The following is a 144,179-nucleotide window of genomic DNA, read 5'->3' as shown; positions in this document are numbered from 1 at the left end:
TATGTAGTTTTTGCCACCTCAGTTTAGCCTTAATATCATCTGAATCAGGCCCTGGCATACTCTCCCTGCCCACCCGCTTTGGGTCACCATAACATAATCTCAAAAACCTTTTACCCAGGGGATGTTATATATATATCATTCTGCCTAGAGAGACTAAGGGACAAGGGCCCAAAGATAAAAAAGGAAAATAATAAAACATGAGTGAAGGTTGAGACCACTGCCAATTTCTGGCTTTTCTGAGGTTTTAGTGCGTGATTCCATATTCTTTCACTTCCTGGCAGCAGCCTCGGTGACTTCAGTATCCTGGTTGGCAGTCCTGCCAATACTCTGCCTTCCTTGGTTTATAACCTCAACTTCAATGACCTTTACTTTCAACTTTGCAGTAGAGTCCCATATATTGATATTACATCTTCTCCTTGACCCTTGATAGCAGGAATAAAGAATGTCGTGGTCATCTCTTTTGCCTCCAACCATGACTAGTATAGTGTTTTAAATATATATTGGGAGCACAATATTTATTGATGAAATGAATTGATAAATATTTGGAAAGTGTAGCTATAAAACAAAACTGATACATGAAGCTGGAGGGAGGTAAGTCTCCTAGGAATAATAATTGGAAGTTATGATCAGGAAGATATTTTATTAAATCATCATGAAAGCTCAACTAGTATTCCCCCTTTTGATGTATTCTAAATATGAAAAACATAAGAGGTTTAAGAATAATTATTTTTCTCTTTAAATAATCTGATGGTGTACATATCTTTCACTGATATTATTTTTAGTAATCACAATATGATTTAACAATTGAGCAATACCTCATCCCTGGAAAAGTGCTAAGTTTCACAAAATAATTCAGATGATATGGAAACTTTAATTTTGATTATTGGGAAATGGTGTATTTTCATTTGTAATCTAAACTACAGTTATTAAATAATTATCCAAAGCCTTTCCAATAAAACTGATACATTATGAATGCATTATAAATTAGACACAGGAGTTTTCTTTGAGTTTTGTGAATATTTGACAGTGTCTTTATTTCTTTTTGAAGGATGCTAACAACATGAATTTATACCCTGTTCTTTGTTTGAGAGTCAGAAATACACACATTGTCAGAGACCTTACTGGAGATTTTGTACAAAAGTGTAACTCTGATATGGCTCAAAGCAAAACTTTTATGAGACTTCAATTTGTTTACAAAGGTCAAGTTCAGTCCTGGCGGAATGTTTTAATTTTTATTCAGTAATCCCTGTTTCCTCTAAGTGCCTTGCACATCCCATCACCCAGCAAATAAAACTCCAAGCAATAAAGTTGGTTAGCTAGGCATGCTCTGTAAAACGTGATGATTTATCTTTTCAGTGACCTTAATGATAGTTTTAGTGTAGTAAATTTTTTATTATGGTAAATTATTTATTATAGGAGAAGCATGTGAGTCAACAAGTAATGTGGAAATAATAATGTAGAAATTTATGTTGTTTTTCTGAAGAGGAATTTTTTTCTTAGTGCTTCTAACAAAAACCTTCCATTACATAAAGTAAATGTTCAAAATAACATGAAATTTTGTGCTTTTATTTTGAGAATTATGTTCTGAATATTAGGTTAAAACATTTACATTTAGGAAATGGCCACTTTACAGCAAAAGTAGCATTTTATTAAAGTTGAAATGTCTCAAACAATGTTTCCTTGAAATGTGCTTTGAGAAAATTGAGTTCCCAGTTATAATAAATAATGAGAGACTGATAAAACTATTTTCCCTGTATTATAAACTGTGCAGAATATTGGAAAACGTACAAAACCCAGAGCAGGAGAGCTGGGCCTGTAGCCGAGTCATGTACTTTCTAGGAACTCAAGTTCTTCTGAAATACCAAGCAGCTTAATTCAACTCTCTTAACTGCATTCTAGGTCTATAATTTATGATTCTATATACTCAGATTAAGGCATATAAGCACTTTCAGACTGTCTCTTAGATTTCTAAAGACAGAACAAAGGAGGAACAGTGTTTAGGTAATTAAAGAAAAGGAGAAGATTTGATGCTAGACCAATGATAAATAAAATCTAGTAGGCCCAACATGTAGAGGCAAATGCTAAGCCCCTTGTCAGCAAAACCAAAAATGGAAGTTAGTTTCTTTTTCTTGAAAATGCCCAGCTCTCCTAGAAAACCAATTTTCAATACAGTAAGTCAGTTCTCACCAGCTAACTTATCCATTTCTAGTCCAGATAATTTCCTCCTTCCTAGGCAACAACTTGCTCCACACTTTGTAAAACCCACAGCTCCACTAAGTAAAATGGAAATGATGTCAGCCAATGAGAACATTTCCTCACTTCTTCTGTGGTCCCCCAATATGAGCTTCCCCTTTCCGCTCCCTCGCTGTCATTCCTGTCTACTTGCTGAACGGGATGCATTTGGATTCATGAATTGCTCAATAGGGCTAAAAGAATCTAAATTGAATGACAAGTTTTTCTTTTATCTCTGGTATAAAATTATTTTAAACAAATATCATTATAATAATTAATAGTATTGTTTTTATCATCTATTTCTTAAAATTCATCAGTACCTCTTTTTTTTTTTTTAATCAGAGAAGTTGTGAGTTTACCAAACCATCATGCATAAATACACAATTCCTGGTCACCACCCCATCACCAGCACCTTGTATTGGAACATATGCCACTATTAATGATAGACTTCTTAAAATAAATTTTTACTCTATTGGCCAATATATCAATTCTAGTACCAGTACCATGCGGTTTTGACCACTGTTTTGCTTTCCTAATGTTGCCAGAATGCAATATACAGAGATTGGTTGGCTTTTATAAAGGGAATTTATTAAGTTACAAGTTTACAGTTCTAAGACCATAAATATGTCCAAACCAAGGTATCCAGAGAAAGATATCTTGACTCAAGAAAGGGCCGATGACATTCGAGGTTTTTCTGTCAGCTGGGAAGGCACATGGTGATGTCTGCTAGCTTTCTCTCCCAGCTTCTCATTTCAAAAGGCTTCCCTAGGGGTGTTTTCCTTCTGGATTTCCAAAGGTCTCTTGTCTGTGTCAGCTCTGAAGTATTTTTCAAAATGATTTCCTCTTAAAGGACTCCAGTAAGCAACCCACCTTGAATGGGTAGAGACACCTATCTCCATGGAAACCACCTAATCAACAAGTCTCACCCATAAATGGTCATATCTCCATGAAAGCAACTTAATCAAAGAGCTCCCACACAACAATACTGAGTCAGCATTAAAGGATATGGTGTTTCAGGGTACACAGTACTTTCATAACCACTGTGGCTTTGCAGTATACTTTAAGATCAGGGATGTGTGCAGCCTCCAACTTCATTCTTCTTTTTCAGGATGTTTTTGGCTATTTAGGGCCCTTTATCCTTCCAAATAAACTTGACAATTGGTTTTCTGTTTCTGCAGAATAAGCTGTTGGAATTTTTATTGTGATTGCATTGAATCTATAAATCAATTTAGGTAGAATTGACACCTTAACAATATTTTGTCTCCCAATCCATGAACACAGACTGCCCTTCCATTTAGTTAGGCCTTCTTAAATTTCTTTTAGCAATGTTTTGTAGTTTTTTGTATAACAGAGAACTTGAATAATATGATAAATGAACTAGGCCTAACAAACATACACAGAACATTGCACCCCAAAACAGCAGGGATACACATTCTTCTCAAGTGTGCAGGGATCATTCTCAGGGTAGACTACATGTTGAGTAACAAAACAAGTCTAAATAAATTTTAAAAGATTGAAATCATCTGTACTTTTAATGAATCCTGCCCCATAAATTATGATAGTGTCATTCCAAGTTCAAGTTTGCCTAATTATGTGCAAGTTGCTCATTTCTCTTAGTCATCAATCTCTGCAGCACTCAAATGTTGGTTTATTTTTAATCTGCAGTTGTAAGTTCTTTTTCCCATTAAATTAACTTTAAGAAGGACATATACATTTAGCTGAAATTTCCTTGGGTAAGTAGATCTCAAATTAAGTACTAGAAAGTAATATAGTTTTAAAAAACCCTGAAAATATAGAATTATAAGAGACTTTGGGGAAAATTATTGGAAAAATCATACTGATTTATAAACATAATTACAGTGACAGATGTATGATTTCATTTCTTATAATATGGCCAGTTTTCTTATGAAATAGCAATTCATGCAAGTATCATAAATCTCAAAGAGTCAATCAACCATACAAAGTTTCCAGAGATACAAGGAAGGGTAAAAATAATAATAACAACAACAACAGGAAATAGAAAGCTAATTCACGAATTCTATTTCTGTGTAGGAGAACTAGGTTGTATAAAAAGTGTGTATAGACAAATGGAGGACAAAGGGAAGAGAGTGAATCTAGCATGGTTTGTAAGGATTTTGCCATCTTGGATAGAGAAAACAATCAATGAATCCCCCCAGACATGTACAAATTCCCCCAGAATTTTCTTAGGGAACAGTGCTCTGTGGGGACAGCTTAGCCTTGGCCCAAGATATGGTACAGTCACTAAACTTGATGTCCATATCCATGAAACTGACTTTTATATTTGACAATCCAGGCAAGAGTCATTCTGCTTTGGTGGGTGAGGTTTACAGGCAGCTGCACCTGTGACTTAAGATGAAACTGTAGTAACCTCAGAGTTGTGAGTTGCACGGAGACACCAGCAACAAATCAAGTTGGGAGTGACTGGGCCATCCCCTCAGTCACAAGAAAATACTAAGGACAGTAGAAATCTGGCAGATAGTTCAGAGAGCCTCTAGTTCCACAACCCTAACCTGGCCTTTCAAATACTGAAGCTGAAGGGAGCTTCTAGGGTAGTTTAAATGTTGTGGGTATTGCTTTAAATTTAGTTTTAGAACCCCTAATAGAAATATCACATCCCTGTGGCATTCTTTTTTGTAGATGTGGCTCATAAACAGAATACCTGAAAACTGTTATATTAATTTCATACACAATTTTTAATGGTTGCAGGTCCATCAATTTTTAAGGGAACTTCCTGGCAGTAGAATCCCCTTCCTAACATTGCTGCCTGGATTGAAGATGTCCAGTGATGGGAAAATCATTATCTTCTGAGGGAGGAAAGATCTCAGTTCTAGAATATTCTTTTTCATATTAAACCAAATCTAAATTTCTGAAACTTCTTCTTTACAGTTCCTGATTGGCCCTTAAAAATCATAATCATTTTCAAATGGCTGCAATGACTTCAGACAGCAACTACAATGCAATTCAATGACCTGGACTTAAGTCAGATTCTGTAGATTAAGAGTCCATATTTAACAAGATTTCTCTCACTTCAGACACCAGTTGCAAGTTCTGGGAGGGCGTTGGAGGTGGCAGGAGATCCCTGGTCATCCTGACTTCTAACTATCTACCTACAAATTTGGAAGTTCCCAATTCCATTAAGTTCAATAATTCACTGGAACAACTCACAAAACTCATTGACAGCACTAGAATTGTAATTATAGTTTTATTATAATAAAAGAATACAAATCAGAAGAATCTGAAAGAAGAGAGGCATAGGGTGGGGTCTGGGAAAGTTCTCAAATGCAAGCTTCCATGTCCTTTCCAGGTAGGGTCAGACTGTTTTCACCCTTCCAAAACACTGATGTTTAATTTTCTATGGAGCTTCAGTGCTCAAGAGTTTTTACTGGGGTTTCAATACGTAAGCATGTTGGTAGAAATCAGTTCCCCATGATCCCACTCAATCTTCAACCTTCCCCTCCACCCTGGGGGTTGGAGTTCAAAGCCCCCACCCTCAGTTATCTTGTTAGCATAAACTATTCAGGTGTGCTCTGGGACTCACCACAAATAACAAAAGATACTCTTATCACAGAAAATTCCAGAAATCTAGAGGATATTTCCCAGGAACCAGGGACAACGATCTGTTAATTTCTTTTATAATACTATATTATTGTACTAGCCTTCCATATTTCTCCATTTTGTTTAAGAAGATACAATGAAAGGTCTCCCCAGATACTTTGCCTAGGTCCAAATACAGGTACTATACTGCATGTGTTTGACCATGTATAATAACAGGAAATAAATAAATCCTTTCCTAGCTGTAAAGAATATGAACTGTTGAAAAGAAGTTAATTTGCCACTATGTATCAAGAACATTAACAATGCTTTCTTTCAACAAAGTAAACCATTCCTGTGAAACTTTCTTTAAAAAATAGATGTAGTCAAAGACCATGATGCTCTCTCATTCCTGAGCAAAACTACTGAGTCTTATGTCAAGTGATAAGACTCACTAGCCTCTACGTTTCCTCAGTACTGATATTACATTGAACTCTCTGGCTTTTATCGGGAGGATGTAGCACCTAAATCACACTTCTCTCCATCCCAACTGCTGCCTTCAATTTTAGTCACTTCACTGTCCGTATAACTTATACATTCAATATTTTCTATTCCTTTCTCATGAGTGAGGTTTCCAACAACCATTAGAGCAACTGACTCAACTGGTAAATGGTACCAGTATAACTCAGCCCATGATATAATTCAGAGATCCTTTTCCATTTCTTCAGCTCTCTTTCTCATTCCCCATGGTGCCATTATCACTCTACTGACACCCTTTACCTCATCCACATACCTCCCACTCTTATCAGTTTACTTCATCTTAAAAGAAGCCATCAACTTCTTGCATTACCTTCTGCTTTTTAAAAAAAAAAAATTCGTATAATAGTTCTGTAAACCTACAATTCCTCTAATTTAAAAAATGGCATAATAGGAAGAGGTGTCACCTATCTATCCAAGTCTTTCCTTAATTCCCTGCTGTTCCCATGATTATCTATTGCTTGTAACAACAACAACGACAACAACAAAAACTTGAAAATGAACAGCTTAAAACAGCTTTAAAAAAGTTTATTATTTTTCTTCTGGTTCTGTCAGATGTCTGGGCTCAGCTGAAAGGTTCTTTCATGCAGTTACAGTCAGATGGTGGGTGGTGCTGAAGTCATCTGAAGCTTGACAGGGCTGAATATCAAAGATGGCTTCTTCTGGCACATGTCTGGTGCCTCAGCTGGAACGGCTGGGTTGAGTATTTCTCATTCTCCAGGTAGCCTCTATATATGGCCAGCTTTCTGACAGCATTCTAAGAAACCCAGCAGGGACAGGCAAAGCTTCTTGCGACCTCACTTCAGAAGTCATGCAGTATCAGCTCTGCTGAGTTCTTCTGTCAGATTCAAAAGGAGGGGCATATACAAGAGCATATATGGAGGAGTGGTGGTTTGGATAACTATCTTTGAAGACTAGCTATAACATTTGCCTTTGTAGATTCTAGGAACTTTGAAAGCTAATACAATTTGTGTTACCCCTTCTTATGGCTGTCATCTGCCCACCTCATTGTCACACTCCCAAATTTACTTTCAGTTCTGAATTAGGGTATTCCTTTCTACCTTAGTCAATATATTTCCCAAAGCAGCTTCAATGTCTTTGTGGATGACTCAATCCAAGACAATTCTTTGACTTCACTTCTAATAATCCTTGCCTCTACTTTAATTCAATATTTGGCATATTTAGCTACATCTTGAAATATGTCATAAACTAGCACTCTACTACATCTTGAAATATTAGATTTCAATTCATCATTCTCAAACTTCAATATCTTACCCTTACAACTCTGCAACACTAATATACTTACTCTTTGACCTTTGGAAGATTTCAGGCCCTGGATTACTCTATTTCCTTCTGATTTATTTGTTTATATCTAATTTACTTCCTTCTCTTTCTAACATAGATTCTAAAATCTGTCATTTCAATCTCTCTGTCACTATTACTCTGTCTCTCTTGCCCCTTAACCTTTCATCAAACCCCCCATGCAAAACCATAACCTTGAATTGATTGAACACTTGCTTTTTTCCTCCTTCAATGCTGAGGACTTTTGAAAAAAAATTAAGCAACATAAAGACTCTCCCATCTTTAGAATACCTGATCTTGGAAAAGATGATATGCCCCATATTTTAGACTTCAACTCCTGTGTGAGACCAAAGGGAGAGATGTTCAGTTGGTGCAAAACTTATGTTTTGGGTAGTACATTATTTAATTTAACTTGTATGATCAGTTTAGTCGAATACCATAAGCACATAGAATGTTGAATAGGGTGTGAGATCTTTTGGTTTGTACAGGTTAGTGTGATGTCCTAATATATCCCAAAGTAATTTGGACAGTGAATAAAGTATTTGCAAAGTCCCATTGTGATACTGGAAAGAAAGGAGGAAATATTCAACTTCCCTATTTGGAGAATTCCTGATATTCTGACAAGCAGTGGAGACAACAAAATCAATAGGCTAAGCTCTCAATCTTGGGGCTTGCCCCTATGAAACTTATTCCTGCAAAGGAGTAGCTAAACCTACTTAAAATTATGCCTAAGAGTCACCCTCTAGAGAACCTCTCTTGTTGGTCAGATTTGGCTTCTCTCTCTCTAAGCCAGCTTGGTAGTGTGGTAGTTTCAGTTGTCAACTTGGCCAGGTGAAGGTACTTAGTTCTGTTGCTGTGGATATGAATCAATGGTACGTGAACCTCATCTGTTGCTCATTACATCTGCAGTCAGCTAGGAGGTGTGCCTGCTGCAATGAATGGTGTTTGATTTTATTGGCTGATGTGTAAATGAGAGAGCTCAATGTAGCACAGCCAAAGAAACTCAGCATACCTCATCTCAGCACACGCAGCTCAGCCCAGGCCTTGGGAGATGCAGAAAGGAATCACCCCAGGGAAAGATGTTGGAACCCAGAGGCCTGGAGAGAAGGCCAGCAGAGATCGCCCTGTGCCTTCCCTTGTAAGAAAGAAACTCAGTTGAAAGTTAACTGCCTTTCCTCTGAAGAACTATACATCAACTAAATAAATCCCTTTTATTGAAAGCCAATCCGTCTCTGGTATATTGCATTCCGGCAGCTAGCAAACTAGAAAGTAGGTAAACTCACTGCCCTACATGGGACATGACTCCCAGGGGTGTAAATCTCCCTAGCAATGTGGGACAGAACTTGAAGGATGAGCCAGGACCCAGCATCATGGGATTGAGAAAGCCTTCTTGACCAAAAGGGAAAAGAGAGAAATGAGACAAAATAAAGTTTCAGTGGCTGAGAGATTTCAAGATGTTATCCTGGAGATTATTCTAATGCGTTATACAGATACCCTTTTTGTTTATGGTGTATTAGAGCATCTGGAGGGAAGTACCTGAAACTGTTGTGTTCCAGTAGCCTTGATTCTTGAAGATGATGATATAACAATATAACTTTGACGATGTGACCATGTGGTTGTGGAAACCTTGTGTGTAATGCTCCTTTTGTCTAGGATATGGACAGATGAGTAAAAAATAAATGATGGAGGGATAAAGGTAAAAAATTGGGTAGTTTGAAATACTAGTAATCAATGAGAGGGAGGGGTAAAGGATACGGGATGTATGCGTGTGTTTCTTTTTTCTTTTTATTTCTTTTTCTGGAATGATACAAATGTCCTAAAAATAATTAAGGTGATGAATACACCACTATGTGATGATATTATAAGCTGTTGATTGTATATCATGTATGGACTGTATGCGTGTGAAGATTTCACATAAAAATATTTAAATATATATATATTGGTAGAGTCCCTTGAATGATTGCAGAAAAAATAGGGAAACATTAAATTTTCCCATTTTGGAGGCCCCTGATACTCTCTCAAACATTAGGGACTTCCAAGTCAATAGGCCAAGCCCTTGATTGTGAGGCTTGCCCTAAGTAAACTTATTTCTTTAGTAGAGAAGTGAAGGCCACCCATATTTATGCCTAAGGATTGCTTCTAGGAAACCTCTTTGGTTACGCAGATATAGCCTCTGTCTTTCTAAGCCCAACTCTGAAAGGAAAATTATTAGCCTCCCCGCTACATGGGACATGACATTCTGGCGTGAAAGTCTTCCTGATAGTGGGGGATGTAATTTCCAGGGTTGAGCCTGGCCCTGGCACCATGGGATCGACAATGCCTTCTGAACTAACAGGAGGGAAAGAAATGCAACAAAATAAGGTATCCTGTGGCTGTGAGAGTTCAAATGGAGTTGAGAGGCTATTCTGGAGGCTACTGTTACCCAAGCTTCAGCTAAATATTGCTAATTTCCATGGTCTGCCGTACCTCAACTAGCATCATTCCTGTTAACCCTAAAAAAACACCTACAGCTTTAACTGAGACACTATGAAAGTTTCATGTACTAGGTCCTGAAACCTATCACTTCCAGAGGGTTCCTAGGCTAGATAAGTCCTGCAGCACGAAGGGACCAGCCTCTCCAAGAATTTCAGCTAATTCCATCCCCCCATCCTATATTGCTGCACCCCTTTTCAACATGAAAAAGTTAGAATGGGCATAGCCCAAAGAGCCCTGTAGATTGGGAGTAGGATGAAAGGAGAAGGAGGAGTTATAGTGAGTATGGCTACTGTATCACTATAATGATATTTCTTTTAGCTTCTAGTGTTTTGGAGCAGCTAGAAGGAAAAACCTGAAAATGTGGAATGGTAATCCACATCAGAATTTGAAATCTGTTCTGTAACTACTTATTCAAATGTACTTTGAAAATTACCACTTTTTGTATATATGTTATATTTCACAATAAAAAATATTTTTTAAAAAACACCCTGTCTTAACATTGCATTTCAGTTTTATCCTATTTCTTGACTTCTTGTGACATCAAGCTCCTCTATTAAGGAATAAACATTTACTGCTGCCACTTCGTTACAAATTCACTCCTTGCTTTTGCAAAGATTAATAATTACTTACAAATGGATCATTTTTGCCTATATTCTGTTTGACATTGCTCAGCATTCTCTTCTTTAAGCAAGAAAAACCTCCTTGGCTTCCATGACTTTACTTGCCCCTGTATTCAATCCATCTCTCTAGTCTTTTTTTCTTTTTCTTAGTTTCTTTCATGGGCTCATGTTTTTCTGTCTATTCCTTACATTTTCATATTTTCCAAGTCTGATCCATAAACTCTGTTCTTTTTACTATTTATTCTTCTGAGGTTACCTCAACCATAGTTATGGTTTCAATGACCACTGCTATGTTATAATTTTAGTCCTAAATTCTGTTCTGAACTCAAAACCCATAAATCCATCTATTTCCTGGAAATCTCTAATCGTAAATGAATTTTGACATCTATATGTTCCAAAAATGACTTAACAATATTCACCCTAAACCTTTTTCTCAACTAACTCATCTCTCTAAATTGATGACATAATGGTTCTTTCATCATGGGAGCAAGAAATACAGCAGTCAGCCTTGAACTCTTCCTCATTCTCCATATCCAGTCATTCCCAAACTCCTGCTGATATAGACTTCTTTACCTCTGTCACATGTATTTTTACTGATATTAATTAACTGGGATGTTGTTCATTGATAATGGTTATGACATCATTCCTTACTTTCAGAATTTGTAGATAAACAGGTATTTGTAAAGACCATGTGGGGACCAGTACCCTCAAAACTGAAGCAGAAAGCTCTGCTCCTCAACCTTTCCCTCCCCTCTTTACACTCTTGCTATAATACCAGCATATTTGAAACCATCCTCCCCCATCTTGCAACATCTAATGAAATGTTATCATAATACTTCAGAAAAGAGATAGGCATGCATATTAATTTTTATTTTCTTGGACAGTGTTTACATCTCTGATATGATAGAATAGAAAGAGTATAGAGAGTCTAAATGAGACCTTGGGAAATTCACTAAGCATCAGTTTTTCTCATCTATAGTAGTATATGATTAATTCATAGAATATGTGAACATTAGGAAAGATAATGATAATGGCGATCCATAAGTGCTAAATATTAATTTTTTCTCATTCTATTTATTTTTGTTTTTAATACATGCCTGAGTATTTTCTCCATGTTGTTTTGAACCTGTTTAAAGAAGAGAGAGTGTCTAAAATTAAGTACATGCCTAGAGGAATCATGCTAATGCCATATACATTCTCATTTGTGAGGTGTTACTCACACACGCATTGAGAAATCTTAGAGATTTGGTATAATCAACTTCATAAAAAAGTAAAGTGACTTGAAAGAAGAAATAAAAGCAACCTCAAACAATAAATTGAAACCAGTATACGTTTCACCAAATGGCAGAAGCCTGAGTTAACTATGCGTGAAACTGTACCTAGGAACATTGATAAGGAGATTGACAGTGATGGCTACACAAGGAAAGAATGACATTGATACAGAAGTAATTGAAGGAATTAGTTGCTTGTCATCCATAAAAAGAAATTATTTCCAATGTTGTTAAACATACAATCAATCAACACAAGCCAGGATCTTGTCCTGGAATTGCAGTAGAGACTATTATGAGATTGTGTTAATTGACCTAGAGAAAAGCGAACTATTATTTGAGCTTAGAAACACAATTCACAGAAGCTTTGGATATCACCATTCATGATTAGATGTGCATTTCCAAAAGACCACATTTATAGGTGACCAATAAAGTAGGCCTTGGTGAAAGTTGTGGAGTCTCTTAGTATCCTCTTGTTTGTCTTACCATAAAAGCTTGAGAATTAAAGAAAATAAAAAGATTCCCTGACTTCTGCTACAAGAATGGAACCATTATTGAATCTTTAAAAGAGCATTAGAATAGGAATTATGTTTATGCTCGGAGACATTTCACTTACTCTTTAAGCAGCAGCTATGCGATTGATGTGCATGGACATGTCTTCATAGATTAAAATTGATAAAATTTTTCCCACGGAGACAGCATTTCTCCAAAGCATTAGGCGACTTTTCAGGAAGATATAAAAGATCACCTGGCTTTAAATAAAGCATAGTTCAATATCAAAATTATAAAATTCTGTTTCATACTTATAAATTTGACAATTTTACAGAATTGTGAAATAATTTGAGCAATATTCTTGTAAATTTGATAATTTATAAGTGGTAAATTTATTTCTGAAGGAAAGTAAATGCTCTAGAGAGAAAAAAGAAAAAAATAGTTATTTAATATTGCAAGAGAGAAAATAAATCAGACTTTGCTGGAAAAACTGTAGTTTTAGAAAACATTTGCTTAGATAATTGCAATTAGTATTAAAATTCCAGAAATTCAAAAACTTCAGGTAATGCTTGAATTATAGGAGTAGAGGTGTTCCTTTTGATTAAGTAACAAAAGTAGTAAGTTTATGGTAGCTTTATAACTCTACTCTTTTATGTTTTTATTGTTTTATTTTGTGTGTGTGTGTGAGAAATAACAAATACAAAAAAGCAATACATTTCAGAGCACACCACAACAATTAGGTATAGAACAGATTTCAGAGTTTGGTATGGGTTACAGTTCCACAAATTTAGGTTTTTCTTTCTGGCTGCTCCAAGACACTGGAGACTAACAGAAATAACAACATATAATGATTCAGGAGTCACACCCATATGTTAAATTCTATCTTCTCCTTTATAACTCCACCTTCTCCTTTGATCTTTTTTGTTTAATTATTTATTTTTTCAATCGATGTATATTATATAGTCATCTGCCATGTAACCATCCAAAGTGTACAATCAATGGTTCACAATATCATCAGATAACTATAACACCCTACTTTAAACTTTCAATTATTAATAACTGGTCAGAGAAGAATGAGTTTTCTCTGGTTCCAAGGGGGTTACATGGGACCTTCAGTGTCTACCCTAATTAATTCATGGTTTTCCAGACTTTACCACTCTCCAAGCCTCTTATAAGCACAGCCAATTTATGGACCATGGTAAGAATCTGATAGAACCATGGAACATTTGCTTCAGATATTAAACTCTTTTGTGCTTGTATATCTTCTGCATTCAAACCTTTGGGCTGTGTGGCATTTTTTTATATTGTGATAGTGTCTGGATGTAACTGCTTGTTTGTGGAGTGATTTTCTTTATTCTCTTAGTCTCAATATTTTACACTTCAAAATGACTATATAGCTAATTCTAAATATATATTTTCATATTTAGTTAACAAGTAGCTTAAGGTGTCTAATAATAGACAATAATGTTGTTTTATAGCTAAGAATTAAAAAAGCAAATATGCTCATGTGCTAATATGCTATTTTGAAATCACTTCTAACTTGTTATTTGACTTGGCTATATTGTGGAGAATGGGAGAGACCTCTTTAGAATTCCTCTTCCTCGTCTACAAATCCCAGACCAATAATCTCATACTTATTAGAAAGTCATGGTCTGTTGGAAAAGCCTCTAACTAATTGCATGTGTATATCTTCCCAAAAATAGTCCTTAGAGTTTCTTTTGGTAAACTATCTTTATTAAATGTGAAACCAGGTTCATATTTACAAAGTGGGAAGCTCAAATATTAAAATAATTGAAATTGGAAAATGCCATTTAAGAGATGATAAATGGTTTCTAAACTTCAAAGCAGAAGAGGAAATTTATTTTAGGGATTAAACCTCTTTTGTTACAGGAGGCAGTAATTTTGTGAGCCATGTTCAACAAGCAGAATAGAGGCACATGTCACTTTATTGTGCTTAACTTTATTGCACATCACAGATAATGCATTTTTTTTTTTTTTTTAACAAATTGAAGGTTTGTGGTAACCTTACATCAAGCAACTCTATTGGTGCCATTTTTTGTGCTCTCATGTTTTTGTGTCATATTTTGGTAATTCTTACAATATTTCAACTTTTCATTATTATTATATTTGTTATGATGATTTATGATCAGCAATCTTTGATGTTACTATTGTCATTGTTTTGGGGTACCACAGACCATGCCCATACGAGATGCACAACTTAATCAGTAAAGGGATGTGTTCTGATTTCTCCACAAGTTGGTCATTACCCAGTCACTCTTCCTCTCCTTGTGCCTCCTATTTACTGAGACACAACAAGGTTGAAATTAGGCCAGTTCATACCCCCTATAATGGTTGAAATAGAAAGAGGATTTAAGAATTAGAAGTGGCGCTTGAAGATGTGACTGTATTGCTGCAATCTCATGATAAAACTTGAATGGATTAGAAGCTGCTTATTATGGATGAGCAAAGAAAGTGGTTTCTTAAGATGGAATCTACACCTGGTAAAGATGCTATGCATGTTGTTGAAATGACACTAAAAGATTTTTAGACTGTTACATAAACTTAGTTGATGAAACAGTGGCAGAGTTTGGGAGGATTGACTCCAATTTTGAAAGAAATTCTACACTGAGTAAAGTGCTATCAAACAGCACTGTGTGCTACAGAGAAATCTTTTGTGAAAGGTAAAGTCAATCAACATAGCAAACTCCAGTTTTGTCTTGTTTTAAGAAATTGCCACAGCCACCTCAGTCTACAGCAACCACCACCCTGATCAGTCATCAGCCATCAATATCAAGGCAAGACCTTTCACCAGCATAAAGATTGTGATTTGTTGAAGTCTCAGAAGATGGTTAGCATCTTTTAGCAATAAAAAATTTTTAAATAAGGTATGTACAATGTTTTTTTGGACATGACACCGTATCACACTTAGACCACAGGAGAGTGTAAATATAACTTTTACATGCACTGTGAAACCAAAAAATTCATGTGACTTGCTTTATTGTGATATTCACTTTATTGCATTGGTTTGGACTGAACCTACAATATCTCTAAGTTATGACAGTATAAAGCAAATGTCTCATTCACAGTGCTTAGGAAACCTAGTATCAGAAAAGATATCATACACAGATGTCTCAGGCTGAAGCGATGTGCAAACAATATGGTTATTAAAAGCACACTCTAAAAATCCGATATTTTCCCCTAAATACTGTTTTTGACTAGACTCTTCCTCAAAATTACTGTCCGCGTTTAGCAGGTGGGTCAGTTTCTGTTTTTTCTCTCTTTTTTGCTTTCTCCTCCACATGTTTGGTCACTGATGAACAGAAGACCAGAATGATATCCAAACATAATCTTACTCATACAATATAGAACCGACTGTGAAGAGAAACTGATGTGTCTTTCATGTGATGCTATTCAAACAAAAAATCCAAACTTTGGGAAATATGCCCTTGATTATTATTGTCTTAGCTTGCTTGTGCTGCTGCAACAAATACCACAGATTGGATGCCAAAAAAACAACAGGAATGTATTGTCTCACAAGTCTGGAAGCTAGGAGTCTGAAATTAAGATGTCTGCAGGGCCATGTTTCCTCTTAAACCTGTAAGGGAAAAACCTTCTTTGTCTCTTTGAGCTCCTGGTGGTGTCTTTCCAGAAATCCATGGTGTTCTTACTTCAAAAATCACATGCCATTCTCTTTTCTTTCTGTATATCTGTGTCCAAATTTCCTCCTCTTATAGGGATACCAGTCATATTAGGTTAATGGACTCCATGACCACATTTTAACTTGCCTAATTTCATCTATAATGATCCTATTTTCAAATCAAGTCACATTTTGAAGTACTGAGGATTAGAACTTCAACATATCTTTTGGGGGGATGTAATTCAATCCATAAAAAACTGGGTAGCTTTTTCTGGATGTAGTCATCTTTGATTATCATTTGGTAGGATAGCAGCAGGGTTTAGACTGAGGTGTTGGGTTGGGGGGTAGCTCTTTCCTTTTTTTTTTACATGGACAGGCACCAGGAATCGAACCCAGGTCCTCAGGCATGGCAGGCAAGCATTCTTACCTGCTGAGCCACCGTGGCCTGCCTGCTCTTTCCTTTTTATAGTCAGAAACATATTGTGCCAGTTTAAATCTGTTGTGTATTCCAGAAAATCCAATTTTTTTTAATCCTCATTCAATATGGCTATTTGGAGGTCTCTTTTATTATTTCCAAGGAGATGTGTCTCCACCCACTCAAGGTGGGATTGCTAACTGGAGCCCTTTAAAAGGGAACCATTTTGGAAAGAGCTCAGTGCCGACAAAGCCTACACAGCCAGAGACCTTTGGAGATGTGGAAGGAAGGCACCCCCAAGGAAGCCTTACGAAATGAGGAGAAAAAGCTAACAGACCTTGCTATGTACCTTCCCAGATGATAGAGGTGTCCAAAACCAAAGACCCCAGCAGACATCAGCCACATGACTTCCCAGCTGACAGAGCCATTTTGAATAGTATCAGCCTTCCTTGAGTAAAGGTATCCTCTTGTTAATGTCTTAATTTGGACATTTTCATGACCTTAGGAACTGTAAACTTGCAACTTAATAAATCCCTTTTTAAAAAGCCATTCCATTTCTGGTATATTGCATTCTGGCAGCTTTTACAAACGAAAATACGTATGTACCTAAATTCTCAATTGGGAGGATGTGAGCTAAAAGAACTTCAGGTGGTAAGAGGCCACCCAACTTCCAAAACATTTTGGTGGGTAAGAGGCTAAGAAGAACTACATGAGGGATAAAGAAAATAAGCAAACACTTGTGGAGGAACTAATAGATGGTTGTGTTTTCCTGCATTACACTTAGCTTCCATTTTTTTTGTGTGTCTTCAGTTTGCTGTCAACTGTTCTTTGGGGATCTAAGAGCAAGCTCATGTGCACACCAGAGAAGAAGCAACGTAGAGAGTGTAATGGTGACTCGGTCATGCATTCTTCAGTGATTCCTTAGGGGTGGGGGTGTATTGTGAAGTAAAGAATGGCTAGAGAAGATAGAATCATCTTGATTACATTAAGATGTGAAAAATATTTAACCATCATAATTTTTACCATTATCATCAATAATGATAATGCCTGAACATTATAGCACCATCTATTTTTTAACATATTTCTTATATCATATTATTTGCTTTGTGTTTGATACTTTATCTATACAGTATAGTTAGGAAATATCTTTTTTATCAAAAGCACTTTAATAATGAAATAAGACCAGGTAATTTTTATCACTTATGGAAATTTCAGTAGCCAGAAATCGTATATGATAATAATAGTGAACATTTACTGCATTCAGGTACTATGCTAGCTCTTTACATCTAATCCTTGCAACAACCCTTATTTGATAGGTACTATAATAACTTTCACTGTACTGATACAGAACCAGAGAATAAGTAAATAAAATAACTTACTTTAAATGATAAAGGGGTATTTGAATCTATACTGTTGAATTGCAGGGACTCCTTATTTTACCCCTATCCATAGACATTGTTTTTCTCTTGTTCTCAAGGTAGCTGCAGAAATAGTTCCTACATAGTAAGTATTGGCTGAAAAATATTGAGGTAATATCTGAATTAAGTTATATGGCCAGGAGAAACACTGCTTGCTTATTTTATATTTATGTTATTTATAGTCACTAAGTATTTATAATACTTGTAAGTGGTGATACATTTAAATGCAATGCCATATACTGTGAAAGTGGAATATATTTTTGTTACTTAGTTGAAATTCATCACACAAGTCATTTCCCCCCACAAAATAACCGCATTCATTACCTTAAAAGGTTATATTGGTAGCCAATAGAATGCATCTTTCAAATACAATGTTCAGCTGCACTTAATGACATTTGTAAGAAATACCTTTTTTTCATGGTCTATATGAAAAGCTGAACCTGCTTATCATTCTCTTTCTAAAAAGTGAACTATTCCTTCTTGCAAACCATCGGTCACCTGACATAGGAGAGAGAGAGGAAAAAAGCTATTTTATAAGTGGAGGTTCCTATTATTCAAAGACCATGTGTGGTGGGGTGAATTATGTTACCTAATTTAGACATGCTCTTGGTCTTGATCTGCCTTCCTATGGCTGTGAACCCATTGTAAGTAAGAGCTTTTGTATGGCTGTGAACCCATTGTAAGTAAGAGCCTTTGAAACATTATTTTAGAAGCAGAAGAAATTCAGACCTTGAGAGAAAGAGCTACAGGGTAGAGCTGCGGACACCAAAAGTCAAAAGAAACTGTGATGCAAGGCAGAGAAGCACGCCAAGGAACCCCACGGATTGAAAACATGCTAGTACCAGAATGTGACAGACTTTGGGGAGAAAGCATCATCACCTTCTTTTCTCCTTGATTTGGGACTTCTCCTAGCTTTGAAACTGTGTGAGCCAATAAGTTCCCTTTGTTTAAGCCAACCCACTCTGTGGTATTTATCATAGCAGCCTGGAAAGGTATACTGTCCTATAAATGAAAATTAATTTACATTTGTGGGGAAAAGACCTTTTGTTGTAAGTGAGCTATTTGAAGAGAAGGATAAATATCACAATTTTTTTGAACTACTCTATGCTTTGATTACACAATGGAAGCTCAAGTAACGACTGAAAGCTTCCTAAATATTAAGGGGCATTGTCATGGTTAGGGACAGGTGTCAACTTGGCCAAGTTGTGGTGCCTGTTCATCTGATTGGGCAAGTGCTGGCCTGTCTGTTGCAATGAGGACATTTCATAGGATTAGGTCATGATCACGTCAGCTACATCCACAGCTGATTCCATTTGTAATCAGCCAAAGGGGAGTGTCTTCTGCAATTAGTGATGCTAAATCCAATCATGGGAAGCCTTTTAAGGAGGACTCAGAGGAGACAGGTTGCATTCCTGCTTTGGCTGGTGAGCCTCTCCTGTGGAGTTCATCCAGGCCATCCATTGGAGTCATCGGCTTCGCAGCCTGCCCTGTGGATTTTGGACTCTGCATTCCTACGGTCACGTGAGACACTTCCATAAATTATTTATTTGCAAGTGTTCCCTGTTGATTCTGTTTCTCTAGAGAACCCTAACTAATACAGGCATCATTTTATTTTTCAATTGTCAACTGTGAACAGTATTATAAGCTTTGTTAAAGCTGTAGGATATTAGCCAGACTGCCTTGGAAAGAATCTGTAAATGCACACAAAGTTTATGCAGGTTGGGTAATTAAAGAAAGAAACAGGAAAAACTACAGGAAAGGCAATGTGGGGCAGGAGAAAGAAGCTGAGCTGATGCATTAAATAAATAGACATTAATATTAGATGAAATGGAGATTTGCTGATTTAAATTTACTCATCAAATCATAAATGTTAGTTATATGACATAACTGACCATGAAAATACAGATATTGAAAGCTTCTTATCCAGTAAGAATGCAATAAATGTTATCTATGGCTCAGGTGCGTGGGTACAGAAGCAGGTAAGGAAGAAATGGGTAAAGGTGAGTCAATCCTACTTAAAGTGCTGCCTGCTACTGTTTGGAAGGAGAACCTATGGGTTGAAGGAGATTTTTTCATTGTACAGTATAACATATATACAAAGCGAAGAAATAAAAGAAAGCAATAGTTTTCAAAGTACTCCTCAACAAGCAGTTACAGGACAGATATTTTTTTAAGAAGGAGATATTTTTAAAGTAGTGAATATAAGTTCCCTAAGGAAGAGCATTTCAATCTCTTGTAAATTAATACTCAGCAGCATACACACTAGTCATCAAAGAGAAAAACCACCAAATATTTTTAACAAGCAGTCACCAGAAAGCCTGGAAAGCATATTTGGAAGCAATCTGTTTTCAGAGATAGATCCTGAAAAAAGTTCAGAAAGACTTTGTTTGCATAAATACACAAGAGATTGCAATGTCCCCCAAATTATTGTTTCACTTTCTGGGGTGAGTATTATGTTAATGCTTCTCTGTGATACAATGCCTTCAACTAATTTATCTGCTGCATGTAGAATTTGTTAGAGGAGAAGGACAAGGAGCTTGAAGTATGATATTCCAGATTCAGGCGTCTATAAAGGTCAAAGTCATCTTCCTCAATGTGTGGTTGGAAGAGCAACTCTGCATTAAAATCAACTACAATGTTAGTTAAAAATGACAATTCCCTGTTCCTTAGACTTACTGAAATAGAATTTCTCAGAGATTAGCCCAGGAACCTACATGAATTAAAAAAAAAAAAACTTTCCAAGTGATTCTTACACACATTAAATGAGAACCATTTTATTAAAGAGATCTTGGGTGAAAGGAATCTTTACAAAATAGAACTCTGATGTTGGCACAAAATCTAGTGCAAGAGATGAACAAGTGGAAGCTTCAGACAGGAAAGAGGATAAGAAACTCATTATCCTTGGACTTTTAAACTAGATAAAGGATGCTTTTATCCATGGTAACTTAGAACATCTTGAAAAGAAGTCACTGCTACCCAACCTAAGTAGGATACAGTCAAGAAGAACCAGGAACTGCAGGTTCCTGGCAGCCCTCTACTAAGGTGTGGGAATTGGTTCCTACTTCATACCAAGAGGTCACAAAGAGGTTGCGTGACATTGTATGTATTGTTATCACAGTGTCTGCATTCCTGGATGTGTATTTTCTTAAATGTAAATGGGGTTTTGGTAAATCTAAAATTTCCTAAGGACTATCCATTTCTGTTGAAGCAAGTGGCAGTGCATTACACATCAAGATAAAATCTCTGCTACAGCTCTAAACATTTAACTCTTTCAAAGGAAATTCAAGGATTCAATATGCATGGGGAAGCAAGAGTTTCCAGTGATGTTTTCAATGCTTCTGATTGGTGATAGTGAAAGTGAAAGAGGATAAAACAATGAGAAGTTGACAGCAGGGTATGTGGATGTATTGAAGAAATAATGGTTTCCTGGTGAGAATTCAGCATACACTTGATGAAAACCATGGAAACTACGTTTGAAAGAAGAATTATAGGTCCTATCTCTTCGTATTAAACTGAAATATTTAAATATATATTTTTAACTTTTTTTATTATATAGTATAACATATATACAAAGCAAAGAAATAAAAAAAGCAATAGTTTTCAAAGTACTGTTCAAAAAGTGGTTACAAGATAGACCCCAGAGTTTGTCATGGGCTACCAAATGATCCTCTCACATTTTTCCTTCTGGCTGCTCCAGAATATAAGAGGCTAGAGGGCTTAAAAACTTTTTTTATCACCACAATCAATTTTTTTTCCTTCTTTTCTTTTGTGAACAATAATATATATACAAAAAAGCTATTAATTTCAAAGCACAGCACCAATTAATTGTTAAACATATTTCAGATTTTGACATGGGTTACAATTTCACAATTTTAAGTTTTTACTTCTAGCTGCTCTAAAATACTGGAGACTAAAAGAGATATCAATTTAATGACTCAGCATTCATATTCATTTGTTAAGTCTTATCTTCTCTGTATTATTCCACCATCACCTCTGATCTTTCCATACCTTTCTTTGGGGTTGTTTGGGCTATGGCAATTTTAAGTTTTTGATATTGGAAGGATCTGTCACTAATATGGGATAGGGAGATGGAACTATCTGATGTTCTGGAGAGGCTGGGCTAGGTTTCAGGACTTATCTGGACCAGGGACCCATCTGGAGGTTGTAGGGTTTCTGGAAAGTTACTCTAGTACCTGGAAACCTTGTGGAATCTTATATATTGCCTTAGATATTCTTTAGGATTGGCTGGAATGGTCCTGGTTGGGGGTTGGCAGGTTATGATAGCAAGGTCTACCTGAAGCTTGCATAAGAGCAACCTCCAGAGTAGCCTCTCGACTCTATTTGAACTCTCTCTGCCGCTGATACTTTATTAATTACACTTCTTTTCCCCTTTTTGTTCAGGATGGAATTGTTAATCCCATAGTGCCAGGTCTGGATTCATTCCTGGGAGTCCTCACCCATGTTGCCAGGTAGATTTTCACCCCTGGATGTCAAGTCCCATGTAGCAGGGAGGGCAATGATTTCACTTGCAGAGTTGGGCTTGGAAAGACTGAAGCCACAGCTGAGTAACAACAGAGGTCCTCTATTAGTAACTCTTAGGTATGCCTATAGATAGTGTAAGCTTCTCCACTACCTACATAAGCTTCACAAGAGTAAGCCTCATGATCAAGGGCATGGCCTATTGATTTGGGTATTCCTAATATTTGACACGGTATCAGGGGATTCCCTGATGGTAATGTTTAATAGTTCCATAGTCTTTCTCCTTTCCCTCAGGTGACTTTGCCAATACTTTTTGATTATCTGCTCATTATACAGTAGGATGTTTCCAGGCATAATAATAATCTGTACAGGATTAAAGGACCTCTTTCCTATTCTCTGCTTCCCATTTTTCAGTTGTTCAAATGAGCTATACAGATAGGTTAAATTAGATTATGCAGTACAGAAAATTTCAGTTCCAGACCAAACAAGCCTTTCTTCCATTGGTCTCAAAGAGTATGTGTGGTTCTAAAATATAGACACAGTCTTCCTTACCCCTATGTTCTGAATTACTTTAACCCCAACCTGTTCGGTTTTGTTCTTATCTCTAAATATCAGGTTATATATATAAAACAGCCTCTCAAAATCCAGAAATAATACTCACCACTCTGGACTTAATGTGTGTGCTCTAAAAGATTGCAATCTAGGCCCCTGTTTTCTTATAAGCATTTTCTAAATGTGATCATACCATTGTTGTTTTTTTGTTTCTGGCTTATTTTGTCTCACCAAATGTCCCACATGTTCATTCACATCATTGCATGCCTCAGGACATTGTTCCTTTTTGTAGTAGCACAACTTTCATTCATAAGTAAACACCGTCGTTCACCAATCTACTTCTCCATCGGTGCATACTTCAGGCACCTTTATGCTGGTCATAAAGGTGGAATCATACAGTATCTGTCCTTTTGTGTCTGGCTAATGCCACTCAGCATTATGTCCTCAAGGCTCATTCACCTTGTCATGTGCTTCAGGATGTCATTTTGTCTTACTGCTGCATAATATTCTATTATATGTATATACCACATTTTGTTGATCCACCCGTGTGTTGATGGGCATTTGGTTTGTTTCCATCTTTTGGCAATTGTGAATAATGCTGCTATGAACATAGGTGTGCAAATGTCTGTGTCATTGCCTTAGCTTTTCTGGGTATATACCAACTAGTGCTATTGCTGGGTCATAGGGCAACTCAATATTTAGTTTCCTAAGGAACTTCCAAACAGTCTTTCATAGTGGCTGCGCCATCATACTTTCCCACCAGCAGTGCATAAGTGTCCCAGTTTCTCCACATCCTCTCCAACATTTATAGTTTCCGGTTTGTTTAATAGCTTCCATTCTTATAGGTGTGAGGTGGTATCTCACTGTAGTCTTGATGTGAATTTCCTTTCCAACCAGTGAAAATGAGCATCTTTTCATGTGCTTTTAAGCCATCTGTATTTGCTCTTCAGAAAAATGCCTATTCATAACTTTAGCCCATTTTATAATTGGATTGCTTGTTCTTTTGTGGTGAGTTGTTATGATTTCTTTGTATATATGGGAAATCAAACATTTATCTGATATGTAATTTCCAAATATTTTCTCCCATTGAATTGGCTGCCTGTTCACCTTTTTTATAAAGTCTTTTGAGGTGCAGAAGCATTTGACTTTGAGGAATTCCCATTTATCTATTTTTTCTTTTGTTGCTTGTGCTTTGGGTGTAAAATTTAGGAAGCTATCTCCTATTACTAGGTCTTAAAGATGTTTCCTACATTTTCTTCTAGAAGCTTTATGATGCTAGTTCTTATATTTAGGTGTTTGATCCACTTTGAGTTCATTTTTATGTAGGGTATTTCATTCTCTTGGCTATTGATATCCAATTCTTCCATGCCCAATTATTGAAAAGACTATTTTGTCCCAGTTCACAAGATTTGGGGGCCTTGTCAAAATCAGTTGACCATAGATTTCATAGTCTATTTCTGCACTTTCAATTCAATTCCATTGGTCAGTGCTTCTGTCTTTGCCAGTACTATGCTGTTTTGACCACTGTGGCTTTATAATAGGTTTTAAAGTCAGGGAGTGTTAATCTCCCACTTTGTTCTTCTTTATTGGATGCTTTTAGCTAATTGGGGTCTCTTTCCCTTCCAGATGAATTTGGTAGTGAGCTTTTCCAAGTCTTCAAAGTAGGTTGTTGAAATTTTGATTGGTACTGTGTTGAATCTGTAGATCAACTTGGGGAGAATTGACATCTTAACTATATTTAGCCTTCCTATGCATGAGCAGGGAATATCTTTCTACCTATTTAGATCTACTTTGATTTCTTTTAGCAATGTTATGTAGTTTGTTGGGTACAAGTCCTTTATGTCCCGAGTTAAGTTCATTCCTAAGTATTTAATTTTTGATTGCTATTTTGAACAGATTTTTTTTCCTTAACTGACTCTTCAGCTAGCTCACTGCTTGTGTATACAAATGTTACTGATTTTTGCACATTAATTCTACATCCCGCTTTGCTGAATTTGTTTATTAGCTCAAATAATTTCGCTGTAGATGTCTCGGGATCTTCCAAGTATAATATCATATCATCTGCAAATAATGAGAGTTTTACTACTTCCTTTCCAATTTGGATGCCTTTTATTTCTTTGTCCTGCCTGATGGCTTTAGCTAGAACTTCTAGCACAACGTTGAATAATAGTGGTGACAGTGGGCAGCCTTGTCTAGTATCTGAACTTAAGGGGAAGGCTTTCAGTCTCCCTCCATTGAGTACGATGCTGGCTATCAGTTTTTCATATATTCCCTTTATCATATTGAGGTATTTACCTTTGATTCCTACCTTTTGGAATGTTTTTATCAGAAAAAGACACTGAATTTTGTCAAATGCTTTTTCAGCATCAATTGAGATGTTCATGTGATTTTTCTGTTTTGATTTGTTAATGTGCTGTATTACATTAATTGATTTTCTTGTGTTGAACCATCCTTGCATTCCTGGTATGAACCCCACTTGGTCATGGTGTATAATTCTTTTAATGTGCTGTTGGATTTGATTTGCTAATATTTTATTGAGAATTTTTGCATCTATGTTCATTAGGGAGATTGACCTGTAGTTTTCCTTTCTTATGGCATCTTTACCCAAGTTTGGTACTAAAATGATATTAGCTTCATAACATGAGTTAGGTAGAGCTCCTTATTCCTCAATTTTTTGGAAAAGTTTGGACAGGATTGTTGTTAGTTCTTTCTGTAATGTTTGATAAAATTCCCCTGTGAACTCATCTGGCCCTGGGCTTTTCTTTGTAGGAAGATTTTTGATAACTGATTAAATCTTTTACTTGTGATTGGTTTGTGGAGCTCTTCTATTTATTCCTGAGTCAGTGTAGCTTGTTTGTGTGTCTCTAGGAATTTGCCCATTTCATCTAAGTTGTCTAGTTTGTTGACGTGTAGTTGTTCATAGTATCCTCTTATGATTTCTTTTATTTCTTCAGGGTCTGTGGTAACACACTCATTCCTGTTTCTGATTTTGTTTATTTGCATCCTCTCTCTTTTTTTCCTTTGTCAGCTCTTGTTAGTGGCCCATAATTTTATGGATTTTCTCAAAGAACCAATGTTTGGTTTTATTAATTCTTTCTATTGTTCTTTTATTCTCCCATTCATTTATCTTTGCTTTAATCTTTGTTATTTCTCTTCTCCTATTTGCTTTGGGGCTAGTTTTCTGTTTTTTTCTCCAGTTCCTCCATGTTTGCTGTTAAGTCCTCAATTTTTGCTCTTTCTAGTTTTTTAAATAGGCATTAAAGGCAATAACTTTCCCTCTCAGCACACCCTTTGTCACATCCTATACATTCTGATAAGTTGTATTCTCATTTTCATTCATCCCCAGATAGCTACTGATTTCTCTAGCAATTTCTTCTTTGATCTACTGGTTGTTTTAGAGTGTGTTATTTAATCTCCATATATTTGTGAATGTTCTCGTGCTTTGGTGGTTATTGAGATCCAGCTTCATCCTATGGTGATCAGAAAAAGTGCTTTGAATGACTTGAATATTTTTAAATTTATAAAGACCAGTTTTGTGCCTTAGCATATGATCTATTATGGAGAATGTTCCATGAGCACTAGAGAAGAATGTATAACCTTGTGCTTTGGGGTACAATGACCTATATATGTGTGTTAGGTCTAATTTATTTATCAAGTTATTTAGCCTCTCTATTTCCTTTTTGATCTTCTGTCTGGTTGTTCTATCTATAGAGCAGAGTGGTGTATTGAATTCTCCCACTATTATCGTTGAAACATCATTCATTCCCTTCAATTTTGCCAATGTCAGTCTCATGTGCTTTGGAGATCTTTGATTGGAAGCATAAACATTCATGATTGTTATATCTTCTTCATGAATTGACCCTTCAAAGAAGTATATAGTGTCCTTCTTTGTCTCTTATGATGTCTTTATATTTAAAGTGTATTTTGTCTGATATTAGTATAGCTACTCCTGCTTTCTTTTGGTTACAACTTGCATGGAAAATCTTTTTTCATCCTTTCACTTTCAATCTATTTGCATTCTGTTTCTGACATGAGTCTTTTGTAAGCGGGATATAGCTGGATTATGTGTCTTAATCCATTCTGCCAAACTGTATCTTTTAATTGGTAAGTTTAGTCCATTAACATTCAAAATTATTATTGAAAGGGCATTTCTTGATTTCACCATCTTATCTTTTTTATTTTATTTGTCAGATCTATATATTCTTTTCTTTCTTTATCTTTACCTTAGTGGTACTCTTCAATTCTGTGCCCTCTTCCAGACCTCCCTCTCCTAGCTTTTTTTTCAGCCAGCAGAACTCCTGTTAGTATTTCTTGTAGGGCCTGTCTCTTGCTGACAGATTCTTTCAGGACTTCTTTTTCTGTGAAAACTTAAACTCTCCCTCAATTTTGAAGGACAATTTGGCTGGGTACAGAGTTCTTGGCTGGAAGTCTTTCTCTTTCGGTATCTTGAATATGTCATACCACTGTCTTCTCACTTCCTGGGTGCTAGTTGAGTCATCTAAAGCCAATATTATTTGAGTTCCCTTGTATGTAGTAGATTGTTTTTCTCTTGCTGCTTTCAGGATTTTCTGCTTCTCTTCAACATTTGACAGACTGATTAGTGTGTGCCTTGGTGAAGGCCTATTTAGATTTATTGTCTTTTGAGTTCTTTGACTTGTATATTTATATTCCTTATGAGTTTTGCTGGTTTGAAAGGATGCATGTACCATAGAAAAGCCATGTATTAATTCTAATCCCACATGTAAATTCAGCTGTTTCTTCTAATCCCTATTCAGTATTGAATGTTTGAAACTGTAATTAGATCATCCCCCTGGGGATGTGATTTAATCAGAGCAGTTGTTAAGCTGGATTAGGTGGAGGCATTTCTCCAGCCATTTGGGTGGGTCTTGATTAGTTTATTGGAATCCTATAAAAGAGGAAGCATTTTGGAGAAAGAGAGATTCAGAGAGAGCAGAACAGAATGACATAGCCACAAGAAGCAGAATCCACCAGCCAGCGACCTTTGGAGATGAAAAAAGAAAGTGCCTTTCAGGGAGCTTCAAGAAACCAGCAACCAGGAGAAGAAGCTAGCAGATGATGCCATGTTCACCATGTGCCCTTCCATATGAAAGGAGAACCCTGACCATGTTCACTGTGTGCCTTTCCAGTTGAGAGAGAAACTCTGACTGTGTTTACCATGTGCCCTTCCATTTGAGAGAGAAATCCTGAACTTCATCAGCCTTCTTGAACCAAGGTATCTTTCCCTGGATACCTTAGATTGGACATTTCTATAGGCTTGTTTTAATTGGGACATTTTCTTGGCCTTAGAACTATAAATTGGCAATTTATTAAATTCCCCTTTTTTAAAAGCCATTCTGTTTCTTGTCTATTGCATTCTGGCAGCTAGCAAACTAGAACATGAGGGTTGGAAAGTTTTCCCCCATTATATCATCAACTACTCTTCTTAGCCCTTTAGTCCTCTCTTCTCCTACTGGGACACCAATGATTCTTATATTTGTGTGCTTTGTTTTGTCTATCATTTCTCTGAGTTCCCATTCAATTTTTTCCATCTTTTTTCCCACTTGCTGTTTTGAGTCTTCGAAGTCAATTATCCTGTCCTATATATCACTTACTCCTTCTTCTGTCTCTTCAAATCTGGTGTTGTGTGCCTCTAGTATGCTTTTTATTTGGTCAACAGTGTCTTTAATCTCTGTGGTTTCCACTATTTTTCTATATATTCTTTCAAATTCCTCTTAGTGCTCTTCTACTGTCTTCTTGATCTCCTTTATGTCATTTGCTATCCCATTTATTTTATTAAGTAGAGTTGTATGAACATCTTTGATTAGTTTTTCCAGTGTCTGTGTCTCCTACAGTGTTTTGGTTTGCTCATTAGGCAGGGCTGTATCTGTCTGCATTGTGATATGCTTAGTGATCTTCTGCTGTCTTTGTTGCATGTAGATTGATTGATATACTTTGGGAGTTGATTTCTTTCAGCAGTCTAAGGTCTTGTGTTTGCAGGATAGATGTGCAGTAGGGAGAAGGTCATGATGTGGAGCACTCAGTACAGTGATTTTTTTCAGGGCAGGTATGGGCACAGGTTGGGGATGTTATGCTGATGCTTGTGAACATGGGTGCCCAGTGGACAGGGAGGATGTAGTTGTGCAGGTGCACCAGTCTGAGGGGTGTAATCCTGGTATGTGCTGGTCTAAGGCATGGGGCCCTTTATGCACATGCATAGAGCTTCAGCAGCAGGTCAGCATTGTGCCTTCACGGATTGGGGGCAGATGTGATCCATCTGCACAGGCTGGCACCTTCTTGGAGCTTGGTAGTGAGGTTGAGGGCTGTGTGTATGTACTATTCTAGGACTGCTATAAAGTGCAGTCCCCAGAGCTGAATGACATGATTGGAGGCCCGTGCGCATGTGTGGGCCTGGGAGTGCTGTAAATGGATGCACTGAGGTCAGGTAGGGCATGGTGAGGCTGTGTGACACTGTGGGTAGGGGTCAGGGGTAGCCTAGTTATGGAGGTTTGTGCCCACAACCTTTATGCACTGGCAACAACCTGCAGGGAACAGGTTGGGAAGTTAGTGCTTGGGAGGGGTTCAGGAGAGGTACGTTGGGCTGCACTTGGGGTGGGGGTGGGGGACAGGTATGTGCACAGGGGGCTGATGGCGTTGGGGTACCTGGAGCACAGGGAATGTGAACAGGTAATGGGGTTCAGGTGTGTGGGGTATGTGGTGAGTCACCGGTCATGGGCCTGCACTGGTGAAGGTAGTGTACCCAAGGAACATGGCCTGCATTACTTCCTAGTCCCATGTTCCTGTCTGTGCATTCCCACAGGTTCTGTAGCCCCATGCCTCCATGCCAGACTCCCAGTTTCTGCCTCTCAGTTCCTTGACCTCTTCAACCAGGGCTGCCGCATGTGTTGCAGAAGGCTGTTCCAGGTTAGCCGCACACCTGAATTGCCACCTCAGTCACCCTCCTGTCCCGTCTCTAACTTTTCCATGGAGTAGGGCTAATCTTGAGCCACTCTAATTGGCCTTCTTCCCAGAAGTCAGTTTTAAACTGAATTTTGGTGGCTGGGAAGGAAAACTTCTAATAAAATGGCAACGGATGATTGTAAGTAGAGGACAAAAAATGAGACCCAGATAAAGAAGGACATGGAGGGAAGAAATTTCCATAATTTTTAAATGGAAATAGGAGGAAATGGTACTTCTGATTCCAGGTATCTGCATAGTTAAAGAAAACTAAAAATTTTAGTACCCGAATGCAGAACATTGTTTGGCATACCTGAGACTTCAGTGGGACACAACTAATAAATAAACAATAGAGGGGAATAATTTGTTCAAGATCCTAAATCTAATCAGAACAAGGGGAAAATAGCTTTGTAGGAGTTGCATAAATGACTCCTGATATTAATCACCTGATTGTCATGGAGTCAAGTTATAAATAAGGAACTCAATTAACTTTAAAAGTCCTGTACGCATCATTCATTCAAAATTGTGCACTTAGAACTGTCTTTAAAATAAAATTACTACTTTTCTTTGATATGTTCATTGTTGATATCTTCTTGTATTTTATTACAGTACACATTTTACACTTGTGATTAAACAGAGGTTATCAACTTTAAATTGTATGTTTCATTAATATCATATAGCAAACATTTTTCTTTAACAGAATTTGTAACAAATGATATTTTGATTAGTTTATTATATATTTTCATGATATAATTATCTTGGTTGTGCTTTCGTGCTGAGTTTTTTCTTTTTATAAGGGCGTGGTAAAGAGGTCTCATTAAGATAAAATTCTGAAAGAGTAAGTACTGGATCAAAGGATATAAATACATTTTAATTTCTGGATACAACTTGCCCAATTATTATCCAGAAATGTCCCAGTTGACAGTCATACCAATAGTAAATGAAAGTATCCATCTCAGTGTACTTTTTCATGTACTAAGTACTTTAATCATCATCATCATCATCATGATTATTTTTTCACTAATTTGAAGAGCAAATTGGAATCTGACCATAGTCTTAAAGTACACCATATGATTTGTTTTGAGGCCAAACTTTATAGGTTTATTAACTATTATATTTCTTTGTGTCTATGTCTGTTTTGTGCATGTGAAATTCAGTTCTTCTACCTATGTAACCATAAAAGATTTTTTCTTATGTATCTATATATACTCATTATGTTACTTAAAGATTAAATTTTGCCTGTTAAATTTGTCCATCAGCCTTGCATTCTCAGTCTTTGGTTTGTCATCCAGTTTGGTTTTTAGTGTTCTTTGGGAACCTCTTTGGATTTTGGCATGAATATAGCAACAAAATGGGTTGTCAGTGCTGTTGTAGATTTCCTGCATTTTATCTATTATGTTGGTGAGTTTTTAAGAATTTTAGGGAAAGCAGTGAGGTGCTATGTACTTGTGCATGCACAATTGCCTCATCCAGTAGTGGGCCTTTAATGTATTCAGAAGTTTTTCTGTCTGGACCTCCTTTTCATTTAGAGATGAGTTTTCTACATTAGAGAAATTTGTAGCCTGAAAAATGATGGACTTTTACCTGGGTCTAGGCTTTTCAGGGGCTACGTGTGTACTTACTTGGCACCCTCAAACACCTCTGCTCTGGAACTTTTTGTATCATCTGTGTGCACCCTGAAAACAAAGTCTGCACCTTTACTATGGGCAACTTTAAACAAAGCATTTTGGTAGACATTATTAGAAAAACACTGGATTTTTCTTTGGGTGTTTTTCCCAGTAGCCAATATTTTTTTCAAATTTATGCTCTGATTTGATAAACATATCTCCTTATTCACTCTGCCCGAATTAACTAGCTGTTATTAAGAAGTGAATCTTATTAGCCTAGATTTGGTACATTTATGTTTGATTTTTTTTTTAACAAAACAGTTTTTTGGTGATATGAAAAATCCTGTATACATGCTATGAATGCCCTTTTAAAAAAGTGCCAAAATGCATGGGAGATGACTCCCAGGGGTTAGTCTGGCCCTGATACCATTGGATCAACAATTCCATCCTGACCAAAAAGGGGAAAAGAAGTGTAACTAATGCAGTATCAGTGGCTGAGAGAATTCAAATAGCGTCAAGAGGCTACTCTGGAGGTCACTGTTATGCAAGCTTCAATTAGACACTGCTACCTATGATAACTTGTCAAACCCCAACCAAGACCATTCCAGCCAATCCTAAAGAATACCTAAGGTAATATATAACATTCTACAAAGGTTCCATGAACTAAGGTAACTTTACTGACACCTACAACCCCCAGATGGGTCCCTGGACCAGATAAGTCCTGAAACCTAGAGGTCTCAGCCTCTCCAGAACATCAGCTAGTTCTATCTCCCTACCCCATATTATTGACAGCCCTTGCCAACACGAAAAGTTAGAGTGGTCATAGCCCAAATACCCCTAAAGAGTGGAATAGAAAGCCCAAAGGTCTTGGTGGAGTTATACAGAGAAAATAGGCTTTAACAAATGAATATGATTGCTGAATTATTAAATTGATACTTATTTTAGTCTCTAATATCTTGGAGCAGCTAGAAGTAAAAACCTAAAATTATGGAACTGTAATCTATACCAAAGTCTGAAATCTGTTCTAAACTAATTGTTGTGCTATGATTTAAAATTTATTGCTTTTTTGTATATATGTTATTTTTCACAAAAAAGAAAAAAAAAAGACTGATTGTGGTGATATAAAAATATTTATTCCTTATAGCCTCCTATATTCTAGAGTAGCTAGAAGGAAAAATCTGAGATAATGGTACGGTAGCCATGACAAACTCTGGGATGTGTCCTGTAACTACTTGCTGAGGAGTGCTTTGCAAGCTATTGCTTTTTTTCTTTGCTTTATATATATATATATATATATATATATATATATATATATATATAATATTATACAATAAAAACAAGTTAAAAAAAATGCCAAAATGAATAATCCTAAATCTCTTTTATCCTAAAACTCAGTCTTTCTATTATTTACTATGATGACTAATAGTTTGGGTTTTTTTTTCCTTTTTAAATAATTAAGACCAAATCATTTTCTTTGAGAACAGCTTTTACTGTCTTACTACTTAGTATCAAATAGTTACTTGTAATTTTTTCTAGGTAGATTTTAATTTCTTTTTGATATTTTTTGATTTAAGTATATCTCAATTGCCAATTAATTTTCTTGCCACCTTTTTACCATTTATTTTCATATGTATTGGATTATAATCACAAAATGTGATCTCTGTTTTTTAAATTTGTTTTCTTTATGAAAAGTACATATTTATTTTCATAATTATCCCTTGCATGTGTAAAAGTTTTGTATTTGTTCTAGAGCTATGAGTACATATGTCTAATAAATTATTTTTCTTGATTGTATTATTTTGTATTCTTAACACTTCCATGGTCTTTCACTTAAGCTTCCTAGAGTTGTTTAATTCTGAATGAAGCATATGACTTCATCTGCAATCATGTTTTTATCTGGTCTTCTTCAAATTTCTTGAATATTTGTGCTTTATAGTTAGCTGCTATGTATTGGGTTCCATACAGATTTATGACAATTATAGAGTATTGTCTTTTAAATATAGCCTTTATCAGTACAATCTTTTCTAAATATGTTATTTTGATTCAAACACTTATATCACATATTTCCAGAAGGCCTGTCATCATCAGTTTAGATTGGCTATATAAATTGTAAAGTTCATTGCTTACCACTGTTCTGCTTCTATTTATTTCTCCTTATTGAGAGATAGTGTTCTCCTTCCTTTGCATTGACTTACAAAGTACTTAGCCAATATTTCTCTAAGATCTGTTATGTGGATCACAGTCTCTCAGAATTCTTGCAGATTCTCAAATATCGTTCTATACTCTGACAGATGAATGGCCTCTCAGTTGGGTATAGGATTGCTGAGTTGTGTTCTTTCTTCTTAGTGATTCTGCCATTTTCTAGCCTAAGCGAAATTCAATGTCAATCTGGCACACTTCTTTGAAGTTAACTTCTGTCTAAATACTTCGAGGTTTTTTTCTTCATTCTTTAACTTCATAGACTTTTGCCCATCTATGCAGACTGGTTTTTCTAATCAATCAGGACTGAGACCTGCGGTCTTGGTCTGTCTTCCAAAGGGAAATGTTTTTCTTCTATTACTTTATTGAGTATTTTCTATTTCTTATTTCTTTCTTCCTGGAACTACAGTAGCCACATTTTAGGATTTTTAGATCTATCCTTGAAGCCTTTTAAATTTTCCATCATTTTACATTTTGAGATATTTCTTTCACTTTTTTTTTGGTTATACATCTGAGATCAATGGTGGCTACACTTAATCTACTAAATTGTGTAGCTAAGAAATCATCTTTCTTTTCTTAAACAACAGAAACTACTTTTATTATTATTATTATTTAGTTCAAGTTACTCTTCTTCCTTGGGGTAAGCAGAGGTCTAATATGATGCCCAAGATCCATATCATTTGGTGTACATTCTTTGTGCAATTTCTGCATCCTGAATGTGGATGCGACCTGTGAATATTAGGATAAGTCGCCCCTTCATTAGGACATGAGTTATGAGAAAGGCAATAGGAGAGTCACTCCTATAATTATGCTGCATTTATATATGACTCCCTGTTAACAGATTAGAGTAAGAGTCATTGACCTTAAAGAAGTATGCTGCCATGTTATGAGAGAGCCACATGCTTGGGCCTGAGGGTGACATCTAGGTGCTGAGAGGGACTCCCAGTTGATAACCAGCAAGGAATTGGGGTTCTGACTTCTGCAACCACCAAGAACTGAATTCTGCCTACAAACCAAATGAGCTTGGAAGAGATGCCTAAGCCTCAGATGAGACTAACTCTGGCTGACACCTTAATTCCATTCTACTGATGCCCTAAGCAGAGAACCTGGAGAAGCTGTGCCTGGATTTCTGAATCCTGAACCTCCAGAAACTGTGAGGTTATAAATTAGTATTGTTTTAAGCTGTAATTTTTCTTTGGTAATTTGTTGTGCAACAATAGAAAAGAAATACAATTATTGAGCAGTTAAGTGGGCTATCTGATTTTGCTTATTATTTTTTTTTGCTGTTAGGACCCCTTAGTTGGGACCCCTTCCTTTGTCACTGGAGCTTTCATCTGGTTAGAGTAGTCAGATAAGAGGTGGATAGCTGGGTGCAGAAACAGACAAAGTTCTTATCTCCACCAGGATTCTCTCATTGTTTCCCAGACTTTGGATGGAGAGGACCCAGCTTACCAGTAGTGTGGCTTTTGGCTTTATGAAATCCAGGAAGACTAGCCAGACTCCCGTAGAGTTGGTATTGATCAAGAAAGTTTACAAATATCTGAAGGTCAAGATCTTCCCAATACTGGAAGCATCCTGATCATCATCCTAGAACTTTCTGGATCTGGTGCCAGGCTTTTACCAGCTCCTGAAGAGAAAGCTCCACACCACTTCTCTCTAACAGAGACCAAGATCTCATGTACATCCAGTTTTCTTTGCCACAACAACTTTTGGTTTAGAAAAATAGATTAAGTTTTTAAGTAAAGGCGCAGAAAGCTTTGTTCAGAATTCCTAGAATTCTCTGCTGAGTCTCTTCTTTGGGGGCTAAATTGGTGATCTTAAGTTTTTGTTTTTTTTTAAATTTTTTTATTAATCAAAAAAAGAAAAGAAATTAACACAACATTTAGAAATCATTCCATTCTACAAATGCACTCAGTAATTCTTAGTATCATCACATAGATGTATGATCATCATTTCTTAGTACATTTGCATCGATTTAGGAAAAGAACTAGCAAAACAGCAGAAAAAGATACAGAATGTTAATATAGAGAAGAGAATTAAAATAATAATACTAATAATATATATATATATATATATAAAGGAAAAAGAAAAAAACAAAAACAAAAGATACAAACACACAAACAAACAAACAAAAAACCATATTTCAGGTGCAGCTTCATTCAGTGTTCCAACCTAGTTACATTACACTTAGGTATTATTGTGCTGTCCATTTTTGAGTTTTTGTATCTAGTCCTGTTGCACAGTCTGTATCCCTTCAGCTCCAATTACCCATTATCTTACCCTGTTTCTAACTCCTGCTGGTCTCTGTTACCAATGATATATTCCAAGCTGATTCTCGAATGTCGGTTCACATCAGTGGGACCTTACAGTATTTGTCCTTTAGTTTTGGGCTAGACTCACTCAGCATAATGTTCTCTAGGTCCATCCATGTTATTACATGCTTCATAAGTTTAGTCTGTCTTAAAGCTGCATAATATTCCATCGTAGGTATACGCCACAGTTTGTTTAGCCACTCGTCTGTTGATGAACACTTTGGCTGTTTCCATCTCTTTGCAATTGTAGATAATGCTGCTATAAACACTGGTGTGCAAATGTCCATCTGTGTCTTTGCCCTTAAGTCCTTTGAGTAGATACCTAGCAGTGGTATTGCTGGGTCGTAATCCATTCTGCCATTCTATGTCTTTTGATTGGGAAATTCAGTCCATTAACTTTTAGTATTATTACTGTTTGGATATATTTTCCTCTACCATTTTGGCTTTTGTATTATATATATCATATCTGATTTTCCTTCTTTCTACACTTTACTCCATACCTCTCTCTTCTGTCTTTTCATATCTGACTCTAGTGCTCCCTTTAGTATTTCTTGCAGAGCTGGTCTCTTGGTCACAAATTCTCTCCGTGACTTTTTGTCTATAAATGTTTTAATTTCTCCTTCATTTTTGAAGGACAATTTTGCTGGATATAGGAGTCTTGATTGGCAGTTTTTCTCTTTTAGTAATTTAAATATATCATCCCACTGTCTTCTAGCTTCCATGGTTTCTGCTGAGAAATCTACACATAGTCTTATTGGGTTTCCCTTGTATGTGACAGATTGTTTTTCTCTTGCTGCTTTCAAGATCCTCTCTTTCTCTTTGACCTCTGACATTCTAACTAGTAAGTGTCTTGGAGAACGCCTATTTGGGTCTGTTCTCTTTGGGGTGCGCTGCACTTCTTGTATCTGTAAATTTAGGTCTTTCATAAGAGTTGGGAAATTTTCAGTGATAATTTCTTCCATTAGTTTTTCTCCTCCTTTTCCCTTCTCTTCTCCTTCTGGGACACCCACAACACGTATATTTGTGCGTTTCATATTGTCATTCAGTTCCCTGATCCCCTGCTCAAGTTTTTCCATTCTTTTCCCTATAGTTTCTGTTTCTTTTTGGAATTCAGATGTTCCATCCTCCAGTTCACTAATTGTAGCTTCTGTCTCTTTAGATCTACCATTGTAGGTATCCATTGTTTTTTCCATTTTTTCTTCTTTGTCCTTCACTCCCATAAGTTCTGTGATTTGTTTTTTCAGAGTTTCTATTTCTTCTTTTTGTTCAGCCCATGTCTTCTTCATGTCCTCCCTCAATTTATTGATTTGGTTTTTGAAGAGTTTTTCCATTTCTGTTCGTATATTCAGCATTAGTTGTTTCAGCTCCTGTATCTCATTTGAACTATTGGTTTGTTCCTTTGACTGGGCCATATCTTCAATTTTCCGAGCATCGTCCATTATTTTCTGCTGGTGTCTGGGCATTTGATCAGATTTCCCTGGGTGTGGGACCCAGCTGGTTGAAAGTTTTTTCTGTGAAATCTCTGGGCTCTGTTTTTCTTTTCCTGCCCAGTAGGTGGCGCTCGTGGCGCTCGTCTGTCTGCACGGCAGTCGGCCCAGGAAACCGCGCGTGGAGGCAGGGGTCGCTGGCCGCCGCGGCTTGGGAGAGTGCCGGTCCTAATTGCCCAGCTGGCCCGAAACGCCAAGCGTGACGGGAGGGCCCCACTATCCAACGTTCCCAGTCAGACCGGGGAGCCACATGCGTGGGGGGGACCCCAGTTGCCAGCCGCCCCGGCCGGGAAAACGCGCGCCCCTCGGGTATCTCACTGCAGCAGATTCTCCCTGCCCGTCAGCTGTTCCAGAATGGGGTACGCTGTCTTTTTGGTCTCTGTCTTGACTCCGGGAGCTGTTTCGTATTGTTTCTGTTTCTTTAGTTGCTTTTCTGGAGGAGGAACTAAGACCCGCGCGTCTTACTAAGCCGCCATCTTCTCCGGAAGTCTCTCTTAAGTTTTTTGATAAAACACTTCTATTAGTAAATTAATATTGAGCCAGTACCATAATATATGTATGTTTACATATTTATACATTAGTTACATATACTATTGTGGTAATATAAACAAAACATTAGGAAAATGGGTATGTAAGCACAACTTTGTGATGATACTGTGAGCCAGTGATTGTATACTTTGGATGGTTTGTGTGGTGTGTAAATATATCTCAATAAAATTGAATAGAAAAAAAAAAACATTAGGGAAGCAGATACAGAGTGCTTAAGAACATAGACTCCAGGTTCAAACTGCCCAAATTCCACCACCTACTGGGTATATGACCTTGGTACATCACCTCACCTTTTATGCCCTTGGTTTATGCATTCAGATAACGGATATAAAAATACGATCTACCTTATCGGTTGTAGTGAGGATTAAATGAGTTAACATCTGTAAAGTACTTAGAACAAGAAGTTCTATGTTTGAGCTCAAAAAACATTCTTAAGAATACATTAAGAAAAATTACAAATGTATGAATTAGACATTCCATCATTAATTATTTATAGTTTATTTGTTAACACAAAAATATTTTTGTGCTCAAGGACAGAGTATCATGTTTTAGGTAGAGTAACATATTGACTATGTTAGATATGATTATCACTGTTGTTTTTTTTCTTTTATAATGTGGCTGATCAAGAGCTAGTATTTCTAATAGAAGTGTTAATTTTTCCATTTTCTAGATATTTACTTGTGCTTGCATTATTAATGTTAACTTTAATCCTCCATGTGTATTTTAGTTTTCTCATTGCTAAAGAAAATATCATGTGATGAGTTGGCTTAAACAATGGGAATTTATTGGCTCATGGTTTTGAGGCTAGGAGAAGTCCAAAATCAAGGCATTATTGAGGCAATGCTTTCTCCCAGAAGACTTTGTCATTCTGGGACTGGTAAGCTATGTGCAATCCCTGGTCCTTGGCTTCTCTGTCACAATGTACATGGCAGCCTCTCCTGGCTTGTCCTTTCTCTACCAGATTCCACTGACTTCAGTTTCTGGCTGCTGCATCTGACTCCTGTCCCTGTGAACTTCCCCATAAGATCTTCATTAATATGGTTAAAACCCTTCTGATTCAGCTGGGCCACACTTTAACTCAAGTACCCTCATCCAAAGGTCTTATTTACAATGGGTTCATGTCCACAGGAATGGATTAAGTTTAAGAACATGTTTTTCTAGGGTGCACAGCTCCAAACTATGACAAAATGTGTTTCAGGAATCTTTATAGCCACTTGTCCGTTTTGTGAGGGCTAGTTTAGTTAAAGCTAAATAATGTAATCTATAAATATACTTAAGTGACATAAGCAAACTTCAATGTCTTGCATACCTCTTAAAGAAAACTTACCCTTGAGGATGCTACTGTCAAACCCTCCAGTCTATAGTTAGTTCTTTTCCCTCATGTACCCAAGAGGGCAGCAGGACAATATGTGTGTGTTAAGTATTAGTACACTTATGTGTTGTGGATTATTGACAATATTATATATAAATACAGGCCCCAAAATTCCCTTTTTAATGTCCCTGGGGTGTACACATCCTACTTTTGAGACACTGATCTGAATGTACTAAAAAATGAACTCACTCCCTGATAAGTGATATCTTGCAACATAGAAGAAGAATCTTAAAACTTTTTGAAGAGTTATTTGTGTTAATTTGCAGTGAAAAACTACTTAAAATACTTTTCCTTCATTTAGTATTTTAATGGTACATTTACTTGGTGGTTTTGGATTATTACAGGTAATTCTACATTACTGAGCACTTATTGTATGCAAAGCATATAATATTAGGTATTTTAAATATCTGCATTTAATTCTATTGTTTGTTTTAGCAGTTGTTTCTAATAAGTGTTTTTTTTTAGCTTTGTTTTTGTTTATTTTTAACTAATTTAAAGTTAAGGAAACTGACGCTAAGAGATATAAGGAATTTGCTGATGTTCACAAATCCAGTAGTAAGTAGCAGAGCTGAGATTCAAATACAGATTATTCCTCTTAAGCACTCTGTTATGTCAGATGGTTTCTATGGTTTTATTAATAAGTGAAAATGACTGGGAGTCTGTGTTATAATTGTCCTTATAACCATACAACCTGGTGCAGTGCTTGTCACTTAATACTTATAAGACTAAAGAAGAAGGTAATGAAAAAGGAAGACAAATGATTAAACACTGAGATAGTGTTGAGTGAAAAGCTACCAGGGAACTTGAAAGGGCATAAAAATTACTTATTTAGATATTCAGACGATAAAAAGATTGGTAACCATCGGCATCCAACTGAAAAGTCAAAGGTTGCTAACCATATCACTTCAGCCAAGTTTTCCTTCATTATCTGGCTTCTCAGTTCTTTCCCAAACCTTCTTGAATCATTTATGTGAATATTGTTATTACAATATCTCCCTCATTTGTGAAAGGTGTTTTATATCTCAGTAAATGTTCACCTATATTTATATTTTGAAATTGATTATTTTATCATCAGAATCCCAAAAAGTAGCTGAGGAAAACGATAAGCACAGAAATTAACATTCCCATTTCTAAAATGAGGGGGAAAAGCAGAGGTCTAGAAATTATTTATTCAAGAAAAACATCTATAAGAAAGCTGTTAGATGTCTTACACTATAAGACAGTGTAAGGCAGAAAGGTAACAGCAGACCTCCCCCTACATGGGACGTGACACCCAGGGCTGAAAGTCTTCCTGATGATGTGGGAGAGGACTCCCAAGGATGAATTCAGCCTGGTACCATGGGGTCAACAATTCCTTCCAGATGAAATGGGGGAAAAGAAGTATAATTAATAAAGTATCAGTGGCAGGGAGAGTTCAAATAGAGTCGAGAGGCTACTCTGGAGGTTGCTCTTACGCAGGCTTCAGGATCATAACCTACCTATCATAACCTGCCACCCCCCAACCAGGATCATTCCAGCCAATCTTAAAGAACACCTAGGGCAATATATAAGATTTCACAAAGGTTCCAGGCACTAGAGTAACTTTCCAGAAATCTACAACCTCCAGATGGGTCCCTGGTCCAGATAAGTCCTGAAACCTAGCTCAGCCTCTCAAATATCAGATAGTTCCATCTCCCTACCCCATATTAGTGACAGACCCTTCCAGTATGAAAAATTTAGAATGTCCATAGCCCAAACACCCCCAACGAGAGGTGTGGAAAGATCAAAGGTGATGGTGTAATTATACATAGAAGATAGGACTTACAAATGAATACAAATGTTGAATCATTAAATTGATATCTCTTTTAATCTCTAGTATTTTAGAGCAGTATTTTAGAGAGCTATTTTAGAGCAGTGTTTTAGAAGTAAAAACCTAAAATTGTGGCATTGTAACCCATGTGAAACTCAGATATATTCTACAATTAATTGTGGTGCTATGCTTTGAAATTCATAGCTTTTTTGTATATATGTTATTTTTCATACATGCACAAAAAAGGAAAAAATGTTGATTGTGACGATAAAAAAATATTTAAGCCTTCTAGCCTCCTATATTTTGGAGCAGCTTTGAAGGAACAATATGAGAGGATCATATGGTAGCCCATGACAAACTCTGGGATATGTCCTGTAACTACTTGTCAAAGAGTATTTTGAAAACTATTGCCTTTTTATTTCTTTGCTTTGTATATATGTTATACTATACACTTCAATGAAAAAATTTTAAAAATAATAATAATAATTGCAAGGAAAAAGACAGGGAGATAAAAATGAAACAAATACATTAAAAGAGACTTAATCAGTGATCACAATGGGTGATCTTTATTTAGATCCCAATTCAAACAACAATATTGAAAAAGTTTTATGACATTTGAGACAACTGGAAATTTGAACACTAACTAGACATTTTATGATAGTAAAGAAATTATTTTGTCTTAAAAAAAATAAAAAAGAAAGAAAGGTAACAGCCGAAGTCCTGCTCTTGTGGGGCACACAATCTCTAGGGAACAAATAACTGCAAGTGTTATGGAAGTATACACATGCCAAGAGGCTTTTAAAAAACTGCCATGAAGAAGGAGTAGAAGAGCATTCCCATTGAAAGGTTCACACATGTGTAAAGAAAAGGAAGAACATGGAGTGATCCTGAAACTTAAGAAAAGCTAAATATAAAAGCAAGTGGGAGAGTGGCAAGATAATGTTACTGGAGAAATAGACAGGAGGTAAGATCATATAGTGCTTTATAGGACCTGTTAAGGAATTTGAACTTTATTCCAAGGGAAATGGGAAAGCATTGAAGAGTAGGTTTGAAGTTGGTGAGTGACATGATCAGATTCACATCTATTGGGCTGAAAATGGAGAATGGATTGCAGAGGATAAAAATGGAAGTGGGGAGATCAATTACAAAACTCTTGACATACCAGGCAAGAAATGAGGTTGGTTTGAATTCATACAAGGAAGGTATAGATTAATGAATAGCTACAGGAGATAACTCAAGTGGGAGAGATGATTGTTTGGATATAAGGAAGAAAAAGAGGGAGGGGTCAAGAATGACCTCAGTTTCTGGTTTGCAAATGCTGGTAGAGAGACAAATTTAAGAGAGAAAAATAATGAGGTCAGTTTAGGACAGGTTGACGTGAGATGCCCCTGAAAATTTCAAGTTGAGAGAATGATGTAAACTGTTGGAAATACAGATGTGGTGCTCAATTTGGAATTTACCAATACACAAATAAAAGTGAAGACATGGGGATAAAACAAGAGACACAATAGATTGAGAAGACAATCGACAGTGGTAACTCTAAACAGAAAAAGATAAGCCAGCAAAGAAAAGTAGCACTAAGAATGGATATTAAGAAAAAGCAAATGGTCAGTTGTATCATATGCTTCCAAATAGTTGAAAAAAAATACCATAATTGAAAAGTGCCTACTGAATTTAATAGCATGGAAATCATTGGTAATCATAGTAGAAGAGTTGTGGAGGGCTGAAGGCAGACTAGAGTGGGCTTATACCTGAGTGAACACAAAGAAATGGAAAGAATGAAAGTAGAACTTTATGAGGAGGAGGGTATATTTGTGAGTATGGACTTATCCAAAAGTGGGGAAAAAATGAGCATATTGTGCTAGTATTTTGTGAGGAGGGAAGTACTATCTGTGGTCCCTTGACTAGTCCTAGTAACAATACAGATGGTGGATTTTTTTAATAAGTTTATCTAAAATATCACTTTTAATAAATCAGTGTTTTTAGAAAAATGCTCACAAAAATGGCTGCATTCTCTACTCTTACCTCTATTTATGCTCTTTGCCATGTGACTTCGTATCTGCTCCCCTCATGGTGGGAGAGTCTCTTTTCCCACCTTTAAATCAAGGCTGTTATTAGCCAATAGAATGCAGTGGAACTGTAGGTTTCACAGTTCCAAGCCTCCTGAGGCCTTGAGTGCTTCTGCTTGCTTTCTTAGGACTCCTAACATGGCTATATGAATAAACTCAGGCCAGTCTGCTGGAACATGAGAGACCATTCACCAGAGACGGCCCAGTTATCGCAGATGAGGCACCAGACATAGGCAGAACCCAGCCCAGATCAGCAAAGCCACCTGCCCAAATTGCAGCCTACCCCAACACATGAAGCTCCCTTGCCACTACCAGATGAACAATCTACTGAGCCCAGTCTAAATTGTCAACCCTCAGAATTATTAGCTACATAAATGGCTATTTTTTTTTTAAGCAACTAAGATTCGGTTGGTGTGGTTTGTTACCCAATGGTCGCTAGCTAATATACTAGTCTGTTATAACCTATTATACTAATTATATCCATCATCACCCACAGGACACTATCCCTGGGGACAAAGAGTAGTTATTAAGTGACTACATTTTCACTGGGCCTTGCTGGGCACTGTACAATATAATTTACATGCAGACCTTTTAGGCACTCAAAATTGTTGGTTTCTCGGAGATTCTGACTCAAGCAAGTGTTTATTCTCATTTGAAATTATATTATTTATCACACCAGTTGTTTACATACAATGTGTTCCTGGGCACAATATAGATTGTCTTCATTATAAACCACAGGGTGTGACCTACAGGAAATAGCACATTTTTCCTTGTCTTATTTCACACTATAATCGGTGCATTTAAATCGCAGAGTGGATCCAGAATATCAATCTGTTTAGCAAGCCTCCGTTTAATTCACTAACAACATAAAATATATGTACATTTGACAGTTGAAATGAAAAATAATGAGGCACTTAGAGAAATTAGATTACTATATTATAATATAATATGAATTTAATGATACAAGTAACATATACCCTCATACATTTTGGTATATGGGAAGCTGCACTATTATCAAGTGTGAATTTTTTCCTGTTCATTGCCAGAAAGTGTTCATGTGATTTACAATCGGATGTAATAATGTTGTTCTATTGGAATGAAATCTATTATGACATTATATATGGCTTTTATTAATTCTATTCTATTGGATAATTGGAGACCTCCAATGTTTTTTAAAATGACAGAGTAGAGACCTTGGCTCATTTTACACTTTTTAATTTCATGCTTGTCTTCTGCTAAAGCTTTTCCATAAATTTAAATTCAACAAAACATAGATGCAGCACCAAGTTAAAGCTTAATGAATTGGATAGAATAAATTCAGAAATAAAAGAAATTGGATAATTTTTACTTAAATATTTCCTCTAATGGATGTGAAATTTAGTTGAAGAGAGCCTGGCCTGAGCATCTCTTTTATCACTGATAACACAGAGTGTGCATACTTTCATACTAAGGTACTAGGGCAAAGAGAAATAATTAAGTCATAATGGCCAATGTTAAAGCAACATGTAGACCTGCTAAGGATTTCAGAATCCTTTGGCATGTAATCTCCAGGAAATATAAGACCGAGTGGGAGAATCCACGGATGAGTGCCTTTGGTTATGGTGGATGACACCACCATCTCTTTCTTCCAGAGTGACAGGGTTACCTTCCTATTTCAATAAATTGACTTTACCTTCCCAAATGATTCAATTATTTTGGAAAGTTCATGCCAACTAAGTAGAAAAAACAATAAGAGGTAGCATACCAACATGGGAGAGATTAGTATGCCATTTCATAATTTATCAAGATAAGAATAAGAGCACCTCATTTCCCTCTATTAAAAGTAATTCCAGGGTGGCTCAGTGGCAAAATTTCCGCTTGCTATGCCAGAGACCCAGGTTTGGTTCCCGGTGTCTGTCCATGTAAAAGAAAAAAAGCAATTCCAATATGAAAGCTGTCTTGGCACTGCTGGTTGGAACTATCTATCCAGTCACATAGTTGCCAAACTTAATATGTAGCTTTGCGAAGGTCAGATGATTTCATTGTTTTCTTTGGGAGATTTTTGGTTTAGTTGAAATTACCCATAATGTTAACATTTCATTTAGTACAATTTTCCTTTCCTCTTGTAGAAAGCCACATTTTCCCCCTGAACTCTTTTCTCATTTTTTTAATAGAAAAACCCAGGCTAAGAGGAAATCAACCACAAAAATGGGCAAACTAACAACGATGTTCAACTAATCTTATTAAGTAAGGGAGGAATGATGCATCTATTGGTTTTGTGTCTTATAAGATCTAAATACAAAGAGGAGACTTAAGGAAGCTCTGCCTTGAATTGGAGTGGTCTGATTTATGCAACCTGAGAGAACAGGGAAGGGTATGGTTTTCTAGCTTCCCCTTTCAGGTGTGGAAGAATGCAGACACGGAAGATAAGACTTGTAGAACCAATGAGGTCCAGGATGGTTCAGACAAATTGGAAGGAGCTTCACTCTAAAAAATGTTTCAGGTACAAAGCAGGAGTCTGGGGTCAGATGTGCTATCTATTGTCAGAGCACACAGAGTAAATTAAAATAGGTCCCTGGACCTTGTTCAGATCTGGAGCTTAAGACTTCCAAAGAAGATTTACCAAGGCAATGGGCCAACAAGGATAAGGGACACTCGGACACAGATACAGGAAAATGAAGTAAGAGTCAAAAGTTCATGAAAGTAGCTTTCAGAAATCAATAAAACTACAGGTCAGTATATACTGAAAAGCATGATTTAGAACATTGAGGAAATTTGACCTCTGAGGTCACTTTCTTCTTCACTCAGAAGGGAAGTGTTAATATATTTCCCACTAGACAGGGAGCCAACTTCTAGCTGTAACAGACAAAGCCCCAGAGTTAAAAGCCAGTAAAAAGAAATTTATATATATATAAATATATCTGTGTGTGTGTGTGTGTGTATGCATCCAACATCACCTTTTAATTTTCATGTTACTTTCTTATACAGTATCTCAATTTGATTTTACAATCACCCTGAGTGGTAGGCATTCCAAGTACTAGTGGAACATAATGTATGATGTAGAAAGAAAATCAATGAACTTTGGTGACTAGTTCATGGGACCCAGCTAATAAGTGGCAGAATTGAAACTCTTTTCCAAGGATTGTAAGATTGGATTTGCATTTTTTCCTCTATTCCAGGGTCAGCAAACTGGTTTGGTTGAGGGCCATGTAGAAAACAGCTTCAGTTTTTGGGTTGTTACAGTCTTTGTCTCAACTATTCAACTTGGCATTTATAGTACAAAAGCAATACAAGTGAATGCAGAGGACTGTATTCCTATAAAACTTTTTTTTTTTTTATTTTAACAAAAGCAGGTAACAGGCTGGATTTGGCCCATGGCCTGTAGCTTGCATTGCTGTGCTATACTTTTTTTGCTCTGATAAATGGGTACTAAAGGGGAAGGTGAATGGATAGATTTAAGGGCAGGGCCAGAGAGTCATGTGTTCAAGTGAACTTGGCCAGAAGTCCCAGAAGTCTGCAAAATTGAAAAAAGAAAGAAAAGAAAAAAGACAACAGTTATCTCTACCTCAGTCTAATTTCTCCTTTCTGAACCACTTTCTGTCTGGTTTGGAGTGGCTGCCAAAGTTTGTATGCAGGGACATTACTGTGAATTAAAGATGGCCCCAAATTACTTGCAGCTCCTCTCATGAAGATGTAGATTCTATTTCCCCTTCTCTTGAATCTGGTCTGACTTTGTGAGTCACTCAGACCAATGGGAATGCGATAGCAATGATGCTGTGCCAGTGCCAGGCCTAAGCCTTCAAGGCCTAAAACTTCTGCTTTCACTCTCTTGGAGCTATGAGCCACCATATAAAGAGGTCCAGCTACCCTGCTTGAAAAGTGACTATATAAAGGAAGAGAAAGATGTCCAACAAGACCTTATATGTTCCAGCCATCTTCTGAGGCATCACACGTGGGTATGATGCCATCCTGGATCTTCCAACACTCAGCTGAGCTTCCCAATGAATGAGCCTCTTGAGTAACCCCAGCTGACACCACATGAAGACGAGCCATTCCTACCCAGCCTATCCAACTTGCAGAATCATGAGTCAGAAAATGATTGTTGTTATAAGGCACTAAAATGGTTTGTTATGTGGTGAACAATAGCAATGGCCACTCTCAGCCCATCATAGGCTGATCAGATAATATTCAGTGCTCCCAAAGCTTTCCTGTCCCCATCAAGACTTCCCTGTCCTAAAGGAATTTCCAACACCAGCTGGAGTTGGAAGAGAGATACTGTGGGTTAGAGACCTGTGGAATTATGCTTAAGATCTTTTTAGTGCCCTCTCAATTTTAGATACGTTTTTATAGAAGAAGTGTAATAAAGAGAAATGTTTTTTCCCTAAAGCATATTATCAAATTTTCCTTACCATTATCTTATTTTGAAAAGCTACAAATAGACTTCATGATGATAAAGTTGTGCCGTCCATTCTCAATCCAGTGAACATCTTTGCCTTTCTGACCTTCTTGTAGAAGGCACTCTCAAATACATTTTAAATGGACTTTCCTTTTTTATCAGTCTAAGATGTATTCAAATGCTGTTTTTTGGTTGAGAATCACTCATGCTTCTTCAGTTGTCAGACTTAGGCTACGTTCTATTTAACTTAGGAGGAAAATGGCTAGTTTCCAGATAGGAGAAGCTATAGATTTGAATCATGTTCTGGACCTGAAGTTTTTGAACCATGATACTATTCAGGGTGGCTGCTTGGTCAGGATACCACTGACCACTTCTTACCATTTACAGAAGACTTTTATTCCTTTACTACACAACAGCCACTCCCTCTCACCTTGTCCTCTTCTCCTTGGAAATCATAGATGCATGAAGTTTACTTTGTCTTTGCATTAGAAATTATATATATTTATGTATATATATATATACATAAATATATATGTATATATATGTATGATATATATATATGACTTTTAATATATATTATTTATATATATTGCAAATATATTTGTTACAAATACAAAATAATATGCATTCATATATCTCCCAAATAAGAAGCAGTTTTGGAGAAGAGAAAGTGTTCTAGTTTGCTACCTGCCGGAATGCAATATACCAGAAATGGAATGGCTTTTAAAGAGGGGAATTTAATAAGTTGCTAGTTTACAGTTCTAAGGACAAGAAAATGTCCCAATTACGACAAGTTTATAGAAATGCTCAATCAAAGGTATCCAGGGAAAGATACCTTGGTTCAAGAAGGTCGATGAGGTTCAGGGTTCCTCTCTCATCTGGAATGACACATGGTGAACACGGTCAGGGTTCCTCTCTCATCTGGAAGGACACATGGTGAACACAGAATCATCTGCTAGCTTCTTCTCCTGGCTTCCTGTTTCATGAAGCTCCCTGGGAGGCATTTTTCTTCTTCATCTCCAAGGGTCGCTGGCTGGTGGACTCTGCTTCTTGTGGCTGTGTCGTTCTGTTCTGCTCTCTCTGAATCTCCTCATTCTCCACAATGTTTTCTCTTTTATAGGCCCTCAGAAACTTATCAAGACCCACCCAAATGGGTGGAGACATGTCATCACCTAACCCAGTTTAACTCTTGATTAAATCACATCTCCAAGGTGATGATCTGATTACAGTTTCAAACATACAGTATTGACTAGGGGTTATTCTGCCTTTATGAAATGGGATTTAGATTAAAACATGGCTTTTCTAGAGAACATACACCTTTTCAAACCAGCACAAAAAGTAAGATGACCTTCAGGGACCCTGCCTTGATACAAACTGAGTGTGAGGCTTGCTGCCAGGATGATCATTTTGCCCCAAGTATCTTTCCCCCCAAGTTATTGGCTCTTTTTTTCACGTGCAGTTTTAACAGTACCTGAAATTTTACCTCTTAGAGATTAATCAGGTTGAGTTATTATCCTCTTGTTAAAATGTATACAATTCTGAAAGTGCTAATGTTCTATGAGTCCTTCCTACCTTTGTGTAAATTAGTTCACTAAAATAATACTTAGAATTTAGCTTACAATTTAGTTGGAACCATTCTTTCATACATATATGTCTATATTTAAAATTCTATTCCTCTTTACCCTCATGTGATTTAGGCAAGGGCATTGCATTTCTCACCAAGGGAAAATAGGCACAGAGGTTTAAGTTAACTATCTTTTGTTGAATTTCTTCCCAAGAGCCAGTGCACAGAGATTCTGAGATGTTGTCTCAGGAAAATGAAGTAAATGATTTCTGGGAGTGAGACTTAGGTGGGATGCAGTAGAGTAGATGCATCCCACCTAAGAATCTGGTTATTGGTGGAATGAGGCACCGGGTACCAGGGGCGCAGTATGCAAAGTGACACGAGAGAACTCACAAGACACAAGTTGCCTACTTCAAAACTCTTTTAAGGGTTGTCCTTACCATTATCTATGAGGAAGAAAAGCTTTTCTTTGTCATCTTTCTCGCTTGTTCTCTTCCTGGTTGAGTCTAGTCTCAAATGTAGATGTTAGGCCTCATTTCAACTATTTTGTAGGTGGGTCAATTTGTTTTGAAGTCTCTGCAATAGGATCACAATGTATGCAGTTGTTTGTGTGGGGAAAAGGAATTGGTTCCAAACAACCGCTTTATAGATTTTTTGAATGAAGCCCACTTGTAAACTTAGAATTGCCTAACTATAGTTTAGGCTGGTTTATTATTGTTGTCACGTTGCTCCAGAGAGTGGACCATATCTTTATGTTCCATAAACTGGGGATGGACTGAGGCAGCTTCCATCATAAATTCCTGCAACACTTACTTTTAAGAGAATGAAAGAGCGACTACTTTGTCAGGTGAATTGGCAGTTTATAAGTTCCCTAACTCTATTTTCTAAACATAAAACAATCCCACTATAAATGCTCATATGTTTCCCTAGAAATAGCTACTATAACATATTTTCAGTAGCTCGAAGGAAGGCAGTTAATTAACGTTACCATGTAATTTTAATGGAAATTATATATAGGAATTCACAGCATAAGCTTTTAAACCAAGGAATGTATGAGATAGAGACTGTCAACCTGGTACCCAGAAAGGTATACATACCCTTAGTGCTTTTGCTTATTTGGGAATAATATGTTTAACCATATGAACTTTCTATTTACATACTTAATTTTAATAACATTTATCAACTCTTAATGCTACTTGCAGAAGTGATTCTTGATCCTGATCATTAATATTTAAATATTCTTTGGGAAGCATTTTAAAATATGTTTTGCTATTTGGGTATTAACATCACCTCCTTGCTATCTTCTGTTTGAAGTTGCAGCCTTCCTTAAGTGAAAAGATTTTCCAAATTCTAAACTCTGATTATGTGCAAATCAGCTTTTTGAGGGCATGTAGTTATTTTAGCGCTGAAAAAGCTACATAGCTAGTAAAACATTCCTTATGGAGAAAAGGTAAACTAGCTCCCACCTCTTTGCACATTGAAATGGTCTGTGAAATCACTCTAGGTTAAATAGCACATTGTACAGAATCTTAGGGTGGGGGCTACAGTGAGGCAGGAAGCACATGGGCTTTGTTTTCAATCAGACATGAGTTCATTTCCTTGCTCTGCTAAAAGGGGGTCAATTTTCCTGAATCTTCTCTGAGTTCAAGCATAGAAAAATCTGATCCTCTGTTAATTTTCTAGTTAGGAACTTATCTGTACAATACATAAACTTCCAAGTTGTATGCTTCCAGAAATTGAGTTAGGACTTTTGGCATTGATTGTCAGCTGCTTTCTATAAATTGAAGTAAAAATTACTGTTTTCTCTTGAATTCAAGTTTTACTTTTATCCTTATAGGGCTTATTAATTTGGCTCCAAATTTAGTCTTGATTTGCATAAATCTCACTTCTTGAGTAAAATGAAAATTTGTACATTCAAGAACATCAAATCTACCTTAGCAAAGCTGGGCAGATCATATTCTTAACACTTCCCTATGCCCGTTTAACCATTCTCAAGCTCTTGATTGCCCCACACTTGCACTTGATCTCTGGGGAGGGGGAGGAAGGGGAGGGAGATAGAAGTTACCCCACACCCACTCTAAGGCAGGGGCTGCATCAGGATGGCGGGCTTTTTTTTTTCTTTTTGGCAGCATCAAACACAAACCATCAATACATGAGTGTTCTTTGTGACAGCTTTTAAGTTGTTCTTCATCTGATTTTGACAGCAGAAATAATGCTTTTAGTGATAAATGCTCATTTTCCCAGTTAAGTAAGAAAACATGGTAAAGCAATGTTTCCCTTTACTACATAAGAGTGAATTATTATTTGTCACTATTAACATTATTTTGATTATTCTTATAAGCAATCGTCTTTGATGGCCAAATTTCATTCTTTCGCCACACATTCTCCACTCCCAGTGAGAAATCCTCACTGGGAGGCATTAGTCCAGCTATGTGAGGGCACTGTTTCCTTTTCCTTTGCAGGTAGCCCGTGTGAGGTCTGTTGGGGACATTGGCTGTTAAGGTAAGTAATAATGATCATGAATTTCATTTGAATGTAGTATACATATATTTTTAAGACATTTGCCTTTTCAAATAGATAATGGATAGAAGGCAAAGTTTCAGCCACAACAGGACTTTGGGCATGTGTGGTCCTGGAATGAGGGCATCTTCTCTTTCATTAACAGCCATAGGCGGTGTGAGTTCATGCTTCCAGGCCAGTCCCCCTGACTGCACGGGCCACTTTACACACTGTCATTTCATGGCTTCTGCCTTTCCCATGATTGATTAGAAAAACAAAGGGATCTGAAAACAAAGAAAGAAAAAGAAACTGGTAGGAGGCAAACTCACTAAGACATGCCATTGCTGTTCCTATAGGTTCTGGTTGACTCCTGCAGAGACAGAGGCCCGCTGGCCAAATCCTTCTCTCTGCTTGAATAGCTCATAAAAAGCCTGTGTGCCATCCTAGTGATCCAGGTCATCTGCTTCATATGCCTTCTGCGAGATGGAAAAAAAATGTGTATGAAATACTCTAGAGGAGTTTGAAGTGACTGATGATATGTCATGTGTTATCACTTTGGCTTGCATATTAAAAGTCGTGTTTCTCTTTGCTGTGTCCCCTACTCATTCCTGGAAAATAATTTAAAGTCAAGCAGGACAGCTTGTTAGGTCACCAGTACAAATGTGTATGTTACAAGTTATATCCTTTTTATTTTTCTACAGGAGAGATAAAATAAAAATATGGAAAAATGGAGACCCACAGCCCAGGCTCTCCTGGATTCATCTGCCATTGTTAGCAGGACTCATTTTGAGGCATTTATAAAGGGGTTGAAAAGTGGATGTCCCGTAATTTGTCTGCCCTATGTTTTCAATATTGCAATACTGTTTAATGTAGACAGACTACTTATAAAATATTTAGCTATGCTTGTGTTCCATTAATTTGTTTATTATAAAAAACAATAACAATAATTTTTATCTAGTTTATAGATGGAATGGGTTTTTAGACAAAAGAGTCAAGCAACAAGACTTATTTGAAAATATAAAGTTGGGATGATGTCAAAGTTTGAATGGGTCTAACTGTGCCTTGAGGACTAGGCATTTTCTGAGGATTGATGACCAGAGAGGAGGAGTTGATGGTCCTTGGCTGAAACTCGGGCCATTAACTCCAACCAGTCATTAATTGCCTGGAAATGTCCTGGGCTGAGGTCATTATTGCTATTATAAACTGAATTAATGCTTTGTGCTTTAGCCAATAAGATTATTTGAATTAGCTTTATTCTCCATTCAATTTATAATTATAAAAATATACCACAGGCAATCAGATCAGATGATAGATTAATCACATGCAAAATTACATTTTAAATGAATTGTTTTTTATTCATACAGCTCCTCACAGCATTTAAATGAGTTGGTTTCTCAGTGTTGGCATTTATTGAATTGCTTTGCCATGCTACACCCCTGAACCCCCAATCCTACTTCCTACCACTGGTTCAAATTAAAGTAAATAAGGAAGTTAAATAATATTTTCAATTCATACTATGTAGGTTCAATTTTCTGATAAGGGAAATTAAGGTGGATGCATATAGGAAAAATAGAGTGGGTAAGTGTGGTGATATTGTAAACCCTTGAAAACAGTGACAAATCTAATGCATATACACAGTCACAATTGCTCAACTTTGTGTCATAATTTGCAGTTTTTACAATTATTTTCATACTTATTATTTAATCATTTTCCTTCAATAACCCTTTCAGTGACAAATGAAATATTATTATTTCCATTTTACGTATGAGAAAATTGAGGTCTAACAGTTAAGTGACTTGTCTTATGTAGCATAATAATGGATTGCCAGAGTTATCCTCAATCAAAACTTGTTTCTTCAGGGCTAGATTGTAGCAGATGTCATTATTTTATTCTGGAATGCTCTTCAATTTTCATATCAACAATGATACAAGACCACCAAAAATTATTCAAATGGTTTAAAATACCGTTTTCTCAAGTTACTACCAGGTCTCAAGTTACTACCAGGTCTCATGCATTCTTTAGAAGAGAGTGTTGCAGCATTATGAAGCAATATAGCATTTTGACTTTTTTTTTAATTAGAGAAGTTTTAGGTTTACAGAAAAATCACGAAAAAATACAGCATTTCCATTTAACCCCTTACTGTGTTCCCACATACCTCCCTGTTGTTAACATTTTGCATGAGTGTGGAACCTTTGTTACAACTGATGAAAAAATATTAAAATTTTATGATTAACTCTAGGTCATAGTCTACTTTTAAGTGTATTTTCCCTTGTATAACATCCTAGTATTAACACCTTGCATTAGAGTGGTGTATTTGTTATAATTATGACAGATTATTTTAATATGTATAGTCTATCATTTACAATAGGATTCAATGTTTATAATTCTGTTTTATTTTTTAATTTTTATAGTAGTCACATATACATGACCTAAAATTTCCCCTCTTATCCACATTCGCATATATGATTCAGTGCTGTTAATCACACTCACAATGTTGACATTTGGAAATATCACCATTGTATGTATATTCCATTGTATGTATATACCACATTTTATTTATCCACTTATTGGTTTATGGACACTTGGGTTGGTTCCATGTTTTAGAGATTGCTGCTGTGAACATCGGTGTGAAAATATCTGTTAAAGCCCCTGCTTTCAGTTCTTTTGGGTATATATCTAATAAAGGAATTGCCAAGTTATATGGTAATTCAATGCTTAGCATCTTGAGGAACGGCCAAACTGTCTATTGCTGCAGCTACACCATTTTACATTCTCACTAGCAATGAATGAGTGTTCCTATTTCTCCACATCTTCTCTAACACTTGTAGTCTTCTGTTTTTTAAATAGTCGTGATTCTAGTAGGTGTGAAGTGGTATCTCATTACAGTGTTGATTTGTATTTTCCTGGTAGTAGTGTTGAGCATTTTGACATGTCCTTTTCAGCCATTTATATATCTTCTTTGGAGAAAAATGTACTCAGATAATTTGCCTATTTTTATTTGGGTTGTTTTTCTTTTTATTGCTGAGTTGTAGGATTTCTTTATGCATTCTGGATATTATACCTTTATGAGATACATGATTTCCAAATATTTTCTCCCATTAAGTAAGCTGCCTTTTCTTTTTCATGATGAAATCCTTTGATGCACAAAAGTTTTTAATTTTAAGGATGCAGCATTTATTTATTTTTTCTCTTGTTGCTTATGCTTTAATTGTAAAATTTAAGAAACCATTGCCTAACACAAGATCCTGAAAATGCTTCACTACATTTTTATCTAGGAGTTTTGTTGTCCTAGTTCTTATGTTTAGGTCTTTGATCCATTTTGAGTTAATTTTTGTATGTGGTATGAGAGAGGGATCCTCTTTCATTGTTTTATATGTAGATGTTCTGTTCTCCAGCACCATTTGTTGGAGACTGTTCTTTTCCAGTTGAATGGACTTGGCAGTCTTGTCAAAAAATCAGTTGGCTAGAGATGGGAGGGACTATTTCTGAACTCTTAACTCAATTCTGTTGGTCACTGAACCTATCCTTGTGCCAGAAACATGCCACTTTGACTATTGTAGATTTGTAATAAACTTCAAAGTAGAGAAATATGAATCCTCCATTTTGTTCTTCTCTTTCAATAAGTTTTTAACTATCTGGAGCTCCTTACCTTTCCAAATATGTTTGATAATTGAATTTTCCATTTCTAAAAAGTAGGCTGCTAGAATTTTTAAAGGGATTGTGTTGAATCTGTAAATTATTTTTTTGAGAGTTGACATCTTAACAATATTTAGTCTTTCAATCCATGAACATGGAATGTCCTATGATTTATTTAGGTTGTCATTGATTTCTTTAAGCAACTGTGTTTTTAGTTTCTGTGTACAAGTCCTTTACATCCCTGATTGAATAATTTATTGTTTTAGTTGCTATTGTCAATGGAATTTTTCTTGATTTCTTACTCAGATTGAGCATTACGATGTATAGAAACACTATTGATTCTTGTGCCTTGATCTTACACTGTGCCATTTTGCTGAATTTGTTTATTAGCTTTAGTAGCTTTGTTGTAGAATTTTGGGGACTTCCTGTATATAAGATCATGTCATCTGTGTATAGTGAAAGTTTTACTTTTTCCTTTCCAATTTGGATGTCATTTATTTCTTTTTCTTGCCTAACTGTTCTGACTAGAACTTTCAGTACAGTGTTGAATAACAGTGGTGACAATGGGCATCCTTGTCTTATTCCAGATTTTAGAAGAAATATTTTCGGTCTTTCTCCATTGAGTTTGATGTTAACTGTGGGTTTTTTCATATATGCCCTTTACCAAGTTGAGGAAGTTTCCTTATATTCCTATTTTTCTAAGTGCTTTTATCAAGAAAAGAGGCTGGATTTTGCCAAATGTATTTTCTGAGGCAATAGAGATAGTCATGTAGTTTTTCCCTTCTTTACATTAATGAAATATAGTACATTAATTGACTTTCTCATGTTGAACCAGCCCTGTATACCTGGGATAAAACCCACTTGATCATGGTGTGTAATTCTTTTAATACATGCTGTTTGATTCAATTTGCAAGTATTTTGTTGAGGATTTTTGCATCTATGTTCACGAAAGAACTGGTCTATAATTTTCTTTTCTTGTAGTATCTTTATCTGACTTTGGTATTAGGGTGATGTTGGCTTCATAGTATGAGTTAGGTCATGTTCCCTTCTCTTCAATTTTTTTTGTAAGAATTTGAGTGGATTAGTACTGATTCTTTTTAATTCTAGAATTATTGCTGGAATTCACCCATGAAGCCATCTGGTACTAAGCTTTTCTTTCTTGGGAGGTTTTGATGACTGATTCAATTTCTCTGCTAGTAATTGTCTGTTGAGATCTTCTATTTCTTCTAAAGTCAGTGTTGGTTGTTCATGTGTTTCTGGGAATTTGTCCATTTTATCTTGGTTGTCTAATTTGTTGACATACAGGTTATAGTACCTTAATGATCCTTTTTATTTCTGTGGGGTCTATAGTAATGTCTCCGTATTCACTTATGGTTTTATTTATTTGTATCTTCTCTCTTTTTTTTTCTTCCTCAGTCTAGGTAAGGGTTTGACAATTTTATTTGTCATTTCAAAGAGTCAAGTTTTGCTTTTGTTAATGCTCTGTATGTTTTTTTATTCTCAATTTTGTTTATTTTTCCTCTAATCTCTTTAATTTCTTTCTTTTTGCTAGCTATGGGTGTAGTTTGCTATTCTTTTTCTAGTTCCTCCAGATGTGCAGTCAGGTCTTTAATTTTAGCTTAGCTTGTAACTTTTTGTTGATATCTGGGTATTTGATTATCTTGATGAATTAACTCTGAAGGTCAGTTTTTCTCTCTTATCTGATATTATCTTGTTGATTGGCTTTGTGCTTTTGATTCTTGGCCCAATTTACTCTGGACCTTCAGAGTAATCCATATTCAGATTTTCTCAGCTTGTCTTCATCTGGTTCTTGCCTTGAATATATGATACAATTTTTAATATTGTACTTTTTATGCCATTGTTTCACCTTTAGGAGAAAGCTTATTTTTCTGTTCCTTCTGTGGGAATCTTGACCTGCTCTTTTTCTTTTTAAGCAGAATTTTCTCCCTAGCTCTTGTGATTTGTTTAAATTCTCTCCTTCACTCAGTGCCCAATTTTCATTATATTTTTCAGTTCTGGGGCCTGTCCTGTCTTATAACAGTTCAGTTTTCTCCTTTTCTTTCTTTCTTTTTTTTTTTTTTTGTGAGGTATTTTTGCCTTCAGTTTCTTCCATGATAGGATATCCTGCCCTGGGAAACCAGATGGGGTTAATCCAAAAAGGTGGGTCAATCTGGAAAGTCCATTTTGCATTTAGGTGGCTTAGCCAACAGAAACTGGACTGAGTGTGTACAACTCTTGCCCACAGTTCTGCCCTGGTCTCCTTTTTTCCCCTCTCCCTAAAGGTCCTTTGGTATGCAGCACATATCAATGGCTTGACTTCCTTTCTGGGTCTCTGCAGATTTGGGTCCCCGTGCCTGGATATACATGGGGTTCTAACATGCTGCTGCAAGTGGCACTATAGTCTGCATCCATGGCAGAAGGGCCCCAGGCCATGCTGCTTCTGCCTGACTCCCATGCTATGTGGGACTGAGTGTGGCAAAGGAGTCCAAATTAGCAATTTCAGGATGGTAATTTTCTACCTAGTTTTGGAGATTATTTTTCTTTTTCTTCAATCCAGCATTTTTGGAGTCCATGTCCAGAGTTATAAGCAAATGGGATCTGTTCTTCTGTTAGCTGATTCTGAGGGGAGACTTTTCCAGAGGATGTCTTATGCCACCATGTTGATGACATCATTCGTAAATATTGGGGTCTTAAGGACTGGCTTTTAGATGCCAGAAGGCTTGCTTTCACTGGATCAGGTTAGGATCAGGTCATTAGCAACTGGTGGTTCTGGCTTGCCAGCACAATCCCTCGGGTAACTTGGCTTGCATCTTTGCTTCAGGTCACACAACAATGTCCTCAACTTTCTCCTCTGGTTCGCTGACTTTCCCATTTTGACTCTGTTTGATGAGTAGATAAATTTGTTCCTGTAACTTCTCAGAATTTGCTTCCTCATTTGCCTCTTTTTTAAAACAGTATATATTTGTGTTACTCCGTGGCCTAATTAGATATATTTTGTATGCTATGTAATATTTCTTTACTCCATTCTATGTGTGGAAAACCTTTTATTCAAATTAAGAATCTGGTACAACATAAGCATCCTGAGTTTTATTGACCAATTTCTTAAGCTCAGTTTCAATGCCAGATAGATGAGATTCTGCGCTAAATATTATGCAAGTTATATGACATTTTTTACTTACAATTGCAAAATTGGCAAGAGTGATTGTCTTAGTCTTGCATTTCAATGGGGTAGCTTTTCCTACTCTCTTCCTCCCTCTTCCAGGCCCTCCCCCATTTCTGGCCAGTCTCTAGCCAGGCCAGAAGAGCAAGCACAAGAGACTCTCTGGAGATTTTTTGCTTTCATAATCTCTAGATGATATCAATATCTCAAAAACAATGTACAACAATTTAGGTTTAGAACAGGGTCTCTCCTTTCTGCTTTCATCAAATGAGGAGTTGTTGGATCATGTGATATGATAGTCATTCATTTCTTCCTTCTTCTGGTAATGAAAGGATAGTATCATGGTTTGAAGTATTACAATGAAGGATAAAATAAGAAGAAGGAAGAAACTATACCGACTAGGATGTAGGCTTATGGAAAATTGTGTTTTTTCAATAAGTAGTAAAGATTATTCAACATGGAGATCACTAGGTTAAAGGAAGACCCCAAAACCCTGTCAGTGAAAGCCTCTAAAAGTTTGGATATAGCTATGATAGCCAGAGACAATGTGGATAAGCCTTTGCCTCTAGATCAAGAGAGTGACTACAATAAACTATAGATCCTTGGTGGCTTCCATGTAGTTGGTAAAAACACCAAGGATCTAACTAGATAATTTATTAATAAACAGAGAGAAAAGGTGATGGGAATTAGGCAAACCTAGCTCAAGGGATATTGAAGATGCCATTTTAATTTGTAAAATGCCTGTTCAAGTTTGGGTTCCCCAAGGGAAGAGTTCTGTCACTGAGGATTTATAAGATCATAAATAGAAGAATAAATCAGGGAATTTGAGAATCCATTCCCTCCAATAGCCAGTGAGACTAGCCATTCCTTGAGTGGACATAGTCAAAATAATGAAGACAGCAATTTTTTTCCTTAATACCCTGTGTACTGTTTTGGAATTAACAGTCAGAAAGTGTTAGAAAATTCACTGGAGAGCATTAGGGTAAAATTACAGTGGAACTTGAGGTCCTTGAAATCCTGAGTAAGAATTTGTGAAAAGTAGTATGGAGTCTGAGTGAGCCCCAGGCCCTGACATTCCAAGTATAGTGTTGGTTCTGTCAAATAAACACTAGCAATTACTAACTATCTAAACCCAAGGGGACACTTAAAAAGGCAGAACAAAACTCCATAACTATAAAACAGCTGGCCTTGAGTTGTAGCAGAAGAAGGAATAGTATTTGAATCTGCTACTCCTGGAAGGTGAGGTATAATCATCCTATTAATTGCCCTGAGATCTTGAACTCCTGCCTAAAGTAGGTTAGGAGTTTTACAAAAGATATTGCAAGGTATAATGAATCTTATTTTTATTACTGCTAATTCTATGGGCCTTAGTCCTTCCTTTGGTTCTGGTTTCAAAGATTATTATAAAGGCTTGGGTAAAGGGTTGGCCAGGTCAGAGCACAAAATCTTGTCAATTACAAGACAATATTTGTAAAATTGTTGGTCTGTAAGGAGTCTGATACCACACTGAAATCTTCAAGTGATGTCTCCATTAAACAAATTGTCCTGTCCAAAATAGTATGACTTGACCATGAAAAGGGTCTCCTACAGAATTTCAAGGAATAGGTCTCCTTAGGAGCATTTAACCTGGTAGTTCTACATACATAATAATTCATTTTGTCCAGCAAAAATATCCTCTAAAACTGAAGATACAATTAAAACATCTTGATAACAGCTTGTTGCGTGAAACCAGGGACAATGTTGCAAGCCTCCACGAACGTTACCTGGAAACTGGATAAAACCGGGGAGGGGGGAGGGAGGCTGGGGGAGAGGGGGGAGGGAGGCGGGGGGAGAGGGGGGAGGGGAGGGGGGAAGCCCCAAAGTTTCAGGAAGTAGGTTTTTATTCATATATGGTCATACGGCTCAGCCAAGTCTGAGCCCCGAACCCGGGCTGCACAAGATTTTATAGACAAAATGGTTCTTTTGGGACATGTTTTTTCCCAATATGGTGATGCTCGAGGGAGATGATTGGCTGCTGAAGTTTGTACAGATTATTATAACATGTTCTCTGATTAAACAACAGTGATCAATTGAGTAAGTGATAATTATGATTCTGTACCTCCACAAAAATTTATCACTAAACACCTTATGAATTTCAGCGATCAGACCCTGAAGGTTTGCAAAGCTGAGTTTACAGAAGCAGATGAGCCGTTATGGGGCGATGGTGGGGCTTCACAGGTACTACTCTTATCCTACCTATTGACCGTCCTTGGGGCCTGGGAGATTTTTCAAACAGGGAATGGCCCAAGTAAACAGGGGCCTGCCCTCTGCAGCAGGAAGGGGCTTTAACAAACAGGGGTTGCTTGCAACAAGCTGACCTATTCTAAAGGTACTACTAAAGGTGAGGGAAATGAGTGTAGGCAGAGAAAAATGATTACAAATCGAAACTCAGATTTGGTTTAAGAGAATCCAAACCAAAATCATCTTACTAAGAGAATTCATTGGCTTAGATAAATTTAAAATACAGATATAGTTTTGTTTTAATTTGAGGTTTTATTTAGTGCCTCAAACAATTTCATTATAAGGATCTGATTTTGTTGTGCTTCCCTACTCTACCTTCAATGGAATCAGCTACACATTAGGCCCCATACATTGGCTCTCCAAAACATACCCTTCCCTCATGGTAACAATGTAGCTGCATAGCTCCAGCCCTCAAATCATCACATTCATGAGAAGAGATAACATGTCTTTTGACAGCTTCCACATGGTTGCTAGGAGCAGTTCCATCTTGACTGAAGTCCTATGTCCATTCTTAAATCAATCACTGAAACTAGAGGTGGATCTTCTGAACCAGAGATCCTAAAAGCAACAGAAAGAGTGGACATGTGATTAAATCCAAATATTTATTGAGTAAATTCGACAGTGATAATGTATCATGGAATCCGAGCACTGGCAAGTGTCCAGGTATCTGCTGTGTTTCGCAACCAAGCCACAAGCTTGCTGCACCCGGGAGTTCTCTCCCTGCTGTACATTCATGTTGCCAGTTTTCTGGATGGGTAGGGAGCCTCCAGTCCTGGCCTCTGCTCTCTGTGCCTTGGGTGATCGTTTTCTTCCATTTTGCACCATTCTTGGCCTAGAGAATGGCTGTGGAGATGGAAATTGCCTCTGAGGGATTTCTCTGTGCTTTGCAGCCCCTCCCCCACTTTTCCCTAGCTGAAAACATCAAGTGCTTAGGGTAATTATTCTTAACTCTCCTTTCCTACCCCATTTTCAGGGCACCACACCATTACTCAATTAAGATGTGAGAGAAATAGTTGGAATGTGGTGTGGTCTTCCTTTGTATCTTTGGCTCCTCTGGGGTCTGTCATGTCAGCTCACACAAAGTTCTAAAAGGTTGGTTAAACATTAGGCTAGTTACTTATTCCCTTTATCAGTGGAAGATTGTGCTCTCCATCTTTATTTTGGTCAAATATGACAGCAGCTGTGGATCGTTTCTCTCTTTTGAGGGCTTTGTCATTTTCTGGAGTTTGGCTTATTTAGGTTTCTTTTTATCCTCAGCTCTTTAATGAGTTTCAAAAACTACTATGCTTATGTAGCTTATTTGACTTGTTTTGATTACTAGTGGGTGCTATTTCTTTTTAACCCTAATTAACTGATGGCAATATAAACTTTGCTTTTATACTTGAAAATCATTCCTGCTTTGAAAGTGACACTAGTAGCAAGCCAAATGGAGACGATGGCATTGAAAGTAATTTCAGAGAAAAGAAAAGATTTGTACCAGTTTTACTCAGAGGTTAAAAATAAGAATAATTTCTATCAGGTGGTAATGTGGAAGCTAGTCATAAAGAACTGCTATTGCATATTGAGGTGGATTGTTATCAAGGGGTAAAATTCTGTTGAGAATATGTTTCTGTAAGATAAGAAAATAATGTGGTGCCAGGATTTTAAAGATGTAAATTGGACACTATACTTATTTATTTGTCTGATATTTTTTATGATCTTCTTGCATCCATACAATGAAAGAATGTAATACATTTTTCAATGGCAGATAAAATCTAGGGGCAAAGATTAAGGTTAAGAGGTTGGAAGAAGTTTGTACAGATTATTATAACATGTTCTCTGATTAAACAACAGTGATCAATTGAGTAAGTGATAATTATGATTCTGTACCTCCACAAAAATTTATCACTAAACACCTTATGAATTTCAAAGAATGGAGATCATTCATAGGAAATCCATTGCTTTCATTAAAATATATAATAAGTTTAATAATAACTTTATAGGACAAATTGTCAGAGCTAGTTATTTATGAAATATTAAACAAACTTAAAAATATAATATCACTTGCTTGATTTTAGATAAAAGTTAAAAAACTAATAATGAGCTTGCTGAAATAAAAAAAATTCTTCTATTCTCATCAACATGTTTGGTACACTGGTTTCTTTAATGTTTTAATAAAAACTGAATAAGAAAAAGGAACAATTTAAATATATATGAAATTCTTATTATATATCGCAATGCTATTAATGATCTTGAATACCCAAAATATTGCAAACATGTTAATTACAATTAGAATGTAAATAATTGAGAAAAACATATTGTTATAGCAAATGATAACCAGGCATTTGTAGGAGGATATGATCTGGAGTGACTTATGCCCGCCAGAGGAGCACTCCCATGATAAAAATATTAATGACTAGAGCTCTGGTGCATAAAAACCCATGGCAGACATTACTTGGTGAACACCATGTAGAGCCTGGCTGACACCTAATCACTCTGACTCCTCTCACCAAAGCCTGGACTGTGTTGCAAGACTTCCCTATCACCCTTGCCATCACACCCCAGCAAACACCTTTGGTTCGAGTAAGCAGACCCTCCACTGATGTCACTTCTATTGGCTCCTGAGATCTCTCATTAAAGGTACCTGCCTTCTGTTGGCCCTCAGGCTGATGGACTTTAGAGAAGCTGGTATCCTCCACCTTAAATATGTTGTGTGTCCCTGACTTGGCTGTTACATATTGGCTTTGTTGGCAGCTTACAAACAGAATTTAATAAGCAAGCAAATAATTTGCATTGAGCTTTCAAACTATTGTCCTGTCAAATCTGCTTCCAAGTGCTGAATATACTTTTGATTCAGTCTGCTTTCTTTAGCCAATTACATTTATACCACATCCATGAGAATAGTATTGCTGTCTATCCGACCTAGATTAGATAAATTAACGAATAAGAAACAAGCTCAGTTATCATATTAAAACTTTAAAAAACTGATATACATAGTGTTCATTCAAAGCATGCATTTAGGTATTTAATATGAGAATTTACTATTTCAATAATAATTTTTTGTTTAGCAATGATTGCAGAATGACAGAGTTATGAGTCTCATAGCATGTCTAAATATTAGTTACCTATGATGCACACTTGCCATGAACAACTTGTATAATTTATGTAATTCTTTTCTAATTTTTCCTCTGCTATGATTGCTCTGATTACATTTAATTAAATGTAATTTTATGTCCATTGAAGCAAATGACAGAAAATTTGGGCTTGAATTTTTATATGTTTTCTTTTTATATTTCATTTTTCCAGTAATTTATTTTTATTGACTTATGAAAGTTTCATTTTATGAAGAACTGAAAATGAAAAGAAAACTGGTTCTTCACTACAGAGTTTGGAAAGCAAACTTATGAATTTCATAATAATATTGTATAGCATTTGACCCCTTATTTTCTATTTTTTCAATTGCTCCCTTGCTTTTGAGCAATAAATTTTAATATCTTCCTGAAAGCTTTATTTTCAATAATTGCAGTTCAATATAAACTTCAAAAGCCAAAGTATTTTGGTACCTCATTTATTGAGTTTTTTATTAAAGACTTTTAAATGATTTTGAACAAAAGCTGCTGAAATGTACGGGACTCATATACCAAATGTTTAATACCACTTTAGGAAAAGCTTCCTAGATTCTCAAATATCTTAAAATCCATTAGATAATAGGCAGAAAAAAGAGAAAGCCTATAGTACCATGCTGAAGTATTTATTTTAGCTTCAAGATCAGCCTAGTACAAAAATTGTGTAATTCAAGTATCCTGTGTATATATAAAAATTCTTATAAATTTGCATAGCTACTAGTTCACTTCAGTTGACAGAATAGCAAACAATACTGGATATAGTTTTGAATTATGTGTGTGTCATGACAAATTCCAAGTATATTTTTGTTCAATAGCTTTCTTCATTTAACTAAGAAAGCTTTTTGTTATAATGCTACCGTCTTTCAAAATTTGTGTTTGATTTATCTCTATAAAATGTATGATTTTATTTTTAATGTTGAACTTCATAACTGAAATTGCAATAGCTTTCAGAACCTGGTTGAGTGCTCATTTGAAAGCAGGTACCTATAAAGAATTTTACTTTGAATTTATAAATTGGTTGAAAAAGACCAAACTATTCTTATAATTAGCTGACTATCTATTTGAGGTCTCTGTTGATAGCAATATAAAATTGGCTTTGTTTAACTATTGTCAAAAGTTTTATTTCAGTAAATTTTATTTTTATATGCATAAAAAACCTGAAACTAAAAATGAGTTAAATTAATTTGAAGAACAGTCATTTGATCTCATTGAAAATTTATGCTTCACAAAGTATCCTTTGCAAGATGTGTTAAGCTATTGTGTTCAAATAGATGTGCTAAATGCTCAATATAATCACTAACCTTTGAGCTAGATGTTGGTACTTCTTTAGAAGATTTGCATGTTCGTTTTTCACTATTTCTGCTATTAAAATGGCCCATGTTAGATGTTAAATATACATGAACAACTTACTTCTTTACCATCAACTTCCCTGAGAAATGGAAATTTAGTATGTAATTTTTCATTAAACATGTACTTTTATCTCATTACAGTTGAAAGGGTTTATTGCACACCTAAAAGATTATTACCAAGCAATAAAATGAGTAAATTCTTATAAATATACACTATGCAATAAATGACAGAATCACTGTGGCAAGAGTATTTAAATGGCTTTCTTTACAGTAAAGGCAAGATTGTTCAGCCTCTATTTAAAATCCATATATTTCACCTAAGCTAGCATTTCTCATGTTTTTCAAAGACTCCAACTGGAGGCCTGGCAGTTTGTTGCACTTCACAGAGCATGGAACACCTGGCTGGTGTAAGTTTGCCTGGCAGGATACCAGGAGTTGGTTATTTAAGCATTATTATCACATGCCCTTGAAAAGAAGATATTGGTTGTATTTTTGGAAAGGTAACAGAAGAATAGCTTGAATAACTCTTCCACTGATAATAATTATGACTCTGGTCAAAATATTAAAAAAGAAAACAACAAAAACTAATCGAATGGTGTATACATACAATGGACTACTAAGTGCCTGCAAGAAGAAATAAAGTTGTAAAGCATGCAGCTAGGCGAATGAACCTTAAGAGCTGTATGTGGAATTAAATGTCAAAAACAAAAAGACAAATATCATCACACTTCAATCATATGGACTAACTATAATATAAAAATTTGGTGAACTAAAGTCAAGAGCATTGGTTATCAGGTTGGGGGTTATTGTAAAGGGTCCTAGATTGTAAACTCTTACGGTGGTCATATATATCAGGAGATGTAACTGTTCTAAATTCTGAGATACTGGGCTGTTTGTATGTAACATGATCTTTCCCTAAAACTTTAGGTGTATATATGATACCTGAGACTCAGAGGTAGAGCTCTGAAGCTATGAAAGTCCTATATGAAATTCCATACAGGAACTGTTTAAAAAGTTGAAAAAGTGATCAGACATCAAGTCAGATATGAATGAAGCTGATCTGGATAGGACTAAGGTATATCAGAAGACTAGGTATATCCACATTTTAAAACTTCAACTTCTGTGTGAGACTAAAGAGAGTGATGTTTATTTGGCATAAAATTTATATTTTGTGTAGTGCATTTCCTAACTTAACTTGTATGGACAGTTTAGTTGAACACCATAAGTACAAGGAATCTTGAATAGAGCATGAAATCTCTTGGTTTGAACAGATTAGTGTGATGCCCTGATAAATCCCAGAGTGATTTGGGCAGTGAATAAAGAAGTACTTGCAAAGTCCTGTTGGGGGAATGATAAGAAAGGAGGAAATAGTCAACTTCCCTATTTGGAAAATTTTTGATATTCTCACAAGCAGTGGGGACAACTGAATCAGTAGGCTGAGCCCTTGATCTTGGGGTTCTTTCCTATGAAACTTATTCCTGCAAAGATAGGCTAAGCCTACTTAAAATTAGGCCCAAGAGTCACCCCCAGAGACCCCTTTTTGTCTCTCAGATGTGGCCTCTCTCTCTAAGCCACCTCAGTAGTTGAACTCACCGCTCTCCCTCCTATGTGGGGCATCACTCCCAGAGATGTAAATCTCCCTGGCAATGTGAAACAGAACTCCTGGGATAAGCCAGGACCTGGCACCATGAAATTGAGAAAGATTTCTTGACCAAAAGAAGGAAGAGAGAAATGATACAAAATAAAGTTTCAGTCGTGAGAGATTTCAAACAGTTGAAAGGTTATTCTAATGCATTATATAGATATCCCTTTTCAGTTTATGGTGTATCGAAGTGGCTGGAAGGATGTACCTGAGACTGTTGAGCTGTGTTCCAGTAGCCTAGATTCTTGAAGACAATAGGATAAAGATATAATGTTTGCAATGTGACTGTGTGATTGTGAAAACCTTGTGTCTGATGCTCCTTATATTCAGAGTATGGACAGATGAGTAAAAAATATGGCTAAAAATAAATAAATAAATAAATAATAGGGGGGACAAAGGGTAAAATAAACTGGGTAGATGCAGACACTAGTGTCAATGAAAAGGAGGGGTAAAGTGTATGGTATGTATGAGTTTTTCCTTTTTTCTTTTTATTTCTTCTTCTAGAGTGATGCAAATATTCTAAAAAATGATCATGGTAATGAATGCACAACTATGTGATGATATTGTAAGCCATCAATTGTACACCATGTATAGAATGTATGTGTGTGAAGATTTCTCAATAAAAAAGAAAACTGACTAATTGAAGGCCCCTGGAGAGCAAACAAAAACAAGCAGAAATTATACGACTTTTGAAAAAACAAACCTTTCTGAACAAGATCCACATTTATCTATCTTTCCCCTGAGGGCCTTCCCCAGTTTGCAGAGCACAGGAAAGGTTAGAATTCAAGCAGAAAGCAACAGTCTTATTGGACTGAGGAGAGTAAAAGGTCAGATTCAAGGCTGTCAGAATGGATGGAAATTGAGTGGACAAACCTAAGAAAGAAGGAATTCACAAACATGCATTCAGCTTTCCTTATATCCTTGATTGACTCATGAACTGTATCTGCAAAAAATGAAAACTGAAAGATCCTAGGGGAAAACAAAAGCTAAGAGACTGAAAAAGCTCAGAAGAAATTTTACTAGCAGCCAGATGGCTGGAAAAACAGAATTTGAAGTTGAAATCCTGCAAAGTTAGAGTGTTGGTTAAATTTATACCCTGTCCCTTCAAGACTTTCCCTTAAACCCTTTGGAATCATATACTGGAAGTAAGGTCCATGTCTCAAGATTTAAGGCTATATCTAGGAACAATATAAGATGTGCTAGATATGCCCTAACAAGTCAGCCAGACAAACCAATATCCAGAGTAAGCGGCCAAGTGGCAGTCTTAACTTTCAGTTCAGTGGAATCATTATTGTGTCTCCTGGTAGGAACACTTCTACTTTTGGAACCAAAATCTATAGACCGGAAGAGCTTAAGTTTTCAGAGACAGGAAGCAAAACTTTTCCTAGTGGATCACTATGGGTGATAATGAATGGTGCCACTCCCATTTCCACCCCTTGATTCCTGTACCCACGAATCTTGGCTATGGGAGAAATAGCACCATACACTGGACACTGATTCAAGGTTGTCAGAGGCAATCACAGCCTCCTAGAGAACAATTCCCCAGCCCTGCAAGGTATTGCCACCAAACTGGGCACTATAATTGGGTCTTCAAAAGGCCATTCCACCATTCTAACAACTCAGCTGCCTCTGGATGGTGGGGAACATGGTAAGACTGGAGAATTCCATGAGCATGTGCCCATTACCACACTTCATTTGCTGTGGGTTCCTTGATCAGAAGCAATGCTGTATGGACTACCATGACAGTATATAAGGCATTTTGTAAATCCACAGATGGTAGTTTCTGCAGAAGCATTGTGTGCAGGGAAGGCAAACCCATATGTGGAGTAAGTGTCTATTCCAGTTAGAACAAATTGCTGCCCCTTCCATGATGGAAGTGGTCCAATGTAATCAACCTGCCACCAGGTAGCAGGCTGATCTCAGGGAGTGGTGCTATATCAGGGACTGAGTAAGGGTCTCTGCTGCTGGCAGATTGAGCACTCAGCTATGGCTATAGCAAGGCAGGCCTTGGTGAGTGGTAATCCATTGCTGAGTCCATACATAACTTCCATCCCTATTACTATAAAACCACTTTGGTCATGAGCCCATTGGGCAATGGCAGAAGTGGCTGAGGAAAGAGGATGACTTGTATCCACAGGATGGGTCATCTTATCCACTTGATTATTAAAACCTTCCTCTGCTGAACTCACCCTCTAGTGAGCATTCACATGGGACACAAATATCTTCATGTTCTTTGCCAGAGACCCGGGTTTGATACCCAGAGCCTGACCATGCCAAAAAAACAAAAGAGTAAAAAAAAAAAATTAGCAAATTGAATTAAATAATATATAAAGGATAATCAATTATGATAAAAAGCCAAGGAATGAAAGCCTCGTTCAACAATTGAAAATCAATCAATGTATTCAACACATTGCAAAATGAAGAATGAATCATTCAAAGGAAGTACAATCAGCTCATTTGCTGCATAGTATTTGACAATATTCAATATCCATTTATGATTAAATATTCAGCAATCTAGGTATAGAAGAGAACTTCTCCATTCTAACATTTAGTGCCATACTTAATGGTGAAATATTGAATACTTGTCTTCATGATTTGGAAAAGACAAGGATGTCTTCTCTCACTATTTCTAGTCAATTTTATAGTCTTAAGTGGTGTGATAGGAAGAACAACAAAAATTTAAAGAAAAAGCAAAAAGGAAGAAAATATTTTTGAAAGAGAAATGGAAGAAGAAAAGCCGGGTTTTATTTGTACATTATATGAACAGAAAATTTTAAGATATCTACAAAACAACCACTTGAACTATTAAGTGAATTTAACATGGCTACAGAATTTAAGGTCAGTATACCAAAAGTATTTATACTTCTATAATATAGCAACAAAAAATTAGAATAAGAGCTTAAAATATATTTTATAATGACATTATTCACACACAAAAAATAAGAGTTGGCTGCAATTAGATATTGCTACCTATCATAGCTTGCCAAACCCCAACCAAAACCATTCGAGCCAATCCTAAAGAACACCTCGGGCATTATATAAGATTCTACAAAGGTTCCATGCACTAGAGTAACTTTCCAGAAACCTACAACCTCCAGATGGGCCCCTGGACCACATAAATCCTGAAACACGGAGGACTAGCCTCTCCAGAACATCGACTAGTTCCATCGCTCTATCCCATATTATTGAAAGCTCCTTCCAACATGAAAAAATTAGAATGGGCATAGCCCAAATACCCCTAAAGAATAGGAGAAAGATCATAGGTGATAGTAGAGTTATATAGAGAAGGTAGGATTTAACAAATGAGTATGATTGCTGAATCATTATATTGATATTTCCTTCACTCCAGTATCTTAGAGTGGCTAGAAGTAAAAGCCTAAAATTGTGGAACTGTAATCCATACCAAACTCTGAAATCTGTTCTACAACTAATTGTTGCAGTGTGCTTTGAAATTTGTTGCTTTCTTGTATATATGTTATTTTTCACAATAAAATAAATAAATAAAAAGCCTTGGAAGTACATATAGCAAAATATGTTCAAGACCTGTATGTTGAAAACTACAGAATTTTGCTGACAAAGTAAAGACCTCAAGAAATGTAGAGAGGTATATGGTCACAGTTTGGGTGATTCACTATTGTTAATTATAAATTGATTTACAGAAAGAGGGAAATCTTAGTCAAAATTCATGCAGATTTTTTTTAGATGAACTTATTCTACAGCTCACATGTAGATAGAAAGAACCTAGAATAGCCAAAAGAACATTTTAAAAGCACTACTAGGTTTCAAGATTTACTATACAGCTACAGTAACTAAGAGAGTATAGTATTGGCATATTTCTACATGTCAACGTGACACTGGTATAAGCAAAAAAGAAAAAGATCAATGGAACAGAATACATAGTCCAGAAGGAATTCCACATACAAATGGTCAATTGTTTTTCTATAAAGTCAACAAAGTAATTAATTCAATAGTGAGTGGAGATTCTTTTCAACAAATGAGATAGCTGGATAACTGTATGGGAGAAAAAAGAAAAATTGAATCCCTATCCCACATGATACACAAAATTAATTTGAGTTGGGTCATAACCCCAAATATAAAAGGTAAAATGATAAAGTTTAGAAGAAAACATAGGAAAATATCTTCATGACTTTGGGGTAAACAAAGATTTCTTAAATTGGATGTAGAACGCACTGATCAAAAATGGAAAAACATGTATATTTTTCAAAATGATATTTTGTCAAAACTTACAATTTCTTCTCATCAAGAAACCACTGAGAAAATTAAAAGACAAGTCAGACTGGGAGGGAATATTTGCAATAAATAGATGTGACAGGTACTTGTCTGCAGAATATATGCATAACTCCTACAATTTCTAAAAACAAAAGAGAATTATTAGAGAGGGGTCTTTCTCTCTAATAGTGTTAAGTATGTCAATTTACCAGATGGCCATAACAATTATAAACTTGTGTCCACCTAAAATTTAGCTGGGAAGTATGAGAAGCAAAACTTGATTGACATACAAGGGATGATTAGTTGTGTAATTTTTGTCAGTTTCCTCTTGGCAAAACTAAGGTACTTATATTTGCTTAATATATTTGAGAATGAATTTGAGAAACTTAGTGGAATGTCTGGCACATGGTATGCTTAGTACAATAGTACGATAGCCATTGATGACAAATATGCATTATTATTAACTGACTATGTACCTACAACTTAAAAAAATATTTTATGCATGTGATTGACATATAAATATTGAGAATCTAATATGTACCAGACACTATTTGGCTCACTGGGGATGTGGCAGTGGAAATATAAACAAAGTCTACATCTTCAAGGAGGTTCTATTTATTAGAGTAGAAGAACAGAGACACTGATAAGTAGTACTCAAAATAAATACATCAGGGTAGGGTGCTGTGTAAGTGCTAGAAGTTGCATTTGCAGTAGAGGGATCAGGGAAGGGCTTCTTGAGATGTGTCATCTATGCAGGATTGATTGAAATGAAGAAACAAGCTGTGCAAACACCTGGGATAAAGATGTTCCAGGCAGAAGAATTAGAGGTATAAAGGTCAGTGTGGGGGATTGGCAAAAGTCCAGTGTGCTTAGGGGGTGAAGGGCTGTTGAAATTTTACTTTAATTGTGATAAGATGATGGGATTGGCAGATTTTGAGGAAAGTAGTTGTAGTATCAGATTTATAACTTTGAAAGGTTACTCTGATTGCTGAAGGGACAACAGAGTCAATAGTGGAGAGAGTAAAAGCTGTTTTCAATAATAAAAGTAATTCTGTCTAATGCCTGGATACATCCCAGAGCAAATTAAGCAGATGATTAAAAAGTATCAGCAAAGTCCCTTGAGGGATGGGAGAAAATATATGAAACTATTAAATTTTACCACTGAGCAAACCCCTGATACTGTGTAAAACATTAGAGACACCCAAATCAATAGGCCAAGTCCTTGATCTTGAGACTTACTCTTGTGACGCTTATATCTGTAGCAGAGAAGCTTAGCCTACCTATAGTTATGGCTAAGAGTCACCTCCGGAGGACCTCTTTTGTGACTCAAATGTGGCCTCAGTCTCTCTAAGTCCAACTCTGCAAGTGAAATCATTGCCCTCCCCCCTACATGGGATATGACATCCAGGGGTGGAAGTCTTCCTGGTAGCATGGGAGATGACTCCCAGAAATGAGTCTGGTCCTGGCATTGTGGGATCAACAATTCCATCCTGACCAAAAGGGAGAAAAGAATTGTAACTAATAAAGTATCAGTCACCAAGAGAGTTCAAATAGAGTTGAGGTGCTACTTTGGAGGTCACTCTTACACAAGCTTCAGCTAGACAAGGCTCCTACCATAACGTGCCGAATCCTAACCAAAACCATTCCAGCCAGTCCTAAAGAACACCTTGGGTGATATTTATGATCCTACAAAGGTTCCATGCACTAGGGTAGCTTTCCAGAAAACTGCAAGTCCTGAGATGCAGAGAGGACAGCCTCTCCAGAACATCAACTAGTTTCATCCCCCATCCCATATTATCAATAACCCTTCCAACATGAAGAAGGTAGAATGAGCATAGCCCAAATACCTCTAAGGAGTGGGAGAAAGATCAAAATTGATGGTGGAGTTATATGGAGAAGATAGGGTTTAACAAATGGGTATGGTTGCTTAATCATTGTATTGTATTTCTTTTAGACTCCAGTATCTTAGAGCAGCTGGAAGTAAAAACCTAAAATTGTGGAATTGTAACCCATACCAAACTCTGAAATGTGTTCTACAAGTAATTGTTGTGCTATGATTTGAAATTTATTGCTTTTTTGTATATGTTATTTTTTACAAAAGAAAAATAGTTGATTGTAATGATGAAAAATATATATATTCATTCTAGCTTCCAGTATTCTGTTGTAGCTGAAAGGAAAAAATCTGAGATGATGGAATGGTAGACCATGAGAAACTCTGAGATCTGATATGCAACTACTTGTTGAAGAGTGCTTTGGAAAATTACTGCTTTTTTCTTTCTTTTCTTTGTGTATAAGTTCTATTATACAATAAAAAGAAGTTTTAAAAAAGTGATTCCAACGTGTTCTATTGTTGCTAGACAAAATACAAGATGCTCAGTTAAATTTGAATTTCAGATAAACAACAAATAAATTTTTTGGTATGAATATGTCCCTTGCTGACATATACTCATCTAAGATGAGGGAGTGTTCATTTTAGAGATCAACTGACAAGAAAATAAGTAATTGTGGGTCTGCCACAGATGTACAATTCCAGCTACCATTGGGCAGCATTTCTTCTTATGCCAAGCAAACATATCTTTGCCTGGCATTCTTTTCCATATGCCCCATGCAATATTTTGGATATACTTATATTAAAAATTATCTGAAGATAGTCAGAAATTCAAACTTAGCTAGATGTCCCACATTTTTGTTTCCTAAACCTCCCAATCCTATTTATAGTGGCAAATTTGTGTATTGTTAACATATATTTGATCTCTGGTTGAAGTGGAAACCTATACTTTTAATTCTCAGAGTAGTCTAAATGTCTTAATTAAATAAAAGTATTATGGTGATCCAATATGATTGTTTTAATTTCTGAAGACCATTTACATCATTAAAGTTTAACTTTCAACTTTGTCTGCAACTTCCCTCCTTTCCTGCTAAGACGCTGCCTACCTCCCCATCCACTACATATGTGTGTTTGTACACTCAATCTCCCTCTTATGCACACACACAAACACACACATGCATGAAAATATAAAAATATTCACTGACTTTTACCACTGAGCTCTCAATTTAATATATTAACATTCATCATATGTTAATAATGAAAATAATGATCGATTGAATGGATGATTACTAAGCAGCTTCACCAGTGTCATCTTTTTATTTCTAAGAAAGTCCCTAAGAAGTTAACATATTTTAGTTTTTGCATTATCCATGATTTTTTTGCTCATTGTTTTGCTATAACCACAGTACCTCTCCTTGCTTGGTCATAGGCATGGATTGCAGATAACCAGGCCCAAATCATCCCCAGTAGAATAAAGAAAAGCACCATGGTTGCTTTACTTTTTTAAGAAAGGAATATCTGTCCCCAAACAAAGAGGAACCTTGTTCATTAGCAACTGAGGTAGGAGACTTAAAATTTGAAACAAAAATTACAGAGAGAGTAAACAAAGAGTCCTTTGAAGAGAAAGCAAGGATATGTTTGCTCGGAACAAGAAGCGATGCTGCCTCCTTGGCAGCTGTAATTTGTATCGAAATGGCAGACACACGATTACTTATTTTCCTGTCCTGTTCATCTCGGGAATGAAAACTCCCCCATTTTACATGAGTATCTGTCAACATTTCTTATTAGTAAAACTTTATCTTGATTTTCATTTTATGTTATCGTATTTGGCTTTGCTCCTGGGAGTTTGTTTTGAACAAATGAGGTGTCTGAACAGCAGTGACAGCAACAAACTTGTAAAATCATGCATTTTCTATTCTCATTTAAACCCCTAAATTATTATTTTTTATTAGCTATTTTTCTGTCCACCAAACATCTTCTTTCCTGTCTTTGGGAATATGAAGAGAGAATACTCTGCATTTGGTGAGGAGATAAAAAAAACATGTTTCCTGAGTGACCTCTGCTTTGTGGGAGGGAATTTGCCTTCTTGGCATTTATATATAGATTTCTAGGGGCTGAGGAGAAGAAACCAAAGACCAAGTGTTTACCAAATGAGACAGCTATGCCTGACCATATGTGAGTATAGCTCCCTGCAGAACTCGGGTTTTATCAGTTTCATCCACTTCCCAGTTCTCGCGTATATTCTTGGGAAGTATTCAACTGCTGATTCCTATGAGTCAACTCTATTTTCGAGACAGAATTGAGTTAGATAAGGAACTGTCCAAAGCCACATGCAAATCAAGGGACCTCAATTTTGTTTTTCATGCTTCGTTTGGAACTGATAAAGCTAGGACTTAGCTTAGTTGTTTATTTGGGTTGGTTTTAGTTTTTAATGTTAGTTTTATAAATAAATGCAAATGTGTCCTTTTGGATGACTCCTATATCACAGGGAGCAGATCATTTAGTAATCTTTCAGTAGGATCTTTATTTAATATTAATATTTCTTTAATATATTTGGCAAAAATAGCTATTGAAAATAAACTTGGAATTCACTCAGCAGTAGGAAAGTTCAGAATTATATGCTTATGTATTTTTTATCATAGCATTTAATTGTATATTAAAAATGCATTACCATTGACAGAAACAAACTGAACTCTAGGGAATAAACACACCAGTCTCTTTCAGTTCTCTTAAACTGAGTGGATTTGTAATTTGAAATTCACTTTGCATCTCAGAGACCCAGAGATGGCTGGGTTGTTGGATGATTGACTAAATGATTTGGACTTCCAGTCAGTCTTTCCCTGCCCAAAAGTTATCAATTGCTAAGAGGCAGAAGATATTAGCATATACCATTAGAAAATAGTTAGAAGTGTGTCCACCAACTGCAAACTATTAGCTACATGAATAAATAAATGGTATAAAACCCCTGAAGCCATGCAATTTACGTAACTCTCCTGTGAGTTCTGAGAGTGCCCAGGGACCTAACAAGCTAGGATGGAGGGTGAGAAGCAGAAGGTCACCATGTTTTTAGATATAATTGGCCAAGGAATTGTCCTTGGGCTGGGAGAGAATTTCATAGAGAGTTAACTATCCTTTGGATATGGATATGTTGTGCTTCAGTGATATAGAGTTCATTGGGCAATTGAGAACATCTAGACATTATGGCAGAAAACAGGTTTCTGATAAGGATAATTTTTTTTTTGTATGCTGTATGGCAGGTATTACATTTCATTCTTTTTCCACATGAGTATCCCGTTATTGCAGCATCATTTGTTGAATTTTTTTTTTGTTTGTTTGTTTGTTTGAGAAAGCGCATGGGCCGGGAATTGAACCCAGATCTCCTGAATGGCAGGTGAGAATTCTACCACTGAACTACCCTTGCCCCCCTTAAAGGATAATTTTATTTCTGTTTATTTAGACTGAATTCTGAACAATCTAATATAAATTTTCAGTTACAATTAAGCAATTGCTGGTTTAATTAACTCTTTTTGGAAGAGATAAATGCAAAAAAAAGTAGGTTTAGAATAAGCTGAAGAAGAAAAGTGTTTCTTGAACTTGCCTACAACCTCAACAAAAACAAACTCCTGACCTAGCAATAGTATGCCTTAAAGTTTATTTTCAATTGGAGCAGTTTATGCTATGTTCTATTTAGGTACAGTTATTTTGAGTGTCCTAAAATACAGCTGGCTACCACACTAGAGGTGAGGTACGTAATGAATACTTGAATTAAGTAAGTGACTCCAAATTCAGTCGGAGTAAAAGTTGGAGTAACCAGCACAAATTTCCATTGAACCCTCTCCCTATGAACTAGTGCCAGAGAAGGACTGCCCTTCAGGAATTGGGGGATGGAAAAATGGCCCACACAGGTGATTTCATTTATGCAAATTTGGGGAGAGAATTAATCCATGTAAATCCTAGCTTGTAGTTATGGCTCTGTCTCTCTAAAAGAGAAACTTGCTTCATTTAAGTGAAACAATCTTTAACCTTCATTAATATCTGCAGATAGAAAGAAAAAAATAAGTACACCTAAAATCGAGAGTTACTAATGCTGATGAAATTAGTTTAGAGCCCAGTTTTAAGGCAAAACTCCTAAGGTACTTCACTTATAAACAATAAATCAGCATCTCTCAGGTGTCATGATTTCCAATAAGCTTTGATACCCTAGTGAGATTTGTATTCAGAATCATTATTTATTACTTTCCTACTAAATGACTGAATGCTATTAAAATATTGATGAATGCCATTTTCCTGTACTAAAAACTATAAGGTGTAAAAACGCTTAATTATACTGCTAAAGGAGTTTATATTTTCTTTTACATTAAGCCTAAAAGTTAAGAGAGGATGCTTTCAGAGAATGGAAACAATAGTGATGGTTTCTGTCTGAAATACAGTTTTGGTGAGCAGGAACTTCTCAAATATTTCATCCCCTAAGTAATGACATTTCTCCTTCTAGAGAAGTATTTACCATGTTGGCCACATAACTTCCTCCCATGTGGGCCTCAGGGCCTCCTGCATTTCTCAAGATTAGAAGTGATGAGCTTTAGTTAACCCAAAATCCCAGTGGTGAAGAGATTTTGTTAAAGGTTGTGATCAAAATCCAGCTATCTCACTCTCCACTTATTCTATATTCAGTGTCAGACCCATGCTGCAAATCTTTGTTAGTTTTATGATTGCACAGTTTTCTCAAGGGAGATGGGCATCCATGGAAAGAATTAAATGTGCATTAGCAAGTCTCACCCTTTAGGGTGTGTTTACACTAATACTATTAGTTCTTAGATAAAATCTGTATGGCTCAGAGCAGGAATTAAGATTTCATATATACACCTCAATTTCTCAGGGCATTATAAATTGTTAACACCATCTTGGAGACATGCTCGGGAGCTATGGTATTCCTACTACTTCTTATGGGTATAGTTTCAATGGATATTTTTAATAAGTTAGCTGTAATTTTGAGTCAAGTCGTATGCCTTTTCACATTTGCTAAAAGTGGCTCCAGGAAAACACTGGACACAATGTGCTTAGGCTCATATTTATGTACTTTAGATTTACGCAGTGTAGAATTGCTTTTACTTAAAAACTCTAGAATCAAGTAATTATATGCTCTTGTTTTAAATTAAAATATATAACTCATTCATATAATATATTTTTAAACAGGGAATTAAAAATATTTTATTCAAGAAAGTCATTTTGTTTTGCTGAGGATCCCATGCAAACACTTATAAAATAATTAAATACTTCATTCTTTCTTTTGAAAAACATTGAATTAGTTTTCCCTTCAGTTCGGAGAGTTGGGATCCTATAAAGGTCAATTGTGTCTTCCTCCAGCTCCCAAATATTTCTATCAGTGTTATATCAAATTAAAGTGAGCCTTATGTACAGTCTTGAAGGCAAGAAGCCAGTGGCGGTGGAATGCAGACTTGGTAGATGGTGTAGCAAAGGAGTACGTCGATCAAATTTACAGATAGTTGGAGAAATACAAAATTTAAAAACACACTGTCATACATCTGTGAGTTTTTTGTATTATTGTCAGTGTTCCTTTTCCCAACTTGTTAGTATCCTGACTTGTGAGATTTCTCTATCTCCACCCCCATCTCACTGTCATCTGTCAAGCCCTAAGGATAAATCCATGTTTAACATGAGTAAACTTATGAAGGTCAATGTATGTTCATTACTCATTGCACTCTACTCTTCCAGATATATGCACTTAAGAATAGAGCAATAGCAGATGTGGCCTCAGTTTCTCTAAACTGAACTCTGCAAGTGAAATGAATGTCCTCCCCCTTACCTGGGACATGACATCCAGGGGTGAAAGTCTCCCTGGCGACATGGGAGAAGACTCCCAGGGATGAATCCAGACCTGGCACCATGGGATCAACAATTCCATCCTGACCAAAAGGGGGAAAAGAAGTATAATTAATAAAATATCAGTGGCAGAGAGAGTTCAGATAGAGTCGAGAGGCTACTCTGGAGGTTGTTCTTACACAAGCTTCAGGTAGACCTTGCTACCTATCATAACCTGCCAACCCTCAACCAGGACCATTCCAGCCAATTCTGAAGAACACCTAGGGCAATGTATAAAATTCCACAAAGGTTCCAGGCACTAGAGTAACTTTCCAGAAATCTACAACCTCCACATGGGTCCCTGGTCCAGATAAGTCCTGAAACCTAGCCCAGCCTCTCAAATATTAGATAGTTCCATCTCCCTACCCCATATTAGTGACAGATCCTTCCAATATCAAAAATTTAGAATTTCCATAGCCCAAACAACCTCAATGAGAGGTATGGAAAGATCAAAGTTGATGGTGGAGTTATACATAGAAGATAGAACTTAGTAAATGAAAATGATTGCTGAATCATTAAATTGATATTTCTTTTAGTATCCAGTATTTTAGAGCAATTAGAAGTAAAAACCTAAAATCGTGAAATTGTAACCCATGTCAAAGTCTGAAATATGTTCTACAGCTAATTATGGTGCTGTGCTTGGAAATTTATAGCTTTTTTTTGTATATATGTTATTGTTCACGAAAAAAGAAGGAAAAAAAAGTCGATTATGATGAAAAAAATGTATTTAAGCCCTGCTAGCCTCCTATATTCTAGAGCAGCTAGAAGGAACAATATGAGAGGATTGTATGGTAGCCCATGACAAACTCTGGGATCTGTCCTGTAACCACTTTTTGAAGAGTGCTTTGAAAGCTATTGCTTTTTCTTTCTTTGCTTTGTATATATGTTATACTATACAATAGAAAAAGTTTTAAAAAATAAAATAAAATTTTATTGTCAAAAAAAAAAAAGCAATGTTTTTTTTCATATAAAGCAATGGGTCACAGCACAGGAAAATTGCAGGGAGTGGTTCTCCTTGGTGAGAATTCCAGTGGTGTTTGCTTCTGTGGACAGTTAAGATTTATTGTGCATTTCCAAATATTTCTTTTTTCCACCTGTGGCACAATTAAAAGCCAAAGAATGGCTAATCATAATGATTATAAAGCCAGAAGAAGTCAATTCAAAAGCTGATATCTGCCGCATGCACATATGAAACACTAATTATGCCTGTTTATTTTTTAAATTTTTATTATGTTTTTCTTTTATGCAAGTTTATTGAATTCACACACCATGCAATCCATCCAAAGTGTATAATCCATGTTTCATCACATAGTTGTGCATTCATCACTGTGATCAATTTTAGAGTATTTTCATTGCTGTAAAAAATAGTAAATTAAAAAGAAAACATTCCATACTTCTTATCCCCCCTTCCAGCCATTGACCCCTAGCATTGGTGTGGTACATTTATTACTGTATTACTGTTAACTACAGTCTATAGTTTGCAAGAGGTGCTGTAGTAGTTGGATTCAGATGTCAACCTGGCCAAGTAATGTTGCCCAGTTTTTCTGTTGCTGTGAACGTAAATCATCAGCACGTGAAATTCATCTATGGCTGATTACTCTGTGGTGGGCTCAGGTGAGTGCCTTCTGTGATGAATGACGTTTAATTTAATTAGCTGGGAAGAGGAGAGGTCAGAGCAGTCAGGTGAGCCTAGTACAACCCAGTACAAACATAGACCCAAATGTTTGGAGATGCCAAAAGAAATCACCCCAAGGAAAGAGGTTTGTACTCAGAAGCTGGGAGGGAAGGTCAGCCAACGTTGACATGTGCCTTTCCATGTGGCAGAGAAAGACAGAGGAAAGCTAGCTAGCTGCCTTTCCCCCAAAGACCTGTAACTAAATAAATCCCCTTTATAAAAACCACTCCATCCCTGGTGTATTGCATTCCAGCAGCCTTAGCAAACTAAAACAGGTGCATTTTCCCCCATATACCACTTTCTTATTAAGTTCTTCTAATAATGTTGCATATTTATTTGAGTTCATGAAAGAACTTTTTAATATTTGTATTGTTATTCACAGTCATCATCCACAAGATTGACTGTGTTATACAGTACCATGTTTAAATTTCTAGTTTTCTTTCTGGTGATATACATGACTTTAACCTTTCTTAATCAACCACATTCACACACAACTCAGCACTATTACTTGTTACTCACAATAGTGTGCTACCTTCATTTCTATCCATTTCCAGACATTTAAATTCAACCTAGTTAAATATTCTGAAACATATTAAGCAACTACTCCTCATTCTCTAGCTTCATTCTATCTCCTGATAAACTATATTATAGATTTTATGTCTGTAAGTTTACATATCATCATTAGTTCATATTAGGAAGTTCACACAATATTTGCCTTTTTGTGTCTGACCTATTTCATTCAACCTAATGTCCTCAAGTTTTATTCATGTTGTCACATGGACACTTCCATCTTTTGACAATCATGAATAATGCCAAAATTTGTGAATAGTTGGTGTGAAAATGTCTGTTCATGTTCCTGCTTTCAGTTCTTCTGGGTATATACTCATTACTAGGATTTCTAGATTGTAAGACAACTCTGTACTTAGCTTTCTGAGGAACCGCCAAACCATCTTCCACAGCGAATGCCTGTTTGTTTTTTAAAACATTTTTTTATTGGGAAATGAACATATATGCAAAAAGCAATAAATTTTAAAGAACATTTTAACAGGTAGTTTTAGAAAGTATGATATGGGTTACAGTTCCACTATTTCAGGTGTGTTCCTCTAGCTACTCAAAGTACTGGAGACTAAAAAGAAATATCAATGTGATGATTCAGTAGTCACAATCACTTGTTAAATCCTATCTTATCTGAAAAACTCTTCCTTCTCTCTCTCTTCTCCCACTCTTTAGGAATATTTGAGCAATGGCCATGCTAATTTCTTCATGTTGAAAAAGGGTATTGACATTATGGGATAGGTCAATGCAACTGTTTGATGCTCTTAAAGAGATTGGTAAGTCTGGATGTTAGGGTTTATCTGGCCTAGGAACCATTTGGAGGTCATAGGTTTCTGAAAAATAAACTTAGTGAGTGAAACTTCTATGAAGCCTCAGATAGAACCCTGGGTGTTCTTTAGGGTTTACAGGACTACTTTTTCTTGGGGCTTGGCATACCATGGCAATTAGCATATCTAGCTGAAACTTGCATAAGAGTAACCTCCATAATAGCTTCTTGACTCTATTTGAAGTCTCTTAGCTACTGATATCTTATTTTATTACATATCTTTTCATCCTTTTGGTCACGTAGGCATTATCGATCCCAGGGTACCAGAGCCAGTAGCTGGGAGTCATGTCCCATGTTGTCAGGAGAGTTATATCCTTGGACCTCACGTCTCATGTAGTGGGGAGGGTAATGATTTTACTTGCAGAATTGGGTTTAGAGAGAGAGAGAGAGAGAGGGAGGTGCCTGTTTGTTAAGGACATTTATTTTATGTCATGATAACAATGTTAACAACAAAGTATATATTTGACTTATAAAGGGTTACTAAACCATGAGTAAGAACATTTGGCCCAATCTTCCTTGTCTTAGTGATGTTAGGTTTTAAACGGTAGCTGACTGAAAAATCAGAGAAACTGAGTTCAAATTTAAAAAAGTTTATTGTCCCGGGGCGAGGTTCCCGGGTCCTCAGGGGGAGGGCCGGGGAAGTTGCGCGCCCCTGGGGGCGGCGGAGCTAGATATAGACTAGCTAGTGGGGGTGCTGACGATGCCTATGGGGCCTCCTGTGGTAGGTTAGGAATTTCGCATGCTTTAGGGCCGGGGGCATAGCTACAGGCCATGGCCGGGGGGCATAACTATGGGCCGTGTGCAATGGGCATAACTACCGACTGTGTGCAGTGAGGGCCCTTTGTTCGTCAGGGCAGGTCCGGATTGGCTGAGTTTGAACAGCTGTATGCCCGGATGTTCACGGGTTTTAGTTCAGGTGGGGGCCTTCCAGCCAGAGGCTACTGGGCCAGGCCTTACAAGTGAAAAGCAAAATGTCAAGTCCCAGATTAGGGCCGGGAGCTGATAAAGTATCAACTGTGAGGAGGAATATTCTATAGACTAGATGACAAAGAAAAGAATAACACACCTCAAAATTAAGCCCAAAAGTGATGAACATACCCAAACAGATTGTTGAGACCAAGAGTTGCTTTTGAAGAACAAGCATGTACTGAAAAGAGTCTAGTGAACAAGAGGGAACAACATTTAATGATTAAAATTGATGCAGGGTTGGGTATACCATGAAGGAAAGTATTTGCCACAGAGAGATACAATTAAGCAAGAATGTGGAAACACATTTGCTCTGGGACCAGGCAATTTACTTTAACCTAGAGAATTCTTCTTGGGGTAGCAGCTAACGTTTTTCTGCATTTTCTTTTCTTAAAATGTTTTCTACTCCAGATTCGTAAAGGGGATTATATGGAGTCTAGCTATAGGAAAGAGCACTGAACCTGGAGTCCAAGCAACCTAAAGAAAAAATATATATACTTTAAGTGGAGGAGGAGCTTCGGGGGGAGTGAGGAGAACAGGGAGAGATTCACACTCAATAGTTTTACAGCTAAGCTTATTTTTTTCCTTTCAGAACTAGTTCTTCCTTTGTATTTCAATCTTGTTTGATGGTATCATTGGTTACCTTCCTCTCATGGCTACCCACCACCTCCCTCTCCTTTAATTCAAATTTAGTCCATTTCACCTCTGAAACATCTTCATGTTCATTCTCTTCATCCCAGGTGTTCTAATTCAACTGATCTTCCCGAGTCCCACCTCAGGCTTTGCATTGTTTCTGAAAAAGTATTTTCTTTTTTTGTAAAATTTAAATCTGCTCATGCTTTTATCCTGTCAAAATTATTCGTTGGATTGCTGTAAATAATGTCCAGGTGTAAATAGTTGAAGAAATCAGATAGACGGATCTAAAATTCAGGGAGACAAATTCAGAACTGGTCCCATAAACTTTGGAGTTTCCAGTGTGTAGATAGGAAATAACAAGTCTGTATGAGAATTCCCAAGGGGTTCACAGACAGCAAGAAAACAGAACAGCAAAGGACACAACCATCAGAAAATTTGCCGTTTAAGGAGTGCCAAAGATGAATGAGTCATTAAATAATTATAAGGAATGTTCTTAGGACTGGGAGGGGCATGGAATCTTAAAAAGCAAGGAGGTAAAACTGTGAAGTGGAGCAGAAGGAAGAACTAAAGAGCGTCCATTGGGTTTTGCCTTTGGAAACGTAATGGCAATGATATCAATGATAAAACTGTTTTTGTGAAATAGGTATGAAAGAAGGGGTGAGGATAGGACAGATAACATATGTGATAGTCTTTAGGGAATGGGAGAAAGGTACTGAAGTCAAACCACTGAGTAAAAAACATTACTTTAAAAACATTCCAATGTTAAAAGCAGAGATAAAATGGGGGGGTGAGACTGAGGGAGAAGGTCCAGTAGAAAGGAGGCATTTGAAGGTATTGGTAGAGTGAAAAATTGTTGGACAAGTATCCTAAGAGTCAAAAAAATAATAGAATAAAGAGTTAAAGTGAAAGGATGGGCCTTGGATGAGAAAATATCCCAAAATACCAGAGATAATGAAGGAAGGATTACTGTAGATGTATTTGAAAGTTTCCAGTGGGATCTAGGATGAAAGATATTATTTCATTATTCTAAAGGCAATTCACTATAGAGATTAACATTGTGTGTCTGGCCTATGGCTGGAAGCCAGGATTGCCATTTACTATCTCTGAGACATGGACAAATGTTTTAACTCTGGTGGGCTTCATTTTCTTCATCTGTAAGAAGTAATAATAGAGACTATCTTATAGGGCAATAAAAATTAAATAGATAAGCATAAAGCTCTTAAACTGTCATTTGTAATACAGTAAGTATTGGCTATTAGCTATTATTTAGATAAGACCTGGGATTGCTATTAGGCTTGGCATTCCTAAACTGGTCATTTCTTTGCTACTTTAACTTTTTCTGGTAAAATATCTTCCTCCCTGGCCAAAAGTAGGACCTCTGTAGTACCCTAGCCTTCTGACTACAGTAACTGTAGTCAATGTAGGGACATGGTCCAAGTCAGGACAAATAGGATACTTTCTGAGTGTCTTAGTTTGCCAGAGCTGCTATGACAAATACCACTCAATGGATTGATTTCAACAACAAATACTTATTGTGTCATGGTTTTGAAGGCTAAAAGTCCAAAATCAAAATGTCAACAAGGCCATGCTTCTCCCTGGCATTGGAAGCAGTCTTCCTCTAGCACATGGCAAACTCTCTCACTCCTCAATGGCTTCTTCTGACCTCTGGCTTCTTTTGACTGACTAAGTCTGAATTTCATCTCTTTCTGGCCTCCAGTCATATGGATTAAGTGCCAACCTGATTCAATTTGGCCACAACTTAGCTAATAATAACATTTTCAAAAGGTCCTATTAACAAATGTGTTCATATCCACAGCACACAGATTAATACTTGAATATGCTTCTGTGGGGGACATGATTCAACCCCCAACTGAGGATTTGTCTATTTGAATTAAATTGGTGGAGGGTTTTCTTTCCTTCCTATTGCAAGGTTTTGGAGATGTAAGATTACAGTTGCTGGCATATATATTGCATTTATAATAGCAGAGAGTGAAGTTGATATGCAGAGACAGGCAACAAAGAGAGAAATACCCCACCTTGGTTGAGCTATACTGAAGGCCAGATCAAATCTGATCCTTTCAAAGTCAGTGATGAGAGCCCATTTCCCTCCTTTTTACACTAAGCTTAGAGTGAGTTTTTGTTGTTATTGTTGTTTTGTGGCTTGCCACAAAAGGAGACTGTCAAATACATGGAACTTTGTGAATCATATGTATTTTAACATCAAAAAGAAAAGAGGCGGAAATTGCATGAGGAAAAGTTCATCAGTGGTATATGATTAGGAAGTTGAAAAACATCAGAAGCAGGAAGTTAGTCTGTTCTCTTAGTTATGAATTCTGTTACAAAACATTTCATTCAGTCATCGATGAATTATATATTCTTCAGTGCAGTATATATAACTATAATTCTATGGGCATGAACTTTGAATTTTCTTTCCTCCATGCTGGCAGTATTGACAAAACTGCAATGTCTACTTGGATCTTGATTAGCTTCAGGGTAGCTGAATCAACTGAAAGAGTTTACTGTTGTTTTAGTTCTGGCTTAAACAATGGAAATTTATCAGCTCACAGTTTCGAGCCTACGAGAAAGTCCAAATCAAGATGTCGTCAAGGTGATGCTTTCTGGGATTGGCTGCCTGTAATCCTTAGTCCTTGGTTTCTCTGTCACAGAGAAATACACGTAGTGGCTTCTCCCTTCTCTTCCAGTTTCCACTGATTTTGGCTTCTGACTGCTCCCTCTATAGCATTTTCATTACCTGTCCAAGTTTCATTCTCCGCATAAAGGACTCCAGTAATAAGATTGAAACTTGTCCTGGGCTGAAATAACCTCATCAAAAGGTCCTACCTATGAATATAAATTGTAGAGACAGAATTGAATTGGTAGTTATGTAAGGGTGAGGAAGGAAAGAGGGATTGAGAGGTGATTGCTATGAGGTATGGGGTTTTTCATTTTGGAGTAATGGAAATGTTCTCAAAGTGACTGTGGTAATGAATGTACAACTCTGATATTATACAGAAAGCAACTGATTGTACACTCTGTATGATTGTATAGCATGTGAACATATCTCTATAAAACTGCTCTAAATAAAAGGTCCTTCCTTACAATGGGTTCATACCCATAGAAATGGATTAAGTTTAAGAATGTGTTTTTCATGGGTACATGCAGTTCCAAACCACCAGTACTTTTAAGTTGCATAAAGTAGAGTCAAAATTGATCATCTGTATCAACCCCAAAATGTCAAAGTCATAATTAAATGTTAATGGAATGGTGGTACAGTAAGAAACCAGGAACAATTGTAACTCTAACTCTTTCAATCTCTGAGCCTCCATTTTTTTGCATGTAAACAGAGAGGAATGGTTGGGAGGCTTCACTTAATGATTGTACATTGCTGAACTGTAGTGCATTCTGTCTAAATTAGCAGTCCAAAATGTGTGTTTTCCAAAAAACAGAGTTGGATGACAGAAGCATGCTGTTAAACAGGAAATCTTACAAAATAATTTCCTCACAACCTTCTGGAGTTAGATTCCTGGGTTGGAGAAAAATAAAATTCCCCTTAATCAGAATCCCTCATTTCATAAGGAGTTGGTAAATAATTGGATTTTTGCTTGAAACTAATCCATAAAAACTTTGCCTGGTTCAACCACAATAAAGGCTGAGTTTATTATTATTGATAGTTATGGTTTGGGAAGGAAAAAAGCGGGGTGACAGAGGAGGTGTAAATTCTTTGATGTAGAAAAGATAAAGGAAGCTGAGGCAGAGGGCACCCAAGGTTTAGAGCTGTATTCTTGTGTCTGCAGTGATGAGAAAACCAGATGTGAACCTTCTGCTGTGTGCTGGTATTATTTGGCATGAAGTTATCCTGGGTGAACAGAAGTTAAGAGAATGTCTTGGCTCTTCAAAGCATCACAATTAACTTTACACATCTGAAACAAGGAATGGATGAATGAGTGGGGGTCAAAAATAACCATAGCTGTTTCAACTGTCTTTGACTCCTGAAACCAAACAGGTCTTTTGCTTTGCTTATTAATGAAGCATAGACATAAACCATTATACCTGGAATGTTAACCAAAATGGTCTATATAACAGACTGGACCAAAAACAAACAAACAAAAAATCCTTGTTTTTTTTAGTGTAATGGAAGTCTTTTGAAGCAATCTGAGAAGTCAGTCTACTTGGAAAACACAACCTCCCAAGCTCAAACATTTCTTTAAAGTAATCCATTGTTAAACCATTCCTTTAGTCAAAATTCAAGGCAGACTCGCTTTGCATAGTAAATAAATATTTTACAAATATTTGAGTCAAGTGTCTTTCATATGAGTTTATCTCATTGTTTCTGGATCCAACAGCAACTGGGACAACACTTACTGAATTTAAATAGTATTCTGGAAAAGATGTTGCCCACTCTTTAGTACAGACGTATTAATTTTTAGTAACCACTATTTTTTCTCTGCTGTTTAAAAATCAAAGCTGAAGTTAAGTTATTAAACTGACATAGTATAAAGTTTTGATAATTCCTATCAGTTATTATCTGATATTACACATTTTCATGCTCTCAATATCACATTATATTCAGCTTCTTGCATCAAAGACTTTGTAATTGGTTGTTCTCAAAAGAAATAAAATCTGACCAGTTAAAACAAATGGGGACAATGGGCACTGACTCTTCAGAAATGTTTATTTGCTTTATTTCAAAAGAAACTGGAAATGCATCTCTTAAATTTTGGTTTGTAGCCAATAACAAACTACCATTTCAAAGGTTAATATTATTTTATCTTATTAAAGACTTCTGCATTTTGTTGACATCAATTATACTGAAGAGGAAACATTTTTTAAGTTGAATTATACAACCTTGTAGATAATCACCATGATCTTATAGTACAGCTTATTTAACTGTAAAGGATTAAGTGACAGTTTAAAATATTCTTAGGACCGTCTGAATTCATCCCATTAGAAGATAAAGGCTGTATACTTACAATGCTGAAGCAGAAGGTTTTTTAATCAGATGATTTTATCTATAGCTATGTGACCTTTTTTAATAAAAGCAGTGTGGGAAATGCAATTTGATAATGGTAGAGAATATTAAGCTATCCAAGGAAAATCTGGTATAAGGTATGAGGTCACAGAGCAATCGGACTGAGAAAATTGTAATGATTATAGAATAATTAACCTCAGTTTTTTCACCTGAAGACTGGGGCAAAACTGTAAAAATGTTCATTGGCTGTCTTTATAAATGTTTTCTTTGGTGGTTATTCTTGAGAGTTAAGAGCTACTTGTCTAGAAAAAAATGAATTTGAAGGATGATATCTTAATGTTACTACTTTTTAATACTAGTTAAGATACTTTATTTTGCCCACATTCCAGAGTTTCAACCAATAATCCGTTTGTACTCCTTTGTATGCTGACCATTTTTAAGATTGAAAAATAATCATTTTGAATCTTTTACCTATCTCATCTTCATAGGTGAAGTGCGCCTTTATGACTGGCCAACATTTAGGTTGAATTTAGTTTTCTGATCTGGGGGCTTCTGGCTGCTGGCACTTCTCAGGCTGTTCCCGGGTCACTGTGAACTCCTTACAGGGTTGTTCTGTGGACGGCAAAGCACACGCCATGAGGTTCTGCCTCTTACCGGGCAAAGCAGGAAAGCAGCGCACACAGGCAGGGCCCCCAATTAATACGGTGTGACTGGCCGTCCGTTCACACACAGGCTGCACACTGCCCCGAGTTTGAATTTTCTTATTATCACTCCTTTCCTCAAAAACTTTAAATGATGTTCATTATCCACATAATAAGGTAAAAATCCTCCAGTTGGCATTCAGTTGTTCTCAAAATTGACCTTTCACCTGTGATCATTTGATTGGTCCTCTCTTTATCCCTCACCCAAGGTATCTTATCCCTACCTCTGGGTTTGCTCTCAGTCTAGAACTGTTTTCAAGCAGAAAAAGAAGAAAAAAAGGAAAGTCTCTGGTCAATTGGACTGATTCGGGATTAAGCCAGGCTCCTGTTTGGCCCTTGCGGTGACCTAGTTCCTTATCTGAAGTGGCTGATTATTACCCAAGAACAATTCTACATGCGCCACCTCTTGGACACTAGAATGGTTGAGTTAGTGGTTAGTAAGGTGACTTAATCATGGCCAATGAGATGTAAGGCAGACAGATGTTCTCTCCATGGTGAAAAGGTAGGCTCACAGGTACAAGACTTTGCCCTGCCCTCTATTTTTTCACTTTCAGACAGAGTATGAGCTGATGTGAGTAGGACATTGTTTTGAATCTAAAACAACTAATTTAAGACCTTGAGGGAATAAACCAGAATACAAAATCCAACACGTGGAAGCTGGTAAATTTGTGGAGAGATGCAGGAGCTTTGATCTCCAAGCCACCTTTGGGACTGCCTACCTTCAGACTTCTTGCCAAATAAACAATAAATGCCAAAATGTTTTATGCCATTATTAGGGAACACTGTTACTTCTGGCTAAACAATGTTAAGTGATACAGTGAGTTTCTGATTCACTCTCCAGCCCCATATCTATGTCCCATATTTCCTTATTAGGTACCCAAATTACACCAACAGTGGAGTTTTTTCCATTTATCCCTGCATCCCTAAAATTCATTGATGGACTTCCCTGGTGTTTACCCAAAAGTTTTCTGCTCCAGGTTTCTACTTGGTTAACAGTGGTGTGTCTGCTATTGCACCAGCTCATAGGAAAATTCTCAAAGGGTTATTCAGTTCTAACTTGCTTAGGGAAACTTTAGAAATTTACTTACCTCTGTGCCTCAATATGTTATCCTCTCTAAAATGAGGTTAATATTGGTGCTTACCTCCCCATTGGGTACATACCAGTAGCCTTTCTTTTAGGTCACTGTAACAGATGTATTTCTTTTTTTTTTTTTTTTTTATATTTGTCCAAATGTTGCCACATTATTTTTTTTTATTATTAACGGAAAAAAAAGAAATTAACCCAACATTTAGAAATCATACCATTCTACATATGCAATCAGTAATTCTTAACATCATCACATAGATGCATGATCATCGTTTCTTAGTACATTTGCATCGGTTTAGAACTAGCAACACAACAGAAAAAGATATAGAATGTTAATATAGAGAAAAGAAATAAAAGTAATAATAATAGTAAAACAAACAAACAAACAAAAACCTATAGCTCAGATGCAGCTTCATTCAGTGTTTTAACATGATTACTTTACAATTAGGTATTATTGTGCTGTCCATTTTTGAATTTTTGTATCTAGTCCTGTTGCACAGTCTGTATCCCTTCAGCTCCAATTACCCATTATCTTACCCTGTTTCTAACTCCTGCTGGACTCTGTTACCAATGACATATTCCAAGTTTATTCTTGAATGTCCGTTCACATCAGTGGGACCATACAGTATTTGTCCTTTAGTTTTTGGCTGGATTCACTCAGCATAATGTTCTCTAGGTCCATCCATGTTATTACACGCTTCATAAGTTTATCCTGTCTTAAAGCTGCATAATATTCCATCGTATGTATATACCACAGTTTGTTTAGCCACTCATCTGTTGATGGACATTTTGGCTGTCTCCATTTCTTTGCAATTGTAAACAATGCTGCTATAAACATTGGTGTGCAAATGTCCGTTTGTGTCTTTGCCCTTAAGTCCTTTGAGTAGATACCCAGCAATGGTATTGCTGGGTCGTATGGCAATTCTATATTCAGCTTTTTGAGGAACCGCCAAACTGCCTTCCACAGTGGTTGCACCCTTTGACATTCCCACCAACAGTGGATAAGTGTGCCTCTTTCTCCGCATCCTCTCCAGCACTTGTCATTTTCTGTTTTGTTGATAATGGCCATTCTGGTGGGTGTGAGATGATATCTCATTGTGGTTTTGATTTGCATTTCTCTAATGGCCAGGGACATTGAGCATCTCTTCATGTGCCTTTTGGCCATTTGTATTTCCTCTTCTGGTAGGTGTCTGTTCAAGTCTTTTCCCCATTTTGTAATTGGGTTGGCTGTCTTTTTGTTGTTGAGTTGGACAATCTCTTTATAAATTCTGGATACTAGACCTTTATCTGATATGTCATTTCCAAATATTGTCTCCCATTGTGTAGGCTGTCTTTCTACTTTCTTTTTTTTTTTTTTTTTTTTTTTTATTTTTATTTTTTATTAACGGAAAAAAAAAAAAAAGAAATTAACACAACATTTAGAAATCATACCATTCTACATATGCACTCAGTAATTCTTAACATCATCACATAGATGCATGATCATTGTTTCTTAGTACATTTGCATCGGTTTAGAGGAACTAGCAACACAACAGAAAAAGATATAAAATGTTAATATAAAGAAAAGAAATAAAAGTAGTAGTAATAGTAAAAAACAACAACAACAAACAAACCAACAAGCAAACAAAAACAAAAAAAACCCTATAGCTCAGATGCAGCTTCATTCAGTATTTTAACATGATTACTTTACAATTAGGTATTATTGTGCTGTCCATTTTTGAGTTTTTGTATCTAGTCCTGTTGCACAGTCTGTATCCCTTCAGCTTCAATTACCCATTGTCTTACCCTGTTTCTAACTCCTGCTGAACTCTGTTACCAATGACATATTTCAAGTTTATTCTCGAATGTCCGTTCACATCAGTGGGACCATACAGTATTTGTCCTTTAGTTTTTGGCTGGATTCACTCAGCATAATATTCTCTAGGTCCATCCATGTTATTACATGCTTCATAAGTTTATCTTGTCTTAAAGCTGCATAATATTCCATCGTATGTATATACCACAGTTTGTTTAGCCACTCTTCTGTTGATGGAGATTTTGGCTGTTTCCATCTCTTTGCAATTGTAAATAATGCTGCTATAAACATTGGTGTGCAAATGTCCGTTTGTGTCTTTGCCCTTAAGTCCTTTGAGTAGATACCTAGCAATGGTATTACTGGGTCGTATGGCAATTCTATATTCAGCTTTTTGAGGAACCGCCAAACTGCCTTCCACAGTGGTTGCACCCTTTGACATTCCCACCAACAGTGGATAAGTGTGCCTCTTTCTCCGCATCCCCTCCAGCACTTGTCATTTTCTGTTTTGTTGATAATGGCCATTCTGGTGGGTGTGAGATGATATCTCATTGTGGTTTTGATTTGCATTTCTCTAATGGCCAGGGACATTGAGCATCTCTTCATGTGCCTCTTGGCCATCCGTATTTCTTCTTCTGGTAGGTGTCTGTTTAAGTCTTTTTCCCATTTTGTAATTGGGTTGGCTGTCTTTTTGTTGTTGAGTTGAATAATCTCTTTATAAATTCTGGATACTAGACCTTTATCTGATATGTCGTTTCCAAATATTGTCTCCCATTGTGTAGGCTGTCTTTCTACTTTCTTGATGAAGTTCTCTGATGCACAAAAGTGTTTAATTTTGAGGAGCTCCCATTTATTTATTTCCTTCTTCAGTGCTCTTGCTTTAGGTTTAAGGTCCATAAAACCACCTCCAGTTGTAAGATCCATAAGATATCTCCCAACATTTTCCTCTATCTGTTTTATGGTCTTAGACCTAATGTTTAGATCTTTGATCCATTTTGAGTTAACTTTTGTATAGGGTGTGAGAGATGGGTCTTTTTTCATTCTTTTGCATATGGATATCCAGTTCTCTAGGCACCATTTATTGAAGAGACTGTTCTGTCCCAGGTGAGTTGGCTCGACTGCCTTATCAAAGATCAAATGTCCATAGATGAGAGGGTCTATATCTGAGCACTCTATTCGATTCCATTGGTCGATATATCTATCTTTATGCCAATACCATGCTGTTTTGACCACTGTGGCTTCATAGTATGCCTTAAAGTCAGGCAGCGCGAGACCTCCAGCTTCGTTTTTTTTCCTCAAGATGTTTTTAGCAATTTGGGGCACCCTGCCCTTCCAGATAAATTTGCTTATTGGTTTTTCTATTTCTGAAAAATAAGTTGTTGGGATTTTGATTGGTATTGCATTGAATCTGTAAATCAATTTAGGTAGGATTGACATCTTAACTATATTTAGTCTTCCAATCCATGAACACGGTATGCCCTTCCATCTATTTAGGTCTTCTGTGATTTCTTTTAACAGTTTTTTGTAGTTTTCTTTATATAGGTTTTTTGTCTCTTTGGTTAAATTTATTCCTAGGTATTTTATTCTTTTAGTTGCGATTGTAAATGGGATTCGTTTCTTGATTTCCGCCTCAGCTTGCTCATTACTAGTGTATAGAAAAGCTACAGATTTTTGAATGTTGATCTTGTAGCCTGCTACTTTGCTGTACTCATTTATTAGCTCTAGTAATTTTGTTGTGGATTTTTCTGGGTTTTCTACATATAGTATCATATCGTCTGCAAACAGTGATAGTTTTACTTCTTCCTTTCCTATTTTGATGCCTTGTATTTCTTTTTCTTGCCTAATTGCTCTGGCTAGAACTTCCAACACAATGTTGAATAATAGTGGTGATAGTGGACATTCTTGTCTTGTTCCTGATCTTAGGGGGAAAGTTTTCAATTTTTCCCCATTGAGGATGATATTAGCTGTGGGTTTTTCATATATTCCCTCTATCATTTTAAGGAAGTTCCCTTGTATTCCTATCTTTTGAAGTGTTTTCAGCAGGAAAGGATGTTGAATCTTGTCAAATGCCTTCTCTGCATCAATTGAGATGATCATGTGATTTTTCTGCTTTGATTTGTTGATATGGTGTATTACATTAATTGATTTTCTTATGTTGAACCATCCTTGCATACCTGGGATGAATCCTACTTGGTCATGATGTATAATTCTTTTAATGTGTTGTTGGATACGATTTGCTAGAATTTTATTGAGGATTTTTGCATCTATATTCATTAGAGAGATTGGTCTGTAGTTTTCTTTTTTTGTAATATCTTTGCCTGGTTTTGGTATGAGGGTGATGTTGGCTTCATAGAATGAATTAGGTAGTTTTCCCTCCACTTCGATTATGTTGAAGAGTTTGAGGAGAGTAGGTACTAATTCTTTCTGGAATGTTTGATAGAATTCACATGTGAAGCCGTCTGGTCCTGGACTTTTCTTTTTAGGGAGCTTTTGAATAACTAATTCAATCTCTTTACTTGTGATTGGTTTGTTGAGGTCGTCTATTTCTTCTTGAGTCAAAGTTGGTTGTTCACGTCTCTCCAGGAACCTGTCCATTTCTTCTAAATTGTTGTATTTATTAGCGTAAAGTTGTTCATAGTATCCTGTTATTACCTCCTTTATTTCTGTGAGGTCAGTAGTTATGTCTCCTCTTTCATTTCTAATCTTATTTATTTGCATCCTCTCTCTTCTTCTTTTTGTCAATCTTGCTAAGGGCCCATCAATCTTGTTGATTTTCTCATAGAACCAACTTCTGGTCTTATTGATTTTCTCTATTGTTTTCATGTTTTCAATTTCATTTATTTCTGCTCTAACCTTTGTTATTTCTTTCCTTTTGCTTGCTTTGGGATTAGTTTGCTGTTCTTTCTCCAGTTCTTCCAAGTGGACAGTTAATTCCTGCATTTTTGCCTTTTCTTCTTTTCTGATAAAGGCATTTATGGCAATAAATTTCCCTCTTAGCACTGCCTTTGCTGCGTCCCATAAGTTTTGATATGTTGTATCTTCATTTTCATTTGCCTCTAGGTATTTACTAATTTCTCTTGCAATTTCTTCTTTGACCCACTTGTTGTTTAAGAGTGTGTTGTTGAGCCTCCATGTATTTATGAATTTTCTGGCCCTCCGCCTATTATTGATTTCCAACTTCATTCCTTTATGATCCGAGAAAGTGTTGTGTATGATTTCAATATTTTTAAATTTGTTAAGACTTGCTTTGTGACCCAGCATATGGTCTATCTTTGAGAATGATCCATGAGCACTTGAAAAAAAGGTGTATCCTGCTGTTGTGGGATGTAATGTCCTATAAATGTCTGTTAAGTCAAGTTCATTTATTGTAATATTCAGGTTCTCTATTTCTTTATTGATCCTCTGTGTAGATGTTCTGTCCATTGATGAGAGTGGTGAATTGAAGTCTCCAACTATTATGGTATATGTGTCTATTTCCCTCTTCAGTGTTTGCAGTGTATTCCTCACGTATTTTGGGGCATTCTGGTTCGGTGCGTAAATATTTATGATTGTTATGTCTTCTTGCTTAATTGTTCCTTTTAATCGTATATAGTGTCCTTCTTTGTCTCTTTTAACTGTTTTACATTTGAAGTCTAATTTGTTGGATATTAGTATAGCCACTCCTGCTCTTTTCTGGTTATTGTTTGCATGAAATATCTTTTCCCAACCTTTCACTTTCAACCTATATTTATCTTTGGGTCTAAGATGTGTTTCCTGTAGACAGCATATAGAAGGATCCTGTTTTTTAATCCATTCTGCCAGTCTATGTCTTTTAATTGGGGAATTCAGTCCATTGACATTTAGAGTTATTACTGTTTGGATAATATTTTCCTCTACCATTTTGCCTTTTGTATTATACATATCATATCTGACTTTCCTTCTTTCTACACTTTTCTCCATGTCTCTCTCTTCTGTCTTTTTGTATCTGACTCTAGTGCTTCCTTTAGTATTTCTTGCAGAGCTGGTCTCTTGGTCACAAATTCTCTTAGTGACTTTTTGTCTGAGAATGTTTTAATTTCTCCCTCATTTTTGAAGGACAATTTTGCTGGATATAGGAGTCTTGGCTGGCAGTTTTTCTCTTTTAGTAACTTAACTATATCATCCCACTGTCTTCTAGCTTCCATGGTTTCTGCTGAGAAATCTACACATAGTCTTATTGGGTTTCCCTTGTATGTGACGGATTGTTTTTCTCTCGTTGCCTTCAAGATCCTCTCTTTCTCTTTGACCTCTGACATTCTAACTAGTAAGTGTCTTGGGGAACGCCTATTTGTGTCTAATCTCTTTGGGGTGCACTGCACTTCTTGGATCTGTAATTTTAGGTCTTTCATAAGAGTTGGGAAATTTTCAGTGATAATTTCTTCCATTAGTTTTTCTCCTCCTTTTCCCTTCTCTTCTCCTTCTGGGATACCCACTACATGTATATTTGTACGGTTCACATTGTCCTTGAGTTCCCTGATACCTTGTTCAAATTTTTCCATTCTTTTCCGGATAGTTTCTGTTTCTTTTTGGAATTCAGATGTTTCATCCTCCAAATCACTAATTCTATCTTCTGTTTCTTTAAATCTGTCATTGTAGGTATCCATTGTTTTTTCCATCTTTTCTACTTTATCTTTCACTTCCATAAGTTCTGTGATTTGTTTTTTCAGTTTTTCTATTTCTTCTTTATGTTCAGCCCATGTCTTCTTCATGTCCTCCCTCAATTTATCGATTTCATTTTTGAAGAGGTTTTCCATTTCTGTTCGTATATTCAGCATTAGTTGTTTCAGCTCCTGTATCTCATTTGAACTATTGGTTTCTTCGTTTGACTGGGCCATATGTTCAATTTTCTGAGCATGATCCGTTATCTTCTGCTGGCGTCTGGGCATTTAGTCAGATTTCCCCGGGTGTTCGACCCCACAGCTTGAAAGATTTTTCTGCGCAATCTCTGGGTTCTGTTCTTCCTATCCTGCCCAGTAGGTGGCGCTCGTGGCACACGCCTGTCTGTGGGTTCCACCAGCGAAAGTTGCTGTGGGTCCCTCAACTCTGGAAAACTCTCGCCGTAGGGGAGGTTCGGCAACCTAAGCGTCTTGGAAGAATGCCAGCCGGCCCGGGGTTCCAAACGTGGGGAGGGTCGCCGGCCGTCCCAGCACAGGAGAGCGTCCGGCCAAATTAGCCAGTCGGCGCGGGGCACCAAGCGTGGCGGGAGGGCGCCAGCTGTCGCAGCCCGGGAGAGTACACTGTTCCCAGCCGACGGGGGAGTCACGTGTTTGGAAGGGATCCCCCGGTCACTGTTCTCCGCAGTCTGGGGGTTTCCGACCCAACTATCTCAGTTGTTCCGGGGGGCCTCGTGTGGTGGGGGCACCAGCCGCCGCGGCCTAAGGGGACCGCCTGTCCAATTCTACCAGCTGGCCCAGGAAGGTGGAAGGGAGGGACTCCGGTCGCTTGTCGTCCCACCCAGGAAAGCCCGTGCCCCTTGGTGATCTCACCGGAGCTGGTTCTCCCAGATAGTCAGCCGTTCCAGGATGGGGTCCGCTGTCCCTTTGATCTCCGTCGTGGCTCCGGGAGCTGCTCTGTATTATCTCCACTCCCCCAGTAGCTGTTCTGGAGGAGGAAAGGTGAGGGCGGCAAGGCTGTCGAGGCTGGTGGCGGAGGAGCACGGTGAAGGCGGGGGAAGAGGGCACCGTGGTGGTTGGAGAGCAGCCGGAGCAGGAGGGGGAAGAGAGGGGAGAAGGAGGTCGGGCGGCTCGGCTGCTGCGGGGCTTGGGCGCCGCGCGGCGGGCCGGCGGAGAAAGAGAGGGGAGAAGGAGGTCGGGCGGCTCGGCTGCTGCGGGGCTTGGGCGCCGCGCGGCGGGCCGGCGGAGAAAGAGAGGGGAGAAGGAGGTCGGGCGGCTCGGCTGCTGCGGGGCTTGGGCGCCGCGCGGCGGGCCGGCGGAGAAAGAGAGGGGAGAAGGAGGTCGGGCGGCTCGGCTGCTGCGGGGCTTGGGCGCCGCGCGGCGGGCCGGCGGAGAAAGAGAGGGGAGAAGGAGGTCGGGCGGCTCGGCTGCTGCGGGGCTTGGGCGCGGCGCGGCGGGCCGGCGGAGAAAGAGAGGGGAGAAGGAGGTCGGGCGGCTCGGCTGCTGCGGGGCTTGGGCGCCTCTTTCTACTTTCTTGATGAAGTTCTTTGATGCACAAAAGTGTTTAATTTTGAGGAGCTCCCATTTATTTATTTATTTCTTCAGTGCTCTTGCTTTAGGTTTAAGGTCCATAAAACCGCCTCCAATTGTAAGTTTCATAAGATATCTCCCTACATTTTCCTCTAACTGTTTTATGGTCTTAGACCTAATGTTTAGATCTTTGATCCATTTTGAGTTAACTTTTGTATAAGGTGTGAGATATGGGTCTTCCTTCATTCTTTTGCATATGGATATCCAGTTCTCTAGGCACCATTTATTGAAGAGACTGTTCTGTCCCAGGTGAGTTGGCTTGACTGCCTTATCAAAGATCAAATGTCCATAGATGAGAGGGTCTATATCTGAGCACTCTATTCGATTCCATTGGTCGATATATCTATCTTTATGCCAATACCATGCTGTTTTGACCACTGTGGCTTCATAATATGCCTTAAAGTCCGGCAGCGCGAGACCTCCAGCTTCGTTTTTTTTCCTCAAGATGTTTTTAGCAATTTGGGGCACCCTGCCCTTCCATATAAATTTGCTTATTGGTTTTTCTATTTCTGAAAAATAAGTTGTTGGCATTTTGATTGGTATTGCATTGAATCTGTAAATCAATTTAGGTAGGATTGACATCTTAACTATATTTAGTCTTCCAATTCATGAACACGGTATGCCCTTCCATCTATTTAGGTCTTCTGTGATTTCTTTTAACAGTTTTTTGTAGTTTTCTTTATATATGTTTTTTGTCTCTTTAGTTAAATTTATTCCTAGGTATTTCATTCTTTTAGTTGCAATTGTAAATGGGATTCGTTTCTTGATTTCCCCGTCAGCTTGTTCATTACTAGTGTATAGAAATGCTACAGATTTTTGAATGTTGATCTTGTAACCTGCTACTTTGCTGTACTCATTTATTAGCTCTAGTAGTTTTGTTGTGGATTTTTCCGGGTTTTCAACGTATAGTATCATATCATCTGCAAACAGTGATAGTTTTACTTCTTCCTTTCCAATTTTGATGCCTTGTATTTCTTTTTCTTGTCTAATTGCTCTGGCTAGAACCTCCAACACAATGTTGAATAATAGTGGTGATAGTGGACATCCTTGTCTTGTTCCTGATCTTAGGGGGAAAGTTTTCAATTTTTCCCCATTGAGAATGATATTAGCTGCGGGTTTTTCATATATTCCCTCTATCATTTTAAGGAAGTTCCCTTGTATTCCTATCTTTTGAAGTGTTTTCAACAGGAAAGGATGTTGAATCTTATCAAATGCCTTCTCTGCATCAATTGAGATGATCATGTGATTTTTCTGCTTTGATTTGTTGATATGGTATATTACATGAATTGATTTTCTTATGTTGAACCATCCTTGCATACCTGGGATGAATCCTACTTGGTCATGATGTATAATTCTTTTAATGTGTTGTTGGATATGATTTGCTAGAATTTTATTGAGGATTTTTGCATCTATGTTCATTAGAGAGATTGGTCTGTAGTTTTCTTTTTTTGTAATATCTTTGCCTGGTTTTGGTAGAGGGTGATGTTGACTTCATAGAATGAATTAAGTAGTTTTCCCTTCGCTTCGATTTTTTTGAAGAGTTTGAGGAGAGTTGGTACTAATTCTTTCTGGAATGTTTGATAGAATTCAGATGTGAAGCCGTCTGGCCCTGGAGTTTTCTTTTTAGGAAGCTTTTGAATGACTAATTCAATTTCTTTACTTGTGATTGGTTTGTTGAGGTCATCTATGTCTTCTTGAGTCAAAGTTGGTTGTTCATGTCTTTCCAGGAACCCGTCCATTTCCTCTAAATTGTTGTATTTATTAGCGTAAAGTTGTTCATAGTATCCTGTTATTACCTCCTTTATTTCTGTGAGGTCAGTAGTTATGTCTCCTCTTCCATTTCTGATCTTATTTATTTTCATCCTCTCTCTTCTTCTTTTTGTCAATCTTGCTAAGGGCCCATCAATCTTATTGATTTTCTCATAGAACCAACTTCTGGTCTTATTGATTTTCTCTATTGTTTTCATGTTTTCAATTTCATTTATTTCTGCTCTAATCTTTGTTATTTCTTTCCTTTTGCTTGCTTTGGGATTAGTTTGCTGTTCTTTCTCCAGTTCTTCCAAGTGGACAGTTAATTCCTGCATTTTTGCCTTTTCTTCTTTTCTGATAAAGGCATTTAGGGCAATAAATTTCCCTCTTAGCACTGCCTTTGCTGCGTCCCATAAGTTTTGATATGTTGTGTCTTCATTTTCATTTGCCTCTAGGTATTTACTAATTTCTCTTGCAATTTCTTCTTTGACCCACTCGTTGTTTAAGAGTGTGTTGTTGAGCCTCCACGTATTTGTGAATTTTCTGGCACTCTGCCTATTATTGATTTCCAACTTCATTCCTTTATGATCCAAGAAAGTGTTGTGTATGATTTCAATCTTTTTAAATTTGTTAAGACTTGCTTTGTGACTCAGCATATGGTCCATCTTTGAGAATGATCCATGAGCACTTCAGAAAAAGGTGTATCCTGCTGTTGTGGGAATGATGTCCTATAAGTGTCTGTTAAGTCTAGCTCATTTATAGTTATATTCAGATTCTCTATTTCTTTATTGATCCTCTGTCTAGATGTTCTGTCCATTGATGAGAGTGGTGAATTGAAGTCTTCAACTATTATGGTATATGTGTCTATTTCCCTTTTCAGTGTTTGCAGTGTATTCCTCACGTATTTTGGGGCATTCTGGTTTGGTGCATAAATATTTATGATTGTTATGTCTTCTTGTTGAATTGTTCCTTTTATTAGTAGATAGTGTCCTTCTTTGTCTCTTTTAACTGTTTTACATTTGAAGTCTAATTTGTTGGATATTAGTATAACCACTCCTGCTCTTTTCTGGTTGTTATTTGCATGAAATATCTTTTCCTAACCTTTCACTTTCAACCTATGTTTATCTTTGGGTCTAAGATGTGTTTCCTGTAGACAGCATATAGAAGGATCCTGTTTTTTAATCCATTCTGCCAGTCTATGTCTTTTGATTGGGGAGTTGAATCCATTAACATTTAGTGTTATTACTGTATGGGTAGTACTTTCTTCTACCATTTTGCCTTTTGTATTTTATATGTCATATCTAATTTTCCTTCTTTCTACACTCTTCTCCACACCTCTCTCTTCTGTCTTTTCATATCTGACTCTAGTGCTCCCTTTAGTATTTCTTGCAGAGCTGGTCTCTTGGTCACAAATTCTCTCAGTGATTTTTTTTCTGAAAATGTTTTAATTTCTCCCTCATTTTTGAAGGACAATTTTACTGGGTATAGAATTCTTGGCTGGCAGTTTTTCTCTTTTAGTAATTTAAATATATCATCCCACTGTCTTCTCGCCACCATGGTTTCTGCTGAGAAATCTACACATAGTCTTATTGGGTTTCCCTTGTATGTGATGGATTGTTTTTCTCTTGCTGCTTTCAAGATCCTCTCTTTCTCTTTGACCTCTGACATTCTAACTAGTAAGTGTCTTGGAGAATGCCTATTTGGGTCAATCTCTTTGGGGTGCGCTGCACTTCTTGGATCTGTAATTTTAGGTCTTTCATAAGAGTTGGGAAATTTTCAGTGATAATTTCTTCCATTAGTTTTTCTCCTCCTTTTCCCTTCTCTTCTCCTTCTGGGACACCCACAACACATATATTTGTGCGCTTCATATTGTCCTTGAGTTCCCTGATCCCCTGTTCAAATTTTTCCATTCTTTTCCGGATAGTTTCTGTTTCTTTTTGGAATTCAGATGTTCCATCCTCCAAGTCACTAATTCTATCTTTTGTCTCTTTAAATCTATCATTGTAGGTATCCATTGTTTTTTCCATCTTTTCTACTTTATCCTACACTTCCATAAGCTCTGTGATTTGTTTTTTCAGTTTTTCTATTTCTTCTTTTTGTTCAGCCCATGTCTTCTTCATGTCCTCCCTCAATTTATCGATTTTGTTTTTGAAGAGTTTTTCCATTTCTGTTCGTATATTCAGCATTAGTTATTTCATCTCCTGTATCTCATTTGAACTATTGGTTTGTTCCTTTGACTGGGCCATATTTTCAGTTTTCTGAGCGTGATCCGTTATCTTCTGCTGGCATCTGGGCATTTAGTCAGATTTCCCTGGGTGTTGGACCCAACAGGGTGAAAGATTTTTCTGTGAAATCTCTGGGTTCTGTTTTTCTTATCCTGCCCAGTAGGTGGCGCTCGTGGCACACGTTTGTCTGCGGGTTCCACCAGTAAAAGGTGCTGTGGGTCCTTTAACTTTGGAAAACTCTCGCCGTGGGGGAGGTTCGCCAGCCGAAGCGGCTTGGAAGAGTGCCAGCCGGCCCGGGGGTCCAAACGCGGGGAGGGTCGCCAGCCGCCGCAGCCCGGGAGAGTGCCCGACCGAATTTCCTAGTCGGCCCAGGGCACCAAGCGTGGCGGGAGGGTGCCAGCCGCCGCAGCCCGGGAGAGTGCACCGTTCCCAGCCAGACTGGGGAGTCACGTGTTTGGAAGGGACCCCCCCGGTCACCGTTCTCTGCGGTCTGGGGATTTCTGACCCAACTCTCTCAGTTGGTCCGGGGGGGCCTCACGTGTTGGGGGCACCAGCCGCCACGGCCCAAGGGGACCGCCTGCCCAATTCTGCCAGCTGGCCTGGGAAGGAGGAGGGGAGGGACTCGGGCCACTTGCCGTCCCGCCTGGGTAAGCCCGCGCCCCTTGGCGATCTCACCGGAGCTGGTTCTCCCAGACAGTCAGCCATTCCAGGATGGGGTACGCCATCCCTTTGATCTCTGTCATAGCTCCGGGAGTTGTTCTGTATCATCTCCCCTCCCCCAGTAGCTCTTCTGGAGGAGGAAAGGTGAGGGTGGCAAGGCTGTCGAGGCCGGTGGTGGAGGAGCCGGTGAAGACGGAAGAGGGCACGGTGGTGGTTGGAGAGCCGCCGGAGCAGGAGGAGAAAGGGAAGGATTAGATGGCGGATGGAGCGCCGCTGGAGCAGAAGGGGAAAGAGGAGGGCAGGATGGCAGGGGAAGCGCCGCCAGAGGAGAAGGGGGAAGAGGAGCGCAGGATGGCGGCGGGAGCGCCGCTGGTGGAGAAAGAGGGAGAGGAGGGCTGGCTGGCGGCAGGAGCGCCGCCAGCGGAGAAAGAGGGAGAGGAGGGCTGGCTCAGAGGTATTTCTTATTCACCAAATCACGATGTGCTTTGCCACACTTTCCAGCTCTATTGCAGTTGGGCCATGGGTTCTAGTTCTGACCACTGGGTTATAAACTAGTTCTGGCCAATGGGTTATAAAGTACTTGTCACTTCTGGTCCAAAGTATTTGAGAACAGATGAGTGATCCTCTACCTCTCTCTTCTTCTTGTGCAAGTGATCCAGAAATCGCCTGTTGATAAGGCAATTTCACAGACCCAAATAACCTGGATCATGGTCACTGCATGGAAGACTGCTTTCTTGGAAAGTCACCTGACCTCCACTAGAATTCTCCTAGGCAGAATATAAATCTTTGTTGTGCAAAGTCACTGAGATTTTTGGATTTACTTTGTTACAACAGCATTAAGGTAGCCTCTTCTGATTATAGAATCATGATAATGGTTTCAGTCCTAAACATATGTTCGGACACCCTAGAGTAATGATAGGAATTATTTTAAATGAATCATTGTCCTAAAACTACTGAAAATATCAGGAAAAGTTATATTTCTTTCCTCTGTCCTACATCTTTGGCACTGGCCTCAAATTACTCCCAGTAGTAGCCAGTCGAAATTGCCGGTTCTGGTAGCAGATGCAGTTAGTAATGTGGCGTCGTGGTCTCTTTAAGAGCCACTTTCCCTTAATCAATCCCTTACTCAAAAGCCAAAAACTAAAGACTTTCTAAGATCTTTCAGCAGCCAAAAGCAAGTGGCTTAGCTTGGGAGAAGGAAGGGAAGATCTATGTACAAATTACACACGGTTATTCAATTCAATAAAATGGCCCTTGATTAGTTTCAGAACTCAGCAATTATGGTGCCTTGTGCACAGTGTTACTCAATAAAATGTTTGATGGTGACAGCTATGATGTTGGGGGTGCATAGTCTAAAACCACTTAGGAATCTGAAAATACCAGAGCTGATTAGTAAAATAGGAATAAATTCAGCTAATGAAAATGTTTACTGGACTTTAAAGCATTCATTGTGTTACTCATTATGATTTAAAAGTCTCTATTATTCTTTGATTTTAATCTGGGTTTTCAGCCCTCACAAGAAATTTCCTGTTTATCAGGGGCAAAGTTAGAAAACTGTGAATAGGACCCAGGGAGCCCAAAAGACATTACATTATGATTTGCAGAAAGCTCAGAATGCAAATTTATGACTGCCTTTCTTGTATTCAAGAAGAAATTCCACTTGTTGGTCTACAAAAAGAAACAAACTGATTAATATATAGAAGGTTCTGGAATCAAGTATAATCACAGACAAATGCATTATACAGTTCACGATTGCAGACCAACCTTTACTTTGGCCTGGCCTAGCTGAGTATGTGACAACATGAGTCTTTGCTTTGAATAGTAAGAACAGTTCAGTTTTTGTTTGTTTGTTTGTTTTTAATTTTTATTAAAAAATTTATTTGAAGCACTCTTCAAAAAGTGGTTACAGCAGTGATCCCAGAGCTTGTCATGTGCTATTATACAATTCTCTCATATTTTTCCTTCTAGCTGCTCCAGAATATAGGAGGCTAGAGGACTTAAATACATTTTTATCATCACAATCTACTTTTTTCCTTCTTTTTTTGTGAATAATAACATATATATATAAAAGCTATAAATTTCCAAGCACACTGCAACAATTAGTTGTAGAACATATTTCAGACTTTGACATGGGTTACAATTTCACAATTTAAAATTTTTACTTCTAGCTGCTCTGAAATACTGGAGACTAAAAGAAATATCAATTTAATGATTCAGCATTCCTATTCATTTGTTAAGTCCTATCTACTGTGTATAATTCCACCATCACTTTGATCTTTCCATACCTCTCTTGGGGTTGTTTGGACTATGGCAATTCTAAATTTTTTATACTGAAAGGGTCTATCACTAATGTGGGGTAGGGAGATGGAACTATCTGATATTCTGGAGAGGTTTCAGGACTTATCTGGACCAGGGACCCATCTGGAGGTTGTAGGTTTCTGGAAAGTTATGCTAATGCCTGGAACCCTTGTGGAATCTTATACATTGCCCTAGGTGTTCTTTAGGATTGACTGGAATGGTCCTGGTTGAGGGTTGGCAGGTTATGGTAGGTAGCAAGCTCTACCTGAAGCTTGCATAAAAGCAACCTCCAGAGTAGCCTCTCGACTTTTGGTCAGGATGAAATTGTTGATCCCATGGTGCCAGGTCTGGATTCATTTCTGGGAGTCACCTTCCACATCACCAAGGAGACTTTCACCCCTGGGTGTCATGTCCCACATAGCAGGGAGGGCAATGATTTCACTTGCAGAGTTGGGCTTAGAGAGACTGAGACCACATCTGAGCAAAAACAGAGGTCCTTCAGAAGTAACTCTTAGGCATGCCTAAAGGTAGTCTAAGCTTCTCCCCTACCTACATAAGCTTCACAAGAGTAAGCCTCATGATCAAGGGCATGGCCTATTGATTTGGGTATCCCTAAAGTTTGACACAGTATCAGAGATTCCCTGATGGTAAGGTTTAATAGTTCCATAATCTTTCTTGCCTCCCTCAGGGGACTTTGCCAGTACTTTTTGATTGCCTGCTTAATATACTCTAGGATGTGTCTAGGCAGTACAATAATCTATGTAGTATAAAATGACCTCTTTCTTAATCTGTGCTTCCCGTGTTTCAGTTGTTCAAATGAACTATATAGATAGGTTGAATTAGATTATGTACTACAGAAAATTTCAGTTTCAGATCAAATAAACCTTTCTGCCATTGGTCTCAAAGAGTATGTGTGGTTCTGAAATATAGACACTGTCTTCCTTTCCCCTATGTTCTGAATTAGTTTAACCCTCACCCCATTATTTACCTCTGCTGTTGCTGTGGTAGTGCTGACGGTTTTCTTTTGAGCATAGCTCAAAGCATTCAATAGCGGTTTTCACCCATACACTGGACTTAAACACTCTTTATACAAGAATCTTATCTTTGAAGTAATTCTTACAAGAACTCATTCATATTTCTAGTGTGAAACCTAGACACGTAGGTCTATACACCTCCTTTCAATCTTGTTCATCTTCAATATGGTAATATTACTTATAGACCCACTAGAGAATCACCTTGGCTCCTATCTATTCCCTTACTTTGGAGTTCAAACTCATTAGCTAATGGTTCACTCATCTCTAGCTTCTATGTATCTCTAAGTCCCCTATATTCTGTATCATGAGCATCTGATTCTACCTTTATGATGGTCATAAAAGTGGAATCACACAGTATCTGTTCTTTCGTGTCTGGCTAATTTCACTCAGCATTATGTCCTCAAGGCTCATCCATCTTGTCATGTGCTTCAGGACATCATTTTGTCTTACTGCTGCACAATATTCTCCTACCATTATTGCTGAAACATCTATCACTCCCTTCAGTTTTGGTAACGTCTATCTCATGTGCTTTGGAGCTCCTTGATTGGGAGCATAAACATTTATGACTGTTATATCCTCTCAGTAAATTGACCCTTTAATTAGTATATAGTGTCCTTCTTTGTTTCTTATGATGTCTTTTCATTTAAAGTCTGCTTTGTCTGGTATTAGTATAGCTACTCCTACTTTCGTGCGTGGAAAGAATAATTTGCATGGGAAATCTTTTTCCATCTCCTCACTTTCAATCTATTTGTATCCTTGTGTCTAAAATGAATTTCTTGTAAGCATCATATAGCAGGATTATGTGTCTTAATCCATTCTGCCAATCTGTATCTTTTAATTGGTAAATTTAGTCCATTAACATTCAAAGTTATTACTGAAAAGGCATTTCTTGATTCCACTATCTTATCTTTTTTATTTTATTTGTCATATCTACATATCCTTTTCTCTCTTTCTCTTTGTATTATTTAGCTTGCCATTAGTGGTAATCTTCAATTCTGTGCCCTCCTCCAGACCTCCCTCTCCTGGCTTTTTTTTTTTTCAGCTGGCAGAACTTCTTTTGTTATTTCTCATAGGGCATGAATCTCTTGTTGGCAAATTCGTTCAGAACTTTAATCTCTCCCTCAGTTTTGAAGGACAATTTGGCTAGATACAGGATTCTTGGCCAGAAGTCTTTCTCTTTCAGGATCTTGACTATATCATATCACTGCCTTCTCGCTTCCGGGGTACTAATTGAGTAGTCTGAAGTCAGTATTTTTTATTTCCCTTGCATGTAGTAGATTGTTTTTCTCTTGCTGCTTTCAGGATTTTCCGCTTCTCTTCAACATTTGACAGACTGATTAGTATGTGCCTTGGGGAAGGCCTGCTTGGATTTATTCTGATTGGAGTTCTTTGGGCTTCTTTGACTTGTACTTTATGAGGGTTGGGAAGCTGGGAATCTTTCCCCTCCTATATCCTCAACTACTCTTCCTAGCCCTTTACTCTTCTCTTCTTCTGGGACACAAATGATTCTTATATTTGTGTGCTTTGTTTTGTCCGTCATTTCTCTCAGTTCCCATTCAATTTTTTCCATCTTTTTTGCCATTTACTGTTTTGAGTCTTTGAAATCAATTATTCTCTCCTCTATATCACTTATTCTTTCTTCTGTCTCTTTAAATCTGATGTTGTGTGCCTCTAATATGTTTTTATTTGGTCAACAGAGCCTTTAATATCTGTGATTTCTGCAATTTTTCTATTTATTCTTTCAAATTCGTCTTTGTGTTATTCTACTGTCTTCTTGATCTCCTTTATGTCATTTGCTATCCCATTTATTTTATTAAGTAGAGTTGTAGGAACATATTTGATTAGTTGTTCCAACATCTGTATCTCCTGTGGTGTTTTAATTTGGTCATTAGGCAGGGCTATATCTGTCTGCATTGTGATATGCTTAGTGATCTTCTGCTGTCTTCATCACATGTAAATATCTTGATTGATTTACTTTGGGAATTGATTTCTTTCAGTAGTCTAAGGCCTTGTGTTTGCTGGATGGTTGAACAGCAGAGGGTAGGGCACAGGGTGGAGCACTCAGTGAGGTGATTTGTTTCAGAGCAGGTATAGGTGCAGGTTGGGGATGTTACTCTAATGCATGTGGACATGGGTGCCCAGTGGCCAGAGAGGACATAGCTGTGTAGGTGCACTGGTCTGTGGGGCATAACCCTGGTGTGCACCTGTCTAAGGCATTTGTGCACAGGCACAGAGCTGTGGCAGCAGGTCAGCATTATGCCTTCATGGATGGGGGGCAGATGTTACCCGGCTGTGCAGGTTGGCACTTTCTCAGAGATGGGAAGTGAGGTTGAGGGCCGTGAGCATGTGTGGTTCTAGGATTGCTGTAAAATGTGATTCCCATGGCTGAATGACGTGATTGGGGGCCCGTGCACATGTGTGGGCCTGGGAGCACCGTAAATGGATGCGCTGAGCTCAGGGAGGGCGGGGTGAAGCTGTGTGATACTATAGGGCAGGTATGGAGGTTAGTGTCTGCAACCCTTATGCTCTGGCAATAGCCTACAGGGAACAGGGAGAGGGAAGTAGTGCTCAAGAGGGATGCAGGAGAGGTGGGTTGGGTTACACTTGGGGTGTGGGTATGGGGCATATATGTGCACTGGGGGCTGGTAGGGTGGGGGTGCCTGGAGCACAGGGAATAGGAGAAGGTGATGGGGTTCAGGTGTGTGGGGTGTAGGGTGAATCGTAGGTTATGGGGCTGTGCTGGTGAGCATAGTGTGCCCAAGAAATGTGGCCTGGCTTGCTTCCTAGTCCCGTGTTCCTGTCTGTGCACTCCTGCAGGCTCCGCCACTCCATGCCTCCACACCAGGCTCCAGCTTTCTGCCTCTCAGTTCCTCAGCTTCTACAACCAGGGCTGCCGCATGTGGTACAGAAGGCTCTCCCAGGTCAACCGCACTCCCGAATCACCATCTCAGTCGCCCTCCTGTCCCTTCTCTAACTTTTCCGTGGAACAAGGCTACTCTCAAGCTATTCTACTCGGCCATCTTCCCAGAAGTCTCAGAACAGCTCAGTTTTAAGGGGGGAAATCCAGGCTGATTCCCTGATGCCCTTGTTTTGTTTGAATGGGTGTACCTGAAATCCCCATCTCTGACCGACGTAAACAACCAAATAAGAGAACTATAACGTGGAGGAATGAAAAAGGCACCAGAAGTGACAATGACTTTATAACTTATATAAATGATAAAAATTGGTAGACACCACCAGAGCAAGCAACTATTGTTTTCCAATGAACATCCCCTCTGTTCTTAAATTGAGTGAAGAAACCTCTTTCCCACCCCAATAAAAACCTGTGGGTTTAGAATATTCCCTTATCTATCCCCTCAAATACAGATTTAAATGGTAGTTAATGTATATTTTATATAATATTTCAATGCTCTTATGAGTTATACAGTTTCATTATGCAAATGCTATTGTTGAAGTATTTATTTTACAAAACTGCTAGAGGTTAAAATTCCCCACTGAAAATTATCCCTTAGGTTCCCAAAAAGTCTCTCTTTTCCATGAAATGCCAGGCCATGAAAGACTGTTTTGGCTGTAAGAGAGCACTGAACATGGAAAAAATATTCAATAAGGGGTCCAGTGGGAACCGATATATATTGCTCACTGTAAACATGTTTCTGTTGATCCACAGGATTCATCATTATCTAACTGATCACTGAACTGGTTTCTTAAGTGAGGAGACTAATGACTCTTAGAATGACATATGGGTAAATGGCAATAGCAACCACTATTTTGAATACTCCTAGACATAAGCCATCCCTTTGGTCTTCTTGCACCCACCTTCCCAGAAACCTGTTAAGTTTACTTACATTCTACTTTCCAGAAGCCATATGATGAGGAACATTATGCAATCAACAGGTGTGGCTCTAACATAGAGGGGTTGAAGAAACATAAAGGCAAGTGTGCAGGAGAAAACATAAAGGCAAGTGGATACAATCTGATGACAATGTAGTGTATATTTTTTGTTATGTGTATCAGCTTACTGGTGGATTAGGGAGAATCTGCAGCTATATATCTGACACAGATCACATTTTATATGTTAAGTATTGTAGATCAGCTATTAAGAGAACTGATTTATTATTCTTTTATGTGCCCTCTGCTAAGCTAACACAATAGGTACCTTGGCAGTCCCTTCTATTAATATCCCATAATGGAATATTTATGATGCTACTGCTGACTTATGGAGACATATTTTACATCACCACATAACATTACAATGCAAGGTGGACATAAACTTCATTATGGGGAATAATAATAATAATATATAAAAGAGTCTTGGTTACAATTATAGCAGTATGATCATTGCATACAAGAAGTTAGCTATCATCAAGCTAGGGAGTGTTTAAGCCTGCAGGAAAATGCAAGTGACTGGTGTTAGACTATTTCCTTAACTTGATTGATACGAGACATAAAGTCTCTGACACCCAGAAACATGGATAAGTAGGACTTTATAGGTTAACTGTCTTAGAAGCCTGAGTGGAGAGAATTCTTAAAACTTTTTCAGTTACCGATTCTTTTTCTGTTAGGGAAATGACTGTAAATTTATTATTTCACAGATATCATGTGCCCTTTTTTCCTTTTCCACAATATTTAATGTTTTATGAAAATTGGCACAGAGGGTAAGTTCAAACTATTTTGAAAAATTAGGCTGTTTAAATATAAGTTCTACTATTATTTTTTGGAATAATTTGCCAAGCTTGATTTGCTTTTTTAGACCAGTTCAACAGTACCATGCACTGATAAATTTCATTTAGTTGAAATGGAATAATTTACTTCATTTGTATATGATATTTAAATTGCCACTTAACATGCAAATGTTATTTTGCATATGACCTTCTTCGTCAAACTAAAATCACGAAATAATGCTTAAAGAGAATAAATAAGCTACATGATGTGGCTTTAAAGAAAATGTCATATATGGATCTAAGTCATTATCTGGGATATTATCATTCCATTATTCCTATTCTTATTTTAGCATTAATCTGTTCAAGTTAGTGAAATCTTGTATCCCCACTTGTCAGTGGACAAGCTAGGCTATAAAAAAGTTTGGCAACTATGGTAGCTTCTAATCAAGGTGGACAATGTTGAATTAAATTTCTTAAAACCAAATCCTTTGGCAAAACTATGTTGGATTGTCACATAACTTAACTGCAATTCTTTCCCTTCTTTTACAATTGAAAGTACATACTGAGGTCACTCGGGATTTTTTCAGACACTATTACCATTTGCAATTAATAATGACAAATGTATCCTATATTACACAGGCCACCGCCAAAATTGATCACACTACTTTCATGAATAGTGTTCCTCTTCCACCATGGGGAGACTCCCCATGCCCCCTCCTTGCTACCTTTCCCATATCTCAGGGGGTTTCTTATGGGAGTTGCATGTGGGTTTGTGAATACCCCTCTCAACTACTTCTTGACTTGCTTGATTTTCCTTCTCTACTGCTGCAGCTCCCACAATTGTTGCTTATGATGAACTCTCTGACACCCCAAACTCCCTGCCCTCCCCCTTGCTCCAGTGTTGTTGCCACTGGCCCAAGATGATGGCTCTTGATGTGATGCTATGTCAGGTCCTTTGATACAAAGCCATGGCGTACACAGTTGTGAATATTATAAATGATGGCAATACCTGGGACCCCTGCAGGGTGTCTCATCCAAGAAGAACGTGTCTCCATACCACCTTTGAGTTGACTATGGTTGACAGCATGGGCTTTGGAGGTGAGATGTCTAGGTTCAAATTCCAGTTTTCCTACTTTTTTGCTATATGACATTGGGAAAGTTGATTAACCTCTCTCTGTTGCAGTTTACTTATAAGTAAAATGTGAATAAAAGCAATACCTACTTCAGGTTGTTGGTGAAGATTTGATCATTTGAAACATACTTAGAACAGTGCTTGGCACATGCTACATACTCTGTCAACTCTTTTCCTCAACAAGTGCCAAATCAGTGCCACCTTATGTCCTAAACCCTTAACATGACCTTCAACAAAGAAATGTTGATGAAAACATTTCTTTCCTTTTTTACTTTTAGTGATCCCATCCTTAAGGCATTCCATAGTTTCAGTCAGGAGTTCAGGGGGTGAGGACTGAACCACCATGTGAATGAGAAGACTCCCTATATTTTGCTCTTAACCCCTAAAGATTGTGACATTGATAGTGGTCAGGGCGTGTGCCTCTGTCTTCCCTTCAGGTTCATCTTTCTCAAACCTACTTGTTCTCCCTGTACAAACAGTCTCCTATTGAATGGAATTCAACAGACGCACAGACTTATTTGAATTCTGTAGGGAACAAGTTAAGGCTTAGACAGGGAACTTTGCTTCACAGGAAAATCTTCAGAAGTATTACCCCTTTTGATGAAAACACTTTTACAGGACATACTTTCTCAATGGATATTTACTCTGGGTGAAACAAGACCTCGTGTACCTTCAGTCTGATGTTTCTGACTACCCAAGCTGTAAAGATTCACGTCTCAACTATGCAAGTATAAGAGAATGTAAATTATTCGAGAAAGGCAATTTCTTGTCCCTGTTATTCCTTAACATCTTCTGTAGTATTTATTTCATAATTTAGATGTCAAGGTAACATCAGTCAGCTTAGAAGAGCTTATCTCATAAAAAGTGCATAAATTTTTAGCCAAAGTTAATTTGGTTAGCTAGCCAACTCTGCAATACTGTTCTTTCAGTAAGAAAAATTTTCTCTCACATCTTTTTTTGTGTGTGTGTATATGCTTATGGCAGGGGTCACATTTCATTCTTTTTCCATGTGTGTGTCCTGTAATTACAGCACCATTTGCTAAATTTTTTTGTTGTTTTGTTTATTTGTTTTTTGGGGAAGTGCATGGGCCAGGAACCGAACCCGGGTCTCCTGCATGGCAGGCAAAAATTCTACCACTGAACCACCCTCACATCCCCTTCGCTCATGTTTTAAGTCAACGATTAACAAAACACACTTTCTCCAATACTTTCTACTATCAATTTCCTTTCTTCAAAATTCTGCAGGTTTTGTTGCTGACATTCAAATGACCTCCAATCGATGACACAGTCAACAGCTGTGCTGCAATTTAACCCATCAAATTAGAATGGCTCCCAGATTAGAATATTCAGAAAATCCTAGCCATTTGTGTACTCTGCAGATTTACCCTTGCTCACCTATCCTCCTCTAAGCATGTTCTACTTTGAGTGGATTAGCATTATCTGTGGACTTTTACCAACATCTGAATTCACAGGTGACAATTTGTGTCCCTTTGAGCTGGAAACCGCTTATCCAGCCTCATTTCCTGTACTTGTCTTTGTGCCCTGTGCATGAGCCAAGCTGAACAACTTGAAGTTAATGGCGAATGCTCCACATTTTAACGGTGCTGTACCTTCACATGCTCTGCTCTCTCCATCTGCAGTGCCCTCAGCCTCTCTTTCTCCCTCTTTGCTTGGCCTCCACTCATCCATCGAATCTCATTTTAAGTTTGTTTTTTTTTCCACTGAAAGCCTTTCAGGGTCAGCCAGGCTGTGTTTAGTACTAACTCAGTGCACTGCTCTGACCCCATCACAGCATATGTGACCCTGTGATAGAAGCAGCTGCTCTCCTGTCTTCCCCATCAGAAGGTGAACTTCTTGAGGAAACAAGTTAGGTCTTTTGTGCTTGCATCCCCCGAGGCTAGGGCAGGTCTTAACACATAGTGGCTGCTCAATAAATATTTAGATGAATGGATGAATAGAGCTGCCAGTGATTATTTCAGCAAGTAAATGAAGTTGGCTTTTTGCTAATTATAAAACATTTCATTGTAATGGTTTGAGAGAAAAAAGAGTAAAATTAGATGAAGCATGAAGAAAAATGTTGGCGTATAAGGAAAGACATGATAAAAAATAACTTGACTTATATTTATTATTCATCCACTTCCTTTCTCTGCTTTAATTTTCCTCTCTATGTTTATAGGAATACAAATTAACATTAACAGAGTAATTGAATTTTTCTTACTGTATTTTTTTTTTTTTAACATGGGCAGGCACCGGGAATCGAACCCAGGTCCTCAGGCATGGCAGGCAAGCATTCTTACCTGCTGAGCCACAGTGGCCTGCCCTCTTACTGTATTTTAATCGCTTCAGCAATATCCACTGGCATAGGGGTGGTTATTATATTCCTTTTGCCAATGAAGAAATTCAATGTCAGGTAAAGTAAAATGACTTGCAAGAATCACATTGTTACAATTCAAACCCAGACCTTTTAAATCCAAACATCAGGCCAAAGAAATGGATATTTAAGGCCCAAAATAGTTCTGCTACAGAGAGGAAAGAAGACAGCTTTGCACTGCATAAGGATAGGAACACAGAAGTAAAAAGTCATTAAAGTTGAATAGCATGTGCATGTATATGTAGGAGAAATGTACATGTAAATTAAGAACATCAGTTTCACCCTGTTACATCTTTGTCCTCCTTCTTGGGCAAAGTACTTTTCATATGTTGGCGCTCACCCATTTGTACAAACAGAAAGGAAAAACAATTTTTTGAGTACGTGAATGCTTGATGACACAACAAAGGGAGCTTCCCAAGCAAATTCATTACTGTGCATTTCCAGGTAATGTAAGCAAAGAGATCACCACTTGTCATCCTTTGAACATGATAAGGCAGATGAAAGCACGTTGTAATTTGCACAGCCACGGGAAAGATCTTCTACATAGAGCCGATGGGGCCTTGATGTTGGCAACCCCCTAGAGTGGATACAATACCTAATTATGTTTGAAAAATTGGCAAGTTCAGGGCAGCAGATTCCTGCATACTTCAGGCTACATTGTTGATTTCCTTTCCACTCAAACCCAAGCCAGGCCAAGCTCCTCCATTACAGAACAACAATATAGCAACTAGGAATGTATTTTTCCCCACCCTTCATCCTCTGATCCCGCCCTTCAGATAATCATCCTGCCCATATTTCAAAGAAATCCCAGTGAGGACTTCTTGCTGTTATATCTCTAGGACTCCAGCCAGCACAAATCCAGAAAATGGTTTCCAGGTGCAGACTGCCTCCACCCTCCTCCCCCATCACTTTAAAAACTGGTGATTGCTCCAAGCTTTAATCTGTAGATGGACAATAGGGAGAACAGGAGGATAACCTTAGGATTCTAAAACCCGCAGAAAATTATTTTGTCTTTTTCATTTTAGTGGCGTCATGTCTATTCTCCAAAGCATATCACACAACTCAGCATGATTAATTTCATCTCTTTTCATAAACCCCAGACCCCGAAATAACTAGGATACATTATCTGAACTGCAGAAGGAGCCCTACAGAGTCAGTCTTTCACAAAGGTAGTTCTAATCCACTGCTATTACTATCTCCCAGTCACTGTCTCCATTTTTGCACGAAGCTATAATTGGTGGAAAAATTGAGTACTTTTCACAACAGCCCTGGATTTGATAAATTCAGGTAATGGCAGACTTATCAAACAACAACAAAAAAACACACTGAAGGCAAACATATTTTGGGAACATTTCTAGACATATTATTCATAGTTGAATAACAACTGAGAGTGACGATATTTAGAGCAAGTACTGTTGTCCCTGTTCTCCTTTTTTAGTTTTAACTGTAGTAATTTCTCCTGTGGCCTGGTTATTCCAGAATATTCCTAATTCTTTGTACATGTTGTTTTTTATATTCAGATAGAGGCTGTTTTTGACATTTTCAAAGTAACAAAACCTTTAGGATTTCAGTGATTTTTTTTCACTAGATAGGTTCTAAACATTCTAAAATAATTCATTCTGTTTGCTATATCATTATTATGTAAGTATTGTTCACTGCGAATGGTGAGACTTAGGACTTAGAAGGAAAGTCTATCCCTGTATCATTGAAACGTGTGCCACACATGCAGGAGAAGTTTTCATATATCACGGTCAAGGAGGCTTTCTTGTTTATTCCATCGATTCTTCAGTATCACGCAAATTAAAATTTACTTTGGATTGATAACATTTTGCACAGTTTTTTTCCTCCTGAAGGTGCTAATTTATGATGTTATATTTTCTGTTATTTTGTTCCATTGTTATTATTGTTATTTTTTCCTTGTTAAGAAAACAAATATATGCCTTCTAACCTATCTTAGTAAGACTTGTAGCTTCCCAAACAAATTTTAATTTTAATTTAAAGCCATTTAAATCTTTGTAAGTGCATTTCCTTGGAGCCCTTTGGATTTCTATTTTACTTTAGACTTAGTGTCAGAAACTGCTAGTGCTTGCCAATTTTCATGTTCTTACTCTCTTTTGTGACTGAAACAGTCTGAGTGAACATCTGTGCTGGCTGCTGTTGGCAAAGGTATCATAAGAAGAAGTTGAGTTTAGGTAAAAATTGGCTGATTTGCCAGCAGAAAAGGAAAGGAAATAAAATCCAGAAATTTGAAGTCTTGAAGGAATGGAAATGTCAACTGTTTTCTAGAATATAAACTGTAGGAAATAAGATTGAAAGAGTCTTTGAGTTCCTATGGGTCATTAGGATTCAGGTGTTGTATTTCCACTTAAGTCTGATGGCCCCTGGATAGCTATCATTACAAAAAGGAGAGGGAAATGGAGCAAGGAAGCAAAGAAATAAATCAACCTTGAGAATATGTTTAAGAATAAACTTGGGTGTGGTTTTTGACATCTGAAAATGACTGAAAACAGATCAATAGTTTATATCTTTTTTGAAGGAATTTTTAAGCCAAAGAAACCAAAAACCCCATGGCAAAGGCTATTAAAGCCCTAAAACAGTGGTTTTTACTCGGGGTGATCTTTTTTTTGCCTCTTAGGGTATATTTGGAAATGTCTGAATACATTTTCTTGCTTATTCTTTTTTTTAATTGTGAAAATTAACATATATACAAAAAACAATGAATTTCAAAGTGCACTGCAACAATTAATTGCAGAACAGATTCAGAGTTTGGTATGGGTTACAATTCCACAATTTTAGGTTTTTATTTCTAGCTGTTCCAAGACACTGGAGAGTAAAAGATATATCAATATAATGATTCAGCAATCATGCTCATTAAACCTACCTTCTCTGCATAACTCCACCATTTCCTTTGATCTTTCTCCTACTCTTTAGGGGTATTTGGGCTATGTACATTCTAACTTCTTCATTTTGAAAGGGGTTGTTGATAATATGTTATAGGTGGATGGAACTAGTTAATGTTCTGGAGAGACTGGCCCCTTTGCTAAATACACTTTTGATTTTCATGAATGAAGGGATGCTACTGGCATCTAGTGATAGAGACCAGTGATGCTGTTAAATATCCCACAATGGCACAGGACAGTCTCCCACAACAAAGAATTATCTGGCTCCAAATATCAATAGTGCCAAGGTTGAGAAACCCTGTGTTAAAATCATGGATGAACCTTGAACACATCCTGTTGAATGAAATAAGCCAGATGCAAAAGGACAAACACTGTATGAGCTCATGATTTGAAAAAATGTGAATAGGCAAACACATAGCATCAGAATCTAGAATATAGCTTACCAGGAAAGTGGGTGGGGATAGGGAATGGAAAGTTAAGGCTTCAAATGTACAGAGTTCCTATTTGAAATGAGATAATATTTTGCTATTGTATGGTGCTAATGATAGCACAGTATGGACATAATTAACAGCATTGAAATATATACCTGAATGTCATTAAAAGGGAAAATGTTAAAAAATAATAATAATAAAATAAAATAAAATAAAAGGGAAAATGTTAGCTTGTATATATGGAAATAGAAAAAAATTTAAATCCATGGTACACTGTACAAACAGTGAACCCTAAATTAGACCATGGACTATAGTTAATAGTACAATTATAAAAATGTGCTATCGCTAATGGTAACAAATGTTCCACATCAATGCATGGTGTTAATAACAGGATGGTATATGGGAATCATATGTATTATATTCATGGTTGTTATGTAAGCCCACTACTTCTCTAATGAAGAAAAATGAACAGTCCTCAGATACCCAAATTTGAAAGAGGTGGCATGAGCTGCCAAAGTTTAGGGTCATCAAGGGACACAGATCCAATATCCACTGCACAAATGACTATGAAGGATATTTGACAATGCAAAACCTCCCAGGGTGATAGGTTTCTCCACCGGGAGGGAGGAGAAAAGACCAAAACTCATTAAAGGAGCTTTATTGTGAGGCTATGTGCAGGTTATGTGCTGACGTCTAAGACGGCAACAGCAGCAAGCGTATATAGGAAAGTTGGTGGGAGAAACAGGATAAAGAAGGTGGTGGATTTTCTTTGTCTAGCTTGGGTATGGGAAATTGGCGGGTGTTCATTGGTCAGTTTAGAAGCGGGGTGGGGGGCGCCGCTAAGTGGGGAGTTATTACAAGCTTGCAGCTGTTGGGGCCATAACTGCTGGAGGGTGGAGTTGGATAAGGGGAGTTATAGTAGGAACGCAGCTGCCAGAGGGGAATGCAAGAACATTCATGAGACTGCCATGTTGGCTGGGGTAGGTTTGGTTTTTCAAGGGGCCTCCTGGAAGTTATGAGTGGGGCACGTTTCCTGGAATGCTTGCTAAAAGTTGGTTACTTTGCCGGGCTGCAGTGGGGGGTGGGCTTTAGCTTAACACAGGGGACAGAAGTAGAGACCAGATAGAACTGAGTGACTCTCAAAGCTGGCAACATTCTGCCAGTGCAAACAGTACCTATTGACAGCAAAAAGCTAACAAGCCATAGGCAGCACATTTGCCTTATTTGAGACTGTCTTGTTGGTTTTCTTTCAACCCACAGTTGATTGGTTTGATTGGTAGAGAATTAGCAGTCCAAAATAATTTGCAGCACCCTAATTGTATTGCTTCACTCTCCTCTGACATTCAGTACCACTGACTAAATTCTAAAGCCCGTTTGCTTCTTATTCTTTTACATGTGACTTGATATTCTCTCTCAAAGTTTTTAGGGTCTTCCCTTCACCCTTGTGTTCTGATATTTTAAAGAGGTATCTAGGTTGAGTACTTTTTTCACTTATCTTTCTGGATACTGGAAGGGCTCTACCAATGGGAAATTCTCTGGTGATCTTTGGCTCTGGGAAACCACCTTCTGTTATTCTTTTAATCATGTCTGTTCCCTTTATTAGGAACTGTTGTTTCATAGAGATTGAAACTTGTAAACTGATTCTCCATATCGCAACTTTTCTCTTATATTCTCTTTTGTATTTTTGCTTTGAGTTTTAGAAAAACCTATAGGGCACCAGAGATTTCAAATTATTTCTGTGGTGGGTTGCTGAGATCTTGCACTTAGGATGAGTCCTGAAGTGCCAACAGTATTCCTGCCCCACTGGCATGCCAGAAGCCTGGGCTGAAGAGAAGATCTCTCCCTGCACTCCTGCTTCCCACAGAGGTGGGCTGCTGGGGCTTGGTAGCAGGGGTTTTCTCAGTTCCCTTGTTGGTCTCAGGCAGGTCCTAGGAGCCTGCCCCTGAAACTGAGCTCTCTTAGCACTCCTGCCCCTTCCCAATAGGGAAAACCTTGGCCTGAGACTTGTGCATGGATAATGGCAAGACAGTTCCCTGCCCCTCCTCAGGGGCAGATGGCTTCTACCTGGTATCAGCTCAGGGTTCCTGATGTGTGCAGAATTGTTGACCACCCCCTGTGGCAGCTGATCACTATCTTCTGTTCATGTCTGTGTCAAGCATGGATGGGATTCTCAGGGTTCTTCTGTTTCCACCTCATGTGATGCCAGGTCCTGTACCAGAGAAGGGGTCTCTCTCTCAGCTCTTCTGCTCAAGCCTCAGTCACTCATTTGAGAACTCAGTGAAGGCATGTGGAAGAGTTGGCAAGGCTGTGCGGACTCTTCTTGCGCCTGGAACTCCCAGGGATTCTAAGCTATCACACTAGCTCACACTCAGCATCCAAGAATGTGTTAACATTTCAGCCATTATTTTCTTCCCCTATTCTATGACAGCCAATTCTTCCTCTCTGCTTTAGCCAAAAAGAAAGCATTTGTGTGCCTCCAGTTTGAGTTTCAGTTCACTATGTTGCCTTGTGATCACAGCTCTTTGATAGGCTAAAACAAATACAATTTTGTAGACCACCAGGCTTGTTCTTGTTGTTGGGTTGAGGGTCACACTCTCTGTGGCTTTCCACATCCAAACCACTTTCTTTTCTATTTTATTGTGAATAATTTGTATTTGGGGGTGTCATGCCACCCCACTTTCCCACATGGGTGATATAGTCTTGGGTTGTGATACTTAACACATGAAAGTCTTAATAATCGCATTGCAAATATACAACGCATTTCCTAATGCTGTTATTAAAATTAACCACAATAAAGTCCAGCCCAAATCATTCAAACTTAAGCAGTTTAAAATGTTCATGATTTGATTTTTTTATAAAACATTGCAAAATGAAAATTAACTGTTGTTATTGTGTTACTTGTAAATAACCTCATTCTTTGGGAAACCATTGAAATTTTATTAAAGTAATAAAACATGTATTATTCTTCTCACCAACAATTTTGCTTTGCTAATAATAAGTGTAATGCTGCTTTTTAAAATTCAAACCAACCAATACTTGTTGAGGAACTTGTATGCCCACAGAATGGTATTAGGTACTTGGGATATATGTAGATAAGCCATGGTTTGTGCAATCCAGTAATTTACATTTATATGAGGACATAACCATAATTAATTAAATCTAATTCAAGGCAAAAGTTGCTTATTGCAATAAAAGAGGTACAGAGAAGGACCATGACACCATGGATTAGGAGAAATATGAATCAGCTTCTTAAAATGAAATAGGGCCTAGAAGGAAGATTAGGATTAGAGCGGATAGATGTGGGTGGAAAGGTCAATCTCAGCTATTATAGTAACCTATGAAAAAAAGGCAGAGATGAAATAGTTTGGGAAGTTCAGAGAGCTACTTAAATATAATCCATATTATGTGCCATCAGGAGGGACAGGATGGTTTAATGGAAGTACAGAACTGGACTTATAGAGATGAAAGGAAAATCACAGTCATCTTGAATACCAGGATGGAGAGATTGAAAGTTATTCTACAGGTAATGAGATTCCATTGAAATTTTGTGAATAGTGGAGTGAGGGGACTATTCTTAAGGGTAGGACCCCTGTAGTAGAGAGTGAAGGAGGAAGGAGATAAGTTTGGAGAATGGCATAAAACTCAATGAATAAATATTGGCTGTCTATAATCTGCCTGATGATGTGCTAGCCCTGGGAATTGGAAAGAATTAATACTCAGTTTCTATCACCAGACCACATAAACTACCTGACTTTTGGATGATGTCCTGCTGCTTCATGCCTCTATGAACAGGTGTGGTCATAATGTTACATAGATGATAATACATGATGGGAGGTGAAGCCAGCAAAGTGTTAACAAATTGCCTAATATACTGGGTTCTGAAGAATTGATATGATCAAAACATTCTTTTTAAAGACATAATTCTATGTCTTTAATTCTAGGGCAGGGAAATGAATAGGAAGCAGGAAAACCTAGTAGTTGGGAGACCACTTGGAGACTACTGCATATTTATGTGGGAATTGACCAGAGTCTGAATAAGAAGAGAAATAGAATACTGGTGAATGAGGTCTGAGAGTAGGAGACAAAGGATTGGGTTAAGAGCACAGGTTCAGCATTTAACTTTGGAATGAGAAGGCTCCTCTCAGGGTTGAAAATCTTCATGGATAACCGGAAAAATGGGAGAGTTGGAAGCTACAGGCATATCCACTCACTTCTATTTTCTCTGTTGAGAAAAGAAAATCAACCTTAGTCAATTTGGGGTGACATAGACTCTGAGGAGACTGACAATGATTGAGTAGTTCTTTTTGAGAATGATGCAGCAAAGGGACAAATAGAAGTGGCAACAGTGGCTAGAAGCTGGATCTTTTGCGGTGGTTTCTATTTGCATATTTGTGCACATTTTTTTTTACATGGGCAAGTACTGGGAATTGAACTCGAGTCTCATGCATGGCAGGTGAGAACTCTGCCTGCTGAGCCACCATGGCCTGCCCTGTGCACATTTTTTTCCATTAGCTCCCTGGTGTGTTGAACATTTGATGGTTCCCCGTTCAGAGTCAAGTGGTTCAGCCCTCAAATACAGGAGTAACTCTCAGCCTTTTGGTTCTCTGGGGTCACCATTTTTTGGGCTGTGCAGCCTGCAGACAGCCCTACTTCAGGGGGCACTGTTCACAGAGATTACAATGTAAATAACATCCCCTGGAGTTGCTCAATATAGTGACCTTGTGTGAGCAAATGATGAAGTTATGGAAGCCTATGTAAAGAGAGTCTACTCCCCAGGATGATGATGAGTTTTTCAGACCTTACTCCCTAAATGGGAGAGGAGGAAACACTTTTCTACACCTGCTGAAGTATTAAGTCTTGCTGAAATGGATCACAAAGACCTCTCTCAGCTTGTGGTTGATGATAATTAAATACTAGGTATGGGCAATGACTTATTTCTCTTAACTTCCTTGTTTATAGCTCACTTTTGGTCACTGAGAAAGAAGGTAAGGACCCCCAAATCTTTATTCATTGAACAAGAAAAGGAGTATATGATTCTATTTTAAACATCTGTGACCCTGAAGCAAGATGCGTGTCTTTGATCCAGCTAACATTTCTTGTTGTGCCTCCTCTGGCTCTTCTACATTCTCCTCCACCCCTTGTCTTTTTGTTTTAGTGCACTTTGTTTTGTCCATCATTTCCCTGAGATCCAATTCAAATTTTTCCCATCTTGTTTTGCTATTTGCTCTTTTGAGTGTTCAGAATCAGTTGTCCTGTCCTCTAGTTCACTGTTCTTTCTTCATATCTGCTGTTGTGTGTCTCTAGTATATTTTTTATTGATCTACAACATCTTTACTCTCTGTGATATCCGTTATTTCTATTTATTCTTTCAGATTCCTCTTTATGCTCTTGCAGTGTCTTCTTGATCTCCTTTATATCATTAGCCATCCCATTGATTGCATTATAGTAGAGTTATATGAGCATCTTTGATTAGTTATTCCAAAGTCTGTCTCCTCCGGTGTTTAAATTTGCTCATTAGACTGGGCTATGTCTGTCTGCATCTTCATAAGCTTAGTGATCTTCTGTTGCCTTCAAGGCTTGTAAATATCTTGATAAGGTTACTTTGGAAGTTGATTTCTTTCTGTGATCTAAAGCTTTGTATTTGTGTGGAGCAGGATGTGGAGAATGGGGCAGGGCACAACAGTGCAGTGATGGGTGGCAGCACAGATATAAGCACAGTTCAGGAATGGTACATTGGCACCTATGAGCTTGGGGTGCAGGGCATGGGGTTGTGAAGGAGTGGTACGAGGGCGATGGGGATCTTAGAGCACAGGAGCTGGGTGTGGTGTGTGGAACACAAAGGTAAGGCATTGCGGGAGGTGGATGCAGGGGCTGTGCAGATGCATGGGGGCTGGTGCACAGGCACGATGTGGTGAGCATGTGGAGCATGGTAGTCGTGGATATCACGGTGTGGGGTATGGGGCACAGAAGTCTGGACACAGGGAGGGCAGGGTGTGGGCATGTCCTTCCACGAGGGAGGGGATCCAGGGGGACTGGGAAGCAGATGAATGAGTGTGAACCTAACCATCACACACCCCCAAGAATCAGATTCTGAAAGTGTAGGAAAATCCAAAATTCATACAATTCTACTGTATACAAGATTGAAAATGAAAGCAGTAAAAAAAAGGCAGAATAAGTGGAAATCCTACCAGAAGAGTAGACAAGAAGTGCTCTGGAAGGTAGGGATATCTTTGGGGGAATTCAGGAATCCCAAGGCAGATTTAAAAGTGTTCAGATCATGGAATAAGATGAAGAAAAGGGAATCCCCTTTGGCCAAATTCCTGACAATAATTAATACAGGAAATTTTAAGTTAAAATATACTAGTGTATTTTCAATCTAGTTACAACTTTCTTTTCAGTGTATGTCTCTTTGAAAGAAAATTTACGTTGGTGAATTATTAGAAATTTTACAAGGTCTATGCACCTAGATTCCCTTGGATCCTTACACTGATGATTGAGTGCCAGGAAGAACAATAGCAGAGGTACCTGAAGTTACCTTTTTTCAAGGTCATTTTTTTATACAGTAGAATTGTGTGAATTTTGGATTTTCCTACACTTTCAGGATTTGATTCTTGGGGCTGTGAGATGGTTAGGTTCGAGTGTCAACTTGGTTAAGTGATGGTACCCAGTTGTCTGGTAAGCAAGCACTGACCTAACCATTACTGCAAGGAAATTTTATGGCTGGTCAATTAATCAGAAGGCTGGTTTAATTAAATCATCAGTCAATTGATTGCATCTGTGGCTGATGACATTACCTTATCATTCGTCTTCCTGGTCAACATTGTTTTCCTTCAAAATACTCAGAGCAATAGCGCCCAATCAACTCTGAACAATGCCTCCAAGGCAGAGATACCAAAGAGCTCCACTCATTTTGCTATGCAGCAATGGTCTGTGTACCTTTATTATTACGATAAGCCACTATTGTCCATTTAGTCATTAATAGTAATGGCTCTAAGGTGGTAGCATAAATTGCTAGTTTAAAAATTTGCAGCGGTGGAGTGTGAGGAGAGTTCAGTGGTAGAATTCTCGCCTGCCAGGTGGGAGACCGGGGTTCAATTCCCAATCCATGTTGTTTTGTTTCCCAAATAACAACAACAGCAAAAAACAAAAAAAACAAAAATTCAAGAATGGTGCTGCAATAATGGGATACGCACATGGAAAAATAATGAAATATGACCCTGCCATACAGAATGCCAAAAAAAAAAAAAATTGCAGCAGGTATCATAGAATGCTAGACTAATAGAACCTTAGGAGTTATTGTATTCATTCCCTGAGGGAGGACTGGTTGAAAGAGATTTAGCCTCTATTTTAAGGAGTTAAGGAACTATGACAGAGCTACTAGCTCTTTACTCTTTCTCCCATATCATGCCCCACTTTTAGGTATATAATAACAAAGTCAAATCAAACTGGAAAGAGGATTTAAAGTTGACATGAGGATTGTGCAGTTTCAAACCTATCATAAATACCAAGATCAGTTTCATATGTGAAATGTATTTTCCCTAGCGTGTTATCTTAGATTATTTCATTGTGCTATAATCGTAACTATAAACATAGCCAGGCTCAAAAAAAACAGTGGTGAGCCTTTGTTTACAGACAAATATAAAAATTAGATTTGGCTTAAGCCATCTAAATCAAGCTAATTCCCTTTCTCAGGTTAAAACTCCAAGCCTGACATAATATACGGAGCTTACAAGATTGCTTTAATATTGTATGAAGATGAGTGGATTATTTAAATCCAAACAGCAGCATCTTTAGTGAAATTTTTAGCTACGTCAAAGTGAAATTTAATTCAGTATAGCACTGAAATACATCATGATCAATGTAATAATCATGTCAAAGTTTGAAAGTTTGCATTTTTAAAAATTTGCGTTGATGTGAAAAGTCCAGCATAGCAACTACTAATATTTGTTCTTCTTTAAAGTAAATATTTACCTTTTCTCTATCATTCAAATCAAACAAGGTGGATTGAAAAATCAACTAAATTAGACATTCACACTTGCAAATGTTCAGGCACATAAAAATACATCAACTCATACATGAGGTTTTCTAAGAACATATTTCCAATTCTTCTCTTTGAAGTGACATTTAAATTCATGGGGCTATAAAGGTACTATTTCCAGAGATAGGGAACTATGACGATAATTGGGTTTTACCTGAGCATTTTGCCCATGAATATTTGAAAATCCTCACAATAATGTGAAATCACAAGATTGCATTTTGAAAGTTAGCCTGACTATTGCTTTCCCACAATCAACACATCCTTTGCCACCTACTCTATAGAAGGTTGACCCTGTCTGGCAGCATAGCAAATCTCCTACTTCAGGTATCGGAATTTCCAATAAGCAGCATCTCTAAAGGGGAAATTAGAACATCTCCAAACATTACCTGTGGCCCCAGAAAGGAAACGTTGAGGATAAGCCTGTAGTTTAGGTCAAAGCAAAGTAATTGAATTTTAGGCGCTGTCCTTTGAAAAGCTTGTGTGCTGGAATCTGATTAGAATTTCTTGGCTTTGTGTGTGAAATCTATCACAGATATAGATAGATGCTAGAATTTTTCATGTGTAAATAATTTGTGTCTGAATGCATTACAGAATTGAAACTGTCCCTGCTGGACTGTAAGCACCTGAGATTATTTAAATATTTCTTTGTTCAAGCCCTAAGGGTTCACATCTGAGGGCTGAGTTTCAATGGGATGCAGTATTGCACTGAGAATAGGAAGCTTCTTAGTAATATCAAAGAGAAACGTGTAGAAGTGTGCAGTCATTGCAAACTACAGGAGCAATTGATGTTGTGCTTTGTTTGGTCCTTTATGCTAAGAAAAGAATTCAAGGTGCAAATAGGGCCTCACGTTTTCAACAGAATGGAGATTGTACTGGAGTCATATACTATGCATGCAATGTAAATATGTTTTGTACAAAAGAGGTATATGGCTCCAAAGCATTCAGGGTCTCAGTTATTGGACAAGAGAAGAGAGGAGCTTAAATGGCCCACCTTGGGATTGACAGAAACCATCTCTTAGAGGACTTGAACCTGAGGGTAATAATTAACAGTCTAAATTTATGTGAGAAGACAAGGTCCCATAAGTCTCCAGGCAACAGTTTTTAGGAACTTAGTCTAAGTCTGGGTCAAAAGACTTGTCCTGTGTCAGGGGAAAAAGTTGGCAGGGGCGAGATAGAGCTAATGGTCTAATGAATGAAGCCCGGGTTTAATACTGGGTTCAAGTTAACCACAAGTATTTGTTCTGCCTCTGAAGTTCAGCCTAATCCCTAGATTGCAGCCTTCCTGCACAGGCACCAATTCAACCATAAAGGTCAAGTAGATAGTGGACCTAGAATTGTCTGTATCTGAACAACTAGGGGTCCAATAACTACCCCAGGACTCGTTAGAGATCAAACTCAGGGCAGCAGAATTAATCAAAGCCCTGATGAATCAGATCTGATTCATATGTGGCTACCCCTAAACAGAAGGGAACATAGCAGGCACTCAATTATTATTTCCCTAAACAAAACTGAACCTGCTGATTAGAGATCATGGATGATCTTTTGAGATCATGGATAATATCTAATCAAGTTGATGGTCAAGTTGATGAAATACAGGCACTGACCAATGCGTTTTAAAATGTTGCATTACAGTCCCTTAGGAGAAGTCCTCTCTCTATAGTTTGCATAGCTTTCTTGGTGTAGCTAGCTTGGGTTGTCTTGTCTACTTTAGAACTGAAAAAAAAAAAAAGCCCATAGTGTTGAACTGCTAGTTCAATGCCACATTTGAGATGGAAGTCAAAAACGATTTGTTCATCTCATGTTTCTAGTGTTGCTTTCTAACTCAGAGGTCCTTCCCCTAATTCCCCTGTGGCAGGAGGAGCTTTGATAAATAGACTGTGACAATTATCATTACTGTCTTCTCTCGCCTCAGCACAAAGCTCCATACCAGTCAGCCTGGTCCCATGCTGGGCTTGACTCTCCCTCACTGTTCCCAGTCTCTGAATCATTGCTCCTGTTTTACTTCTCTCTCTTCTCCTACCCAAATATTTTGTATCCTTTAAAGCCCAGCTTGAGTCCCAGATGACTTCCATAGCTCTTATGGTGTGAATCCTAACATTTAGCATGTGTTCTCAAGTGCTTTACACCTTTTGCTCCCAACGTGTTTGGAAACTTTATCTTATGTCTTTTGAATTTCCCACAGCATAGAGGGCATGATAACAGCTCAGTAATATCCATTGATTCATTGCTTTACAGTCCTTACTTTTGCATTTTAATCACAATCCTACAGTCTAATGTGGGTGTGGGGATGGGTTACTAGCTTTGGGAGATATGTAGGATCAGAAATATCTATTGACACATATGTATTGCTTGAATATTCCTTTGTATAAAAAGTATACAAGATTGTTTATTTGCATAACTATGAGTATTGTATGATCCCTAAGAGTCATTTCCTATCTATCACCGTGTCTAATCCTAAGTAGGTATGCACAACAACTCTTTGGAGACAATGCAAAGCTCAGCCTATGTGAGTAGATGAGTTTGGCAGGAGGGATTATGTTGCTTGGTAAGTGATAGGGCAGATCTGTAAGGAAAAGCTGGAATCTAGAGACCACGCTGAACTACAGAGATAAAACAAGTGATAGGGAGAAACTTGTAGAGCAGGGATGGGAGAAGTTAGCATTGGAGAGGGGTTGGAATTCAAGAGTAGGCAATAGTGGGTGGCTCATTGCATTAGAGAGTTCAGACAGCAGGACAAAGAGCTTATAGTTCTTGGGCAGAATCCCAACTGTGGGAAGATATGGGTAAGGAGAAAAAGCAGGGATCAATTAGCAAAATATGAGGGGGTACCAGGAAATAAACTGTGAGCCCAAATAGATTATTAGCCTCTCTGGTCAGAGCAAGACCTGCAGCAGTTCTGAACAGAAACAGAGACAGAGAGCTTATAAACTGGGCTCCTTATAAGTCTTAGTAGGCTGACCTATACTCAAAATTCGATCAAGACTGAATCTCTAGGGTTTTAGTGATCTCCCTGAAGGTCACAAGGAGGTAAGAGCAGGGAACCAAGCAGATTATTATAATCCATTACCTGCCTAGAAAAGCAAAAAGGATTTGAATTTAGTACTTGCCTGCTTCTTTGAAGATGAGTTAATATTTATACAGGACTGACTTTGATGGAGCCACTGCTGATTGCACAGGAGATGGAATGTAGTCTGAGGGGGCTGGGAAGGTCAGAGAATTAAAAAAAAGAAATTATTCTAATACAAGTATATCCCTAAATCAAAGACTTTTCTACCCAGGTGTATTTTATCAGCTGTTTTTGTCATAGCCTGAAGATATCTTTCTGCTTTATTTCTCTCTAGAAAAAAAAAAACAAAAATAAAAACCCATTGTGCTATTTGTTTGATTTCTTCTGTGCTCTCTATACCTTCTAAAAATGTTTTTCTGTTGCCCTTTTCTGTGGTGAAGTGTGTCATATTTTCCTGATTCTAAAATAAAAAGATATAATAGTTTTTATCTTTAAAGCTCGTGGAAAGTGAAATTGTATATATTAAATAAATCCCCTACATTCTAGTTTCCCATTCTTGCTTTTGTGCCAGAAACTATTTCTCCTTCTAGTCTCTCTTTTTCTTCTTGGAAACTGTTTTTAGAAACTCTTCCCAGACAAAATGTATGTTCAGTGCTAGGTAAGAACACCTAAAAATAACTTCAAAGGAAATTATACGTGAGCTGTATATAACATTATTTACCTCTCCAAGATCATGTACGTATCTTGACATACATGTCAAGATACGTACATTCTAATGTATTACGTATTAGAACATTCTAATTTATTGTGAGGCAGAGAAGGTTCACCAGAGCAGTAGAGAATGTGTGTGTGTGTGTGTGTGTGTGTGTGAGAGAGAGAGAGAGAGAAGATGAAGAGGTTCCTACTAGAGTTTAAGAACTATACAACAGACTTAAGGAAGGTAGGAGCTGGAGGGCAACAGACTGAGAAATTGAGACAGGCTAGTGAAGTGAGGATTAACTGAAGGTCTTGAACCAAGAAGGACAGAGCAATTGTCCAGAGAATTGCCCAGAATAGCAGATCTATTGAAGAAGAAAGATGATCTTTAGAGGCAATCAGACAAGGCCCTGTTTCTTTAAAGACAAGGTGTCAGAGGGAGAGAGATGGCTTCTTTGGGGACAATCAGGGTAGACTTTAGAAAAGGAACTAGCTGTAGCTAATAAACCGAACTTGGTAGACTCTCTGATAGTGCTGGCAGTTTAAATTTGCTGCCACATCCCAGAAAAGATCCATTCATAATCATTGAGCATTGGAAGTTTGGCTATTTCCTGCTTTGCTGTCTTTTCAATCTTGGATGAAATCCAAGCACCACCTCCAATGACAGTAAACCAGAAGGCGTTCAGGCTAATTTTAAGTTTGTTGAGGGCAGCATGTGATTTTTTCCAACCATAGAACAACAGGACTACCTATTTTCTGAGAGTGTGTCTCTAAATCAGCTTACCACAAATTGTTGTTTATATTCTGTGTGTATGCACGGTTGATGAAACCTCATCAGGGGGTCAATTTTTTCGGCTACTTGGTGAGGTGGAGGTGTGTGATTTTGAAATGTATTCATACTGATACAGCCAAATGGAAGACAGATCAAACTTCCTGTATAATTTAAATATTCCACAGGGATCAAACTGGAGGTTTGGAATTTCAGTTTTGGTTTTGCATGTTTTATTTATTTTTTAAATAGTTGAAACCATCAACAGTTATCATGCAGTCTAGCAAAATATTTAGGTTGCATTTCTAACTGATTTTGAGGGTTTAGAAATAGTGATGCAATTGCTGGAATAGATCCAAAATTCTTTTGTTATTTTTTTTGAGGCAAATATGGACGTACAGACCTGTTATTCTAGTGGATAAGGTACATGTTGAATGGTAGGAACCTTTCTAAGCAAAGAAATCCAGTCTTTAAATCTTCATGGTTGAATGCAACATTACCTTACTTATAAAAAGTACATTGGGCATTTGTTTTGACAGAACATTGTGGGGTTTTTTTTCTCTTATAGGACATCCACCAAAGTATACTTAAAATATCTGATATTGAGAATGATTATGTAATGGGTATTAAATTACTTTATGCTCTGAGATCCTAAAATTAAAGCTCTGTATCAATGTATGAAGTCATAACAGAAAACATGGTCAACAGAAAAATTATTTGCTCCAGCAGTTTTTGTGCTTTTTGTTGTTGTTGTTGTTGTTTGCATTTTACAAAACAAGACATCCACTTTATTTTCAGATTCCTTTACCCAAAGACCTATAGGAAAAAATTCAATCCAAATTGAATTTGGATTAGGTTACAAGTAAAATATTCAGAGACAAATTTTCTTCCCAACCCCTTGTATATGCCCAGAACTCTTAGAAAGAAATTCTGTGTCTGAGTAGAAATCAGTTTCCCTTAGGAAATCAGGAACATCAATTTTCCTTCAATTTCTCTATGGTCTCCATTATTTTGATCCCAAACTGCCATGTTTTGTGTTATGGCCACTAATCCATGTCTTCTTAAATCCTTTCAGAAATAATCTATAAGCAACACAAAGGCAAAACTGTGATCTCCTAGTCCCCTAACAGTGTGTAGTATAAAGAAGTACTCAATACATATTGACTGAATAAATTAACAAGATACATCAACATCTGTCACATGGAATGTAGCTTGGTTTCCCACACTGTGATAAAAGTTTCTTAATGCTCAAACTTGTTGAGAATAGTGAATGTTTTACATGATTCTCTATGGAGGAGGAGTCCTGGGGAAGGGGCATCAGACTGAGGGGGCAGGTTTGCATTTTGGAGAAGAGTCCCCTTTTTTTAATTCCATAAGAGGTAACAGTGGACAGGTCCCAATTTGAATATGGGGAAGGTGGCTGGGTCTTCATTTAGAAGTTTCTCTGCATTTTATTCTATTAAATAATTTGCTTCCCTTAACAGCACTGAACACATTATCCAGTGAATGAATCAATTACTGGAGCTGGAAGAAATCAAGGGCAGGCTTTGGTAAGCTTACCTCTGTAGCAGCAAAAATATTTGTTAAAGACTAGGCTATTTCTAAATCCTGCTTTTACCATCCTTTTTTAATACATAAACCCAAGGTCCCAACAGTCTATTATTATGAAATGCTTTCATTTATTCTTTTACCTTCTTCTTTTAAGTATATTACCCAAAGGCCTATTTGATGATGGTTGCCCCCTCCCCTCTGAAGCCATCCCTGGTTCTTTCTAGGAATTATCCTGGTGTCGTCTCACGTATATTTGGAATCAGATTTCTCTGGCTCTTACTCTTCTGCTCACACCTTGCCACCTTATGGGTGGCTGACTGTTGTGATTGCCAAGCTGCAATCCAATGCCTTCCACTTCCACTTTATCCCCCTGCCCCCTCCGATACACACACATGCACTAATCTCAGAGAAGGGATACCACCTCACATTTTGAATTGGTTCCTCTGTAATTCCTCAGGGCAACTGGCTTTTCTGAAAAGATTGAGGATTGAGAAATCATTGTAGACAGTCATTTTAAACTTCTGTTGGTTGTGTCTCCTCTTAGAGTCTAAACCTTCCTAGGCTAACTCCTTGCAGTGCTTCCACATGGCGCCATGAACACTGCAAGCAATGTGTCGCTTCAGTCTCCAGGACCAGACAACTCCTGAACTCAGATGAGGAATAAAGCAGATTTCCTTCCCCAAAGCCAGATCTACCTCACTCTTAAGCTTTCCCAGAAAAACTTACAATGGGCAAATCCATGCAGGGGAAATCCTGCCCTCCACATGCATGGGTTTGATGACCTTGGAAAAATAGCCTCAATAGCAAAATAATGCATTCCCTTCTAGTTTGGTTTATTCCATCTGAAATAAACACAAACAGTTCCACTCAAGTTACATAGAAATGCATCTTGTCTAATCCCTGTTGCTCTCTTTTCTGTAATGTGATGTGAAGAGAAGTTATGACATGAATCAGGTCACCCCTCCCAATCTCTTATCATCAAATACTTGATTGCACATATACCTAGTGTGTTAGTTAGATTCAGTTGTCAACTTGGCCAGGTGAGCATACCTAATTTTGTTGCTGTGGACATAAGCCAATGGTACGTGAATCTCATCTGTTGCTAATTACATCTGCAGTCAGCTAGGAGGCGTGTCTGCTGTAATGAGTGACGTTTGACTTAATTGGCTGGTGCTTAAATGAGAGAACACAATGCAGCACACCCTAAGCAGCTCGGCATTCCTCATCTCAGCACTTGCAGCTCAGCCCAGGCCTTTGGAGATGCAGAAAGAAGTCGCCCTGGGGAAAGTTGTTGGAACCCAGGGGCCTGGAGAGAAGACCAGCAGAGACCATCCTGTACCTTCCACATAAGAAAGAACCTCAGTGGAAAGTTAGCTGCCTTTCCTCTGAAGAATTAACAAAATAAATTCCCTTTTATTAAAAGCCAATCCATCTCTGGTGTGTTGCATTCCCACAGCTAGCAAACTAGAACACCTAGCAACCCAGAAAGGACCATAGCATTTTAGCATAGGACACACACATTTAGATTAAGAGTGGGAAAAAATCAGCTAACTCTTAGGGCATACATTTACTTCACTGAATAGAATGCTTACTAGCTCAGTCTAAAGCATTTGCTTGAGGATCTGTAGCTTTTCTAGGGACCTGGGGAACTTGCTCTTATATGTTCTTGACTAAATGTCCATTGAAGCATTTTTTTCCAAAAGAAAGATAAACTCTTATGTCTTAGTTTTCCAGGGCTGCTGTAACAAGTACTCAAGACTATTGGCTTAAATAACAGAAATGTATTGTCTCACAATTCTGGAGACTAGAAGTCCAAAGCAAGGTGTCTACAGGGCCATATTTCCTATCGAGTGTCTTGGATTATAGTGGTGGTCAGCAATCCATGAGATTCCTTGGCTTGTGATGTAACTTAATCTCTGCCTCTGTCACATAGTCATCTCTCTGTCCATGCCCTACTGACTGTGTCCATATTTCTTCCGCTTATAAGGACATCAATCATGTCAGATTAGGACCTACTCTAATCTGGTTTGACCTCATCTTAACTAATAACATCTTCAAATGTCCTATGTACAATCACAGGACCAGGGGTCAGGGGCTAGGAGTTTGAACATGTCTTTTGGAGGGTACACAATTCAATCCATACCATCTAGTCTGGGCCTCTGAGGAAAAAAGTGGATTTTACTTTGAAAATGACAGTTTTTTGCTTGGGCAGGCACCAGAAATCAAACCTGGGTCTCCAGCCTGGCAGGCGAGAACTCTGCCTGCTGAGCTACCCGAAAATGACAGTTTGTAAACTTCAAAAATGTTAAGGTTCAGTCTTTCTAGAGCATCTCCTCTCCTACCTCTTTACACTCTATTCAATATCATGAAAATATACAATTTCATCTAACTTTGTTAACTTATATCTACCCAGATATCTCCATTTTAGGTGGTTTTATTTTAAGATTTTTTAAAAGCTAACATACACTTCTTGCATAACAAAAAGAAAAAGATGAAGACAATCATAGGAAGTACACATAATGATGTGCAAGGTAGAGAGTTGGGAGATAGGGAAACATGCCACATAATCATATAGACCTGGCTTTTAATTCTAGCTCTAACTTTTACTAGCTATTGTGATCTTGAATAATTACTTTACCTCCCTGAGATTTGTGTAAAATGAAGATAATAATAGAAATATCCTCATAAGATTATTGGGAGGATTATATGAAATAATTCATGTCAACTGCTTAACTCAGTGCTAAAATAGTGGTCCCCAAATGAATCCGATGGGGATTTTCTTGGGTGCTGAGCTAGTCTTTCACTTGAGTAGCCAGGAGACTCAACAGAGGTAGGTGAGCAATGCACGTTTGTCACATTTATGTTAATGCTCAGGGGCTGGGTTTGTGGTCACTCCATTTTTGCTTGCTCCTCTTTGGTTGTCTACTCTGACTTTGAAGGGCTGATAAGCACTTTTTGAGGAGAACAGGTATATTTTAAGTGAACACTTTGACATATGATATTTTATTAATATCCATGCCCAATATAATTAAAATGTAGGAAAGAAATGTGGTTGAGGATTACAGTCTTTCTTTGTGATTGAATCATGTGCCCCACAAAAGGAATGTTCAAATCCTAAACCTGGTCCTGTGGGTGTGACCCCGTTTGCAAATAAGACTTTGGAAGATGTTATTAGTTGACGTATATTAAACTGAATACAGGTGGCCTTAATCCAATATAGCTGAAGTCTTTATAAGCAAAGGAAATTGGACACAGAAGAGAGAAGCCATGGGGAGTAGCCAAAAGCTGGATGTTAGCAGAACCCAGAAGAGAAAGAAGAAGATACCACCATGTACATTGCCATGTGATGGAAAAGCCAAGGGGCCCCATTGCTGGCCAGCTAGAAGATGCTGACTCTCGGGGAAAGCAAGCCTTCTGGGCTCTGAAACTGGGAGACAGTAAATTCCTGTTGCTAAGCCAACTCATTGTATGGTATTAGTTTTATCAGTTAGGAAACTAAAACAGTCCTGGTATTGAGAACAAAACCTTGTGACACTGGAATGTTAAAATACGAACCTCAGCCCACCTTACCAGGTCCAGTCTTCACTCAGACTGTCATCCTTAAGGAGAGCCCAAATGTTCATGTATGTGTGTGTGTGTCCCTGTGAGTGTTCATATATATATATATATGATCATGAAAACCCTGAATTCAATTACAACTCATTTTCTTTTTTTGGTCCTGAAGTTCATTCTCCCCAGCAGAAACACAACTTACAGGATCTGGTAATAGTATTTGTGCTTTTTTTTGAACATTAAACAAATCTTCTAGAAGCATATTTTATTCAGATTACATATGACTGAATCAGACACAAATGAATTGAATTTTTTTTTTGAGCCAGGCACTGAAAATTATGAGATTAAAAGCCTTAATGATATGTTTCAGATTTTGACAATGTCATGAACCATACCTTTTAAAGATTGAAGTAGGCAGGTTCTATTTTGAATACATGGACATTCTAGAAGTCTTTTGCTCTGTGAAATGCTCCAGATCAGAGGTTAGCAATTTTTTTTCTGTGAAGGGAAGATAGAAATATTTTAGACTTTGTGGGCCACATACAGTCTCTGTGGCAACTACTCAACTTCCATTGCAGTGTGAAAGCATCCATAGACAATAAGTGAACAAATGAGCATGGTTGTATTCCAATAAAACTTTATTTAGAATAACAGAACACAGACCAGAGTTGGCCTCTAGCAGTAGTTTGCCTAATCTGATTTAGATGAAGTGACTCCTTAACAAGAACCAAAAGTATAAGCTGGTAGGGCAGGTTATTAATATCAGTGCCAGCTCTCCTTCATGGCTAAGCTCCAGCACATCTCAGGGTGATTCTACAAGCAAGTCCAAATTAGCCTGTAATATGTTTTCTTCCGTTTCCCTCCTCTCTCTCTTTATTGTCATTTTTATTATATAAGTAAAATATACTAAGTCTAGACAAACCACGAAGTACAAAAGAACAATGGCACTTTAATTCATAATCTCACTCCAGAATAATTGTTTTATATTGTTTCATATACTTTACTATGAGAACAAATAATATGTAATTGTAAACACTTTATTTTATCTGCAAATGTTAGATTATAAAAGGTATATATGAATGTATGCATTTATGTATATATGTATATGCAAGTATGTATACATACGTGTATATATTTGTGTGTGTATACATATTACTTTTTTTTTTTTTTGGTAACCTGTTTGATAGACTCATAATGAGTCATTAGCCTTTAAGAACCCAGGGTTGACCAGTTGTTGGCAGGTAACTTTCCATTGTCAAGTGTTAGTGAAAGAATGTAGCTTTTTTTGTTACATTGTATTATATAAATAAAAGACTTAATATTACCTGATATCCTAATTTTAATTGAGAGCAATTTATAGTCCTCCAGGTGCACTGTATTTTTCAACATTTTCGATTTCAAGAGTAAACTGAAAATATAATTGTGTTGTATATTTCCCTTCTATTGAATCATTTCTGATTGTTAAGAGTTGTACTTTTGGAATTATAACCTAATTTTAGTTGTTAATTTTCTTTCAAAATATCCCAAAAGTTGGGAGCAGGTGCAAGGATCCTATTGAAAATCCTGATGTTATTGGCCGTTTAGTTGATGCAAATTTAGAACTTGATTTTTTTTTTATCCTTGTTAGGGCACAGGGGTGGGGAGGAGGGATCCAATTTTGGAGACTGCCTAATATGAAAAACTTCTTAAATCTGCTGTTTAGGCTCCCAGAATCTAAATACAGAGCATGCACTTAATGATATCTGTTTAAAAATCAAGGGAATGGAGATGCCTCAGCTGGGAGGATGTGGGCAGAAAAGAGCCTCAAGCTGCCTCCTTCATTTAATCACAGTCAGCTTTCCTTCTAGGGGTTCCAAATTATCAGTGGGGCAACTTTTATTTTTCATTTTACAGTTTGAACAAGCAGGTGTTTCTTTCATGAGGCCCATATGTTCTTTTGCAAGCTTTAGCCAAAGCACCTACCATATAGCCTGTGGCAATGTGGCACCCAGCCAATTTCCTTATAAGACTTTCCTTTTTATTCCAAGGAGTATATGTGGAAAGTGAACGAGTGTATGTGTGTGCATGCGTTTGTGTTCATGTGTGTGTGTATGTGTGTGTGGAAAAAGAGCAAGAGAACAACAGCATTGTCTTTGGGCTGGTAGTGCTTCGAACTCTCTTGATGCCAATTACCATGAAAATGAGCCATCCGTGAGGCCTAAGGTCCAGACTGACCCCACACCAAACTCCTGCTCGTCGGCATATTTCCTAGCAGGCTGGAACATGGCTGTGGCAGAACCCAGAGAGCAGCTGTCTCTGTCTGGCATTAGTATAGTCCACCCAGGTGGATTTCTCAAGTTAACAATAGTAGATACAAAGAAAGAAGAGCACCTCTCAAAGTTCCCTCCTCCTAGCTCCATCAGGCTCTCCAAAGCAAACCCATAGGAGAGGGCAGGATGACGCATGAGAGGTCTATGGAGCTAAGAAAACATGCTTATTCTGTAACCATGTGGAGATGGCAGGTATCTGGGAGCCCAAATAAAACCCACCAGGATGTGTGCTGGAAACGATTGCCTGGGTAAGCATAGCTTCATGATCAGCACCAAAATGCAGGCTGCTGGGAGAAAGCATGCAATGTTCCTGAAAGGAAAAAGTCTGCACTTCAGCACAAGTGATGCTCTTTGTCCATTCTTACAGGGACAATGAATAATTTGGATATGTATCCTATTTACTCTGATAAGCTTGAAAATGAACTTGCCATCTCTACTCATTATACACTCATCATTGTTTCCTTGTTAGATGGAAGTGAAAATAAGAGCCTCTTCATTCTACATTTACCAGATAGTCCATTTCGCAGTTTTGATTTCCCTAGGAGAGTTTTCCCTAGAATGGATTTTCTTACAAGGTGATTTATCCTAGTGGCATATAGCTAGATTCCTAGACCTAGTTGTGTGTTCTCCTACCGTGGAGGGTCCTGGTTATGTTTCCTACCTCTATACCATCATACTCCACCTCCATGCACACACACACACATACACACACACATGCGTACAAACTCTACCCCTTTCCCAGCTTCTGCAGGACTTGATGATATAAAGACTGTGCTACTGGGATATTATAATTGTTTTCACTTGAGAATATGTTGTCAAAATATACTACCCTCCAAATTCTTTAAAATTAAGTAGCTAATACATATTAATTGAAGTACACCAACCAATACGGAAATTATAGCAATTTGTAAGAGTGAATCAGTGGTCACGGTCTGCGTGACATGAACTTAAAAAAAAATGTTTATATTTTTATCTTCACCTAAAGAAAATGAAGAAGACAGAATAGCTACATATAAATTACATTGTATTTAGTTTTCTTTCTTTGCCTATATAATGGCCTCCAAAAAAAAATAACAAAAAATATATATATATAATGGCCTCTAGTGACTTGCTAAGTGTGGTTTATGGACTAGAAGCACCAGCATCTCCTAGGAGCGTGTTAGATATGCAGAATTTCCAGCTCCACCCCAGACCTACTAACTCAAAATCCGCATCAGGTGATGTCCACACACATTAAAAGTTGAGAAACTTCAGGACCATTAGGTTATGTACTTAGTTACATCTATTGTTTGTTTCAGACAGTACTGATTATAATATTTATCAAAGGTTGCAGGATAATAAAACTGCCAGTCAACATCTCAACCTGAATGGGGATTCTGAGGGAAAATTTGAAAACCTTCCTAAAGTGCTTTGGCTGGAATGGACAACACTGGAAGAATTCCATTTACAGAACAATAAAAAACAAGGTGATGCATATTTACACATTTTGAAACATGGTAGTTTAAATATGTTTGCTTTATTCATGTTAGACTTTGCAATATTAAAGGCATTGATTAGTTGTCATAAAGTCAGCTGAAAATGATATTCAGTGGCAATTAAACTGAAACCATATGTGTGGGATAAAACTGTATTAATGAATGAGGTGGCTTAAATTTAGCCTGTTAGACATAACTGAAAATAGAGACTCTCCCTAGCTGGCAAAGGTCTGTTCAAATGATGGCAAAAAAGGACCCAAACTTCAACTTTGCAATAACTGGATTGCAGCAGCCTCATAACCTGATGATGAAGTAACCAATGCAGCACACAGCAAAGCATGATGCATTGAGGCATATAGAGGTGGGAGGGGGTGATATTCCCTGTCTCTGGAATCTGAGACTACATCTTGCTATTAACCTATAATCAGAACTTCAAGCAACCCCAGTGGAAATCATGTATGTGAAACAATGACAGGATATCTCTGGAAAAGTTACAAAAGTCGGGGCTCTCGAGAGAATTATTCAAAACACATCGGGCATAGAATCTTTACATGCTATCTACCAAATAAAAAATATTTTTTAAAATGCCTGAGGAAATGCCTTAGCTATCAAACTCAATTACTTTTCCTTTAAAAGAGAAGAGTAAGCAGTTTTAGCATCTTTGTAGGGTAAAAGGTCTTCAATCTAGACCTGTACAGGGAAAGTTTTAGTGAACTGATGCAGTGGTTCTCAAACGTTTGTGCCTCGGTATCATGTGAAATCCATGGTAAAATTGATTTCTGGGCTCTACCCCTCGAATGGTAGGTCTGCAATAAGTCCAAGGATTTGTATTCCTAAAAAAAGTCCCCAGATGATGGTGATACTGCAGGTTCAGGGTCTGCACTTTATGGACCACTGAACTGAAATGCCATATGACTGATTATTTTAATTGCTATTATTATATTAATTTATTCTAACCAACATTATTAAGTGTTTTCTGTGTGCCCAGAACAATGATAGTTGCTAGAGATGCAAAGCTGAATAAACCAGCCTTTCTCTCCAAGAGCTCACAGTGTAATAGCACAAACCCATAGAAGAGAACTACTGTCTTTAGGCATTAAATTAGAGGCAGAAACACTCTCCCCGCCCCCTGTACTGGAGGAGAGATTGGTTTCCATCATTCTCTATGCCTCTGCTTTGCTCAGTCCACTGGAAATCTCTGAACAGTATAGAGAGGAGATGCACACTAAACAGTCTCAGTCCTTTCTTATACCCAACAGATGGCATTCAATTTTAGTAACTCACTGGACTCCATATCTAGGTGCTCCAGTGCTGATTACCTGTGGTATATGACCTAAAATTAATATTATTTGCTGCCTTGACATCTGAAACTGGAGGGCTCTGAATGGCCTACTCTATTCCTGCAGACAAGATCCCCTAGCCAAACTACCCTCCTTATCAAGTAGTTCAAATACGGTTCTTGCTTATCCCTAAGCAGCAGATTTCAGTTTTCTACCAGCCTGTGGAATTTTTCAAACAAGCCAATCACAACCAGAGGACATCCCACTCTCCTGTTACTACAAAGCCTCCTTCCCATAGTCCTTAGCTGTTCCTTCCTGCTCTTATGGCCCTGAGTGGCATGTGGTGCCCTGGGCTGTGAGTATATGTAACTAAGAAACTATTGATCTCTTCTGTCCGAAGTTATGTATTGTGTGTTCAGCTATCCCTGTAATCATAGGATGAGAATCCCTTCCTCACCAATGGGACAAAGAGGAGGCAATCACAATGTTATTCTCATGTCATTCTCCCTGTCTCATTCACCCTCTCTTACAAGATCTATGACCTAGTGGGTTGTTGTTTCCCTGCAAGCTGGAGTTTGAGTCAGCCCCATGCGTTGTAGTTTTACATCTTATTATCTCCCTTGCTTTCTTCTCTCCTGATTTGCTCCTGCAAGGCCCTGCCTCAAAAGTCCCATCCCAAAACCTCAAGAGGTGGCTCTGGTCCTGCTGCCAGTGAAATAAGTTCTCCTTCTACTCCCTCAATTCCTGCCTATCCCAGGTTCCACCTTCTTGGCTGGGGACTTTCCCACATGCTCGAGGACACTCTGATGTTGACTGTCGCCCCTCTCTTGCCTGATGAGCCAGTGTCCTTTTGTCAAAGCTGTCCCTACACATTGTGACTCCTGGTACAGTCCACATCACAGGGGAGTAGGCTACAGTGCCTGGTTATCTCCTCTAATTCCATCTGTCCACATTGTTATGAGATGGCCTTTAGACCACAGTCATGAGCTAACACAGGTCACAGAGCAGGTATAGTCACAGGGAAAGCTGCTGGAGCATCAAGCCAAACTCCTCCACCGAACCTCTCAACTTGGATAACTTCCCTGCCTCCAGGTATCAGTTTACAGTTTGCTTACTCCTAGAAATTCCCCCAGTCTGTGTTAGGTGTCTCTACTAATTGTTCATGTCACACATAATACTATCCTTACATTATCATTCATCAAACTGTGCTGTAAGTCTCTGTTTCTTTTTGTTTCTCTACCTCAATAGACCGAACACACCATGAGGAGATTTGCTCACCGTTTTATCCCAGCCCATAGCACAATGCTTTGTGCATTGAAAACATTAATTGTAAATACATATGTAAAATGAATAAATACATAAATAAATGTGATCTGGATCAGTTAATCATCTACAAGCACTATATATGAGTGTAATGAGAAAATGTGAATAATATTCAATTTCATTTTGAAGATATTTTCTCTTTTGTTTTCCAACATACGTGTATTTTACCATAAACTTTCCCAGGTATTCACAAAAGGAATGCTCAGAAAAGACTAAAGTAATAATCAATGTCTGACTTCCCAAACATCCAGCAAAAAAATTAGTTTTGCAGGCCAGGTCATTTTCTTAAGAAAGAATTTTCTAAATTACTTCAGTTCATTTAATTTACCCTCCACTATCCTTCATGACTCAGATTACATAAATTTCACAGTGTGGAAGGGATACTTTTACCTGTGGCAAGAAAGCTGGTTCAATGGTGGAGAAAGGATATGACATAAAGCATCTTGGAATGAGGTGTTTCTATTTCAAATATCTAAATTTTATAGTATTAGTTTACTGATTGGGTCAGCATGGAAAATTAATGACTCTTATATGAACGGTTGGAAAGATGGAGTACCGTGGTCTATATTAGCAAAATATTTGGCAATATTGTCCTTTGCAGTAATCTGAAAGGCCATTCCTGTACCCGCTGAGCCCTTTGCTCTAGCAGAACAGAGTGGAAAACAGGATGGGAGTGTGTGTATTCGTTGTTACTGGCTGTATTCAGCAAGGTGATAGAAGAAAGAGAAGAGCTCAGGTAAAACTAGCTTCTCTGCAAACAGAAATGAAATGATTCCAGAAATTTAAGGATTCAGCATCAGCAGACCAACAACTAAGAGGTAATTTTAAAAGACTTAAAGCAACCCCAGGCCCTTTGAAATGGAAATTGATTACAAAGATCAGATTGGGGACAAAGGCTTCTCACCTAGCCCCGATTGCCTCAAAGTAATCAATTATTTTGAAAAGAACATTTTACCTGAGTACATAAATAAAAGCTGAAACTGGGAGAGAGCTGAGACTGGGGTGTAGGCTGACATAGGAGACCTCTCAAAAGCCAAGCCATTTCCAAAAGCAAAGAGGAAATATCTGGCATGAACCAACCCAACCCTTCAAAGGAATGACCTCTGCTAAAGAACACAGAGCATGTTGCTGGACATAGGGCTAGAAAGGATACATTGACTTGAAAGATTAATTAGTTAATTGTGACCAACCAGTTGAGAATCACAACTGTTTATCCCACAGAACAATGTTGGTGCCAAACACAGCAAGTCATTGAAGGCTTTCATTTGGAGTAATATGCTTAATCTTCTCATATGTTCCATATGGGTCCCATTTTGCCTTGTCAATGCAGTTGTCTTAATTGACCCTTAATGTAGCAGGGAATTCATTTTAGGAAAATACGATGCATTTGAACAATCATTCTTAAGTTAAACATTGGTTTTCACTGATTTTATTTATTTAATTAAAATTTTTATATCATATCATTTTAATTTAATTTAAAAATTAGTAAAATTATTCAGTAAAAATCTTTCAGTATATATTCTAAAATGCTTCTTAAAATCCCCATAAGAACCATTGTGTCTATTTTAATGTGCACAGTTAGCCAGAATATAAGGGTAGATTTTTAATGGAACTGAGGGTGACCTACAAGTTCAAAAATTTTAGGCTTCCTCGAAACAAACAAAGAGAACCAGATATGAACTTCTGATAAACCTGTCTCAAAAGCCTCCTACATGTGGCCAAGTAGAAAATTAGCTCTTACATGCCCTGTGTGATGTAACCCATGAGTGGATAAAGGGACTGATACTGATCTACTAAGCTGAAGTCATATTCTTGGGAAAAATGGCTTTAGTTCTTGGGTCAGAGGTTCAATCTTGTTTTTAGTTGATGCTTTCTTGACCCCCATTTACAATTTTAAAAGAGCTGTACTCCAAAGTGTTCCAGCTCTTATTCCAAATATATATGATTATGCCCATAATCCTAGTTGAGGTATGTGCATAGGCAGGAAAAATATATGTTACTCATACATTTAGATGGGCCCAGATGGAGGTAGATGGGACAACCTGAAGGAGGAAATGTGAAGGAAGTAATAACATTCTATGGTGTCTCTGGATGACCTTTCTTCATTTTTTTCTTCCTTAGTGACATCCCATTCCCAATTTTCCAATGTCTAGAATTTTTATTCCTTCTCTGATTGTGCACTGAGCTAAATGGATCCTTCTAATTCCCAGAACTGAACAAAATTCCTCACCCACAGAACAGCCTAACCCCAGGCCTCAGGATCCATAGTCAAGCAAGCCAGCATTCAGTCATTTTGGATCTTGAACGAGTTCATTTATGCCCTCGCTCCTTCCCGGGAACTGTATCTTGTCCCTGTGTTCTGAGTATATTCTTTGCTTTCTTACCAAAAATACCTTGAATATTTTAATTATCATTATAAATTAATA

At 37.6% G+C, this 144,179-nt stretch overlaps 2 long non-coding RNA genes across 4 annotated transcripts; one reads left to right on the top strand and one right to left on the bottom strand.

The window, feature by feature from the left end:
- Window positions 1–61,103: 61,103 nt before the first annotated feature.
- Window positions 61,104–129,580, bottom strand: LOC143679396 (uncharacterized). Of its 3 annotated transcripts, none has more exons than XR_013173716.1 (4): window positions 129,520–129,580; window positions 128,899–128,991; window positions 88,963–89,103; window positions 61,104–61,389 (listed from the first exon to the last, which is right to left on the bottom strand). It is a non-coding gene; the product is annotated as an uncharacterized LOC143679396 (long non-coding RNA). The 3 variants fall into 3 exon arrangements; XR_013173714.1 differs by lacking the exon at window positions 61,104–61,389 and adding an exon at window positions 78,808–78,908; XR_013173715.1 differs by lacking the exon at window positions 61,104–61,389 and adding an exon at window positions 87,210–87,442.
- Window positions 129,581–129,640: 60 nt separating this feature from the next.
- LOC143679395 (uncharacterized) lies at window positions 129,641–139,135 on the top strand. The gene is made up of 3 exons (XR_013173713.1): window positions 129,641–129,738; window positions 131,748–131,813; window positions 139,002–139,135. It is a non-coding gene; the product is annotated as an uncharacterized LOC143679395 (long non-coding RNA).
- The last annotated feature ends 5,044 nt before the right edge of the window (window positions 139,136–144,179 follow it).

Source organism: Tamandua tetradactyla, chromosome 4, assembly GCF_023851605.1.
Source record: "Tamandua tetradactyla isolate mTamTet1 chromosome 4, mTamTet1.pri, whole genome shotgun sequence".
Lineage (NCBI taxonomy): Eukaryota > Metazoa > Chordata > Mammalia > Pilosa > Myrmecophagidae > Tamandua > Tamandua tetradactyla.
This window is presented reverse-complemented; position numbering and strand designations above follow the sequence as displayed.